The sequence below is a fragment of the Carcharhinus amblyrhynchos genome, chromosome 25 (genome assembly GCF_965287045.1).
Source record: "Carcharhinus amblyrhynchos chromosome 25, sCarAmb.v2.hapA, whole genome shotgun sequence".
NCBI classification, from domain to species: Eukaryota; Metazoa; Chordata; class Chondrichthyes; order Carcharhiniformes; family Carcharhinidae; genus Carcharhinus; species Carcharhinus amblyrhynchos.
The window spans coordinates 42,632,980-42,760,210 of NC_137348.1; the positions used below are offsets into that span (position 1 = coordinate 42,632,980).

Sequence of the window (127,231 nt, forward strand, 5' to 3'; positions counted from 1 at the left end):
GATGAAACCAGCTTCCAGCCCTTGCCATGACCAAAGTCCCTCCCATTGTGCTGGAAGAACATTATGTAGAGGTTTTTCCTCCCTCCAAACACTCTGCTTCCTCCCCTTTTAATCCTTGAACCTGCAATCGTTGATATCCCTGTCCTTCCACTGCCTCCCCCACTGAACCTCATGTGCCATTGCCACGAGGACCTTTGACCCAGCCATGAGACCATCAAGTGGTCCCCTTACATCTGCGTAAGGGGAACTGTACCATATACAGCCCAATCCCCAGGACCAACATGTGTGAGAGAATTACCATGCTTTTGCACTATGCTGGGTAAGACTAATACAGAACTGCCTTAATTCCTGGTACACCCTACCTGTTGGTTGGAGTGCTTTCACTTCACAGATTGCAATGGATCAACACCATTTCTCAAGGGAAAACAAAGATAGTCAATAGCCAGTGACACTCAAATCTCATGGAAGAAATTACTTCTTAACCCACTCTCAATGTCCGCTCACGAGCAGCTTTTGGGCAAAATGTTGTGCTACAGGTCTTGGAACATGAACTAATCTGTGATAAAAACTGACTTTGCTCTCACCGGAATAATTTAAACTCCCAATGTTCATCAGGAAAATCGGACGTGGCCGTTGATTCAACATGACCCCTTTGCGGCATTAACCAAAGTTCAAATGACCTCCACTGGCACTGAAAACAAAACAGCGATGACTTTGGAAGCTGCGGTCCCATCACCAAATACTTACCCGAGCACTCCAGCCCTACGGCCACAAGTGCCAGCCATAACCGTCGGCCCAATGCCGCCATTTCCAACCGCCCAACGCCACGCGCCACTCCGATCCCCGCCACCTGACTGGACCCGCCCCCCCCGCCCGCGCGTGCTTCGTGACCACGTGACGGGACGCTGCGCGAGCGAGGGGCGCCCAGCCCAGCCGCCGTTTCAGGGGCGCGGAGATGAAGTGTTTTGTTTTATGGCGGAGAAATAAGCCTTTCCTCTCACTCCCACCCCGCCCTGTTCTAATGGGAAAGGTATGCTCAAATAATTTTTTAAATTAATGTAAATAATGACACCAACTGACCCATTAGCAACTAACATGCTATCTTATTTCCCAAATACGACATTCAAATGATGAGCTCCACAAGCTTGTGATCTACGGGGAACCCGAACAAAAAATTGAATTAAAACCTCTCTTTCGTGTAAAGTACGTTTATTGTGAACTTTACCTGACGTGATAAGTATAGTAAATGGGGAAGATGGTATCATTGTCGTTGGCGAGGAGTAGGGAAGACGGCGTGGGGGGGAAGACGTGGGGGGAGGGGGGCGGCGGAGGTAGGGAAGACGGGGGAGGGGGCGGGGGTAGGGTGGGACAGGATGGGGGTATGAGGGGGTGGGGGATAGGGGGTCAGTTGGTAGGAGGTGGGGTGGTGGGGCAGGGATGTTGGGGGTAGGGGCTGGGGTGGGGGGATGAGGGGGTGTGGTGGGGGTGTAGGGGATGGGGGGGTAGGGTGGGGGGAGGTTGGGGATGAGGAGATAGGGATGGGGGGTAGGGTGGTGGGTAGAGGGGGTGCGGGGAGGGGTAGGGGGGAGGTTAGGGATGGGGAGATAGGGGTTGGGTGGGGTGGGGGGATGAGGGGGTGGGGTGGTGGGTAGAGGGGGTGCGGGGAGGGGTAGGGGGAGGTTGGGAATGGGGAGATGGGGTGGGGAGGTAGGGGGAGTAGGGAGGTGTTGGGGGTGGGGAGATAGGGGGTGGGAGTAGGGAGGTGTTGGGGGTGGGGAGATAGGGGGTGGGGGTAGGAGAGGTAGGGGGTGGTGGCGAGGGGTAGTCGGGGGAGGGGTGGGATGGAAGGTGTAGGGGGGTTGGACAGAAGGAGGAGGGGTAGGGGGTTTGGGGTAGGGACGTTGGGGGGGGTCATCTGCATATTTTGCTTACTCAGGAGCTGATGAGCAAATTTCAGAAAAATAATATGGCTTGGCAAAATAAACACCCATAGCCCTTTCCATACCCAATCCATACACAACCAGACTTTCTCCAAACATTGATATAAATGTGGAAAATAGGACAACCAGCCAGTTTGCACACAACGTACTCCCACAGACAGCAATGTTGTATGTTTTACATCCATTTGAGGGATATATATGTGGTCTCAGATTAACATCTCACCTGAACACTGATAACACAGAATCTTTCAGGACTGTGCTGGGCTGTAAGCCCACCTGCAAAATTCTGGAGTGGGACTTGAACCCACAACTTACTGAACTCCAGAGAGCTGAATGCACCGACCTAGTAGACACCCATGCCATCCAGGGTGTATCTGATGTACCTGCTATTGCAGCTCTGGACTGCCTGACTGGAGGTGGTGCAGCTACAGCTACTGACAGTGGTGATGGCAGCAAACGAAGTATGGTTTTTTCCCTTTTGTTGTTGAATCCTTTTTAAACCAACTTTTTAATTATGCGGGAATTTAGTCATATTTTACTTCTGGGTCAGTTGAGACATCTCCAGATACAGACTTGTAGTATTTGTCTGTTCGGTGATAATGAAAGCCTAGGTCATGTGAATCTAATGTTCAGAGAACCCCTGTCCTCAACTCAACCCCACCATTACCCCTATTTCATTACAATGGCAACATGTCAAATAGCCATGGATTTTCAGCATAAATGTTAATGTTCCTTGTGGTTTGGACAGTAAGAAGCCTCACAACACACTAAGCACTTCTTACCTTGCCCTCCTCAGCCCAACACCAGCAACTCCACATTATGGTTTGCACAGACTGATTTGTTTAGAATTTTGGCGCAGTTTTAGGTGAACCAGTTTCAAAACCTAGTGCAACCAAAAGCTTGTAAAATTGAGGAATGGGATAGCAGCAAAATCACAGATAAAATGGAAGTACTTGTTCAACAGGGCCTTTTATCTTGCTGTTGGGTGACAAATTGATAAAAACATAATACCTGCCTGCTGTTTTTGCCTGTGATGAGTGCAAAATTGCATAGGCAATGAAAAATCTCAGTCAATAAGTATTTGAATGCCTTAGTGGGCCTTTTAATTGTCTGTAGGCACAACTCCCACTTGCATCAATATTGCACGTGTGTGCAACGATGTCAGGTTGTGTACCCAATATCATTTTGCATAATTCTTTATTTATTCCAGTCAGGTGTGCCCAACCACAGAATATAAAATTCAGACCAACAATTCAAGAAAAAGGAGTGGGAGTAGACTGAATAGTCCTCTTAAGTTTTAACCATTGTAATACACATTGTGATTGTTCCTCTCAATAAAAAACTATGGGCAGAATTTTTTCTGAAATCAACCAGCAGGACTCTCCAACCCTGAGTGATGCAGTCACCTGAGCTCCCCCTGGGAGAGGCCTGATAATGAGATGCTTCGTGGGTGACTTGGCTTTATTACTGCACAATCACATACAGATACAGGATAAAACCTATCACTTGAAGCAAATAGCAGCCAAAGTTGGCCTTAACATCAATATAGAGAAAACAACGATAATGCAAATAAACCTCAAGAATAACAACTCCATTAAGATAAGAAACACTGAGCTGGATGAAATAATGGCTTTTACCTATTTGAGTATGCTGCAATTCTACAGGTGGGACAAAGTAGACTGTAAAGATCGCAATTTGGAAGGCTAGCATTCATCATGAAGCATTCATCGCTCTCTCCAACATCTGGAAATCTGGAGTAATCACGGCCACAAAGCTAAAGATCTTCAACTCCAGTGTAAAGTCTCTTCACCCTTAAACCTCTGGAACATGCAGTACCACCAAAACAATGTTGATAAAATCCAATCTTTCACCAACAGATGCCTCAGAAGAATCCTTAGGATACAGTGGGCAAACATCAATAATGTTAGGCTATGAGAGAAGACAAAACCTAATAGTCCTCCAAAACAAAGGTGCAAGTGGAATTGGATAGACCATACTTTGAGGAAGCTGTAGAACAACATGCTTAGCTCTCACACTGAACCCGCATGGAAAGAGAAAGCAAGGCAGACCAAGAAACACATGGAGGTGGAATACAGAAAAGATGAGAGCTGAGGGCTACACATAGCAACAACTGGAGAGTTTGGCCCAAAACACGAGCAGTTCAAGAGAATTTTTCCATGACCTATGCTCCGTCAAAGATTGGAAAGGCTAATAAGATTAATGCATTTGTATGATGTTCCTGTCATTGATACACACCCCATCAGTGATGAGGGGAGGGGACAATTGTGTCACAACTTGTGAGTTCTTGTGAAATTTTCTGCTCCTGTCGGCAAAAATACCCTAAACATATGTAGTTCACATACAAAGCAGTATGACTTTTAAACTGTTTGTAAATGAGGTATTTTAGTTTTAGTCTTGTAGTTTGAGGTATCAAAACAAATTGACATGTTATTTAAAGCTTAAAGACACAGCCACATAGTCTTTGTAATGGACAAGGCAATGTTTAAAAAGATATTCAGCTCAGGTTTAGAGAAAATTAACAGAAGCAAGTACACAATTTGTCCGTAAATAACGCAAAACTTCTTTCTCATTATACGGCTTGATCATCATTTGATCTTCAGTCTGTGTCGCATGTTTATGCTCTATCAAATCACAAAAACAGGCAATTACATTGTCATATCTTACAATTAAAATGGGAGTAAATCAGAGCAGTGACGTCATAATATTATATGAGGTCATAATTGCTGAATGTTTTCATAATAGTATATGTTATAATAACAATTTTGCGTCACGGCGGGGTATGTGTGTGGGGGGTGGGGGGTTGAATTCAAAAGTACAGCAAAAACTGCTATCACCATGGAAGCCTTCATGTTTTATTTCATCTTGTCTTCCATTCTCATGTCTTTGCCTTCAGGTAGGATTGATCTTATACTTATTTGTGCAATTAGCTGTCAGCTATTGATTTGCAGGTTTTTAACATTTTTCTCTATAGTTAAGAATGTTTTGTAACCTTAAAGGTGCAATATAAATACAAGTTGTTTTTATTCTGGATCTTGCATTCAGTTGTTTAACAGTGACTATGTTTGTGGAATGTCAGTGAGAGAGAGACCTGTGGAAAACACTTAATATGTATTTTACATCACATTCTATGTGATAGATGGACTGAAAGTGGCAAGTTTGAACTGATTGAAAGAGTTGTATGAATAATGGCCCTTTCTTCTCTGGGACACTTGCACTAATTCAGCCCTTAATACATTTTATCAATTATCCATCCTGAGATGGATAAAGCTCTCTAATTGTAATGGACATCGGAGAATGCTTATTGAATGTCAAAAAAATTATTTTCCATTTTAATTTGACCCATAGCTAGTCATTCCAGTTCTTGGTTCTGAGGCACACACAATGTTCAGAACATGTCCCGTATAGAAGAAAAGAAGACCTGACAGTTTTGTTAATATGTAATAAAAGTGGTAATCTCAATGCATAAGAAAATAATAAAAACTTTTCTCTGCCTGGAATAGAAATTGGTATAATTTAATAATTATAATTCATTATTTGATTCCCGGCTTGGGTCACTGTCTGTGTGAATTTTGCACATTCTCCTCGTGTCTGCATGGGTTTCCTCCGGGTGCTCTGGTTTCCTCCCACAGTCCAAAGGTGTGCAGGTTAGATTGATTGGCCATGCTAAAAACTGCCCCTTAGAATCCTGAGATGCGTAGGTTAGCGGGATTAGTGGGTAAATATGTAGGGATACGGGTCTGGGGCCTGGGTGTGATTGTGGCCGGTGCAGACTCGATGGTTTTGGTAGGTTACGGGAACTGTGGTGCACGGATGTTGTAATGAACCTAGTCAAAAAGAAAAGGAAAGCGTATAAAAGGTTCAGAGAGCTAGGGATGTTAGGGATCTAGTGGAGTATACGGCTTGTAGGAAGGAACTTAAGAAGTAAATTAGGAGAGCCAGAAGGGGTCATGAGAAGGCCTTGGTAGGTAAGATTAAGGAGAACACTAAGGCCTCCTACAAATATGTGAAGAGCGAAAGGATGAGATGTGAAGGAATAAGACCTATAAAATGTGAAGGTGGGAAAGTTTGTACAGAACCGGTAGAAATAGCAGAGGTGCTTAATGAATACTTTACCTCGGTACTCACAGTGGAAAAAGATCTGGGTGGTTGTACTGCAGGCTTGCGGCGGACTGAAAAGATTGAGTATGTGGACATTCAGAAAGAGGATGTGTTGGAAATTTTGAATAGCATCAAGATAGATAAGTCTCCAGGACCGGATGGGATGTACCCCAGGTTACTGTGGGAGGCGAGGGAAGAGATTGCAGAGCCCCTGGCGATGATCTTTGCGTCGTTGATGGAGACAGGAGAGGTTCCGGAGGATTGCGGATGTAGTTCCTATATTCAAGAAAGGGAATAGGGATAGCCCAGGAAATTACCGACCAGTGAGTCTAACCTCAGTGCTTGGTAAACTGATGGAGAAGATCCTGAGGGACAAGATTTATGAACATTTAGAGAAGTTTAGTATGCTCGAAAGTAGTCAGCACGGCTTTGTCAAAGGCAGATCATGCCTTAGCCTGGTTGAGTTCTTTGAAAATGTGACTAAACACATTGACGAAGGAAGAGCAGTAGATGTGGTTTACATGGACTTCAGCAAGGCGTTCGATAAGGTCCCCCATGCAAGACTTCTTGAGAAAGTGAGAGGGCACTGGATCCAAGGGGCTGCTGCCTTGTGGATCCAGAACTGGCTTGCCCGCAGAAAGAAGTCTGACAACACCAGGTTTAAGTCCAACCGATTTATTTGATAGTAAACTCGCAAGCTTTCGGGGTTTGCCCCTTCGTCAGGCAAATGCTCTATTCACATTGATCTTAGCAATGTAGAGGATCAGAAGGACCTTGGGGTCTGGGTCCATAGGACTCTTAAATCGGCCTCACAGGTAGAGGATGTGGTTAAGAAGGAGTATGGTGTACTGGCCTCCATCAATCGAGGGATTGAGTTTAGGAGTTGGGAGATAATACTGCAGCTTTATAAGACCCTAGTCAGATGCCATTTGGAGTACTATGCCCAGTTCTGGTCGCCTCACTACAGGAGGGATGTGGAAGCTACTGAGATGGTGCAGAGGAGATTTACAAGGATGTTGCCTGGATTGGATAGCATGCCCTATGAGGATAGGTTGAGGGAGCTAGGTCTTTTCTCCTTGCAGAGATGAAGGATGAGAGATGACCTGATAGAGATGTTGAGAGGTATAGATCGGGTGGATTCTCAGAGGCTTTTTACCAGAGCTAAAATGGTCGCTACTAGAGGACACAGGTTTAAGGTGCTGGGGGGTAGGTACAGAGGAGATGTCAGGGGTAAGTTTTTCACTCAGAGGGTGGTGGGTGAGTGGAATCGGCTGCCATTGATAGTGGTGGAGGCAAATTCGATAGGGTCTTTTAAGAGACTTCTGGATGAGTACATGGGACTTAATAGGATTGAGGGTTATAGGTAAGCCTAGTAGGTAGGGATATGATCGGCACAACTTGTGGGCCGAAGGGCCTGTTTGTGTTGTAGTTTTTCTATGTTCTATGAATAATACAAATCTAACCTACAAAAGAAATCCAATTATGTTTGTAGACTCTTTGTCCAACTATCTAGCTGTCTTCCTGTAGCCCTGCAGTCTCCTCTCTTCAAATATATTATTTCATTTCAAAAAGTGCAGCCCTTTCTATTTCATAATCTTTTTTTGCTGCTCTGCACTGTGTCCTCGATATAAAACTAAAATGTTATTTGTCTTTTTAGTGTTTCACCTGTCTACTTGGAGTTTCAGAAATTAAAATGAAAAAAATGATGTTTGTTGCATAATTTGTTGAGCATAAAGCTAATGGAAAATGTGTACATTTTGAAATGTGCTGAAGGAAAACTTGGATGGGATGATATTTAGGTCCTCTGCACCCACTTATGTTGAATTAGAGGCCTTGAGCTTGTTTAAGGAACCTGATTGGAAATTAATTGGAAAACTATGCCGATTTTGAGCTGTAAAAGCTCTGACTATTCAGGTCTACAGTGGTTTAACCAACAGTTCTTACAGAGATCATTTTTTTACAAGGTACGTACTTTTTTTTGCACATAAGACAGTTCCTGTAACCTACCAAAACCTCCCTGTCTCATCAGAACTTTGTCGTGCAGAGCTCCAGACAAACATTCCTTGAAAGTCCGCCACCTTCCTTTGGTACTTTTCCCCAAGAACACCTCCTTCCAATTTACTCGTCTAGTTTCCTGCCTTATGCCTTCATATTTCCCCTTACCTCAGATAAACACTTTCCTAGCCTGCCTGAACCTATCTCTTTCCAATGCTGTTGTGAAGGAGAGAGAATTATGATCGCTATCCGCAAGATGCTCTCCCACCGAGAGATCAGACACCTGTCCAAGTTCATTAGCCATGGAGAACAGTTATAAATTAGTTTCTATTCTTGAATATCTGAGGTATGAGAAAAGAGTGGAGAAATATGGGTTCTTCAGCTTTGATTACTGTTATCAGAGAGGTCATCTTATATGTAAAATCATAGGGAGTTAAGAAAAAGTAAATCTGAAAAAATAGTTAAATGTATTTCAGTGGACAGAAATTATAGATTCCAATTAGTTTCACATTAATAGGAGGATGGCTAAGATCAAGCATAGGATCAAGATCAGGTTTAATGCATGTTCTTGTTAACTTCTAGTATCTACTGCGTGTCCTTTGTGGGGACCATGAATTGGATTCAATTTGAATGGTATTTGGAACCAGCAAGGAGATGGGTTACGGGCTTGCCCTGTCCATTCTATGCTTTGGTTTTGTAACTCTGAGAATGGATTCTTTTTAATCAGTAGGACCAGGCCTATTAAACCTCAAGCCTTTACTATTATCCAGTGATCTCTTGGTTGATATACTCACCTTTATCCTAAATTCCCTAATGCCTTTGGTTAATAGAAATCTAACAATATCAGTTTCAGTTTTAACAATTGAACTATCATCAAATGATTATGTAGAGGAGAGTTCCAAACTTCTATTCCCCTTTGAGTGTAAAAGCATTTCCGAATTTCACTCCTGAAAGATCTGGCTCTAATTTGTAGACTGTGACCCCCTTCACTGTTGATTGTCTACCTCAATACCATCTTTCCCCATTATTCTCATATAGAACATAGAACACTACAGCACAAACAGGCCCTTTGGCCCACAAGTTGTACCGATCATATCCATATCTACCAGGCCTATCTATAACTCTCAATCCCATTAAATCCCATGTACTCATCCAGAAGTCTCTTAAAAGACCCCAACGAGTTTGCCTGTACCACCACCGACAGCAGCTGATTCCACTCACTCACCACCCTCTGAGTGAGAAACTTACCCCTGACATCTCAGTACCTGCTCCCCAGCACCATAAACCTGTGTCCTCCCGTAGCGACCATTTCAGCCGTAGGAAATAGCCTCCGAGAATCCACCCTATCTATACCTCTCAACATCTTATAAACCTCTATCAGGTCGCCTCTCAACCTTCGTCTCTCCAGGGAGAAAAGACCTAGCTCCTTTAACCTATCCTCATAAGGCATGCCACCCAATCCAGGCAACATCCTTGTAAATCTCCTCTGCACCCTCTCAATAGCTTCCACATCTTTCTTGTAGTGAGGCGACCAGAACTGCGCACAGTACTCCAAGTGGGGTCTGACAAGTGTCTCACCACCTAAGATGTAACATCACGTAAAGTCTTTCATATCTGGAAATCTAGCAATTTTTGTTCTGAACATATTCAATAACTGAGCTTCCGTAGCCTTGCGGGGTAGAGAATTCCAAAGATTTGCCACCGTCTGAAGAAATTCCTCCATATTTCAGTCCTAAATGGCTGAGCTTTTATTTTCAGACTGCTCTGGTTCTAGACCCCCCAGATCAGGGGGGTCTATTCTTCCTGCATCCAACCCGTCAATCTGTGTAAGAATTTAATGGACTTCAATGAGATCACCTACATTCTATAAACATACAAACATATGAAGCAGGAGGAGTAGTAGCGCACTCAGCCTCTGGACTCTGCTTCGCTGTCCAATAAGATTATGACTGCTTAGAGTATATCTTCAGCCCCATATTCCTGCTTACGCCCAATTTGTTAATCAGGAATCTATCTCTGCCTTGAAAATATTCTAAGATTTGGAATCCACTGTCTTTGGAGGAAAAGCGTTCCAAAGAAATTCTATCTCAATGGGCAACCCCTTATTTTTAAATGATGCCTTCCGTTCTAGCTTCTCGTACAAGAGAAAATATCCTTTCAACATCCAACCATAGAGCCTCTATAGTTCAGAAAGAGGCCATTTAATCCATTGACTCTACACCAACTCTCCGAAAGATCATCACTGTCTGTGCGGAATTTGCACATTCTCTCCGTGTCTGCGTAGGTGTCATCCGGATGCTCCATTTTTCTGCCACAGTCCGAAAGATGTGCTGGTTAGGTGCATTGGCCATGCTAAATTCTCCCCTGTACGCCAGAATGTGACGATTGGGGATTTTCACAGTAAATTCCTTGCAGTATTAATGTAAATCCAGTTGTGACACAAATAAATAAACTTTAAGTTTCACTCGGGTCTCGAGCAAGAGACTCCTGTTTATTGACTACTGCTCAGTTTTCAACACTATGATTCCCACGAAACTCATCTCCAAACTCCGTGGCCTGGGCCTCGGTACCTCCCTCTGCGACTGGATCCTGAACTTCCTACTCACAGATCACAATCAGTAAGGATAGGAACAACTCCTCCTCCACAATCGTTCTCAACACCATGCCCCACAAGACTGTGTTCTCAGCCCCTACTATAGTTGGCAGTGTGGCCAATTCTCCTCCAATTCAATTTTCAAGTTTGCTGACAACACCAGTATAGTGGGCCGGATCTCAAACAATGATGAGACAGAGTATAGCAATGAGATAGAGAATCTGGAGAACTGGTGCGGCAACAATAATCTCTCCCTCAATGACAAACAAAATGAAAGAGATTGTCGTCGACTTCAAGAAGCATAAAGGAGAAATGCCCCTGCCTACATCAACAGGAACGAAGTAGGAAGGGTCGAGAGCTTCAAGTTTTTAGGTGTCCAGATGACCAACAACCTCTCCTGGCTCCCCCCCCTGCCAACACTATAGTTAAGAAAGCCCACCAAGGCCTCTACTGTCTCAGAAGACAAAGCAACTTTGACATGTCAGCTACAACTCTCACCAACTTTTGCAGATGCACCATAGAAAGTATTCTTTCTGATTGTACCACCGCTTGGTCTGGCTTCTGCTCTGCCCAAGACCACAAGGAACTATAAAATCCATCAGGCAAACCAGCCTCCCATCCCAACCATTGACTCTGTCTACACCTTCTGCTGCCTCGGCAAAACAGCTAGCATAATTAAGGACTCCCAAATACCTCGGACATTCTCTCTTCAAAATTCTTCTGTCGGAAAAAAGATACAAAAGTCTGAGTTGACGTACCAACTGACTCAAGAACAAGTCTGCTGCTGCCAGACTTTTGAATGGACTTACCATGCATTAAGTCGATCTTTCTCTACACCTTAGTTATAACACTACATTCTGCACTTTCTCATTTCCTTCTCTATGAACTGTATGCTCTGGCTGTATAGCATTCAAAAACAATACTCTTCACTGTAAATACACGTGACAATAATAAATCAACTCAAATCAAGTGGTGCTTAACTTACTGGCCTCTTTCTGGAACAGCCCCCATCTCGCTCCAATCCTACCATGTACCTTACAAATTTACCTACTCTCTGGCTTCTCAAAGTAGCTCGACCTTTAAACTTGCCTATTTTACAGCAACTAGCGATGTAAAAAAAGGAGCACAGCTTTCTTACCTTCAACTCAGCTGTCCTCAATTCAAGGCCTCAGGAAAGTGGTGCACAAAACCTTTTCTACATAGTCTGAGTCAGAAGGTCAGATGAGAAAGGAGCAGCTTAATTTCCAGCTAAGTAAGCAGGAGCAGAGACATATAGCCCCATTTTACCATTTTGATTCTCAGTGCTGGGTGGACTCAACTGAGTGTTTTAGGTCTGACTTTTAGACGTGTTCCCAGTTATCCCCATATGCATTCTGCCTGCAAAAATATCAGCAAAGAACAAAGAACAGCACAGGAAACAGGCCCTTCGGCCCCACAAGCCTGCGCTGCCCATTTTAACACTCAAGTGAGTGCCTTATTCAAGTCCTTCGATCGCCAATGTTCTTGTCTACCTCTAGTGGACTCCACAATAAAGGGGTGCAATTTAAGGAATTATATGTGCGCCAGATTAAGGAAGATCCAATTCAGGGACAATTTATTGACACCAATCAGTCTAAAAAGCACATTTTTGTGAAAACCCACGCAAGCACAGGGAGAATGTGCAAACTCCCACAGACATTTATCCAAGCCGGAGATCCGACCCGGGTCCCTGTATTTGCACAGCAGACAGTGATAGTCACTGAGCTGTCCTGTTGCCCGTCAATTGGTCCAGTTTAAGCGTACACTAATGGATGTGAAGCACTAGGCAACTCTTGAAGCAACATCCAAGAGCAATCCTCGCACGACCCACCGTGTGTATGCCCCTTGTTGGCCAACAAGACGGTCCAAATCGCCTGTGGTTGTAAAAAGGAGACATCAATAGACATACAACAGGCAATTCCAAATCGCGCTGCACAATCCTGTGGGTGTTGCTTAACGCACCCACAACCCTGGAGCTCTGATCGGCGCTGCCAACTGCACAGGTGCAGAAAAGAAACTGATAGAATGTGGCTCTCCTGCCACATCGCTCCCTGGCCAGATAATGCCTATCCCTGGCCCCCACATACATTGCCCACCCCCCCCCAACATTACAGACACCCTTATCACCCCATCCCTTCTGCCAGACTGATCACGGGCCCTCCTCCACTTATCCCCACTGATCTCAGGCAGAGTGGCAGTGGACGCCCCTTTCCCCCTCACTGATCTCAGCCAGAGTAGTGTGAAACCTCCCCCCTCTTTCCCCTCACTGATCTCAGGCAGAGTGGCAGCAAACCCCCCTTCCCCCTCACTGATCTCAGCCAGAGTAGTGTGAAACCTCCCCCCTCTTTCCCCTCACTGATGTCAGGCAGAGTGGCAGCAAACCCCCCTTCCCCCTCACTGATCTCAGTCGGAGTGGTGTGAAACCTCCCCCCCCTCCCCTTTCACCTCACTGATCTCAGGCAGAGTGGTCACAGACCCTCTTCCCCCTCACTGATCTCAGGCACAGTGGCAGCACACCCGCTTTTCCCTCCCCTTCCACCGATCTCAAGCAGAGAGTCATCGGAAGCTAGCCACCTACTTCTTCACTAACTGGAGTGCCAACATCAGACTTTTGTGGTGATAGTGATGAATATTGTCAGAGAATACAGCAGAATACAGATAGGCTGGAAAATTGGGCAGAGAAATGGCAGATGGAATTTAATCCAGATTAGTGCAAAATGATGCATTTTGATAGATCTAATGCAGGGCGGAGCTATACAATAAATGGCAGAACTTTCAGGAGTATAGACACACAGAGGGATCTGGGTGTGCAAGTCTGCAGATCCTTAAAGGTGGCAACACAGGTGGAAAAGGTGGTGAAGAAGGCATATGGCATGCTTGCTTTTATTGGATGGGGCATAGAGTATAAAAGTTGGCATGTGATGTTGCAGTTATATAGAATGTTGGTTAGGCCACTTCTGGAATTTGTTAGTGTGGCAACCAGTTATGGTCACCACACTACCAAAAGGATGTGGCGGCTTTGAGAAGTGCAGAAAACGTTTACCAGGATGTTGCCTGGTATGGAGAGTCTTAGCTATGAGGTGAGATTGAGTAAACCAGGGATGTTCTCCCTGGAAAGATGGAGGTTGAGGGACGACCTGATAGAAGTTTATAAAATTATGAAGGGCATAGATAGGGTGAACAGTTGGAAGCTTTTTCCCAGGTCAGAATTGACAGACACAAGGGGTCACAAGTTCAAGGTAAGGTGGGGCAGGGGGGTAAGGTTCAATACAGATATGCGGGGGATATATTTTACACAGCGGGGGCCTGGAATGCACCACCAAGCAAAGTGGTTGAGGCAGTCACGCTAGGATCATTTAAGACGTATCTAGATAGCCACATGAACAGACTGGGAATAGACAAATATAAAGGGATGGTCTAGTTGGGAACACACGGTCGGTGCAGGCTTGGAGGGCCAAAGGGCCTTCCTCTGCTGTATTGTTCCTTATTCTTGTGGAGCACATCTGTTTTGCGCTGATTCTGGATGGGCGAACATGGAAGTAAAGGGGGCAGTGCCAGTGAGGTTGGGCGTGCAATCCATTTAAGCCAATTTAAATGCACGCATGCTATTAAAGAACAAAAACAGCCCGGGAAACAGGCCCTTCGGAGCCCGCGCCGCCATTTTAACATTACCAGTCCCCCCTCCACCCATGACCCTTATCTATGCTTATGGCATTCCACATTGAGGGAAAACTAATTTAGGGATAATTTATTACCTCCAGTCAGCCTAATAGCACATCTTTGGGGTGTGGGAGGAAACCGGAGCACCTGGAGAAAACCCACGCAAGCACGGGGAGAATGTGCAAACTCCCACAGACACCGACCCAAATCCATGTGTCTGCACAGCAAACAGTGATAGTCACTGAGCTGTTGTGTTGCCCAGCATCTGGTCCAATTTAAGCGTATACTAACGACATGAAGTACTAGGCTATTTATCTCAAACATCCAAGAGCAGCCCTTGTACGACCCATCGCGTGTATGCCCCTCGTTGGACAACAAGGCGGACCGACTTAAAACCCGTGAATTAAAAGAGAAAAACATTAGTATCATTCCACATCCTTATACATAACCAGGGACGTCCCAAGGCTACTGAACCTTATTTAAAACAATCTCCTATATCTCTCCATCTCCAACCCACTCATGTGCCTGTCTAAGTAACTCTTAAACAACTCCAGCGTACCTGCCTGCACCACCTTGCTTGGCAGAGCATTCCATACCCCCACTACCCTCTGTGTGAAAAACCTCCCTCTAACATCCGTGTTATACCTCGTCCCCCTCACCCTAAGCCTGTGGCCCCTCGTACTGTGCGTTTCTAACATAGGAAATAGCTTACCACTGTTTATCTAAACCCTTCGTAATCTTATATACCTCTATTAGATCTCCCCTCAGTTGCCGTCTGTCAAGGGAAAACAGCCCCAATTTGCCCAATCTTTCCTCATAACCCAGTCCTTCCATACCAGGCAGCATCCTGGTAAACCTCCTCTGCACTCTCTCCAGGGTCTCCACATCTTTCCGGTAGTAAGGCGACCAGAACTGGACACAGTACTCCAAATGCAGCCTAACCAGAGTACTATACAACTGCAACATTAGACTCCAGCTCTTATACTCTATACCCCTTCCTATAAAGGCTAACATACTATAAGCTTTCTTCAAAGCCTTCTCCACTTGTACTGCCACCTTCAAAGACTTGTGCACTTGCATCCCCAGGTCCCGCTGCGTTTGTATACTCTTTATAGGTCTACCCTTTATCATATAACTCCCCCCTACATTATTTCGGCCAAAATGCATCACCTCACATTTAACAGGATTAAACTCCATTTGCCATATATCTGCCCAGTATACCAGCCTATCTATATCCCGTTGTATTGCCAGACACTGCTCCTCACAGCCTGCCAATCCAGCCATCTTAGTGTCATCTGCAACTTTGCTGATCACACCACTTACTCCCTCTTCCAAGTCATTTATATATACTACAAAAAGAAGAGGTTCCAGTACTGAGCCCTGTGGCACACCACTAGTGACAGACCTCCAGCTAAAAAAGGACCCCTCCACTACTACTCTCTGTCTCCTCTTACCAAGTAAAAAGTCTGACAACACCAGGTTTTAGTCCAACCAATTTATTTGATAATAGACTCACAAGCTTTCGGGTTAGTCCCTTCGTCAGGTGAATGGAGAGTGGCCTCTTACCAAGCCAGTTCTCAACCCATCTAGATACCTGGCCTTGTATTCCATGAGCCTTAATCTTTTCAACCTGTTTCAGGCATGGTCCTGATTGTGGCCATTTTTGGGCCTTGGTAAAGGGGGAAGCGGCGCAGAGACAGGCACAGAATGTGCTAATTGCTTCATGTCTGACTTTACCAAGTTTTCACGATTGAAAAAGGGCGCAACACAGTGATAAAATCAGGCCCATAAAGTCAGGTTATCACTCTGCCGATGTTATGGGACAATCTCTCCCACTGCTACTCCCCTCACCTGAATTACGGGGAGGAAATTACTTTTGATCAAGCTCCTGGGAATCTCAAATGTTGCATATTTGAATTTGAATCTACACCAACAACAATCCCTATCTCTATCTCCTAACCCCACATATTTCTGCTAATCCCAATTATACAAAGGGACAATTTAGCATAGCCAATCAACCTCACCTGCGCATCTTCGGACTGTGGGAGGAAACCAGAGTACCCGGAGGAAACCTATGCTGACACGAGGAGAATGCAAACTCCACATAGACATCACCCAAGGCCAGAATTGAACCCTGGTAGCACTATGAGACAGCAGTGCTAACCACTGTACCACTGCTACTCCCCTCACCTGAATTACAGGGAGGAAATTGCTGTGTGCGCTGTATGTAATAAGATTGTTACTAATTGTTTATAATGTTAAAATGTGTAATATTTTATGAAATTCCCTTTATTTCACTTGAGCTTTTCTGCTTCAGAGAGGCAACATATGGTGACCCTTGTGTTTTTGGGGAAGACATATTTTACATTGGGGTGGTGGTCCCTCTCAGAACTCTGCTTCTCTGGAAGATGATTTCTAGGGGGTACGAGTTAAATGAGTGCAGAAAGATATTTGAGTTAAGTTTTTTTAGAGTGAAAGTAACTGTTCATTCTACCATTAATACCTTTAATGTTACTGACTATTTAAGAAACAGTGCAGTTAATAATATACACATTCTTTGATTTCTGTATAGTAAAACACTTTTTTATACACTGAATTGTGTGACTTCATTCTTTTCATAAAGAATTTGGTTTTTGGATTTAAAAAAAATTACTGGTCTCTATCAACTGCTAATCTGGAATCAATTTTATCTCCAGGATTTGTACCTGTACATCAAACTATTTGCCAGCCTATCCAAAAGCAAAAGCTGAATGCTCAGCTAATTTTAACAGCTAGGCTTCATTAGCACATTAATTGCCAAAATGGCTGGAAGGAACATAGAACATTACAGCGCAGTACAGGCCCTTCGGCCCTCGATGTTGCACCGACCAGTGGAACCAATCTAATGACCCTCTAACCTAAACTATTCCAATGTTATCCATATGCCTATCCACTGACCATTTGAACGCCCTTAAAGTTGGCGAGTCCACAAATGCTGCAGGCAGGGCGTTCCACGCCCTTACTACCCTCTGAGTAAAGAAGGTGGGAAATAGCTGCCCACCCATTAAAATCGAGGGCAAGAAGCTAATGCCAAGGATCTATGGGGATGGTACTTGGCACAGGTTAAGTACCCCAGAAGAAACCTGGTCAGGTAAGGGGGAAATGTCCAGGGCAGGACTGTCAGGGTTTCCTATGGAGTTCAGAGAAGGACCTCTACTATTTCTAGACCACAATTAAACCATAAATGTATTTTAAGAAGTCAGCTGCTGAGCCTTTTCAGGCTCTGGTTGCTATATTTACAGCAGGTCTGGCCTGGTGGCAAAGTCACCACTTTTGCCCTGCTCACACCTTAGGATAAAATGGTAGATCAGATCTTGGTAATGTATTGGAGCATCATCAGTTTGAGGAGGGTCTTGCCAGCTTGCTAGATTGAATTATAATAGAATAGGTAAGACCTCTGCTCCATTTTCCTTTTCTCAGTACTTGATTTCCACCAGACAGTTAAAATCAATCTCTTTGTCTTTTTATGTTTTATACATATCTCAATTTTAGTTACCTGTGATATATGAAACGAGACACACAGCCATATCTCTGCTCTTTGTGCACAATTGCTCATTTACAGTGGTATTTAGACAGATAAAGATTTATTTGATTTTTCATCTTTAGAGGAACATTGCTACTTTGATTCTTCATGGAGTTTGAAAGCAATCTTCACATTCTTTTGTATATTTTAAAAATTTGAAATGCATCGTGTATTGTTATGATTTTCCCTTTAACCTGTCTTCCTAATATTTAGAATATTGTTGGTGATCCTATTTTTACCCAATTTTATTCTAGCTCGGTCAGAAACTGAGAATGTTACAGCTTTCCTATCACCCGCATCAGGGGCATTAGAAATAATCATCAATGAAGCTCCTACTCCATCTTTGCCTTCTAATTTGACTTCTTCAAGTTTGAGTTCAACATCGACAATAAGATCAAGTCTATCTCATTCCCCTGGGTCTTCACTAATTACTACTGCTAAATCTGTGCTCATAGTTGATAGGAAGGTGAGTAGTTGAGATCATAAAATGCCTTTCAAAGCGTAATTGAAATACTGAGGCACTTAACCACTTACTTTGTAAATAAAATTCACTGTCCAGATCATGGGTTCGAGTTTGGCTACCTTTGCTTGTTGTTAATGAGACGGTAGGTACCAACTTGAAAATTGTCAATAGCCTTCCGCTCTGTTGTGGTTGCCTCAGTTTTAATGCACTTCTTTTTGTTGTTTATTTTTAATTTAGCCTGCACTGGACATCTGAAGCACCCCCCTACTTCAGTCAAAAGGATTTTTTTTAACATGAAAGTCAAGATACTATGACTTAAGTAGAATTTAAGTTGTTGGGAACCTGTGATAGGGATATAGTGAATTTAGCAGTGTAAGCCTTGTGATTTAGTTGTGAGGATATAAAATTTGAACATGCATTTACCAATCCTGACCACTTGTATGAGATGGGCAGCAGGGTGGCACAGTGGTTAGCACTGCTGCCTCACAACACTTGGGACCCGGGTTTGATTCCCAGCTTGGGTCACTGTCTGCTTAGAGTTTGCACATTCTCCCCATGTCTGCGTGGGTTTCCTCCAGGTGCTCCAGTTTCCTCCCACGTCTAAAGATGTGCAGGTCAGGTTGATTGGCCATGCTAAATTGCCACTTAGTGTCGGGGGGGGGGCTAACAGGGTAAATACTTGGGGCTATGGGGATAGGGGCTAAGTGGAATTATGGTCGGTGCAGAATCAATGTGCTGAATAGCCTCCTTCCGGACTGTAGGGATTCTATAATCATTGAATTTCCCACAGCACTGCATCCATGTCCTTAGGGCTGGACTGCTGGGATTAACTATAATGGCTATAACTGTGTCTGTTTGGAGGGCCTCCTGCCTCCTTATTGATAGAACATATTCTCTCCAGTGTTGTGTCTCTAATACCCTTGGAATATGCTCTTTCCCTTGTGCTGTTAGTAACTTCTTGCCATGGTGTAATTGCAATGCATGTGCCCATTTTTGGGGCTATCCAATTCTATACTTAATTACTCTTCATGCAGCCTATGAGACAGGCCTAAATATGAAGATCTCTGACAGCAAATCAGTTCCCGGGACCATCCTTTAAGTACATCCAGTATTTAGAGTAGTGACTACAAATCTTGACCACCTTATGCCTCTTTTGCAGAAGAAATATGATCAGGCTATTATTACTCCTTGCTTAGACAGCTAATGTCACTTTCCTGTTGCATGCTTGCACAACAGATTGCCTTTTGCAGCAGACATTTCCTGGAGTAATATGAAAACCCTGTCTTCTTTTATAAGGAAATAAATCGTCCATACACCAGATTTTGTATATAGATCATTAAGTAATGAATTACACTATTTAATAACAGTCAGTTGAGTTGAACAGAGAGGCAAAAGTAAGATTTGCAAGTGAGGATGGTCTCAGTGGTCATTACATTTACTTTCTTATCTCAATTATGTAACATAGTTGGAACACCACAAATGTGCGTTCGTTCTTGCCTCTGTATTGTACCACATCAAACACTAACTAGAAGTAAAAACGAAAGCATTACAGAGCTTAATAATGTTGTAGGTAAAGATACCTCTGAGACTAATTGTGAGTCAAAGTACAGCAGTTTATTCAAAAGCTTTTGGGAGAAACACCTGGCATCCAACAGCGGTTCCTCAGGCATCTCGCCGAACACAAGTTAAGAGCGTATATTTATACCCCACCCCGGTCACGTACGCATCTTCTCATTCTCAGCAGGTTCCCAGGCTGTGGGTTGTCCTCCATCATGGGAACATGGCAGCCTCGGCATTTCTTCATGGTTATCTCAAGGCCGCACTTGACGTGTGTGATTAGCCCTTAGCTAACATACAGGCTGACAAGACAAGTTATAATTAACGGGCCGGTATAACAATCTATGCTCACAAGTTGTATAATATATGCATATGTATAGTATGTTGGTACATGACACATAAGCAGTATATAACGAGTGTATGTGTATATATATATATATAAATATATTTAGGACATGCAAGCTTCACTATGTTAGGCAAAAGTCCACGAAATTAAAGACACAACTTAACTACAAACTGAGTCAGCTACATTTCTGAGCGGGCTTGTCATAAACTTGTGTACAACAGCAAGAGCAGCTGCCGTCTCCCTGTCTGGGTCACCTGAAACTTGCGTACAACAGCAAGGGCAGCTGCAGTCTGGGCACATGAAAACAAAGTTACATTTATCTGTAATATATGAAAACAGGCTGCATATAGACTACTGGATATTTTTTTCCATTCTCCCAAGTAGTACAAAGTTCATTAACTCATTCCCTACTGCAATAAAGACATAATCTGAAACTTCTTCAGTGCACATAAGTTCTACATTGCAATAATGCATTTATGCCTCGTCTTTATCTGACTGCAATATTTTTGCTCTATTTATAGTATAATGTTGACAAGACAAATCAGAGAATGCGTAAACCGCGTGAGTACAAATGAGCTTCTTATTTGATTTGATTTATTTGTTGTCACATGTATTAACATACAGTGAAAAGTTTTGTTTCTTGCATGCTATACTGACAAAACATACCATGCATAGAGAAGGAAATGAGAGAGTGCAGAATGTAGTGTTAGTCATAGCCAGGATGTAGAGAAAGATCAACTTAATGCAAGGTAGGTCCATTCAAAAGTCTGACAGCAACAGGGAAGAAGCTGTTCTTGAGTCAATTGGTACGTGAGCTCAAACTTTTGTATTTTTTTCCTGAAGAAAGAAGGTTGAAAAGACAATGTCCGGGGTGCGTGAGATCCTTAATTATGCTGCCTGCTTTGCCAAGGCATCAGGAAGTGTAGACAGAGTCAATGCATGGGAGGCTGATTTGCGTGATGGATTGAACTATATCCACAGACTTTTGTAGTTTCTTGTGGTCTTGGGCAGAAGCAGGAATCATACCAAGCTGTGACACAACCAGAAAGAATGCTTTCTATGATGCATCTGTAAAAGTTGGTGAGAGCCGTAGCTGACATTCCAAATTTGCTTAGTTTTCTGAGAAAGTAGAGGCGTTGGTGGACTTTCTTAACTATAGTGTCGGCATGGGGAGGACCAGGACAGGTTGTTGGTGACGCGGACACCTAAAAACTTGTAGCTCTCGACCTCTTCTACTTCGTCCCTATTGATATAGACAAGGCCATGTTCTCCTTTACACTTGCTGAAGTCAATGACAATCTCCTTCATTTTATTGACATCGAGGGTGAGATTATTGTTGCACACCAGTTCACCAGATTCTTATCTCATTCCTGTACTCTGTCTTGTCATTGTTTGAGATCCGACCCACTGCGGTGTGTCATCAAATTTGAAAATCGAATTGAAGGGGAATTTGGCCACACAGTCATGATTGTCCAAGGAGATAGTGGGGGCTGAGAACGCATTCTTGTGGGGCACCAGTGTTGAGGGTTATTGTGGAGGAGGTGTTGCCTATCCTTACTGACTGTGGCCTGTGAGTTAGGAAGTTCAGGATCCAGTCGCAGAGGGAGGTGCTGAGGCCCAGGCTGCAGAGTTTGGAGATGAGTTTCGTGGAAATAATAGTATTGAAGGCTGAGCTGTGGTAAATAAGTAGGAGTCTGATGTAGGTGTCCTTGATATCTAGGTATTCCAGGGTTGAGTGCATGGCCAGGGAAATGGCATCTGCTGTGGACCTGTTGTGGCAATAGGCAAACTGTAGTGGATCCAGTTAGTCCAAGAGGCTGGAGTATCTTAATAAAATATCTTAATATCTTAAAAGGGGAGATGGCAAGAGATTTTACTGGTACCAGATATCTGGCACATTCAGTCTCGCACCCAGAAAGGGCACAAAACTGATTATATTATTTAAATATATGTAACTGCTCATTTAAATAGAATCAGAGTGCCTGGGAGAAAATTGTCTGGGCTCTCTTTTCTGTGTGGCCTCGTCGGGGTAGGTTCTCTCCGCTGAGAATCACAAGTTGTCTCCAATCAATGGGAACCAGGCGTGATGGCCTTGCCGGTAGGACTGGAGGACACTGTGGCTCCACCAGGAGGTTGGGGTCAAGGGGGGGTGCCCCTTGGACAGTGCCAGCCAGGTATCCTGGCAGTGCCCACCAGGCAATAGGCAGTACCAAGAGGAACCACAGCACGCTCTACACAGCAATCTGGAGGGAGGGAGACCAGGACCGCTGCACATCCTGCACAGCGGTCAGGGACTGGGGGGGAGGGAAGGAAGGAAGGAAGATGAGGAGGAGGAGGAGGAGGACAAGGTGGAGGAGGAGGCAGAGGACTCTTCCTCCTCCTCCTCATCCTCCGCCTCCTCCTCCATCTCCTCCTCCCCATCCTCCTCCTCATCCTCATCCTTCTCTCCTCTTCCATCTCCTCCTCATCCTCACCTTCCTTCCCTCCCCCCGGTCCCCGACTGCTGTGCAAGATGTGCGGCAGTCCCTGTCTCCCTCCCTCCACTGATTGCTGTGTAGAGTGTGCTGTGGTTCCTCTTGGTTCTGCCTATTGCCTGGTAGGCACTGCCAGGATACCTGGCTGGCACTGTCCAAGGGGCACCACCCCTTGACCCCGACCTCCTGGTGGAGCCACAGTGTCCTCCGATTCTATCGGCAAGGCCATCATGCCTGGTTCCCATTGATTGGAGACAACTCGTGATTCTCAGCGGAGAGAACCCACCCCGACGAGGCCACACCAAAAAGTGAGCCTGGACGATTTTGTCCCAGGCATCCTGATTCTATTTAAATGAACACTTACATATATTTAAACAATATAATCAGTTTTGTGCCCTTTCTGGGTGCGAGACTGAATGCGCCAGATATCCGGTGCCAATAAAATCTCTTGCCATCTCTCCTTTTTTGTGACTTATCCCTTGATATCTCAATCGTCCCTTGTTGTGACCCCATAGGAGTCTCATATCATTTCCTCCCTGGAACTCCTGCTGCTTAGTTGACCTCTGTGTCCCAATAGTTAGTGCCAGGCACGTTGCTGCAGTGCCTTTGTGGATCTGAGAGCCTGGAGAGCTGCCAGCCTGTCTGTTTGGGTGATAGCTCTCCATAGAATCATAGGATTGCCACAATGGGCAAGGAGGCTGTTCAACCCATTGAGTCTGCACTGACTTGCTGACAGAGTATCTTACCTAGGCTCTCTCTCCTGCCCTATCCCCACAATCCCACACATTTACCATGGCTAATCCACTTAACCTGCACTTCTTCGGACTGTGGGATGAAACTGGAGCACCCGGAGGAAACCCACACAGACATAGGGAGAATCTGCAAACTCCACACAGAGAGTAACCCAAGGCCGGAATTGAGCCTGGGTTCCTGGCGCAGTGGCAGCAATGCTAACCCCATTATGAGATCCCATGGTGGAACTTTGTCCAGATGTGGACAGAGGTTCTGCCTTCTGCGAATCGATGCTCGCTGAACCTTCGCTATCCTAAAAATTAAGACCAGTGTGATTTTGACTAGGATGCCCCCTTAATTGGGATAGAAACAGGCTCCAGGTTCAATTATTGGTGAAGCAGGAGGCACTGGAAGCTGAAGGGCCAATCAGAGACCTTCCAACTTCAGTGAAACCACAGTAATACTTAGGTAACTGAGAGGGTACTTCAAAATTAAAGCACTTTCACCAACGTTTTAAAAAATATAATTAAAAATCAAAAGAAGTAGCCAAGTAACCATTGTAGGTGTGGGGAGGGAATCCTTTCCTTTACAGGGTGGACTTTGGCTGTAACCACACCTAGACAAGAAGAAAGGGCTTGTAGGTCCACTTGGAGAGCTGCGCTGCCCCTTCCATGGCTGGATACCCACCTCCAGGCAATTAAATTGCCTCTGTTGCATTGGAAAACTGGAGGATGATTGGAAAATCCCGATCATCCTCCTTATACTGCCTTTAATATGGCTGTTAATTAGTTCAAATGATTAAAATGTAGTGTTAATAACTACAAAATCAGGGTTTCGATTCGTGTATTGGCTGATGACATTGATCTGTCTGTAAGATCGCTTCTTGGCCTTTTTGCTAAGATCAAGTGTCAGATCAAGCCCAAGATGGGGTGTAGTGTCTTATCTTGTCAGCTTGGATCTTGTTTGCCTCCCTTGTGGGGACCATGAATTGGATCCTGTTGGATTTTGAATTTGGTTTTTGGAGCATGCAAGAAATGGATTTGGGTTTGCCTGGTCCAGGGTGAGCATTGGCTTTGTAACATTAGGGGTGAAGTTTTTTTTAAAAATAAAACTAGTTGACAGCCTGCCTGATGGGACCAAGCAGCTCCACTGGCCCTAAACATGCCTTGGCAAAAATGGCTTGTGTCCAAACATGGCCTTGAACAGCTTTGAATAATGAGTCAGTCAGATGCTTAATATGTTCAGTTTATTACTGGTAAGCTTGCAACTTTAGTACAAATTGCAGTTTATATGAGCTGTCCTTCTCTGCTTGTTTTTCTCTCAATGGAATACTTACACTGGTTTCCAGAATATCAATATGCTAAATCTCCTGGAGGTATTGTGATCTTTCTGGTGTCTTTTGTCACAGTTACTAACCTGTTTCTTTGCTTAGAACCTTTATTCTTGTTAATGGTTCACTGAATATTTCTGCCTCAGGATTGCTCAGTGAAATTCTGAAACTTGTCTGAATTCGTATTCCTTTCTACCCTCTTTGCAGTTTGTTCTTTCATTGTTAGGGATCACACAGGTTGGCAGTACACACTTGTAGTCTGCTGATTCTGGGGGTGAAATAGCTGGAGCAATTTTGAGGTGCTAATCTAATTTAAAAGTAATAGTGAGTGCAGGTTGACAAATGAGTGCTCAGCTGCAGTTTGCTGGATTCAGGTTTACTCAGAATTGGGAGGCCATGAGAAGAAAATTCATGTGCTTAAAGGTAAACGTAATGCATGACTGCTTCACAATTCAGTCCATTTGCCTGTTTTTTTTCAAAGGAAATTGATGTAAACGGAAGAAAGGAATTTAGGTTATGGTACTTGTTATTTAATCATCATTCTATTTTTATTTGCCTAATAGCTGGTGACTGTGACTGCTCATATATGGCAACAGAAGGGAATGAAAGGGCTATTGTGGCAATGCTTGGTCTCCTGTCTCTGCTGTGCCTCATTACAATCATTGCAGGGGTTGTGCTTCTAGTATTCCCACGACTGCTCCATAAAAGCCTTCAAAAGTTGTAAGTACCTTCTTGAGATATGAAAATAGATTGACTGAGGTATAGAATTCTTATTCTTCGTTTTAACCTTTATATACCATAAAGTTATAAGTCTGATTTAGCAACTGAATTGCAGAAAACAACTGGGGGTAAATGTCATGAATTTGTGTTCCCAGTATTTAGTTTCACCATACTGGAAACATGTATTTGTGATTTGATTTGGAAATCTGCTGTGGTTTGTAGGATGCCAGGAATCTCCACTTAATATGGATAAATGAAAACTAATTTATTCTGTACCATCAGCTGAAAATTCTCTAATGCCCAAGCTCACATAAAAATGTACCTTGGAAGTTTTTGCACATGGTGCTTCTCTGAAAATGTCATTTGCAATATGTATCTTCTCAAACCTATTCAAATAGGTTTTCAAATGTTCAAATATCCCCACTGGGGGATACATTAAGGAGTAGTTGAATAGGTTTGAGAAGATACATGTCGAAGATGATATATCGCATTGAATAAAGCAATTAGAGTAATTTAAATCACTTGGAATTTCACTTTTCCTTATACTGGGTCATGTGACATGACATTGCAATGCTTCCATAATGTGCAAATGCAATTTTTTGCACAAAGGTTTGTGGGAGTTGGATGGACTTCATTGTAAAATCAAGGCCTGAAGTTTTAAACTTTTGGATGAGCATACTCAGTGAGTCTGGAAGCAGGTGCTAAATGCATTTCCGCCCTCAGTCTGTTATGGAACGTGATTTTGTGCTGTGCTGGGACACTTTGCTGGGTTTGTAGCAGGTTCTGGAGCATAAGCTCAGCACCACAGATGGAATGAAGTTGGGACTCACAGTCTTCGCTGTATCAGTATACTCGTTTCTTGATATCGCAGAGTGAATCAAATTAGCAGACGCTTGACATCTGTGATTCTGGAAACTGCAGAGGAGGTTCTTGCTGAAGGTGATTGCTGGGCTTCATCATCATTCAGGAGGGAGATGTTCATAGAGGGAGATGTTCCTGCTGTATAATTATCCACCATCATTTACAACTGCTGAATTTGGTTGTAGAATATTTTAGTTCAGTCGTAGCTTGCCTGTTTAGCTGCAAAGTGGTCCTTTTGTTAAGGTTAAATAAAGATTTAAGAATTGGATAAAATAAAAATTAAAGAAGCTTGGATGAAATAAGTTTAAGAATTGGATGAAGAGGAATTGATAAGACTGCAGCTGCCTGAAGAATTTTTTGATATGTGGATTAGCTTAGCAGCAGAGTAAACAGATATTTACTTAATTGGAGAACAGTAATGTGATGATACTGTGCCTTTTAAGAAATGTAATTTTTTATCATGTTTCTTGTAAGGGTTATGTTTAAAATTCAGCTCTGTTAATATGGTGCTGATTTGCCTGGGAAAGCAAGCAGATCAAATACTGAGAAGGCAGGCTAATGATTGATTTTTAGCAAGGGATTTGTTTGTTTGAATCTTATTTAATGCATTTTTCTTTGTCTTTTCCCTGGGATTTCAAAGTAGGATTTTGATCAGGTTGATTGACAGTCACCTGCTTAAGGGGAGGAACTAAACTTACACAGAAAAACAGTCAATTACTGCTGAAAGAAGCAAAGGGTCCCTCTTTCTGTCTCTCTATCTGGAGGCTGCTGTTTGAGACCTGCTAGGTCTCTCTGTGTGTTTTGGCGGCTCGAAGAGTGGCAGCCCAAGTACCAGCATGCATGCCTGTGAATTTCTAAATGATTTTGAAAAGAAGTTTAAGTCTATAAGAGGAATATTGCTTGAATTGGAACTAATAGAGATAGATTAGCAGTTAAGAACTGTATCTTGTGTATAAGTATTGTTAATTGGTATACATTGAGCTAGTTCATTTTTATAGTTAAATTGTATTTTTAAGTAAAGCTTGTTTTCATAAAAGCTATATAGTGTCAATAAAATCACAGTTGGAGTGAAACACCTTGATTTGATTTGATTTATTATTGTCAAATGTATTAGTATACAGTGAAAATATTGTTTCTTGCGTACTATACAAAGCATACCGTTCATACAGAAGGAAACGAGAGAGTGCAGAATATAGTGTTACAGTCATTTCTAGGATGTGGAGAAAGATCAACTTAATGCGAGGTAGGTCCATTCAAAAGTCTGATGGCAGCAGGGAAGAAGCTGTTCTTGAGTGAGTTGGCACGTGATCTCAGATTTTTGTATCTTTTTCCTGAAGGAAGAAGGTGGAAGAGAGAATGTCCAGGGTACATGGAGTTCTTAATTATGCTGGCTGCTTTGCCGAGGCAGCAGCAAGTGTAGACAGAATCAGTGGATGGGAGCTGGTTTGTGTGATGATTGGGATAAATTTATGACCATTTGTAGTTTCTTGCAGTTTTGGGCAAGGCAGGAGGCATACCAAGCTGTGATACAAGAAAGAATGCTTTCTATGGTGCATTTGTAAAAGTTGGTGAGTCATAGCTGACAAGCCAAATTTTCTTAGTCTTCTGAGAAAGTAGAGATGTTGGTGGGCTGTCTTAACTTGCGTGGCACAAATGTTACTTGCCACGTGTTAGCCCAGGTCTAGATATTGTCCAGGTCTCTGCACTTGCACATGGACAGCTTCAATATCTGACGAGTCTTGAATGGCGCTGAACATTATGCAGACATCAGTGAACATCTCCACTTCTGACCTTAAGATGGGAAGAATGTCATTGATGACACTGCTGCAGATGGTTGGCCTGAGCGCACTGCTCTGAGGATCTCCTGCAGCGATGTCCTGGAATTGAGTTGACTGAACTCCCAACAACTACAACCATCCTTACTTGTCCTAAGTACGACTTCAACGAGCAGAGAATTTTCCATCTGATTCCCACTAATTCCAGTTTTGCAAGGCTCCCTGATGCCATACTCAGTCAAATGCTGCCTTGATGTCAAGGGTAGTCATTGTCACATCACCTCTGGACTTCAGAACTTTTGTCCATGTTTGAATCACGGCTGTAATGACACGGGAACTTGAGTGATCATGGTGGAACCAAAACTGAGCATCAGTGAGCAGGTTGTTGTGAAGCAAGTGTTGTTTGATAGGACTGTTGATGGTTTCTTCCATCACGTTACTGATGATCGAGTGTAGACTGATGGAGTGGTGTTAAGAACTGTGCTGATGTTAAATGCAAGAGTATCCCAAATCCCAGAAGGGAAATTGGAATGTCATATCCATTTAGTTTGCAGTTTGATATAATGTGAGGAAAGAGATTAAAACTAGTGAGGAAATGACCAGAGTTGTTGAAAACATTCAAATAAAAAAACTGTAAAACACACAAGAAACGCAACAGTACAGAAGAAAAATTGTAATTAACTACATAATGGCTACATACGCTATACCTGAATTAACTTTGTTCCAAATCTCTTTCCTAAATTCTGAGAAGATACCTTCCCTAAAACAGATCCCATATCTTTTAACATTATGTGCCAAATCCAGTAGTAATTGCCACATGCAATCTGTATCTTTCTTTTGGGAAACAGTAGAATGTCTGGGGTTTCAAACAGCAGTCTTCAGCACAGAAGCTTGTTTTTGGAAGAGCTGTGCTTTCAATTAGGCATGACTGTGATCTTGGTTGCTCGTTATCAGTTCTGTTCCCGTACAGGACTAATCCTGCCACTATGGTTTATCCCTTTTGTCTTACCTGAACAACGAGCCTCTGAAGTCATGCTTTTAGCATGTAAGTGCGACATTAATTCTAATTTCTCCTTTTGAACTCCGACTCTTTATTTTTAACTCCTGTTGTTTTCCACTTTACGTAAACAAATATCTATTCACTCTACTACTAGGCTAATCCATTCAGTGCAGCTGAATCCTATTGTTTCATTTTATCCAATTCTTTATTCATTTTATCCCAACTTCCTAACAGTGGTAATTGGCTGGGTTGGATTTGTCTTAAGTTTTTGTGTATAGATTGTTGCAAATCCTTCAGCTTTTCTTTTGCACTGATGTGCTAGGCTCTACAATCATTGAAGATGATGATATTTGTGGAGCCTGCTCCTCCAGTGAAGTGTTGAATTATCCACCATCATTCATGACCCAGTCTGGTAGGACTGCAGAGCTTAGATCTGATCCATTGGTTGTGGGATCACTTAGCTCTATCTGTTGCATGCTGCTTATACTGTTTGCCATGCAAGTAGTCCTGAAGTGTAGCTTCACCAGTTGACATCTCACTTTTAGGTATTCCTGGTTCTGCTCCTACATGCCTGCAGCCTTCCTTGAAACCAGGATTGATCCCCTAGCTTGGTTTAATGGTACTGTGGAGGACATGCCTGGCCATAAGGTTACAGATTGTGATTGAGTACAATTCTTCTGCTGCCGATGGACCACAATGTCTCATGGATGCCCAGTCTTGAGTTGCTGGAACTGTTTGAAATCTATCCCATTTAGCATGACATGACGAAGGTTATCCTCAATGTGAACATGAAACTTCACCTCCACAAGGATTGTGTGATGGTCACTCCTGCCCATCCTGTCATGGACAGATACATCTGCAGCAGGAAGATAGATGAAGATGAGGTTAAGTATGTTTTTCCTTCTTGTTAGTTCCCTCACTGCCTACCACAACTTAGGACTTGGGCAATTCAGTCAGTAGTGGTGCTACTGAGTTATTCCTCGTGATGGACGTTGAAGAGCCCACCCAAAGTACACATTATACCAGTGCTTCCCCCAAGCGATGTCCAACGTGGAGGAATACTGATACGTCAGCTGAGATGTGCCAGATGCTATTGTCCTTCATAATTTTCTTTGCTTCATTTTATTAATACAATAAACAAATATTGCAAAAGAAACAAGCACACTGTTCAAATTTGTTACTGTAGATATCTGCCCTTCATTAAGGAATTCTCTTCATTGGGAACAAACTGTGTGGGGAACTCACAGCTCATTTGCTGATGAACTGGTCTTGCAATATTGCTCAAGTTTGCAATGTTGTGGTTTAGCTTAGCGGAAGACCAACAAGTGTTTCACTTACTGTAGTATAACCCTGCTGACTCTATGCTCGAACAAAGTCTCCCTCCTGATGCCATTGCCATCATTGTGAATATAAGGTTGACCAGATAAAGTTTTTACTTTTATACTGAACTTTAAAGTAATCTGATGTAATATCACCTAAGGCTCTAAACATTTTATATTAAAATATCAAATAATAAAGCTATGGATCCCATAACCTCAATATAAATACAATTTGAATGGGCAAGTCTGTGTTGGAAGATTAAGGAGTGATTTTTTTTTGAAATTATGTCTGCTGTTCTACTGCTCTGGTTATGCTCTGATTTATTGCCTGCCTCTGTTCAGTCATGTGGCATCTTTAGTTTGGTTTGTGGACTGTCCCTATCGGAACTCATTGACTGTATACAGATGTTTGGTCTTGTGTGGTATTTAAATTCCAAAACTTTCCAAAATATTTTGGACTCTGGACTGGTTCCTACAGATTGAAGGGTAGCCTTTGTAAGCCCGCTATTCAAAAAGGGAGGTGGGGAGAAAACAGGGAACTGTAAAGTGTGCCTTACATCAGTACTGGGGAAGTTGTTAGAGTCTGTTATCAAGAATTTCATAGCTTGGCATTTGGGAAGCAGCGTTATAATCAGATAAAGCCAGCATTGATTTACAAAGGGGAAATCATGCTTGACAAATCGATTGGAATTCTTTGAGGATGTAACTTGTAAAGTTGACCAAGGAGAAGCAGTGGATGTAGTTTATTTAAACTTTCAGAAGGTTTTCAACAAGGTCTCACATAGCAAACTACTATGGAAAGTTAAAGTGCATGGAATTGAGGCTAGTGCCTTGAGATGGATAAAAAACTGGTTAGCAGATAGGAAGCAAAGAGTTGGCATAAATGGGTCTTTTTTCAATTGGCAGTCAGTGATTAGTGGGGTACCACAGGAAGCTGCGCCAGAACTAGTTAGTGACAGCATGGTTCTGTACCAACTTGATTGAGATTTTTGAAGAGGTGACAAAGATATTTGATGAGGGAAGGGCTGTAGATGTAGTTTATATGGACTTTAGTAAGCTAGTTGACAAGGTTTCATGTGGCAGACTGGTACAAAAACTAAAATCAAATGGAATTCGGGGTGGCTGGCTAAACGGATACTGAATTGGCATGGTAATAGAAAACAGAGTAGCAGTGGAAGAATGTTTTTCAGAATGGAGATCTGTAGCTAGTGGTGCTCTGCAGGAATCAGTGCTGGGACCTCTGTTGTTTTTAGTGTATATAAATGATCTGGAGGAAAATGTAGATGGTCTGATTAGTAAGTTTGCAGATGACACAAAGATTGCTGCAGATACTGTTCATGCCGGGGATTGTCAGAGCGTACAACATGATATAACTAGACTAGAGACTTGGGCACAGATGTGGCAAATGGAGTTTGATCTGACGAATACGAGGTGATGCATTTTGGAGGGTCAAATTTAGGCTTGAATTATACTGTAAATGGCAGAACCCTTGGGAACATTAGTATATAGAGAGATCTGGGGCATGCAGGTCTACAGTTTCCTAAAAGTAGCAACACAGCTGGCCAAGGTGATTAAGAAGGCATGTGGCATGCTTCATCAGCCAGGCATCGAATACAGGAGTTGGGAAATCATATTGCAACTTTATAAAACCTTAGTCAGGTCACATTTGGAGTATTGTATGCAGTTCTGGTCACCACACTACCAGAATGACGTGGACACTTTGAAGAGAGTACAAAGAAGGTTCACCAGAATGTCGCCTGGTCTCGAGGATGTTCTCTGTGAAGAGAGGTTGAATAAACTAAGATTGTTTTCGCTGGAAAAACAGCCTGAGGGGAGACCCAGTACAGGCCTGCAAAATTGAGGGGCAGAGACAGTTTGGATAATCAGAGGCTTTTTCCCAGGATAGAAATGTCAACTACAAGGGGGCACAGATTCAAGGTGAGAGGGGAAAGTTTAAGGGGGATATTTTTCATGGTGGGTGCCCAGGATGTGCTGCCAGAGAAGGTGGTGGAAGCAGGCACATTAGCAACATTTAAGGGGCATCTTGATGGGTATATGAATAAGGAGGGAACAGGTGGATACAGACCGAGTAAGGGCAGAAGGCCTTTTTTTTTGGTTTGGTTAGGGCATCATGATTGGCACAGGCATGGAGCGCCTGTTCCTTGCTGTACTTTTCTTTGTTTTTAGTTTTTTGACTTCCAACTATTCACATTATATATTAATGATTTGGATGAGGGAACTAAATATTATCTCTGAATTTGCAGTCGATACAAAGTTGGTGGGGGGTGAAATGTGAGGAGGATTCAAAAATGCTTCAGCATAATTTGGGCAGGCTGAGTGTGTGGGCATATGCATGGCAGATGCAGTATAATGCGGATAAATGTGAGGTTATCCACTTTGATAGCAATAGTAGGAAGGCAGATTATTATTTGAATGGTGTAAGTTAGTGAGATCTTGGTGTCCTCAGTCACTTAAGGTAAGCATGCAGGTACAGCAGGCAATAAAGAAGGCAAATGATATGTTGGCTTCATAGCAAGAAGATTCGTGCATAGGAATGTTTTACTGCAATTGTACAGGGTGTTGGTGAAAACTACACCTGGAGTATTGTGTGCAGTTTTATGTCATTATCTGAGGAAGGATATCCTTCTATAAGGAGGGAGTCAACAAAGGTTACCAGCCTGATTGCTGGGATGGCAGGTCTGTCATGTGAGGAGAGACTAAGTTGGTTCAGATTATGTTCATTGGTGTTTAGAAAAGCGAGAGGGGATCTCATTGAAACTTAAAAAATTCTAACGGGATTAGACAGGGTAGATTCAGAAAGAATGTTCTCAATGGTTGGGGTGTCCAGAACTCAGCATCATAGTTTGAGTATAAGAGGTAAACGTTTTAGGACTGAGGTGAGGAGAAATTTCTTCACCCAGAAGGTAGTGAATGTATGGAATTCACTACCATAGAATTTAATTTGGGCCAAAACATGTGATTTCAAGAAGAAATTAGCTATCACTCTTGGAGCTAAAGGGATCAAGGGATATGAGGGGAAGGGGGAATCAGGATATCGAATTTGATGATCAGCCATGATCATAATGAATGGTGGAGCAGGACCAAACGGCCTATTTCTACTTCTATCTTCTATGTTTCTATGGATTGTGGCCCTTCAATTTCATGAACTGCTCTCCTTCAATGTCATGGGCTTTGCCTCTGCAATGTTAAGGATTGTCTCTGGTTAGTCTCAATAAAATTTCTGGTTTTGTACCATTCCTGTTGTCAAAAACAGGCTGTTGACATTTCACCCGTTCTTTCCCAAAAGTTTGAAATAAGTTGACACTGAGCCCTGGTGTTTACAGCAGCTTCTCACAGACTTTCCAGACCTTGCAGCTAACTTACCTTCTAGATCTAGATAGTCTGCTTCTAGGAACTTTTCAAATGCAATCAGCCAACTCTATGTCACTGAGCAGTTAGATTTACCGTTTCTTTTGTAAAAATCCAAAATTATTCAATCACCCTTCTACTGAGTGCAAGATCAAGGAATTAATTTTTAATTATTCTTTGAATCACCATAGATAAGGTTAAATTAATCTTCTTTCACATTGCCATTGAAATTTACTGGTGACCATCATATTATGTTATATGATAATAACAAAAAACACGGAGCAAAGAACAAAGAAAATTTCAGCACAGGAACAGGCCCTTCAGCCCTGCACCAACCATACTGCCTGACTTAACTAAAACCCCCTACCATTCCAGGGACTATATCCCTTTATTCCTATCCTATTCATGTTCTTGTCAAGACGCCCTTTCAAAGTCACTACCGTATCCGCTTCCACTACCTCCCCTGGCAATGAGTTCCAGGCACCCAGCACTCTCTGTGTAAAAAAATCTGCCTTGTACATCTCTTTTAAACCTTGCCCCTCGCACCTTAAACCTATGCCCCTAATTGACTCTTCCACCCCAGGAAAAAGCTTCTGACTATCCACTCTGTCCATGCCTTTCAAAATCTTGTAGACTTCTATCAAGTCTCCCCTCAACCTCCATCGCTCCATAGTCATGTTCCTTACTGAAGGATGTTATTCTACATTGTTATAAAGGGGGAGGTCTATCTCCTCTCTGAGAACTAACACTCAATCACTCAAAGGGAAGTACCTCGCTTCATAATCTATTAAAGAGTCTGTGAGAAGGGATAATATCTGCGTTTCAGAAATTTTTAGTGGTTAAATTAAAATAACTACCTGAGAATCTCTGTAAAAGCAACAAATAACACTTTATTTATCTAACAGTGAACAAGTTAAACTACTAACAAATCAAATAAAACACGATTCTAATAGAATGCTGTTTTGATAAATACAATTCCCACTTACTAACAAAAAAATAGATTTTTTAGTCGCTCTCAAAACACAACCAGGTTTTATCTTCCGGAATCTTCTGTCTTCTTTGTTGATTTCTTCTGCCTTCAGTATCAAGATGAGGCTTTCTTTCAGTACCTTTTCAATTCAGATGAGGCTTTGAGCTAAAAGCTATTAGCTATGGCAGAGACAGCTTCTGCTGTGTCTCTCGTTCAAGCTGTGGTAGTTGCTGGCTGTTTCTCTGGAGCTGGGAGCTGGCTTTTATATTCCTGATGCCATAGCAACATCCCCACAATAGGATTGGTTTACAGGTTACCAAAACATCAAATTCAAATCTGATAGGCTGCTGAAATTCAGATGCTTAGTTTAAACTGGTTAAAACTCAAAAACAACCTGTTGTCTTGGTAACAGTACTGCCTAGCCTCTCGATACAGTGTTTTACCCTGTGTTCTCTGTGTACTTACATTTGCGCCTGCATCTCTCTTCTCAACTCTAAATACAGAAAGAAATACCATTTTTTAAACGGAACAATGAAATGCTTTCTCCTCTTTGGATTTTACAATTTTTTATAATTTTGCAATCACTTACTTCACAACAACAAAATGTACTGCCTCCCAAATTCATGATTCCCGAGGATAGATACCATCTTTTCAGCGTCAACATTTTGTTCAATATAACGGTTTTTAAATTACATCAAAGGGGGAGGGGTTCTGTGCTGGAGGGTTTGCATGTGGGTGGGAGGCATGGGTGGAGATTTCTATTATTTTTTAATATCTTTTGCAAACCTGAGTTGTTAATTTGGTGCCAGTGCCTCATACTGACCATATAGAAACATTTTCCTTGTTCTGCCTATTTCTTGGTATCTACATGGACCACGATCTTCTCTCTCCCTACTCCAGCCCGGAGCAAAACTTTTTCCATACTACAACTCCATTCCCCCCACTTTCTGTACCGTGGTGCCATGGTCAGAACATAGAACGTTACAGCGCAGTACAGGTCCTTCGGCCCTCAATGTTGCACCAACCAGTGAAACCAATCTAAAGCCCATCTAACCTACACTATTCCAATATCATCCATATGTTTATCCAGTAACCATTTAAATGCCCCTTACTCTTATCCAGACAAACTGAGAGAATCTCAAAACTATTGGATAGTTGCAGATGCTAACACTCCTGTCCTTTGGGTCCCCTTACCTGCCTCACTTTCAGTCACATATACCAGTCCCTGATCACTGTCCTGATTGGAAGACCCTATCAGAAGACCCTATCCTAAGTGGTGTGACTGCCTCCTGTTACAAATCATCCAAGTAACTTTCTCCCTTCCTCATATGCCTCCAGTTCAGTGAATCGGAGCTGAAGCTCCATAATCCACAAACATTTATTTCAGACATACTGGCCCTCGATCACAATGTTATTCAGGATCCCCCCAATTCTGCAGCCTTGTCATATCAATTGTCCTGCCATCTGTAATATGTTTAGTTAATTACTTAATTAAATTGAATTATTTACGTTTTATATATATTAAATTTACCACCAGTTTTGTGTAGTATTTTAAATCTTGGGACTGGAACAGATGTTATTTACTTACCAGATACTCACCAAACAGCTAGTTCCTTTCCTTGCAGTAGATTAAGAACCAATTCCTTACAGGGTGAGAAAAATCGAAACAACCATAGGAAACAAACACCTCCTTTTCCCATTCACCAAACTCTAAGATACATACTCAGTTCCTCAGCTGCACTCTTCGCCTCAGTTTCACTAATCACTCCAAATTTAAAGGAAACAACTGGGATGAGAGAAACCATATTTAACAAAAAATTAACTGCTTAGCCCTTTTAGCAGAATGTATTCACCTGTCCAGAGTTGGAAGAAAGATAGTCTACTTACACTGTATTTTCCAGTTTCAGCTAACTACAGGCTTGACTGGATTTTACAAGAACAAAATTAACACTTCAATGCTCCGCACGTACAAAACTGCCAGTGTACACTAGGTTCCTAAGCTGCCCTCTCTTGAAACCAAAGCAAGTGCTGCAATAAAACTGCAAAAATGCAACATTGTTAACTGAACGTGGTTAGTCAGTTTATTGTTTCACAGTTCTTTAGTGGGACTGCAAAATCTGTGCAAATGCACGATGAACTGATTCCTTGATAGTGGATAAAAGTGTTAAGAGAGAAATTTTCTAACACTATTTTGTTTTATCCTTTAGCAGGTCATTAAAAGACCCAAGGTAGGTACAAAAAGGAGATTCTGTCACCTTTTAAGTTACCATTTATAAAGACAAAAACACTTGTTTTAAGACCTCTCCTATGAGAACACTCTTAATAGCAGTGCTTTTTTCCTTATCTGCTTCTTCCATATACACTCAGATTGTTAAGGGAGAAAATTAAGGAATTAGTTGGCCCCAATATTATCTCAGTGCTGGGGATGGAGAAGGGTCTGTTTTGCAGTTTCCTTGCCACAACCAATCAGATTAAGAGAACGAAGAAACAAAGAACAAAGAAAATTACAGAACGGGAACAGGCCCTTCGGCCCTCCAAGCCTGCACCGACCATGCTGCCTGACTGAACTAAACCCCCTTACCCTTCCGGGGACTTTCTATTCCCATCCTATTCATGCATTTGTCAAGATGCCCTTTAAAAATTACTATTATATCTGCTTTCACTACCTCCCCCAGCGGCGAGTTCCAGGCACCCAACACCCTCTGTGTAAAAAATCTGCCTCGTACATCTCCTTTAAACCTTGCTCCTCACATCTTAAACCTATGCCCTCAAGTAATTGACTCTTCCACCCTGGGAAAAAGCTTCTGACTATTCACTCTGTCCATATCCCTCATAATCTTGTAGACTTCTATCAGGTTGTCTCTCAACCTCCGCCGTTTCAGTGAGAACAAAGCAAGTTTCCCCTTATAGCCAGGCAACATCCTGGTAAATCTTTTCTATACTCTCCAAAGCCTCCACATCCTTCTGGTAGTGTGGCAACCAGAATCGAACGCTATATTCCAAGTGCAGCCTAACTAAGGTTCTATAAAGCTGCAACATGACTTGCCGATTTTTAAACTCGGTGCCCCAGCCGATAAAGGCAATCGTGCCATATGCCTTCTTGACTACCTTCTCCACCTGTGTTGCCACTTTCAGTGACCTGTATGCCTGTATACCCAGATCCCTTTGCCTATCAATACTCTTAAGGGTTCTGCCATTTACTGTATGTTTCCTATCTGTATTAGACCTTCCAAAATGCATGACTTCACATTTGTCCACATTAAACTCCATTTGCCATTTTTCTGTCCAAGTCTCCAACTGATCTATATCCTGCTGTATCCTCTGATAGTCCTCTTCACTATCCATAAACCCACCAGGCTTTGTGTCATCCGACGGCAATTTTCGGGTTGGTAAGCCTATGACATTAAGGCAAATCTGGGAATTGGAAAGCTGGGTGGGGGAGATGGGAGATTTGAGGGAGGATATTGGAAGGGACCATAGGAAGGGCCCACAGTGGTGGGGTTGGGGGAACAGTAGGATAATGAATGAAACCAGTAGCAGACTTGCACTTTGGGGGGCCCTGCGCTCACCTTAATTTCACGCCCCCACCAATGACATCATGCCCACCCCCAATGATGTCACAGCCCTCCTGACCCCAGCCACTCACCCCACAGAACACAAAGTGCAAGCCACAAAAATACACAAATTGATCACTGCTTTTTAAAAAATTTTATTCAGATTTTAATTTACATCAACCATAATGATATTTAGCATTTCCACCAACTCATAGAGCCTGAGACTTAATTAGCTTTGCGAACTTATTTTGGGTGACACCTTCTGAGTAGCCTTAGCCGCACTGACAACTAGATTGTCTTGTACCAGTGCAAGCACAAAAAAGGACAGTCTGAAGATATTCAGAAAAAACACTCCCGTTATGCAGTAGTTCTAACTGGAGCCTCTCTTGCTGAGATTATGACTAAGAGGGATCAGAAGCCTGTAGTGAGCAAGGCTCAACGTGAATAAGTGATCCGGGCTGTCAAGGAGGCTAAGAAGGCCAAAGCTGCAACAAAGAAAGTCAGTGCAGCTACACTTTGAACAAAGAACAACACAGCACGGGATACAGGCCCTTCGGCCCAACAAGCCCGCGCCACCATCTTAACAATGTATTTTTCCTACACCTCCCTTGACCCGTGTCTATGCTTATGGTACCCCCACTGGAAACCAGATTCAGGGGAAAATAATTTAGGGACAATTTGTTACACCAGTCAGCCTAAGAGCACATCTTTGGGGTGTGGGAGGAAACCGGAGCACCTGGAGGAATCCCACGCAACCACAGGGAGAATGCGCAAACTCCCACAGGTCAGTGCTTAACTGCTTTAGTACTTTTTAATTTGTAAAAACCAGTGGTTAGCACTGCTGCCTCACAGTGCCAGGGACCCGGATTCAATTCCTGGCTTGGGTCACTGTCTGTGTGGAGTTTGTATGTTCTCTCCGTGTCTGTGTGGGCTTCCTCTGGGTGCTCCAGTTTCCTCTCTCAGTCTGGAAGACGCACTGGTTAGGTGCGTTGACCCAAACAGGCGCCGGAATGTGCTGACATGGGGAATTTCACAGTAGTTTCATTGCAGTGTTAATGTAAGTCTTACTTGTGACTAGTAAGTAAACTTTTAAAAACTTCATTTGTAATTGCTGAATTGAAATCCCAGCTTGCCTTTTGTCAGAATGACAGTATAGATGGTCAGTATTACAATCTGTGTGTCTAGAGGCGAGTAAACATGGAACTAGCCGATGAGCAACATGATGGAAAAATCAGACGATGACATGACTGTAGTTCAAAATGAGCCAACCCAATTCAGAGCAAATACTCCAATTAACCAAATGCATATGCTGCCAGAGTCACAGACTCAGTTAACTTCCTACTTCCTGTCACAAAATGAAAATTCACGTGAATAGTGTCCAGTGAGCCCCAGCTCAATATTAGTGGCAGGATTCTGTTCTTTGTCCCAGAAGAAACTTTCTGAAGACCAATCTTGAGAGTAATAGGGGATGGCAGTTAGAACTATCTGCATGTGACCAGCAGCCATTATGCCAGCCCAGCAAATAGTCGCTTTTGGGAAACAGAATTTAAACAAGAGAATACGCAAGAGGAACAAATATTAAAGATATTTTTGCTTCATCCCTTTTTGACATGGCAATCTAGATAGCTTTTCTTTTCAAAAACTTTTCTCCACAAAACCATCAATTACATCACCATGGATGAATTCTTGTAAAGACTCACATTCGATCGTCAATATTCCTAAACTTGTCAAATGTTCTTGAACTCCTCGTTCTTCACAAATAATTTTTCACTCTTATCAATACAGAGAAAGAACATTCACTAGAAGTATTTGTAGCAAGTTATTTTCAGAATGGTCTCCAATTTGGAAAGATTGCCTGTAAACCATCATGTCCAAATCTGTACAAATCAGCTGGTGATCTTGAAGCACAGAGCATGTCATTATCAATGAAATGAATGCATTGTTTCACTCCACCTTCAAGGAGATTTGTGTCTTTGTCCTCCCGGTCAAATTTATTAATTTTTTTTTCTGCAGTGACTTTTAGATTCTCAGCCAAACCTCTATCGAAAAGCATATAAAACAAATTAACAGTTTTCTTCAGAGATTCACTTCTTAGAGGAGGTCCCAAAGAAGACTATGGCAACAGTCTCAGCAACTTCCTCCAGTAAGAACATTCCTCTTCAAACTGAGCCGAAAACACAGAATCAATTTTTCCAGATGATTTACTTCTTTGAACGAACACATACATAATCTTAATATGAGCTTTGGAAGTTTCATGATCAGCAATATTTCTTCTAATGTTTCTTCAGTTAGAGTACCATTCAACGAATGCTTGTTTTCCTTTGCCAGGGTAATAATTTGCAAACATAACAGTAGCATGCCTTCGAGATTTCCCAAAAAAATTAACATATTTCTAATTTCTGTCATCCCATTTCCTTTCACGTTCAAAAAATGGGACTCTTCTGGCACTAGCACTCATGGTTGTCCAAAAGTGCCTGCACTATGCAGTTGATGCCCTTCACCAGGCAGCTCATGCCCTCAACCATTGAGAGTTTGTTCTGAGCTACCGAGGTCTCCATCATGCATTGTTGGCTTGGTTGGCTCGGACTGCCAGTATCATCTCCTTGAACAGAATGTGATGTGTTTCCTCCAGTCAGCTTTGCAGTTGGAGGAGGCATGTTGATATCCCTTCCTGATATCTGCTACTGCAGTTCCAGCTAGGGGATAACCAAACCAGGATTAACAGAATCCTGGACTCCAACATCCCTCAAGTGCTGGATCCCTGGGACACCTCTGCCTCCACCTGCTACGGATTGTCAGCTGTGAGTTGCTCACCAGTGAGTGATCTCCACCAATTTGCGAGTATCTGTGCTGGGGAAGGTGCGTGTAACAGCTGTGATGCTAACCTCCAAAATGTTTTCCTTGGAGTTGTTTGGATCAGTCATTTCCAAAGTGTGAGAGGTTGGGCTGGGCTGGTCAATTGATTGACCTGCAAGGGAAGTGAGATGGCATTACAGTATGACAGGGCTGTAAGGACAGCAGAAACTTGTAAGAGGCTGGCCCCATAGCTGCAATTTAATGAGTGTAGTCACTTTTGTTTCTTACCCCTCCTTGCCCTCAGGGTCTTGCATCTCTCCAACCAGCCCAAGGGCTGACATCTTGAAAAATGTGAGTGTTTTCATGTCAAGCATTACAACAGCTGGTGGTGCCCGCTCATGCCAGATGTGCTCGAGCTTGTTCTGCAATGAGACAAATGGAGAGAGTGTAGGCAGGGTACATGTCGGGTCAGATAGTAAAGATGACTGATATGTGCGGTAGGTGAGTGGGAGTGGGGATGTAAGGGGGAGAGGAACTGTGGGGTTAAGGGTGGGTGAGGAATGGCGAGTTTTGGGACCCTGTGAGGTGGCAGTGAGTGAGTTCCCTGTGTAAGTGTGATGGGTGTGTGAGTGGGTGCTTGGTGACTTAACCCTACACTGTATCCCTGTGTTCTTATGAAGTAAGCTAGTGCTCATTTGCATTGTCATTGCCTCCTTTGCGGAGTTGGTGACCTTGCTGACAGGTCTTCTGCCTGTGTGAAAGTACAAAATATTCTTCTGTTCCACCTCATTCAGTATCTTAGTAACGGTTCCCTTTGAAAGTCTTGGGGCTGCCTTTCTGCCTGCTATCCCCTCACTTGGAACGAACGCTGGGGAGGTATTTAAAAGGTGTGCCTGCCTGATTGTTGAGGTCAAGTAATGCTGGGGTGAGCGAATCAGAGGCAGGCCATCACAAGCACGGCATGAAACTGGTGATTTTTTTTCAAATTAGCTGAAGGCACAGTAACATTCTCTCTGGTGTTCTTGCTGAAACCAACAATGAAAAAAACATCAAAAGATTCCACCCATTGTGTTGTTAATATAATTTCAGCATTAATAATGTGTCAGATTTTGATGCATTTCAGTTAAATGGCACAGTCTAAACATTACCTAAAATATCTTTATAACTGATTATCAGTCAGTGAAAAATATGGTTAAAATCTTTAGAGATGATTTCCTGCTTTTTTTTAGGAAATCGATTTTTATCCTTTCACTGTGATTTACTCTTAGCAACAAAAAGGAACAGAAACTCACCTGTGTCTTGCACATTAGTTTAATATTAAATTTACTAGGGGATTGGTTCATGAAGGGAATTAGAACGTAAATCATCAAGGCTTGAGAACACAAGTTGACTCTATTCCATGGTGGTGGGATTCAGATGCTCCCTGTGCGTTAACCATGGCATCACTTCGTTAAATTGCTTTTACGAACATTGAGCTCAGTTACAAATGAAGATGAAAGGAAAGAATTACTCATAGTAATATTGGTGAATAATATCTTATGTTGTGCTTGAGTGAAATTAATAATATTCCAGTCTAAAATAAAAATTCACCACTTCTAGGTTCCATTCTAGTGTAACAGCAAAAATAAACGTTAGAGGACATTGAAAAGTTACAATCTAAAATGTTAACTGTCTTTCCAGTGATACTGCTATATCTGCTGTGTCATTCTAGCATTTTGTGTGTTTATTTTAGATTTCCATCATTGTAAAAAGTCTGACAACACCAGATTTAAGTCCAACCGATTTATTTGATAGTAAATTCACTAGCTTTCGAGGTTACCCAACGCCGGCATATCTACATCATTTCCATCATTCACAGTATTTGCTTTTAGATTAGAGCCTGATTCCAGACCTTTTGTTAGAGTAAATTTGAACGATCTCTTCACAATGCTAATTTGATGACTGAATTTATATCATGAGCACTGCAGCATATTAGTATGTGTGTAATGGGATCAAAAAGACCTCAGACGTACATCAGTGTGTCTGGGGACCAATACCAATGTCAAATTGCTTCATACACTTTGGGAAATGGATATCTATGTGAGCATAGTGAGGCATGTTGTTTCAAGACTGAGTTGTAAATGCTTTGTGTAATTCATAGTGAAGTTTTTTAAATATTTAATTGTTACTGTTATCAATGATTGGGAGTTCTACATAATACCGTAGGATCAGTGATTGGCATTGTTCTTTTGCAGAAGGTTGGATGGTGAGGGAGAGAACTGGTACTAGTCTTTATATACTTTTATATTTATTCACACTTACACAGTGCAAGCATACACCTCCTATTCCCCCAAGCAGAGTTTTACACAGTGTCTATTTATTCTTCTTTTGATCCAATTAGAAGATTAATGTAAAGAGGAAGTAAATGTTCCTTTGGAAAGGGCATCATTAATATACTGCAACAAAAAATACCCAAAGGCTTCAAAGGAAACTTTGCTCTGTAGGGATTGGCCCACTGCCCTTCTGGCGACATGTATAGCATTAATGACGCCACAATCCAGTGGATTATATCTGAGTGAAAGCATGAGAAATAAAAGTGAAATGACTATGTACAAAAGAATGCAATATACAATGCATTTCAAACCTATTTTCCCTGTTGTCTTTGAGCAAGATAAGTTAAGCCACAACCTCCTTCACACTGACCTTACTCCCATGCAATATCTCAAGATCTCCACCACCAGGATCTGCGTAGTTTTGACTAGACCAGCAGTGGTTATCACACGTTTCCTGTGCTTCGGCACTATGTCCTCCTAGTCACCCATACTCTATCCCCCATTACTATCAACTTCCCTAGCCCCAGCATGACCATTATACTTAAATGTTTTCCTTTCTCTTTGGACAATGTAGAAGTCAACATCCACATACCCTTCCTTCCAGAATATGCCACCCCATTGCCATTGTCCTAGCCATTCTCTTGCCCAGCCCATGAGATACTTCTTACAAATTTCACACTTTTTACTATCTATGTATCTGCACAGCCAACCAATGACCTTTGGCGTACTTTCATACAATCTCTTCTCTTTCATCCTCTCCTCAGATCTCCTTTAATTGCCCAGGATTTCATAAAGTAAATCTGACTTTTGCGTGCCACTTTGGTCCAGACGTGTTCTGAACTGGCATATTTGTTTGCTGGTGTCGTGGATGATCGAGCATGGTTGGGTGATATCAGATTGGATTTCATCTGCATCTATTAATGGAATGCAAATTGGTTTCACACTCACTGTGGCAGGAAGTAGCAGATGCTCCCACCATTTTCATGCCATCATGAAACCAATTTTTGGATCTTCTGCTGAATTCTCTATGCCCCCCCCCCCATCCCCCGTGCCTGCCATTGAACTCGCCAATAGGTCATAGGTGAATTATTCCCTTTGTCTTTGTCCCATACATATCTTTGTATCCATGACAATGTTTATTAAAATCACATACCAATGGGATGCTACAGTAGGTCATGGTAGCATCCTCTGATACTTCTTACAAATTTCACACTTCTTATTAATCTCTTTTATGAGCTTTGTATATTCTTTGTCAACCACACCTTCATCTCTTCACAGGCTGTTTAACCTTTAACAATCTTTGAGAAAATTTGCTTTTCGATCTTTGATTCTTACCATATGATGTCATTAATGCTTATCTAAAACTAACAAACATTGATGTTACTTATCAAAAGGATGTAATAAAGTGCTGACTGGGTAAATGGCAGATCCACTAACTTTCTAAAAACTAATTGCCTTATCCTGCTCCATATGAAGTTTCATTTGTGCCTTTTTCATGGATAGTTTTCTCAACAGGATAGGAATCTCATTTGAGACTACATCAGTACTTATAAAATGTCTCACTCCAGCTATTTCACATGGAATTACAACACTCTAGTAGCTTAAATTTTTTGACATCATCAAATCTAAAGTACATATTATTGTTAACCCTGCACTTATCCATAACACTTAGTGAATTGAAGCATATGTAAGGCTTAGGCAACTAAAAACAGACAAAGCCCTTGGAATTTACAAAAAGTAGGAAGGAACTCATACCAGGAATGAGGAGGGTTAATAGGGGCCATGAAACGTCTTTCACCAGCAGAGTTAAGGAGAACCCTAAGGCAATTTTTACATGTATTAGGAGCAAGAGGGTAGCTAGGGAAAGAATAGGTCCACTCAACGATACAGGAGGGAGGTTACGCATGGAGCCAGATCCTCAATGAGTATTTTGCATTGGTATTCACCAAAGAGAGGGTCATGAGGGATGTTCAGGTTATGGAAGGGTGTGTGAATACTCTCAGGTAGGTCAATATAATGAAGGAGGAAATGTTAAAATGCATTATGGTAGACAAGTCCCCAGAGTCCCCAGAGCATCTGGAATAAGGTAAGTGAATTTGGAGAGTGGATTGGTACTTGGGATTACGATGCTGTGACCATTACAGAGACATGGTTAGAACAGGGACAGGAATGGTTGTTGGAAGTTCCGGGGTATAGATATTTCAGTAAGAGTAGGGAAGGTGGTAAAAGTGGCGGAGGAGTAGCATTGTTAATTAGGATAGTTTAACGGCTGCTGAAAGGCAGTTTGAAGGGGATCTGCCTACTGAGGTAATATGGGCTGAAGTTAGAAATAGGAAAGGAGTGGTCACGTTGTTAGGAGTTTTCTATAGGCCCCCAAATAGTAATAGAGATGTGGAGGAGGAAATTGCAAAGTAGATTGTGGATAGGTGTGGAAGTCACAGGGTAGTTATCGTGGGTGACTTTAACTTTCCAAATATTGATTGGAACCTATAATTCGGATGGGGCAGTTTTTGTACAGAGTGTGCAGGAGGGTTTCCTGACACAATATGTGGATAAGCCGACAAGAGGTGGGGCCACTTTGGACTTGGTACTGGGTAATGAACCAGGCCAAGTGTTAGATTTGTTTGTGGGAGAGCACCTTGGAGGTAGTGACCACAATTCGGTGTCTTTCATTATTGCAGTGGAAAGGGATAGGGCCATACGTCAGGGCAAGGTTTATAATTAGTGGAGGGGTAATCATGATGCGATTAGGCAAGAATTAGGGAGCTTAAGATGGGAACAAAAACTGTCAGGAAAAGGCACAAATGAAAAGTGGAGCTTACTCAAGGCACAAATACTGCGTGTCCTTGATAGGTATGTCCCTGTCAGACAGAGAGGAAATGGCCGAGTGAGGGAACCATAGTTCACAAAAGAGGTTGAATGTCTTGTCAAGAGGAAAAAGGAAGCGTATGTAAGGATGAGGAAACAAGGTTCAGTTGGGTCGCTTGAGGGTTACAAGGTAGCAAGAAATGAGTTTAAAAAAGGGCTTAGGAGAGCTAGGAGGGGCCTTGAGAAGTCCTTGATGGGTCGGATCAAGGAAAACCCCAAGGCTTTTTACCCTTATGTGAGAAATTAAAGAATGACCAGGGTGAGGTTAGGGCTGGTCAAGGATAGTAGTGGGAACTTGTGCATGGAGTCAGAAGAGATAGGTGAGGCGTTGAATGAATACTTTTTTTCAGTGTTTACTAAGGAGAGGGGCCATTTTTCTGAGGATGAGAGTGTGATACAGGCTGATAGGATGGAGGAGGTAGCTGTTCTGAGGAAAGATGTATTAGCAATTTCAAAAAACCTGAGGGTCGACAAGTCCCCTGGGCCAGATAAGATATATCCTAGGATTCTTTGGGGGGCAAGGGATGAGATTGCAGCTTTTGGCTTAGATCTTTGGGTCCTCACTGTCCACAGGATAGTGCCAGAGGACTGGAGAATGATAAATGGTGTTCCTCTGTTCAAGAAAAGAAATAGAAATGACCCTGGTAGTTATAGGCCAGTTAGTCTTACTTTGGTGGTCGGTAAATTAATGGAAAAGGTGCTGAAGGATAGGATTTATGACCATTTGGAAAGATGCAGCTTAATCCGGGATAGTCAGCACGGATTCGTGAAGGGTAAGTCTTGCCTCACAAATTTGATTGAATTATTTGAGGAGATAACTAAATGTGTAGATGAAGGTAGAGCAGTTGATGTTGTATATATGGATTTTAGTAAGGCATTTGATAAGGTTCCCTGTAGTAGGCTCATGAAGAAAGTAAGGAGGTGCGGGATAGAGGGAAATTTAGCCGATTGGATAAGTAACTGACAATCTTATAAAAGACAGAGGTGGGTGGAAAATTTTCAGACTGGAGGCCAGTTACCAGCGGTGTACCACAGGGATTGGTACTGGGTCCTCTGCTATTTGTGACTTTTATCCATGACTTGGAGGAGGGGGCTGAAGAATGGGTCAGTAAATTTGCTGATGATACCAAGATTGGTGGAGTAGTGGATGAGGCGGAGGGCTCTTGCAGGCTGTAAAGAGACATTGTTAGGATGCAAAGCTGGGCTTAAAAGTGGTAGATGGAGTTTAACACATACCAACACCACCACCCCCCCCCCCTTAAGTGTGAGGTGATTCATTTTGGTAGGACAAATTTGAATGCGGATTACAGGGTCAACAGCAGGGTTCTGAGGAATGTGGAGGAACAGAAAGATCTTAGGTTTCATATCCACAGATCTCTGAAGGTTGCCACTCAAGTGGATAGAGCCGTGAAGAAGGCCTATAGTGTCTTAGCGTTTATTAACAGGGGGTTTGAGTTTAAGAGCCATGGGATTATGCTGCAACCGTACGGGACCTTGGTGAGACTACATTTGGAATATTGTGTGCAGTTCTGGTCACCTCACTATAAGAAGAACGTGGAAGCATTGGAGAGAGCGCAGAGGAGATTTACCAGGATGCTGCCTGGTTTGGAGGATACGTCTTTATGAGGAAAGGTTGAGGGAACTAGGGCTTTTCTCTTTAGAGCGGAGGAGGATGAGAGGCGACTTAATAGAGGTTTATAAGATGATGAGGGGGATAGATAGAGTGGATATTCAGAGACTATTTCCTTGGATGGATGTAGCTGTTACTAGGGGGCATAAATATAAGGTTCATGGTGGGAGATGTAGGAGGGATGTCCGAGGTAGGTTTTTGACTCAGGGAGTGGTTGGGGTGTGGAATAGACTGCCTGCTGTGATTGTGGAGTCGGACACTTTAGGAACTTTCAAGCAGTTATTGGACAGGCACACGGAGCACACTAGAATGATAGGGAGTGGGATAGCTTGATCTTGGTTTCGGACAAAGCTCGGCACAACATCGAGGGTCGAAGGGTCTGTACTGTGCTGTATTGTTCTGTGTGGCCACATGGGATCTATCTCAGGATACTGTGGGAGGCAAGGGAGGAAATAGCTGGGGCCTTAACAGATATCTTTGCATTCTCTTTGGCTGCAGACGAGGTTCCAGAGGACTAGAAAGTAAGTGGCCAGTGTTCCTTGTTTAAGAAGGGAAACAGTGATAATCCAGATAATTACAGGCTGACGAGCCTGATGTCAGTGATGGGGAAACTGTCGGAGAAGGTACTGAGAGACATGATTTATTCACAAAGTCTCAAGTGAATGGACTTTTTAATGATAGGCAGCATGGTTTTGTGCAGGGAAGATCATGTCTCACCAACGTGATTGAGCCTTTTGAGGAGGTGACAAGAATAATTGATGAGGGAAAGGTAGTGGATGTTGTCTACATAAACTTTTAGTATGCCATTTGACAAGGTCCCTCACGGCAGGCTGGTACAAAAAGTAAAGTCTCATGGGATCCAAGGTGTACTGGATACAGAACTAGCTTGGTCATAGAAGACAGAGTAGCTATGAAAGGGTGCTCTTCAGAATGCAGATCAGTAACTAGTGGTGTTCCACAGAGATTAGTGCTGGGACCTTTATTGTTTATAAAGAAAGGAAAGAAGGATTATGAGAGTAAACTAGCTCAGAATATAAAAACAGATAGCAAATGTTTCTACAAATATATAAAACGAAAAAGAGTGGCAAAAGTAAACATTTGTCCTTTAGAGGACGAGAAGGGAGATGTAGTAACTGGAAATGAGAAAATGGCTGAGGCATTGAACAAGTATTTTGTGTCAGTCTTCACAGTGGAAGACATAAATAACGTCAAAAATTGATGACAGGAAGGCTATGGCAGGTGAGAACCTAGAAACTGTCATTATCATGAAAGAGGTAGTGTTGGGAAAGTTAATGGGGCTAAAGGTAGACAAGTCTCCTGGTCCTGATGGAACGCATCCCCGGGTACTAAAAGAGCTGGCGGAAGAAATAGCAAATGCACTAGTGGTAATTTACCAAAATTCGCTGGACTCTGGGGTGATTCCCGCATATTGGAAAACAGCAAATGTGACGTCACTGTTTAAAAAAGGAGGTCGACAAAAGGCGGGTAACTGTAGGCCTGTTAGCTTAATTTCTGTAATAGGGAAAATGCTTGAATCTATCATCAAGGGAAAAATAGCGAGACATCTGGATATAAATTGTCCCATTGGTAAGACGAGCATGGGTTCATGAAAGGCAGGTCATGTTTGACTAATTTGGTGGAATTCTTTGAGAATATTACATGTGCAGTGGACAGTGGGTAACCTGTGGATGTGGTGTATCTGGATTTCCAGAAGGCATTTGACAAGGTGCCACATCAATGACTGCTACATAAGATAAAGGTGCATGGTATAACTTGCCTGGATGAATGCAGCTCCAACAACACTCAGGAAGCTCCACACCATCCAAGATATAGCAGCCTACTTGATTGACACCCTATCCCCAAACATTCACATCCTCTACCACCAATCCACAGTGTCAGTAGTGTGTACCATACACAAGACGTATTGCAGGTAGTCATTTTGTAAGATGGCACCTTCCAAACGCATAAACTCTACATAGAAAATAGGGGCTGGAGGAGGCCATTCCGACCTTCAAACCTGCTCCATCATTCATTATGATCATGGCTGACCATCTAACTCAGTAACCTGTTCCCAATTTGCCCCATATCCTTTTATCCCTTTAGCCCAAAGAGCTATCTCCTTTTTGAAAACAGACCATGTTTTCACCTCAACTGTTTTATGTGGTGGAGAATTTCATAGGCTTCCCGCTGTCTGGGTGAAGAAATTTCTTCTCATCTTAGTCCTAAATGGTTTATCCTGTATCCTTAGATTGTGACCCCTGGGATTGGACTCCCCGACCATCCTATCTAGTCCTTCGCATTTTATAGGTTCCCGTGAGATCCCCCCAATTCTTCTAAACTTCTAACGACTTAATCTCTCTTCATACGTCAGTCCACTTAATCTCTCTTCATACGTCAGTTCACCATCTTGGGAATTAGTCTGGTAAACCTTCGCTTCACTTGCTCCATAGCAAGAAAATTGTACATCAGATGAGACCAGAACTGCACACAATATTCCAGGTGTGACCTCACGAAGGTCCAGTGTAAATGCAAGAACTCCCTGCTCCTGTACTCAAATCCTTTCGCTATGAAGGCCAATATACCGTTTGCCTTCTTTACTGCTTGTTTACTTCCAGTGACTTGTGTACAAGGGTACCCAGGTCTCATTGCACATTCTACTCTCTCAATCTACAGTCATTCAGATAATAATGTGCCTTTCTGTTTTTGCTACCAAAGTGAAAAACCTCTCATTATCCACATTATACTGCATCTGTCATGCATTTGCCCACTCAACTTGTCTAAATCACACTGAAACATCTTTGCATCCGCCTTGCAGCTCATCCTCCCACACAGTTTTCTGTTATCTGTAAATGTGGACATATTACATTTAGTTCCCTCATCTAAATCATTAATATACCATCTAGGAGGACAAAGGCACTGCCTGCAAGTTCCCCTCCAAGCCACACGCCATCACAACTTGGAAATATATTACCATTACTTCACTGTCACTGGTTCAAAATCCAGGAAGTCCCTCCCTAACTGCACTCTGAGTGTACCTCAATCACATGGTTCAAGGAGGCAGCTTATCACCTCCAGTCAGAGGTGGAGAAAATCTTGAAAGCTGAAAAGGTTGCTTTTCAGTTAAGGTGGAGAATGTGTGATCAGAACCTGGCCCTAACCACCTTAATTGTAAATGACTTTGAAAATAACCTCAAAACAGATATTGTCTTCCTCAATCTCACTGCTGCCTATGACAGGGATTAGCATACTTGTCGTCTTGTCAGAATCTCACGAGTCCTTTCTCTGTGGGCAATTGATGCCATTGAACTATTACTCCAGAGATGTGGTTCAAGATGGATATTGAGCCAATTGCCTGGAGGAAACAGTCCAGCAGGCTTTCAATCTCCATATGAACAACGTGTCTCCAATCCCATCTAGAAAGTTCAGCTAGTTGTGCCTCTCAGGCTCAGACATTTTCTAAATTAGAGGTAATGCTGAACAATGATGTTGCCGAGCTGGCTAACTACTGTAGGCCTTCAGCCCAGTGCAACAAAACAGACTGAAGTATATTTCACCATCACCATGCCAGTGACAAGAGTGAATTTAACATCTCCTTGAATGGCACGAGACTGAATCACAAACGATATCCCATTTATCTTTGTGTTACCTTTGACCAAAAACTGACAGAAAAAAAATCTGAGCAAGACATCGGCAAAGATCAAAATGCAAAATAAGCTCCTTAGCAAACTTGCTGGCTCTTTTTGGGATGCAGGTGCGCAAACTTTAAGGATCCCAACTCTTTCTGTCATCTGCTTGTTTGCAGAGTACTGTGCACAGCTCATTCCACACCAGTATTGTAAAACTAATCTCAACTCACCAATGTGTATCAACTTGGGTACCCTCCAACCAACTCAACTCCTCTGGCTCCCACTTCTGAGCAACATCCTGCCCCTTATGTAAGGAGGAAGATTACAACTAGAAGATTCCTGGAGAAGGTTTATGTCAATGTAAGCCTGCCGCTACACAAGGACCGTATAAGTCCTGCTGCTCACCTCCTATCAAGCCAGCCTGTGTGGCAAAAATCACCATACCAAGGAATCACAGCAGAGGCCCGATGGCAGCAGGCATGGCAGCAACAAGACAACACTAAAACGCCACTTCCTCATCACAGATCCCATGGTAACATTGGACAGTCCTCAATCATTTCCACATTGGGCACAACCTTTGTACCCAAATTGGCACAAATGGGGTTTTGCAGGGAATGTGCACTGCAGCTGTGGTGGCCCCTAATCATTGACTCACATCTTAGAAGACTGTCAGCTGGCAAAATTCAGTGGAGGGCTCAGAGAGCTCTGTTCAGTCACAAGCAAACAATTGCCTGACTTGGTGATTACTGAACAAGCTAATAATAATAATAAGACCACCTTCTCAAGAGCACTTAAGGATGGACAATAAATGCTGATGTAGCCAGTGATGCCCACATCCCATAAATGAATAAAAAATAATTACATAGATTGATAAAACAGAGACTGTTCATGAAGAAAGGTAAAAAGGAGATTTGATTAATATTCAAAATCAGGAAGGGTCTGGGCAGAGGTCAAGCTGTTTCCATTGTGGAAAGGATCATGAATTAAGCAGCTCAGATTTAAGGTGATTGTCAAATAAAACAATGATGATATGAGGAAATATATTTTATGTAGCAGGTGTTAAAGATCTGGAATGAAATGCCTAAGGGTGGTGAAAGGACATTCAATCATAGCATTCAAAAGGATATTGGATCTTTACCTGTAAAGAAACATTTTCAGGGCCACTGGGAAAAGGTTGGGGTGTATGACAAAGTGCCTTGTTCTTGCCAGCGCACAAGTGACTGGTGAAATGGACTCCTTCCATGCTGTAGCTATTCTATGATTCTCTGATGGTGTACATGCTGCACATGGATATGGACTGCTTCAGAATCAGAGGAGTTGTGAATGTGCTGAATGTTGTGCCGTCATCAACGAACATCCCCATATCTGGCCTCATGATGGAGGGAAAGTCATTGATGAAGCTGTTAAAGATGATTCGGTCTAAGATACTGCCCTGAGGATCTCATGAAATGATGTGCCTGAAGAAAGCACCTGTATATGGCTAATAAGCTCAAGGGAAAGGATCAAAGTGACCAACCAGTTCCAGAATAGTAGCGGTCAGTTGGTTTATGACTAGCACGTGATCCCTGTAGGACAGTACTTGGAGCAGTCCAGTATAGCACCCTAAATGTTTGACCTTGGCCTCCAGCTCTCTCTAGTTCACTGGCCAGGCATTCTCAACAGTCGTGATATTCTCACAACACCAAGTTAAAGTCCAACAGGTTTATTTGGAATCTCGCGCTTTCAAAGCACTGCTTAGCACCCAAAATCTCGTGATTCCAAATAAATCTGTTGAACTTTAACCTGGTGTTGTGAGACTTCTTACTGTGCCCATCCCAGTCCAATGCCAGCATTTCCACATCAGTAATGATATTGGAGAATTTTAAATTGTTCACTGGTGAGAGGGGTAATGTGGGTATAGAATCAGGGACAAGGACTGTAATGTAATTGAAGAAATTATCATAGATAAAAAGGAGGTTCTGAGTAATCTGGCAGGTTTAAAAGTAAATAAATTTCCAGGGCCAGATGTAATCTATCCTAGGCTGTTGAGTGAGGCAAGGGAAGAAATTTTCAATTCCTCTGTAGCCACTGGAATGGTGCCAAAGGACTGGAGGACATTGTGATACCATTATTCAAGCAGGAAGGAAGAGATAAACCAGGAAATTACAGGCCAATCAGTCTAACCTCTGGTGGGGAAACTATTGGAAGCAGTTATGGGAGACAGAATTAATTTGGAGAGGCAGGGACTAATCAAGAACAATCAGCATTGTTTTGTTAAAGGGAGGTTATGTCTGACCAACTTGTCAGAAGTTTCAGAAGAGGTGGCCAGGTTTAAAGATGAGGAGCAATGCATTTGATAAGATCCAACATGGGAGACTGATAGCAAAGTTAAGAATCCATGGGATCCAAGGAAATTTGGCAAATTGGATCCAGAAGTGGCCGAGTGACAGGAAGCAGAGGGTGATGGTTAAGGTGTGTTTTTTTGACTGTAAATCTGAGCCTAGTGAGATCCTGCAGTGTTGGGTCCCTTGCTGTTTGTGGTTTATATAAATGGTTCAGACTTGAATGTAGGAGAGATGATCAGAAAGTTCATGGATAATACGAAAATGAGTGGAGTGGTAAATAGTGAGGAGGATGGTCTTAGATTACAGGAGGTCATAGATGATTTGGTCATATGGACTGATTAGTGGCAAATGGAATTCAATCTGGATAAGTGTGAGATGATGCACTTGAACAGAACAAACAAGGCAAGGTAATATGTGGTGAATGGCAAGACTCTGGGAATCATCAGAGATCAGAGGGAACTTGGTGTACATGCGCACCAGCCCCTTATAGTAGCAGTACAGGTGGATAAAGTGGTTAAGAAGGCATATGGTGTACGCACCTTTATTAGCCAAGGCATAGTGTTTAAGAGCAGAAGGTTATGTTGAAGCTGTATAAAACATTGGTTAGGCCAGTATTGTGTGCAGTACTAGAATCCATATTATAATAGGATGTGATAGCACTGGAAAGGGTGCAGAGGAGATTTGCCAAGATATTGTTGCCTGGGCTGGAGAGTTTTAATTATGAAGAGCGATTGGATACACTGGAGTTTTTTTCCTTAAAGCAGAGAAAACTGAAGGGAGACATGATTGAGATATATAAAATTACGTGGAGCATAGATAAACAGGAAAATACTTTTCCACTTGGGGGCGTAGATTTTAAGGTAAGGGGCAGGAGGTTTGGAGGGGAGTGAAGAGAAACTTTTCACTCAGAGGGTGGGGGGAATCTGAAAAGATGGTGGAGGCAATGACCCTCCTAACATTTAAGAAGTGTTTTTTTATTTGTGGGACATGGACATCCCTGGCTGGCCAGCATTTATAACGCACCCTAGTTGCCTTTGGGAGAGTCACCCATATTGCTGTGGCTCTGGAGTGACATGTAGGCCAGACCAGGGAAGGATGGCAGATTTCCTTCCCTAAAGGATATTAGTGAACCAGATGGGTTTTCCCGACAATCGACAATAGCGTCACGGTCATCATTAGTGGATGCTTAAATTAAATTAAAGTGTTTTTAAATTAAATTCAAATTGTACCATCTGCCATGGTTTTGAACGCAGGTCCCCAGAGCATTCTCTGAGTTTCTGGATTAAAGTCTATTGCCTCCCCATTGGGATATACATTTGCGATGCCAAGCCATACAAGTCCTGGAAAATTGGGATAGTTGGATGCTTTGTTTTTGACCAGCGCAGACATAATGCGCCTAAGAGCCTTTTCTGTGTTGTTGACCTCTATGACTCTGTGGCAGGGCTTGGATAGATTCCCATATAGAGGAGGTTGATGGTACTCCATGTAAAAATTCTGGGATCTTCCGGCAGGGAGTCCTCTCACCAGTTACACACCAAGAGTTTCTCTCAGCAGAGAATGCCACAAAGTAAATCTGCTGATACTTGCACATCCACCATAGGTCAGAGAAAGACACCGTCAACATAAGTGGAAAGGTTAAACTCCACACTCAGAACACACTATGCCAGTCCCACCATCCACCGATGCAAGGAGGCATAGGATTGGCACCGTGTAGGTGGCGATAAACTGTTTGTTCAGTGGGACTCCTGACACTTCTTGTGAGATGAAGGGGCATCATTAAGGATCCATTAATGCTAATTAGACACCCCACAGTGATGTACCAAAGTTGGATCCAGGCATCAGAAAACACCTTGAAGTTGAATGCCTGCCCAGTTTTGAACTACTTTATAATATATAATATACATCTTCTGATTCAGGGAAAGGCAGGTGACCAATAACTGACCCCCAGATCAAATGAATATTATCATTGATTGCCTGGACTGATATCATGTGGGACTGATCAATGTGGATTATGTGGGCCAGCATGTTGCTAGGATAAGCATATATAGCTCTGGCAAAGATCTTGTTGTCCATGCTGAGGATTAAGCAAGTGGAGATTGCGCCTCTTGGGCTGTGGGACAATCATGGTTTTGATCAAAAAGAAGGGCATCCTTTCAGTCACCAGACTTTCCTCAGAACCCACACATTTCCTAAGGTACCCTATAGAATTCCACAGCCCATATATCCTTGGAATCTTGCTCTGTAGAGGAGGTCAAGGGCTGAGGTGAGCACTGCCAGGCTCAGCAGAGCACTGAGTCACTCAGTGCTCTCTAGACTAACATCAGCAGGCCCTCCCAAAACCTTGTAAGCATCCTTGCCAAATGGATTCCAGGGCACTGCTGCTTCACAGTGCCAGGGACACGGGTTCAGTTCCGTGCTTGGGTGACTGTGCGGAGTTTGCACGTTCTCCCCATATCTGCACGGGTTTCCTCCGGGTACTCCGGTTTCCTCCCACCGTCTGAAAGATGTGTTGGTTAGGTGCATTGGCCATGTTAAATTCTTCCTCAGTGTACCGAACAAGTGCCGAAGTGTGGCAACTAGGGGATTTTCACAGTAACTTCATTGTAGTGTAAATGTAAGCCTACTTGTGACAGTAATAAATAAACTAAAAAAAAGGCTCATGAATCCCCCTGTTTAACTCTGCTGGAGCCATGTAAGAGTTATTACCTGGAATAATTTTTTTAACTGGAAGCACGTTGCGTACTTCTCTTTAAGGAAGAAGAAGAAATCTACAGTGTGTCCCTCTGCTGTCAATGATGTTGAGGCTGGCTATGCTTATCTCCATTGTTACCAACACTGACGTCATATTATGGAGAGAGAGGGGCATCACTATGGGAAAACTGAGCCCAAGCATAGCATTGGTTCAGGGCACCGTGCTCTGTCTCTGTAGTCTAAGACAGAAGCAACGTCTTATGGATGTTGGAAAACAGATAAAAACTGAAAGTGCTAGATACATTCAGCAGATTTGGCAGCATTCACAGAGAGAGAAACCAAGTTAGCCACAATGAGCCTCCAACCTTGCCTGTTGCTGGGATTCTCCAGTGCTGCTGCAGTGAATGGAGTTTCAGCTAGAATGCCAAATTCTCCATTCACACTTGCAGAGATCGGAGAATGTCGCCCAGCACTTCAGATTGATCAGAGCTAGCATTTAAGTATGTCTTTAGGAGTTTCTGTACTTATTTACAACCTAATTAGCATGTAAAATATTTGTAGAAAATAATCTAGAGATTTGTAATCAAACTAACCTAATTTTGTTTGTCCTTTGTTCCCCTTTCCTGCCTTTGCTGCGAATAAATTACCTAATAGTGCTTTTGATGATAAAGAAGGTGATTATTGAAATGGCAAGAGGCAAAGTTCACCGTAAGTAGAAAATATTCAGCCAGATGTCACAAATTAATCTGAGGCTGCTTTTCAATACAGTAAGTCTTTAGAAAAAAATTACCTTGGTCATAGTCAGTACAGGAAGCATCAAAGAAGTAGTGAAGTTTGTTAAGTAGTGCATCAATGCAAATATTTCACCAAGATATATACATCTGTTTCATTACAATTCATGCTTTTAAGTATGTTGTTTGTTTATTTCTGGTATAAAATGTGCTTTATCACAGTCTTAGATGTGAACATTCTTGTGTTGATTTCAGGATGTAATAATTGGGTTTTTAGTTACCGCCAGTGTTCATTTACTTGTGATGTCCAGGGTAATATTTAAATAATGGAGACATGTTGAGCAAGCAGGAATTCACTACTGGGTGCAATATAGAGTTAGATGTATTTCGTAAGATTTGATCAAAAAACTCAAATCATCTGCTCCCCAACTGTTAGTAACCCAATAGGTTCATCTTTGATGCCCCTTCCTTCTCATAGCAATTGGGAAGAGCTAAAACTCTTCATTACCTGATTGACTGGCAGTAAAGAAATATGTAAACAGCCTTTCCCCATCACCCATAATATTTTTATCATGCAGGGAAGATGTAAAAAAGCAGACAAAGTATTTATCATCCCGAAGATTTTCTCAGGATTTTTTGCAGGAGTGCCTGGAGATTAACCTTCATTAATACTCATTAATGTGTATTAAAATTCATTAATGCTCCAGACCAATCCTGGTGCAGCAAGAAAGGGAGAAGGCATTCTGGTCCTAAAAGGAAGATATTAAATTTAGAGATCAAGAACACTATGAAAGCAATAAAGAATAGAATGTTATGGCCACTTTTTCCAAGTGGAACTTCCAGTCTCATGAAGTCAATGAACTGTTGAATGAAATGGCGGAGGTGATAGTGGATGCCTTGGTGGTTATTTTCCAGACGTCGCTGGATTCTGGGGAAGTGCCGGAAGATTGGAAAACGGCTAATGTTACGCCGTTGTTTAAGAAGGGTGCCAGGCAAAAGGCGGGGAATTATAGGCCGGTTAGTTTAACGTCTGTGGTAGGTAAAATGTTAGAATCTGTCATTAAGCAGGAAATTGCGAGGCATCTTGAAGGGAATTGCTTGATAGGGCGGACGCAACACGGTTTCATTAAAGGGAAGTCGTGTCTGACAAATTTACTGGAGTTCTATGAGGATGTGTCTAGGGCAGTGGATAGAGGAGAGCCGGTGGATGTGGTCTTTCTGGATTTTCAGAAGGCGTTTGACAAGGTACCTCACAAGAGGTTATTGCAGAAGGTCAGGGGACATGGAGTTGGGGGTAGGGTGTTAGCGTGGATAGAGGATTGGTTGTCAAATAGGAGGCAGAGAGTGGGGGTCAATGGGTGCTATTCGGATTGGCGGATGGTGACTAGTGGGGTGCCCCAGGGGTCAGTGCTGGGGCCTCAGCTATTTACCATTTATATAGATGATCTGGAGGAGGGAACCGAGTGCAGGGTGTCGAAATTTGCTGATGACACCAAGATTGGGGGAACGGCAAATTGTGCGGAGGGTGTGGAGAGTCTGCAGAAGGATCTAGATAGGCTGGGCGAATGGGCCAGGAAATGGCAAATGGAATTTAATGTTGGCAAGTGTGAGGTGGTCCACTTTGGTAGGAAGAATGGTAGGAAGGACTATTACTTACGGGGCGAAAAACTGCAGCAGGCGACGGTGCAGAGGGACCTCGGGGTCCTTGTGCATGAGTCGCAAAAACCCAGCTTGCAGGTGCAGCAGGTGGTCAGGAAGGCGAATGGGATGCTGGCCTTCATAGCGAGGGGGATTGAATATAAAAGTAGGGAGGTCTTGCTGCAGCTGTATAGGGCATTGGTGAGGCCGCAGCTGGAGTACTGTGTGCAGTTTTGGGCGCCGCACCTGCGCAAGGATATTTTGGCCCTGGAGGGAGTGCAGAGGAGGTTTACTAGGCTGATACCGGAGTTGAGGGGATTGAGCTATGAGGAGAGGCTGAATAAACTAGGCTTGTACTCGTTAGAGTTTAGAAGAATGAGGGGAGATCTCATTGAGACGTATAAGATGATGAATGGGATGGATAGGATAGAGGTGGAGAGACTCTTCCCGCTCAAAAAAGACAGTAGGACTAGGGGGCACAGCCTCAAGATAAAGGGGAGGCGGTTTAGAACGGAGTTGAGGAGGAACTTCTTCACTCAAAGGGTGGTGAATCTCTGGAATTCTCTGCCCGTTGAAGTGGTGGAGGCTGCCTCGCTAAATATTTTTAAGAAGCGGGTTGATGGGTTTTTGATAAGAGAAGGGATTGAGGGTTATGGGGAGAGGGCGGGAAAGTGGAACTGAGCCACGACAGATCAGCCATGATCTTATTGAATGGCGGGGCAGGCTCGAAGGGCTAGATGGCCTACTCCTGCTCCTATTTCTTATGTTCTTATGTTCTTATGACCCCGTCCTCATCACAACAGAACCATAAAATTATACCCATAGTCTTTTATGGATTTTGGGATACATAAACAATATTTCAAAACAATTTTGAAATCCATTTTAGCAACCCAAAAACTGCAGCTGGTCATTTTGTGCCAGACCTGGTGTGACAGCAGTACCTCTGTAACAAATCACCCCTGCAATTTATCTGGGAGGGAGTTGATAAAAAGACAGCACTATGTTGATGAGCAGAAGGTGGAAAAGCAGAAAAATAATGTGGATATGAAAGATGATACCTTGGCAATTGGAGGAAGGAGCTAGTTTGACTGTAAGGTTTCTCTTTTTATAAGCTGTATAGTCCAGGAAAGGGTGGAGTTTTGCTTTGTAGCAGACAACAGAAGTTACTGGCTTAGAAGCGGGCGGATATTAGTTCATAATGTCAGTATGTCCGGAGACTTCCAAACCCTAGCCTGGGTAAGATGCTGAGTCGAATGTCCTCCTTCTGGAGGGATTCTGTGATTCAATTCTGTGTAGTGAGCCCTGTTTGGGTCAAAATGAACAAGCAATGCATATGATTGTAATGCCTGTTTTACTGAGGCAAAAGCCTCTTTCTGCATGCCTCCCCACTTCCAATGCTGATGTATTTTTAAAAGGTGGTGTAGGGGGACAGAATTGTTGATACATTAGGGCTTCAGCATCCACTTTGAAACCAAGGTACATATGTAACCTCATCAGTTTGAAAGGTACATTTCTTATGCTTTAAACATATGCTGGCTTCTTGAAACTTATTAAGGACCTCCAGGTTTTGCACCATGTTCTTTGGGAGACACACCTCTAGCTAAAACATTGTCCAAGTATGCCACTATTTGGGGATTCCTTGTACCAAACTCTCCATGGTGCACTGAAAAATGGCGCAGGCTGATGAAATACCAAATGGCAATCGGGTGAACTGATAATATCCCTTTATGAATATTTATTGCAATTAGCTTCCTGGAATCTTCTTCCAATTCCAACTGTTAATAAGCATGACTTCAGTTTAGCTTGGTGTATTTGAGGCTCCCTGCTAATTTAGCATAGCTGTATTCTATCCTTGGAATGGGGTAACGATCCAGCAGAGCTCCCTTGTTTACTAAAAGTTTGTAGTCCCCGCAGATCCTCACAGTACGATCCAGCATCAGAACGGGCCCATTTGGAGAACTGCACAAGCTTGATGATGCCCAGGTCTTCCAACCTCTTCAGTTCACCCTCTACTTAATACATGTAATCATAGGGCACTGGGTGAGCTTCAGAACAAAACCTAGGTGTGGCCTCAGGATTTTAGCTTTAACCCTTTTTAAGGATTCAAGTTCTCTCTGGAATACCTCCTGCTGTTTGCATAGGAGCTCTAAATACTTCCAGCCAGCTCAATTTTATTTGTTTCAACCAGTCCCATCCCATGAGACCGAATCTTTGTCTATTAATCACCATGATTAGCTGAGCTGACTGATTTCTGAGGACGTTCTCCCCACTATTTTTAGTGTATGTCATCATATGTCCCCAGAGTAGCCTTCGAATGAACATAAGAACTAGAAGCAGGAGTAGGCTATCTGGCCCCTCGAGCCTGCTCTGCCATTCAATAAGATCATGGCTGACCTTTCCGTAGACTCAGCTCCATGTACCTGCCTGCTCATCATGAACCTTAATTCCCTCACTGTTCAAAAATGTATCTATCCTTGCCTTAAAAACATTCAACGAGGTAGTCTCAACTGCTTCACTGGGAATGGCTAGGACGTAAGGGTTGCAGTCCTTCTGCAGATGTCTGTATGCGTTTTCTCTGATGAAAGTGGCCGCAGCATGAGTGATGACCTCCAGTTTCAGTATGGCGGCCATTGACCATTAAAACAACCTCAGTGAGAGGTGTCTTGTTTAGCTGGATAAGTTATTGAGTGTGTAAATCTCAGATCCCTCTTTTAGTTCCTCCACCAGGTTATTCACAGGGATTGTTTACATAATTTTCCTGCACCAGCACATCTCTTGGGAGTAGTCTCCCCACACTGAAAATATGCCTCAGGCCCTGCTGCTGAACAATCTTCTCTCTCTCTCTTCTCAGGCCCTGCTGAACCCTCACTTGGGCTGTTCCTCTCAGTAGCTGTTTCCCACCATAACTGGTTCATCCCACTCTGCATGCCTTGCAGCATGCGCATACCTTGCAGTATGCAAATGCTTTGCTCAGGGCTTGGGCCATCTGTACTGCTTTCTAGTGAAATCTTGGTTTCAGCAAGCTATTCTTTTACCTTTTCTCCTTCAGAGTTAGAGTGAACTCTCTCCTTTCTCTCTAACTGCGCTTCAGCTTTCAATGACTGATCTGGTTTGAGCTCGTCGCCAGCGTGATAACTAGAGGCAGATAAAAACAAGAAGATTTATTTAACAAGAAGAAACAATTTCCAACTAAAGGATTTGTAACACAACAACACAGATCTGCTGCCAACAGATTCCCAGTCGCTCCACCACCTTCTAGGGATTTGTGCCCTTGCTCCCAATTAGCCAAGGTTCACACACTCATGCTTCATTAGTTTAGGCCTAATGATGTAGCTGATGAAGGATTGCCTCTTAAAGGATCCATTCTACCACACACTGGAAGGGTTGTTGGTGGCATGGTACTGAATTGATCCATCATTAGGGGAGACAATGGCCTAGTGGTATTATCACTAGAACATCGATCCAGAAATTCATGTTCTGGAGACCCGGGTTCCAATCCCACCAAGGCAGATAGTGGAATTTAAATTCAGTTTTAAAAAAATCTGGAATTAAGAATCTACTGATGACCATGGAACTATTGCTGATTGTTGGAAAAACTCATCTGATTTTCTAATGTCCTTTAGGAAAGGAAATGTGCCATCATTATCTGGTCTGGTCCACATGTGACTCCAGAGCCTCAGCAATGTGGTTGACTCTCAACTGCCCTCAGGCAACCAGGGACGGGCAATAAATGCTGGCAAACCCAGGTCCCACGAATGTTTAAAAAAAACTGATCACCAATAGTGACAGCTGTCCCTTGTTTCGACCAGAACATCTACTCAGTGACATCTGGTTTGCGTTTCGCCAGGATCATTCAACTCCTGACTTCATTTCAGCCTTGGTTCAAACATGGATGTAAGTGCTGAATTCCAGAGGTGTTGGGAGAGTGATCTGGACAATATCCAGGCTTGGGCTGACAAGTGGTAACATTCGTGCCACACAATTGCCAGGCAATATCCATAACCAATAAGGGACACTCTAACCACTGCCCCTTGACATTCAATGGTGTTGCCATCACTGAATCCACGTCAACATCCTTGGGGTTACCACTGACTAGAAACTCAACTGACCATGCCACATAAACACATTGGCTACGAGAGCAGGTCAGAGGCTAGGAATTCTACAGCAAGTAACACACCTCTTGACTCTGCAAAACCATCTGCACGGCACTTGCTTGGATGAGTACAGCTCCATCAACACTCAAGAATCTTCAAACTATCCAGGACAAAGCAGCCTGCTTGATTGGCACCACATATGTAAATATCCACTCCCAAAGCTCAGTAGCAGCAGTGTGTATTATCTACAAAATACACTACAGCAATTCACCAAAGATGCTGAGACAGCCCCTTCCAAACCCATGACCACTTGAATCTAGAATGACAAGGGCAGCAATACATAGGAACACCACCACCTGCAGGTTCCCCTCCAAGCCACTCACGGTCCTGTCTTGAAAATGTCATGATGTGGAGATGCCGGCGTTGGACTGAGGTAAACACAGTAAGAAGTCTCACAACACCAGGTTGAAGTTCAACAGGTTTATTTGGTAGCAAAAGCCACTAGTTTTTGGAGCGCTGCTCCTTCATCAGGTGAGTGGGAGTTCTGTCCACAATCAGGGCATGTAAAGGTACAAACTAATTTACAAAATAATGGTTGGAATGTGAGTCTTAACAGGTAATCAAGTCTTAAAAGTACAGACAGACAATGTGAGTGGAGAGACAGTGAAGCACAGGCTAAAGAGATGTGTATTGTCTCCAGACAGGACAGTTAGTGAGATATTGCAAGCCCAGGCAAGTCGTGGGAGTTACAGATGGTGTAACATGAACCCAAGATCCTGGTTGAGGCCATCCTCACGTGTGCGGAACTTGGCTATCAGTCTCTGCTCAGTGACTCTGAGTTGTTGTGTGTCGTGAAGGCCACCTTGAAGAATGCTTATCTGAAGATCAGAGGCCAAATGCCCGTGATCGTTAAAGTGTTCCCCAACAGGAAGAGAACACTATTGCCTGGCGATTGTCAAGCAGTCTTCATTTATCTGTTGTTGTAGCATCTGCATAGTCTCCCCAGTGTACCATGCCTCAGGACACCCTTTCCTGCAGTGTTTCAGGTAGACAACATTGCCCAAGTTGCAAGAGTATGTACTGTGTACCTGGTGGATGGTGTTCTCACATGAGATGATGGCATCCGTGTTGATAATCTGGCACGTCTTGCAGAGGTTGCTGTGGCAAGGTTGTGTGGTGTTGTGGTCACTGTTCTCCTGAAGGTTGGGAAGTTTGCTGCTGACAGTGGTCTGTTTGAGGTTGTGCGGTTGTTTGAAGCAAGAACTGGAGATGTGGGGATGGCCTTGGCGAGATGTTTGCCTTCATCAATGACATGTTGAAGGATCCGGACAAGATGCCGTAACTTCTCTGCTCCAGGGAAGTACTGGACGACAAAGGGTACTGTGTCCGCCGTGTCTCGTGTTTGTTTTCTGAGGAGGTCAGTGCGGTTTTTCGCTGTAGAACTGTCGATCGATGAGTCGAACGCCATACCCTGTTCTTATGGGGGCATCTTTCAGCGTCTGGAAATGTCTGTTGCAGATCCTGTGTACATAGAGGGCTTGTCCTTAGGGATGGCTTCTTTAACATGTTTAGGGTGGAAGCTGGAGAAGTGGAGCATCGTGAGGTTACCTGTGGGCTTGCGGTACAGTGAGGTGCTGAGGTGACCATCCTTGATGCGTGTGTCCAAGAATGCAACAGATTCCGGAGAGTAGTCCATGGTGGGATGGAACTTGTTGATGTCATCATATGATTCAGTGATTGTTCACCATGAGTCCAAAGGAAGAAAATGTATCATCGATGTATCTAGTGTATAGCATCGACTGAAGGCCCTGTGTGGCGAAGAGGTCTTGTTCGAACCTGTGCATGAAGATGTTGGCATACTGAAATGCGAATTTGGTCCCCATGGCTGTTAAAGACAATACACATCTGTTTAAATTGTGCTTAACGCTCTCTCCACTCACATTGTCTGTACCTTTAAGACTTGATTACTGTAAAGACTCGCATTCCAACCATTATTTTGTAAATTGAGTTTGTGTCTTTCTATGCCCTGTTTTGTGAACAGAACTCCCACTCACCTGACGAAGGAGCAGCGCTGCGAAAGCTAGTGGCTTTTGCTACCAAATAAACCTGTTGGACTTTAACCTGGTGTTGTGAGGCTTCTTACTTGAAAAATGTCTCTGTTCCTTCACAGTCGCTGAGTCAAAATCCTGGAGTTCCCCCCCTAACGGCATTGTGGGTCAACCCACAGCACATGGACTGCAGTGATTCAAGGAGGCTGCTCACCACCAACTTCCCAAGGACAACTAGGCATGGGCAATGAATGTTGGCCAGCCAGCAACATCCACGTCCCACAAATGAATAAAAAAAAAATCACTATGTAGAAAATAAATTTCTACATTGAGACTTCATGTGACTGAACAGGCCAGTTCTTGGCACACATGTCTTTGGGCATGATGTCCCACGAGATAGTGGATTCTGGATGCAGGATTTACTTCATTTTCTTGCCTTTTTTGCTGCCCTTCATCATTAAAACATCATGGCTCAAAACGTGATGCAGCTTGATGAGCAAGTTGTCACTATTCTGAACAATTGTTGGTAATTCCTCCCAGTCATTCCTCATTAATGTCACTGCTGCTGTTCTTACGGGAGAGCAATGGAGTGCCTTTGAAGCCTTTTCTTGTGTGTGTCTGTGTCTGTGTGATATTTGACTGACCAGATGTGGGTTAATAGATGAGTTTTGTTTTGGCAATATTCAAGGACAGAAAGTTTCCGATATGCATAATTGAAGAGATCAAGCGTGGTTTGTAAATCTGTGCAGAGTGGGCAACAATATTGTAACTAGACCACGTACATCTAGAGTGGTCAGTTTAGTTTTGACGCAGAAGCTAACTGAAGCTAAAGAGATTTCTACCCAGATGGTATTTAATACTGACATCAGAGGGCAGCAGAGCTTTGGTGTGTTGAATAGGTACTGTCAAAGCTGCAAAACGTAGGGGCCTATTTTAGCATTTTGACTCGAAATCCTGGGCAGACTTGAATCTGGGAGTGTTTCAGATCCGACTTTTAGACCCAATCAGCAATTCTGAATCTTGCTGCAGAACTCTGTAGGCAGGGCTTATCACGCCTGGGACCCTGCAGCTCCGATCAGAACCTTCAACTGCACATGCACAGTAAAAAAAAGAGAAAAATCCTCCCCTGCCACATACCCCGGCCCCAAAAGATACTGCCCCAACCTCCACAACATTACTTGACCTCCTTATCCCCCCTCCCTGCTACCCAGACAAATTGTGCCCCCCCCACCAATCGCATGCAGAATGGCAGCGGACCACACTTTCCCCCACAGATCGCACACTTAGCAGCAATGGAGTCCTCCCCCCCTCACCAATCACACACACAGTAGCAGCGGATCCCCCCCACCCCCCACCGATTGCACGCTTAAGACACCTCTTCCCCCTCCCCCACCAAACCTCCGATTGCACGCAGAGTGGCAGTGGAACCCCCCCACCGATCGCATGCTTAGCAGCAGCGGACCCCTCTTCCCTCCACCAAACCTCCAATCGCACACAGAGTGGCAGTAGAGCTGTCCTCCTCCCCTCCCCGATCGCACGCAGAGTAGCAGTGGACCCCCCCCCCAACCAGAAAGCCAATTGACCCACCTCCCCCACCCCCTCCCCACCACCAGAGAGCTATCTGACCTGCCTCCTCCTCCTCCACACACACCCCCCTCCTCCCCCCAGAAAGCTAGGTGACCCGTCTCCCTTCTGTCATCACTGCCACCGCACGCACCGCCGCGCCCCCCCCCCCCCCCCCACCCCAATCAGGGTCAAAGAGCTGCCGGAAGCTCTGAACTTATCTCCTTAGAAGCTGGAGTGCCCGAATTGGACATTTGCGGACCATGTCTGTTTCGCACCAAATCCGGGTGGGCAAGCGCAGTGGTAAAGGGGGAAGTGCTGGTAAGTTTGGGCATGTAGCCCATTAAGTCAATTTAAATGTATGCAAGTACATTTAAATTGGTGTTGTGCCCATTTCAGGCATGGTCCAGATGGCAGACATTTTCGGCGGCTGGTAAAGTGGGGGGGGATGGAGGCAGGCACAGATTGCGCTACACACCTCACACTCGATGTTACCAAGTTTTCGTGCCTGAAAACAGGCGCAACTTGATGATAAAAATCAGGCCCACATTGTTTTCTTTCTTTTACCATAAATATGGTAACTTATAAGGTACCATAATGGAAAATCAGAGAAGCTATTTTTGGGGCATTTTTCTACATTACTGCTCCCCCCTGCCCCCCAGCTTGGAGTAAGTAGAAGATACCCTGAAGAGGATTGATTCGTCACAAAAGCTGCTGCCCAAAGACAACTGTGCTCCAGTGGAGATATCAAAAAACTTTCCTATCACCTTTCTGCAGAATCACTGACCAGGGGCTCCTAGGTTCATAACATTGTTCCCATTGTTAGTTCTCCATCTTGATACAACGTGGCACCAACATGGGGCACCATCTTAGTCCACACAATTTTGCTGGGTTGGAGATCATTGGGACCAACTTGTCACTTTAGTCTTCTTCCATCTTTGCACCTGTTGAGAACCACAATCTTCCTTTGCATGTATGTTGAGGACTTTTTGGCCCGCACCTTGTGTGGTACCTCTCTATGATCTTCCCTCCGTGATTGGCCGTACTAAGAAAAGGAACTCTCAACATCATTGTTCAATCAGCTTGTCACCACCCAAAACAAAGCAGCTCCTTAATTGGCACCACATCCACTCCCTCCACCACCAAGGCTCAGTACCAGCAATCGTACCATCTGCAGGGTGCGTTGCAGAAATTCGCCAAACCCATGTCTACTTACATCTAGAAGGTCAAGGGAGCAGATACATGCAAACATCATTACCTGCACGTTCTCCTCTAAGTCACTCACCGTCCTGACTTGAAAATATATCACTGTTCCTTTGCAGTCGCAATTATAATCTGGAAGCCCCTCCCTAATGGCATTGTGCCTCAACCCACAGCACATGAACTTCAGTGTTTCAAGAAGGCAGCTCACCCCTACCTTATCAAGGACAACTAGGGATGGATAATAAATGCTGGTCAGCCAGCAAAGCCCATGTCCCATGATTGAATAAAAAAAATCCTGTGCTGCAACAACCCACAGCAGTAAGCAGGTTTTCATGGAAAAATTTTGTCCCAATCTTAAGCCAGCGATATGCAGAGCTTCCTGGTGTCTGGTAGCTGGAATTTGCATTGCTGTATGCTGTTAAGATATGCAATTTGCATTGATTTGATTTATTATTGTCATATATGAATAAACAATGAAAAGTATTGTTTCTTGTGTGCTATGCAGACAAAGCATACAGTACATAGAGAAGGAAAGGAGAGTGTCCAGAATGTAGTGTTATAGTCATAGCTAGGCTGTAGAGAAAGATCAACTTAATATGAGGTAGGCCTATTCAAAAGTCTAATGACAGCAGGGAAGAAACTGCTCTTCAGTCAGGTGGTACGTGACCTCAGACTTTATCTTTTTCCTGATGGAAGAAGGTGGGAGAGAGAATGTTTGGGGGGCTTAGGTTCCTTGCCATATGCTGTCAAAATAATGTCAGGCGCAGGCACTAGAAAGTCGTAGTTTTAATATTGAATTTGCCCAGTTAAGTATGAGGAAAACAGATTTAGCGTTCATTCTCTTTTGTGTAGTACCTGATCTTGAATTCTGTTTGGGTATAAGGCTGAGGAAAGTTTTGTCTTTCAGTCGTTATACAATATTCTTTCTTTGTAAACATTCAGAAAGAAATTTTAGATCTGTTTTCAGGCTTAAAGTTATGATCCAGTAAAGCACTTGAAACTGAGCATCCTATTTCATTTTAATAAGAGAGGCAAGTTGTCACATCTGCAGAGACAGCCCACCCTACTACCTTACCAAAAATGGTCCTGAAGTAAATCTGTCAGGGAGTGGAGTCAGTGACAATGTGAAGGAAAATATATTGTGGGAGTGAGGATTGAGCATGGGCAGATAGTGGTCTGCAGTTAACCTAGTAAAATGTCCCAAGACAATTTACATAGGCGTTATCTAACAAGGTTTGATGTTGAATGACATAAGGAAATGTTAATGTAACTGATGAAAGGTTTGACCAGAGTTTTTAAGAAGCATCTTCAAAGCTAAGAGACAGCAAGGTTGAACGGGTTAGGAAAAAAAACTCCAGAGCCTAGAGCTTAGGGAGCTAAAGGCATGGCCTCAAAAGGTAGAGTGATTAAACATGGGAATGCTCAGGAGACCAGAATTAGAGGAGTACAGATAATTTAGAGAGGTGTAGGACTGTAGGAAATTACAAAGAAGGTAAGGGGAGGCTGTGGCCAGTGGTATCATCACTAGACAATAAATCCAGAAACTCAGCTACTACTCTGGAGATCCAGGCTCAAAACATGCTATGGTGAAACTTGAATTCAATAAAAAATATCTGGGATTAAGAACCTACTGATGACCATGAAATCAACAACTTCATTACAATGTTAATTTCATTGTCGATTGTCAGAAAAACCCATTTCGTTCACTAATATCTTTTAGAGAAGGAAATCTGCTGTCCTTACCAGGTTTGGCCTACATGTGATTCCAGGGGCACAGAAATGTGGTTGACCTAGTCATCATATCAGATGCCTGTCACTCAATTGCCCTTGAGCAACTAGGGATGGACAATAAATGCTGGCCAGCCATCGACATTCCAATTTACACCAACTATACCAAACTCACCTAGTATACTCCATGGGGAGACCTCAGGACCTATGCTAAGATGTGATAAAATAATGTTATGTGCCTATTGAAGAACTCTATTTTTTAAAAAAAGCATCCTTATTGATAAAAGCGAGCATTGAATTTCACAGCCCTACTTCAAACCACTTGGAACTGTCATTAAAACTGTGAACTGAGAGGCACGCTATCATGATAATGGGAGGTTTTGAAATCAGTCATGCAACACTAATCCAGTACTGATAACTCCCTCGGGTGTATTTCAAAACATAGGGCGGAATTGTACCTGCTACCACACCCATTGATGAGTGGAGTTAACTGGTAAAATCGTGCGAGAGCCGAGAAATCAGGATCATGCCTGATTTCTTGACTCTCGCGATTTTACAAGAGCCAGATTTCCAGCAAGGTCAGCCTCTCGCCAGAAATGGGCACAAGGCTGAATAATTTACATGTGTTTAGTGAGCCTGGCACTCAATCATACTGCCCCCCATGAAGACTTCTTGAGTCCTCCATGCAAGAGTTCTTGAGAAGGTGAGAGGGCATGGGATCCAAGGGGCTTTGGCCTTGTGGATCCAGAACTGGCTTGCCTGCAGAAGGCAGAGAGTGGTTGTGGATGGGTCTTTTTCTGCATGGAGGTCGGTCACCAGTGGAGTGCCCCAGGGATCTGTTCTAGGACCCTTGCTGTTTGTCATTTTCATAAATGACCTGGATGAGGAAGTGGAGGGATGGGTTAGTAAGTTCGCCAACGATACGAAGGCCGGTGGCGTTGTGGATAGTCTGGAGGGATGTCAGAAATTGCAGCGTGACATAGATAGGATGCAAGACTGGGCGGAGAAGTGGCAGATGGACTTCAACGCGGATAAATGTGCAGTGGTCCATTTCGGCGGGACCAATGGGATGAAGGAGTACAATAGAACATAGAACACTACAGCGCAGAACAGGCCCTTCGGCCCACAATGTTGCGCCGACCAGTTTTTTTAAAAAAAAACACTGACCCACTAATCTAAACCAATCCCTTTTCGTCCATAAACCTATCCACAGATCTCTTAAACGCCCCCAAACTAGGCGCATTTACAACCGCAGCAGGCAGGGCATTCCAATCCCTCACCACCCTCTGGGTAAAGAACCTACCCCTGACATCCGTCCTATAACTACCCCCCCTTAATTTAAATGTCAAGGGTAGGAGTCTTAGCTGTGTTGAAGAGCAGAAGGATCTTGGGGTCCAGGTCCATAGGACCCTTAAATCGGCCTCGCAGGTGGAGGATGTGGTCAAGAAGGCGTATGGTGTACTGGCCTTCATTGATCGAGGGATTGAGTTTAGGAGTCGGGAGGTAATGCTGCAACTTTAAGACCCTTGTCAGACCCCACTTGGAATACTGTGCGCAGTTCTGGTCGCCTCATTACAGGAAGGATGTGGAAGCTATTGAGAGGGTGCAGAGGAGATTTACAAGGATGTTGCCTGGATTGGGAGGCATGCCTTGTGAAGATAGGTTGAGGGAGCTAGGTCTCTTCTCCCTGGAGAGACGAAGGAGAGAGGTGACCTGATAGAGGTTTATAAAATGTTGAGGGGAATAGATAGGGTGGATTCTCGGAGGCTATTTCCCAGGGCTGAAATGGTTGCTACGAAAGGACACAGGTTTAAGGTGCAGGGGAGCAAGTACAGAGGAGATGTTAGGGGTAAGTTTTTCACTCAGAGGGTGGTGAGTGAGTGGAATCGGCTGCCGTCAGTGGTGGTAGAGGTGAACTCGCTGGGGTCCTTTAAAAGACTTCTGGATGAGTATATGGGATCTAATGGGATTGGGAGTTACAGATAGTTCTATGGCTTGGTAGGTATCGATGTGATTGGCGCAACTTGTGGGCCAAAGGGCCTGTTTGTGCTGTAGCATTCTATGTTCTATGAACAGGGGACATTCAGGTTGGCCTCGCCAGTGGAACTGGAGGCTGTTGAGCCCCCCAGAGAGGCAAAGGGCAAGAGGGCTACCCCTTTGGTAGTGCCAGGCTAGCTGTGCCAGCCTGGCACCAGGGCAATGCCCAATGGGCATCTTGGCACTACCCATTGCATAGTGCGGGGGGTACGCCTAAAGGGAGTAAGGCAAGAAGAGGGCAGCCCAATGGGATGAGGTAAGGAGACCCACACTCTACAATGGAATTAGATTAGGGGAGGGGGGCACAATTGGTCCAGGGAGCAGGCAGGCAAGTGGGGGTTTGTGATTGACCGGGGGCCCCCATGATTGCAGTGGTGAGGGAGGTTTGGTTCAGGCTTCCTGCAGTAGCCAGGGGGCTGATAGCTCTCTGTCTGTCAGACCCCTGCAGCTGAAATTGTACATGTGCAGAATCAGAGGTCTGCACATGCATAATGGCTCCCTCTGTAGGCTAGCTGGTGAATTAAGGCCAGCCCACTGCTTGCAGTAACTAGAAAGTCTAGCCCATATTTTCAGTGACTAAGTGCATAAGATTGGGTGTGAAAACTCACCCAAAAAACGGATCAGGAACCCTCTCACTTTCATGCTGGCTGGACACTTAGAATCAATCTCAAAATACCTGCCATAGAATGAAATAGCAAGAACTGATTGTTTGTAAAATAAATATTCCAAACAATTTCTTTCCCAAATATTGAAAAATCAGGAGTTTTAAATGCTGTAACAGCTTGAATGTTCTTTTTGATAGTTCTTGATAATTCCAGTGAGCTTGACAGTTCAAATGGGCTCAACAGTTCCAGTAGTTTATGCACTTTATATAAATACCAATGTCAACTCACAAAAGTCACCTTATCTATCTAAACAGCAGCTTAGTTTTCCAAAGGACACCTCATATCCCCAAAGATGTCTGAGCATCATATCCAAAAGGGTACCTTACCACTTCAAAATCGTATTGTATCCATCCAAGCAACTCTGTAAAGTTTAGATCTGCTCCTGTCAGGTGTAAACTGCACATCATGTGTCCCACTCCTAGATATCAAAAATGTGAGGTGACTGACTGCTGTTACATATGAACAGCTGCTTCCATGATTGATGGATGTACAATTTGGAACCACCCTAAAGAAAACAACCAAACACACACACACACACACACACATTTACACAGTCAGACACACACACACTATACAGAAGAGGCTTTCTATGGAAATTCAGGCTCAAGAATGCACAGCCCCTAGGTTTTGAGCTGCATGGTGCAGGTTGACAATTCAAATCAATAAAACCTGATTTCAGACTCCAAAATACCTAAAAGTGGAGAAGACTAAAACCCAGCAGCACAGGTTTGTCCATGAAGATCAGCTTGGCATGGAGATGGAGGGCAGGAACTAGTCTGCCCTACAGAGTGCTCTGCAGTGCATTAGGAACAGTACGGCACTGTGACACTCACCCCAGAGTCCCTTGTGAACTGAGGGTTGCCTTGTGCATGTCACTCATTGACAATCGGGTTTTAGACTGATCTAATTACATGCTGGTATGACACGCGATTGGCCGACTGGATGGAATGCAGGGGGCAGCTGTTTTAATGAACATTCACGATATGCTTGTGAATGCAAATCACATTCATTTACCAACCAGCAGGAAGACCGACTGCCATTAACCCACCATTTGGAAAATTCCAATTTGATTTTACGCTAACAGGTATCTGACTTTTTAGCTCCTGCTACATTCTCCATTACTCGCTGTCATCAAACCTGCCACAGACGAGATAGGCGAATTCTGCCCCCAGGTTGGCAAAATATGGGAAGCGTTTTTCTGAAGACATTGGTACTGGGACCACTGTTCAAGATTTAGATTAATGGTTTGGACTCAGAATCAGAAGTTCAGTAAATTCAGTAATAAGGTTACATAATTAGCTAGTTACCATAGAAAACCACAGGCATCTGTCTCTATCAGAGAGACAATTGGTTATAAAGCTTGAGGTGCAACAGCACACATCACGGATATAGAGGTATTACAGAAAGTGCAGCAATTTTCACGTTTCAAAATGGGATCATAAACATTGAGGATTTTTTTTAATACTCTTACATTTATTTAATCGCTTGAGTATTGCTGAAACTTTCGTCTTGTATCCATCTGGACAGAATTGTAAGAATACTAACTCTCAAAAGAAACAGCAACATACATTACATCAAAGTCCAGTTGCCAACCAATCGGATCCTATGTAGCACAAATTGTTGTTCCCTTTAAGATTTAGTCTTCTTGCGATTCTGTCACGATGAATGCAGGGTGAAAAGCTTCGACAGCATGTCTTTTTTCAGCAAGTTTATTTGTTTATTAGTTAAGATAATTCGAAGGAACTATTTGGAAAATGTGCTATGAATCAAAAATTTTTGAAATAAATTATACTATCCTTATATACTCTTTATTAATTTCTCATTTGCAATACTATCCACCCAGAAATTGTATTAGAGTCTAGAGCAGCATTGTCCAGTGTTTTTACTGGGGAGGTGGGGGAGGAACAGATTTCAAAATTTTTGCACTCAAAGGGCAGATGAACAAATTTCAGATAGATAAAGTTCAACACAACATCAAACGTGAGTTTTTTTTAAAAAGAGATAGGAAAAGTAGTAACTAGCTGAGCAAACAAAAAATCATGAGTGACAAATAAAGATAAGTAAAGATTAGGCTGAGTCTGTGTATCTGGTCCACTCACAGTCTCAGGGTTCTCACTCATCCTCAACCACTGTGAGAGAAGATGAGACTGCATGATGATGTGTATGCGTATGTGGGGGGGTGGAGAATGAAAACTCTCTCTCCTTATACTCCCCCTCCTCACACTATCTCTCCCCTCACACTCATTCTCTTCCCTTTTCCGCTGCTCACACCCTCTCCCACCCCATTACACGGTCTGCCTCCTCCCCACACATTCTGTTTAAAGTTTATTTATTAGTGTCACAAGTAGACTGACATTGATACTGCAGTGAAGCTACTCTGAAAACCTCCTAATCGCCACATGACCAGTGCACCTAACCAGCATGTCTTTCCAATGTCTCATCTCTGTCTCCTCATCTCCCCACCACACAATCTGCCTCCCCTCCATACAGTGTACTTCCCCCATGTACTCCCCCACAATCACCCACTCATATTCTCATACAGTCTCTAGTCACACACCTACTCAGACAGCAGTTGGCCCAACTCCTGTGTTGCTTTGTACTCCACTTTGTATGCCTGGGCTCTGCTTTCTGACATCCCTGCTACAGGGCTCCCCAACCCTCAGCTCCCCGTTTCTGGGCTCCCATGCCCTCAGCTTCATGCTGTAGGGACAGCATAGACGGACTTCGCAGGTTGCATTTGGCCTTAGGCCGCACGTGGAACGAACCTGGTTTAGAGAAAAAACAAGATTGATTCTGAGAATTGGAGCTTTAAGGAGAGCAGAACTTAATTAACAAAAAGAAGATTCTGGCTGGAACTCTACCACTTCACCTGCCATGGAATTGGAGTAGGCAAGAGTCCGACAGCTGAAATCTCCGTTGACCTTGGTTAGGAATTTCTGGTCTCACCCTAATGAGGCTGTAAAACCCCACCCATAATCGACATTCAGCGTGTGCTGAGAGATGTAGATATAGTCAAATATGTGAACAACTTTATTTTGCTTGACTACAGATTTGGATGAAATTCATCTGAAGTTAACAAGCCTGCAAGAAGACTTTCAACAATATCATGTAGTGCAAATAATCTCTAAAAATATTTGAGGTAGAGTTAGTTAACTGCTACAGAAAGGAGCTGAATAAAATACCTGGCAGGGATTGACATTAAAGATTTATAGAAGTAGTAACCAAGTAGAAATTACACTACTGAGACCAGAAAGTCTATGAACAGCAGCAATGAAGGATTCATAGAACATATCTTATGATGAATGTTCTTCGTTGCTATTTAAGGTCAAGGAATATATGTACTCCACTTCCCCACAGGCAATGAAATTGAGGTATATTTCATGGCAAACTAGGTTGCACTGGAGAAGGAGAGGTTTTAGTGCGCCTAATACTTTCTAATTGGTTTTCTTCTGCTGTTTTTCTGCACTAAGGAAACAAAGACATCCCTTTACTCCCTCCCCTCTGATTCCTTTGGTCTCTGCGATTTCCCACTAAAATGGTTCTGAGCTGTCCCTTTTAACCATCATTACTAATCCTTCCATTTGTTCCATCTCATATGATTCCTGCCTTTTGACATCTGTTATATGAGGTCATCCTGATGTGACATTTCAGTCCATGCTATTCAAATGCTCAACTTTATGCATCAGATCCTCTCTTCACTTACTGGTCCCTTAAATTTGTCCTCTACATCTGTAGTTTTACATCTTTCATACACTGATGTCTTTTCTCCCAAATGCTAATATTCTTAAAACTTTACAGTGTTCAATCTCAGAAAACCTCCCATCTATTGTGAATTAATTTCACTTGTACATGATTTCTCATTTGTAATACAACTTCTTGAAATTACTTCATAATTATTTAAACAAAATGTGCTATTTAATCCTGTTTTAGCTAGCAGAAATAGAGAATTGTAGTATAATTAAAAGCCAAGGCTGCTCAAACTTATCATAGAAATAGTTAAAAATTGTCATTGGGAGACATACATTAGACTACAAAGCCATATGTTATTCAACTAGAATTTTCTACACATTAAAGGACCATCCACAGTTAATTCCTATATGCTTAAGACAAGCCCTGGAATGAACCTGGTATTCTTGATAATTTTTAAGATGTATTATCACTATTGCTGAATTTGCAGAGTACTGGAATGTGGAAATTTGTTGTTCCGCATTTTTTCTACCACTTCCCAGTGGCATAAAGGATCTTTGTAAAAACTTAAATTGCATTTCTTTCATTTTAATACAGGGAAACAACTTGTCAATAGATGGCCGCATCGATTCCTAATCATCCTCATTACAATCTTCATTCCCAGATCTCTTTCCTAGGAGATCCTCATCAAATCTGTACATTCATGATGAAGATCAATAAATGTTTTATATTTCTTAGTGAGAATGTTGTTTGCCTTGTATTTTATGAACCAGCTTTTCATTAAGAATTGAAAGTCTGGTTGTTAATTGTCCATTTCTAAGAAAATGGCTACCTCATAAATAACAACAAATAACTGTAGTCATGCCAGGTTCTAATGAGGGCAGCTTGGAGAATTTAAATGTTTTTGTTCAATTAGATTCTCTTTGTTTCTGCAAAACAACACTCAGGATGTGGTCCAATATGCTTCCTTATTTTAAAATTCCACTTTAATATGGATCAGTTCACATTATTAGTTAAAATCTGATTACTATTTGGACTTGTCTGTTTGCTGTTTTATTTCTGGGCGAATGCTTTCTGCCAGATAGAATGGTATCAAAGTGGCAATAGATACTAAATAATCTGGAGATTTTTCCATAGTTCGATAGTAATTGCAGCATAAAGCCAGGAAATAACATGTGCAATTTTGTATTGTCATCTGATATGAAATGCAAGGTCAGTATGTTAAAGTAAATATCCATCCTGCTGACAAATTGGCTAATACAATTCTTTCAACTGTTAACTTACGAATTAGTTCCCAACAATTTCAAATGTGCTTTGAAGTAAACCTACTGCTTATGCAGTCGTTCTCAACTACCTTCCTACTATGAAATTCCAATAACCACAATTAATTAATTTTGCCAGCCCTAATTTACTTATCAAAAATTTTGTGAAGATTTTATTGTGGTTTAATGTGATATTGATCTACATGGAAGGCACCTGAATAGTTTTTCATTGTTTAGTATTAAACAAAGATCTTTCCTGACCTCATAACCACTTTCAGTTTTTGAGTATCGATATCATGCCTTTTATTTTCCTTTTATCATCAATTCATTTCAAAGGGCCTAATTTACTTGACGAAAGAGGTTTTTCTCTTCATGCCCCACCATAAGAGCTTGGTGGAAGCACTTACCACAAGTCTGGGGACAAATTTCTCCAAATCTTCTGCCCACATTATTTGATCACTAACAATCTAAAGTAGTTGTCCTTTTTATGCAATTTCTAAAGCAATTTTAATTGTGTGTTCTATTATGACACTGCATTCTGGCTACTTTAATGATTTTACCTTCATATTCTCACACATATATTGTCCTTTTAGGGCTTCACCTATAAGCTTGAATTTTAAAATATATAAGAAATAGTAGGAGTACAAATCAAACATGTAGTTTTAACAACTTTTACATGAAGTGATGCTGATAAATTAATTAAATCTAATATTTATTTTGGAATTATGCAGTTTCTGTACATCACATCCTTAATTTATCGTCAAGGGAATTAAGGAATCCAATCAAAAATTAGATGCCATGATTCAAATGTATGTGAGAGAACTTTGCATTTAACGTATGTACTGATCACACCATCAAATGCTGCTGCTAGCAACTGCACAAAGCAGAGGCCAGGGCCAGAATTTTATAGCCCCTGCTACCTGGTGAAATATTATGGTCCTGCTGAAGTAAATGGCAGTTTAAATCGCCTACTGCAGACGCTGGGAGGATACACACCATGGCAGGGTCTTAAAATTCCTGGCCCACGTGTAAAAAAATAACAGAGAGGCTTCCATGCCGGAATTATTTATTCTTGTAAAACATCCTGGAGGGCATAATGTTTTTTTAAAACACCTTGACAACATTATCGACAACTCAGGATGTATGTATTCACTGTGATAATTTAAGAAATGTGATCTGTGTGCCTAGGAAAAGCTTGGATTTTATTTTTGTGCTATGTCCCCTTTAAGACGAGAGTGAACCGGGGTGTATTCTGAAAGAAGATTAACTGGCTCCCTGAATGACGTTATTAGATTCTTAAAAATTAATAGAGACTGATAACTTATGAAACAAAGGAATCCCCACAATGCCAATGAAAGAGAACAGATGGATACAATTTCATTTTTTTAAAATTTTACTGTAACAAACTAAAACCAAAATAATTCAAACATTAGTTAAACGCGAAGGATATTTCAAATGAAAGATAAAGTTTTGTTTTAAACAGTCAATACATCCCAACAAAGACACAACTCTAGTTACAAGCACTCATTATCTCCTGTATAAATGCTATCTCACAGCCTTTCCAACTCTGCCCCTGTTACGTAGGATCTGACTTCCACTTATCGCTTTGGCTCTTGAGTCACATTAATGGCAGTGGCATTCTATCCGTAGTCCCTGGTCATGGTTAACATCGCCTATCAACCCTCTCTTACTTGGGTCATGATAGTTTTAATGGCACAGAATCTACAGACACCCTCCACTGATCCCTCTGAATGGTCTAATTGGCTTTGGAAATACCAAAACTGCAGCAGTGTTGTTTATCTAATCCACAATCCTCTGCTCTTTGCTGTCTTCCACTTTCTGTCCTTTCCAATTGTAAAGCACGCACAGTAATACAATCTCTGCTATATTCTCAGAGCCCTGCTTTAACGCCAAGAGCTGCTCTAAACTGCCAGATAGAAAACTGATCCATTTGTGGAGAGGTTTACTTACTTTCACTCATACCAAACCTTTGTGTCCTGGACTGTCTGTATAAAAACAGGCTGAAAACCGACACCACTGCGATTAGCTTTCTTTTTTTGTGCTTCTTAGCTTTTCATCTCCATGACAAACTCAAGTTGACTTGCTAAGCACCATTCTGAAGATAGACTAGTGCAAACTAGTCTACCTCCTACCTGAGCTCCGCATGCACCCTGGCACCTAGGCAATAAAGGTGTTTAAATAAAAACTTGTGAACAGAAAAGGTTAAGGAGCTTAAAAATCTTTCTAACTAATGCAGCCTTTCACTCATGCCATCTTCGTGCAACTATAACTTCCTGACCTTACGTGCCCTACTGCTTTGTCACAGTGACTCCCCAGAGTGTATATCTGAGGTGGAGACTTGCCTAACACGCCCCATTGCCTGTGATGCATATGGTGGGTGTCCTCTGGACCTGGGAGGCCATGAATGGTTTCCAGGTGTCTGAGATGCCCCAGTATCAGGAAGGGGGAGTCAGAAAGTATAGCTACAGTCACAGGCTCCTAGCTAGAAGGCCCTGGCACAGGCTCGAGCCCTTCCTCTTCCACTGGGCCCTGAGGTCACTGGGATGATGGTCCTTCTGCAGTGAGTTCCAGAAGCTCTGGTGTCACCCGGTCCGCCAGTCTTGGAGGACCACCTGCATCCTACTCATGGTGGTTGAGCCCTCTGCGATGGCCACCTGAGTTGGAGGACGCAGCAAATGCCCTCTAAGACAGGGCCATGCTCTGCCATGACTCTTTGCGACTGGGCCGCCTTCTCAAGGGTTGCTGCCATAGCCTGCTGTGTCTCAGCGCTCTCCCGCTGGGTCTCCTGCAAGGTCTCAAACATCTCAGCCTTGAGAAGCGTCTCTCAGATCTGGCCTGCTGTGACTTGACCGCGGTTCTCTGGGACTCCACAGTGGCCTGCTGAGACTCAGCCATCATTTGGAGCCTGCCACTCATGGTGAGGATTCCCTGCCCCTGGCTTTCCACGCAGGCAATGTTGGCCTGGGAACTAAGCAAGACAGACAATAGCTGGTCCATCTGAAAGCTTTGGGACTACCCCCAACAGCCTCGCAGTTGGTCCAGTGTGGCCGCCGGCCCCTCTTGCATTCCCTTGCTCTGTTGCTGCATTTCCAGTGATCTCAGAGGCCCAGCATGTAGCCTGGAGCCAGCTGAGTCCTCGCTTCTGGCAATCCCCCGCATGCCAGAAGCCTCGGACATTCCCTCCCCTACCCATTGTACATTATCAGATGTGTTGTGCTCACCAGGGAGTGACCCAGAAGCCTCAGCACTAACTGGACCCATCGATATGTCAGTATCTGAGATGGTGAACTGCGAGGTGGAAGCTGGCGCCAAAACAGTGCCAACCTCAGAGGTCCCTTCACTCATATCCTCCGAGGACTCGTCTGAGTGTCTGGACCAGGATGGACAGGAGCTACAGTGGGGGCCTCAAGTCCAGGAGACCCCGGGGTGTCTGGATCTGTCCTTGCAATACAAGGTTAAGTGCAAGGGAGGGAGCAGAATCCAGGATGCAAAACGTGTGATTCACACTTCTCCACTGAACACAGAACAAAGCACAGAGAAGGTTACATCACAGAACAGGCCCTTCAGGTGTCGAGGCCTGCAGCAACCAGGCTACACATCTGATTTGTAACCCCCTATCCTTGCAGGGACCATACACCTCTATTCCCATCCCATTCATGTAACTGTAAAGATGCCTCTTAAAGGTCACTCCCAGCAGCAAGTTCCAGGCATCCACTATCCTCTCTGTGCAAATAAACATGCCTCATACCTTTAAACTTTGCCCCTTGCACCCAAAACTCATGCCCCTGGGAAGTTGCTTCAAATCGAGTGGAGGATTGACAGGGGCTCACACGTGGACAGCATGACAGCCCACATCTCCCCTTCGCTGGATAGCTCCAGTGCCTGCTCCTCAAAGAGGTGAGGACCTGGAGGTCTGGCTCGTCATTCCTTGTCTGCCTTCTCACAGGTGTAAAGGTAGGTCTTTTCTTGTGGAGACAGAAGGCCAGTAACAAGTCTCATAACACTCTCATAGGACTGTTGGACTTCAACCTGGTGTTGTGAGCCTTCTTACTGTGCTTACCCCAATCCAATGCCGGCATCTCCACATTGAGGCAGAAGGAGCCATGAAAGAAATGCTGACGTGACTCCTGCAGAGTATCAGGTGGTGGCCCTTAGAGGCAGGCACAGTGGAGCTCTTGGGGGGGATAAGAAGGAGGTGCCTGGGGGTCAGGAGCTGGAAGCATGCAGGCTGCTGGGGATGTGAGGATCTTGGGGAGATTTGGGGGAAGATGAAAGATGGGGTTCAGTACTCACCTTTCCTGCCCAGATGAGGTCATTGGCTTTCTTGTAGCACTGCTTTCCGATTCAGGTGGCCAGTGCTCTGGCAGTGGCTGAGGCAGCAACTGCTTTCCAGGCCACATTGCCATCAACATTGCCCCAGGGTCTGCATCATCCTGGGAGGAAGAGGGTGTCCCGCCTCGGCAGCCTCCCCAAGTCACCCTCAGAAAATTGGAGGTGGGTCGTGCACACATTTTGTGCAGGAATGCCTGCCTGCCTGTCTATCCTCGGGGTTTTTATGGAGCTGCCACTGGTTAGGGCAGATCAGCTGCAGGCAGTTTGGGAGGGCATTCCAGCAAGTTCCATGCAGTTTGCTTGTTAGTATTGAGGGGAAGGCAAGTGAGCACTTGCAGGTGTACTGAATCATGGAGGTGGAGGTGGGGGGTGGGGGGGAGGGGGGTAGTGGTGTAGATCAGTGCCTCAGTGACTGGGGACAGAGGAGAGAGAAAGGTGTCACACAGCCATCGGAGTCAGGAGGAGATGAGGACCTAGTGCAGGGAGTCCAGGGTGGTGGGAGGGGATCACTCCCATTTTGCCTGAGATCAGTGAGAGGAAGCGGGGTCCACTGTGCCTGAGATCAGTGGAGGGGGTCTGCTGAAACACTGCCTGAATCAGTGGGAGTAAGGGAGGCCCACTGACACACTGCTTAAGATTGCCTTGTTGCGGGGGGGGGTGCGTGTGGCAGTGGTGGTAGGGGGAGTCCGCTGCCACTCTGAGATTGGTGGGGAAAAGTTGGGGGGGGGCCCACAATTGATCTGGGTGGCGGGAGGGTGTGGGGTGATAGGACAGTCAGTAATGTTGTGGGGGTGGGGCAATGACTGTGGGGACCAGAGGGAGGCATTATCCGGCCCGGAAGGCATGTAGCAGGGGAGCAACATTCTATCTTTTTCTCCTGTACGTGCGGGGTTGGACACTCCGATCGGAGGTGCAGGGTTTCGATCGCATTAAGCCCCGCCCATACTGCACGATTTGGACTCGCTGATATTTTTGCAGGCAGAGAGCGTAGGGGGGTGCCTGCGAACGTGCCTAAAAGATGGATCAAGTTCCAAATCCACCCTACACTGATAATCAAAATGGTAAAATAGGGCCCATTGCGTCTGTCTTCACAAAGACAGAAAATCTACAAATACTGAGGAAACAAGGGGCTTGTGAAAATGAGAAACTGAAGAAAATTAAAGTTAATGAAGAGGTGATACTCAAAAAATAAATTGGATTGAAAGTGGATCATTCCCTTGGACCTGATGAACTACATTCCAGGGTGTTAAAGGAGGTGTCTGCAGAGATAGTGGATGCATTAGTGGTTATCTTGCAAAATTGTAAAGATTCTGGAAAAGTTCCTGCTGCCTGGAAAATAGGATATGCAACCCCATTATTTAAAATAGGAGAGAGAAAACAGAACTACAGATCTATTAATTTGACAATAGTTGGTAGGGAAAATATTACAATCCATCATAAAAGCTATGGTAACTATCTAGACACATGATTGGGCAGAGTCAGTCTGAATTTATGAAAGGGAAACCATGTTTGACAAACCTGTTGGGAGATTTTACAGGATTTTACCTGTAGCATTGAGAAAGGACAGCCAGTAGATAAAGGAGTGTGGTGTATTTGGATTTTCAGAAGACTTTTGATAAGATCCCACACAGGAGGTTAGTAAACAAAATTAGGATATGTGTCATTGGAGGTGATATACTGCTATGTATTGGTTAACAGAGAGAAAATAGAGAGGAGTACATGGGTTATTTTCAGGATGGCTGACTGTTACTAGTGGGGTACAGCAAGGTTCAGTACTTGGTCTACAGCTGTTCACAATCTATATGAATGATTTCGTTGTGAGGACCAAAAATAAGTGGGAATGTAAGTTGTGAGAAGATGCAAGGAGGCTTCAAGGGGACTTGAACAAGCAAAATTGCTGAGCAAGAATATGATAGATGGAATACAGTGTGAATAAGTGGGAGAAAAAACAAGTGTATTCCTGAAGTGGTGAGATGTTCGGAATTGTTGGGACTTGGGGTCTTTTTTCATGAGTCACTAAAAGCAAACCTGCAGATACAGCAAGCAATTAGGAAGGCAAATGGTGTGTTGGCCTTCATTGTAAGAGGATGTGAGTAAAGATGTCATGCTAAGTCCAAAGATGTGTGGGTTAGGTGGATTGACCATGCTAAATTGCCTCTTAGTTTCAGAGGGACTAACTAGGGTAAATGCGTAGGGTTATGAGGATAGGGCCCGGGTGGGATTGTGGTCGGTGGAAACTCAATGGACTAAATGCCCTCATGCACTATAGGATTCTATGATTCTAATTGTAAAGAACCTTGGCGAATCTGGATCTAGTACAATTTTGATCTCCTTATCCAAGGATGGATATACTTGCCATGGAGACAATGCAACAGTGGATCACCAGACTAATCCCTGAGATGGCAGAATTGTGTAATGAGGAGTGATCGAGGAAACTGGGTCTGTACTCTTTACGGCTTCGAAGAATGAGGAGTGATCTCATTGAAACTTAAAATTCTCATAATGCGTGACAGGATAGATATAGATAGGACGTTTCCCATGGCTCTCAGGTCTTGTTGACTATCCCTACTTGTTCTTCTCGCAGTTTTTTTCTGTCTTTTAAATCTGAATTAGATTTTTGAGCCACAAGCTGTCAGACGTTTTGGGTGACAAGCAAATGGAGTTCAGGGCACAAATCAGATCATCTATGATCTTACTGAATAGCAGAGCAGACTCAAGGGGTGAAATGGCCTACATCCTCTTTTATTTCTTATGTGCTTTGGACAGGAAGTCTTTCTGTACATCAACATTAGCGGTTGGCTAAAAGAAGTGATAGCACAGATAGTGGGAAGATGAAGAGTTGGCAATGTATGAATCTAAGATGTGAGATCAAGGAGAAGTGAATCTGTCTCACACTGAGGAGGCTTGTTAATCACAAAACACAAGATTTTCTCTCTTTTCTATCTTTTGCTGCATTATACCTCAGTCTTTCATTCTGATGTGACATGTTGAAGTGGAAAATGCTCAGAGAGACAATTTACTGAGGAAGATGGATGGTTCTCCACCCGTGTAAGTGGCAGGCATGACTGTACTCTTAGTCTGTTTATAATGCTGTGATATCATTTAATCAAATTGCATTTAATTGATCTGGTTGAATTGTATTGACACTTTGCAAAGAGTAAGATGAGTTACCAAAGTGTTAGTTCTTATGCCTGATCACATCACAAATGTGTACATTTATGGGCTAACGTGTTTTATCAGAGACTATTACAGTAAAAAGTATGCATTTTATCGAACAGTGTACTTAATTAGAGTATAAGTTATTGAATTAATAAACTATGGATCCAATATTAATTGGAAGGCAGCTCCCGGGGCAGGTGTGTGGGGGTGTGGAATTGCACGGATGACACCCAGAAGTCAACTGAGCTGGCTGGAAGCTGAAATCTCAACTCAACCAAACTAATTCGGTCTGACTTCCAAGTTACACATCTGCAAGCCACGTAGTGGAAATGATGCACATAAACATTAAGCAATCCCACCTGTATTTAAAGGGACAGACAGTAGCAGGAGAGAGATTATTTTACACAGCAATAGAAGAATCCTGCAACTCACACCACATCACATCTCATACCTATTCAACTTTCAGCAGTACCCATCTTTCACTTTAAGTACCCGTCATCACCTCCATGTTTATCCATGTAGTTTGCATCTGTTTCTTTGCCACCCCACCAAATGCACTGACTTGCAGATCGATTTTTTCATCTCTTGTCAGTGAAGAAAATGCAAAACACAAGGGAGAGGGACAGAACCAAAGGTGGGCCACCACAAATAATTTAGCTAGAGGAGAACCAGGCCTGGATACTTCTGTGTTCCTCTCAGTCAAAGGTGGAATGGGAAGGTCACAGGTAATTAGTGATAGCTTCAGCACATAGAAACATAGAAAAACTACAACATAATACAGGCCCGTTGGCCCACAAAGTTGTGCCAAATGTGACCCTACCTTAGAGATTACTAGGCTTACTCTTTCTTACTAAGTTCCATGTACTTATCTAAAAATCTCTTAAAAGACCCTATCGAATCCACCTCCGCCACCGTTGCCAGCAGCCCATTCCACGCACCCACACCCTCTGAGTGAAAAAATTACCCTGACATCTACTCCCCAGCACCTTAAACCTGCGTCCTCTTGTGGCAACCATTTCAGCCCTGGGAAAAAGCCTCTGACTATCCACTCAATCTATACCTCTCAACATCTTATACACCTCTATCAGGTCAACCCCTCATCCTTCGAATCTCCAAGAAGAAAAGGCCAAGCTCCATCAATCTATCCTCATAAGGCGCCCTCCCCAATCCAGGCAACATCCTTGTAAATCTCTAAAGCCCTTTCTATGGCTTCCACATCCTTCCTGTAATGAGGTGACCAGAACTGAGCACAATACTCCAAATGGGGTCTGACCAGGGTCCTATACAGCTGCAACATTACCTCTTGACTCCTAAACTCAATTCCTTGATTGATGAAGGCCAGTACACCATACGCCTTCTTAACCACAGCTTCAACCTGCGCAGCTGCTTTGAGCGTCCTATGAACTCGGACCTCAAGATTCCTCTGATCTTCCACACGGCTAAGAGTCCTACCATTAATATTATATTCTGCCATCCTATTTAACCGGCCAAAATGAACCACTTCACACTTACCTGAGTTTAACTCCATCTGCCACTTCTCTGCCCAGCCTTGCCTCCTACCAATGTCTAGCTGCAACTTCTGACATCTCTCTATGCTATCCACAACACTTCCAACCTTTGTGTCATCAGCAAACTTACCAACCCACCCCTCCACTTCCTCATCCAGGTCATTTATAAAAATCACAAAGAGTAAGGGTCCCAGAACAGATCCCTGGGGTACTCCACTGGTGACCGACGTCCATGCAAAATATGGCTCATCTATAACCACTCTTTGCCTTCTGTGGGAAAGCCAGTTCTGGATCCGCAAAGCAATATCCCCTTGGATCCCATGCCCCCTCACTTTCTCAATAAGTCTTGCATGGGGTACCTTATCAAATGTCTTGCTGAAGTCCATAAATACATGTTTGCAGACTTTATTTCTACAGTAACTGAAATAGTTGAAACTTGCTCACTGACACAGCTTGGGTTGTACCAGAGCCACTCAATTCCTGACTTCATTATAACCTAGGTTCAAACATGAACAAAAGATCTAAATTCCAGAGGTGTGGTGGAAGTGACATTCCTTGACACCAAAGTTGCATTTGACTGAGTGTGACATCAAGGATTTCTAGCAAAACTGGAGTCAATGGGAACTGGGGGAAACTCTCTGCTGGTTGGAATCATTTCTAGAGCAAAGGAAGTTGGTTGTAGTTATTGGAGGCTAATCAGTTCCAGGACATCACTACACAAGTTCCTCAGGGTAATGTCCTAGGCACAGCCATCTTCAGCTGCTTTATCAGTGACCTTCCTTTCATCATAAGGCCAGACGTAGGGATGTTCACTGATGTTTGCACAATGTTCAGTACAGTTCACAACTCCTCAGACACTGAGAAACTGTCCAAATGCAGCAAGACCTGGACAATATCCAGGCGAGGGCTGACAAGGACGAATAACATTCATACCAAAAGAGTGCCAGACACTGACATCTCCAACAAGAGATAATCGAACCATGGCCCGTCAGCCCTACCATCACTGAATCCCTGACTATCAACGTCTTGGGGGTTACTATTGACCAGGAACTAAACTGGACTAGCCGTATAAACAGTGACGCTACAATGCTAGGAATCCTACAGTGAGTAACTCGCCTTCTGGTTTCTTCAAAATACAATTTGCAAGTGTGATAGAATACTCTTAACTTGTCTGGATGAGTGCAATTCCAATAAGAAACTCCACACCATCCAGGACGAAGTAGCCCCCTTGATTGGCACTTCCCACAGACATTCACTCTCTCCACCACCAATGCACAGTAGCAGCAGTGTGTACCACCTGCAAGATGCACTGCAGAAACTCACCAAAGCTCCTTAGATAGCACCTTCTAAACCCACAACCGTACCATCTAGAAGAACAAAATGCATGGAAACACCACGACCTAGAAGTTCTCCTCCAAGCTACCACCACAACGTCTTGGAAATATATGAGCAATGTCTTTTAATTGCTCATTTATAAATTGTGAGCAGTGTCCCCAGTTGGCTTATCGTCTTTCCTTGATCTAGGGAACCCAACCTGACACTATCTCTGAAGATGTTATAGTGTTTGGAATCTATCTTCTTCAATGCAAACTGGCAAAAAGGTGAGACTGACAAAACTGCATGTCTGACATTGTAGGGTGATTGAGGAAGCAGTTTTGAGAAAACTGTTGGAAAATCAGTGCAATGTTGCAGAATTTGCAAGGTGCCCCTGAAAATCTATTCAAGATTCTGTGAACAGCAGTGTTACTTGCACCCAGGTACAATACTCGACATTTCAAAGTGATCTCTCAGTTATTAGACATCTGGAAGTGAATTCACTGACCTGAAGTGGATTCAGTCAGCACTCAAATCACATCAGTTGCAAATATTTATTTGCCTGCAAGTGTTCAAGTGACATCATTGGCGTTTAACTGATGTGGAATGTTGCCAAATCAGCTCTAAGCCAGTTTTAAGTTTTTTTTTAAGTTTATTTATTAGGGTCACAAGTAGGCTTACATTAATACTGCAATGAAGTTACTGTGAAAATCCCCGAGTCGCCACACTCCGGCGCTTGTTCGGGTGCATTGAGGGAGAATTTAGCGCGGCCAATGCATCTAACCAGCACGTCTTTCGGACTGTGGGAGGAAACTGGAGCACCCAGTGGAAAACCACTGAGACACAGGGACAACGTGCATTCTCTGCACAGACAGTGACCCAAGTCAAGAATCGAACCCGGACCCCTAGAGCTGTGAGACAGCAGTGCTAACCACTGTGTTCACAGCAAATAACTAAGGGCTGTTTAAGCAAATATGGTTAGAAGTGTTTAAGTCCCTGCAGTTGTTGGAAATTTAATTAGGCCCCTACAGTGTGGTTTGAGTTCAGGTACTAGCAATTATTAAGGGCTGGCCTTCACATGCCCACCTCTCAATTTCCGGTGTCACAGAAATATACTTACCAAACCCTTAACATATCCCCACTCTCACCAACTATCCCACTGACCACCCAACGCCCATGATACATTATCCACGTCCCCTCTTACTACCATTCCCAACCCCCCCATCTCTGACCCCAACTTGCACTCCTACCCAGCTCCACCCACCAACCCTTAACCACTACCCCTACTCCCCCTGCACTCCACGTCCCCTCCTACTCCCACCACCCCGCCATACCCCATCTTCCCTACCCCTCCACATCCAACCCTCCCACCTTACCCACTAAACCCTAAGCAAAAGTGGAGAGAGAGACAGGGGAATAAAGACACAGAGAAAGGGACAAAGGGGGAGAGAGAGAGAGAGAAAGAAACAGAGAAATGGTGTGTGTGAGAAAGAGAGAGAATGAGAGACAAGCAGAGAGAGCTAGCGTGAGGAAGGCAGGTAAACAGAGAGAGGGAGAGACACGGAGAGAGAGAGACAGACAGGCAGAGAAAGGGACAGAGATGGACAGACAGAGAGATGGTAAGAGAAACAGGCAGACTGAAAAGGAGGGGGAGAAAGAGAGTCAGGCGGGGAGAGAGAGAGAGACATGGAAAAAGATTGATAAAGAGGAGAGAGACACACATACACATATAGAAAGAAGGACAGAGAAATGAGAGAGCAACAGAGAGAAACAAGAGAGAGACAGACAGATAGCAAGGGTGGGGCAGACACAAAGAGAGCTAGCGAGGGAGAGAAAAGACAGAAAGAGAGAGACAGAGAGTGGGAATGACAGACAGAGTGAGAAAGACAAACAGTGAGAGAGACAAAAAGACGGAGGGAAAGAGAAACATGTAGCCCTGAGGTTTAAGTGAGTGTTGGCCCCAAGACTGTAGTGTAGGCTGACACACAGTTGATACACTTCCAGCAGGCCTTAGGGGGAGGGAAAGAGTCCGGGCCAATTGAAAGCATGGTACTGCTGACTTGCAGTGTGGGAAATGGGATAAGGGAAGATCTGAAGGGAGGGGAGAGAAAAGGTTTTTAATCCATGCATTGTGTGGTACATTTTTGGTTTTAAAATGTTTTCATTCTCTATGTGTTTTGACTTTCTTCTGATTTTTCCCCTTCAGGTGTAAACCTTACTGAGTTTTACAGTTTTCTTGGGCAGTAGCTGGATACTGAGCAGGGTCTTGCTCTGGATTCCCAATAGCTTGTTGATTTCCTCATCGTTGCTGATGGTGTGCTGAAGATGATGAAGGATGTTACGGGTCTTCACGTTGTCCAGGGGGCCACAATTCCCACCAGCCTTGGGTCTTGGTAATCAGGTACTCAAGAACAGCATCCAAGGGGGCTATTAGGAAGGGAGTTCAAGGAATTTGACCGAGCAACAGTGAAGGAAGAACAATATAGTTGCAATTCAGGATGGTTTGTGACTAGAGGGGAACTTGCAAGTGGTGCTGTTTCCATGCATTTGCTGCCCTTGTCCTTCTAGATGATAGTGGTCATGGATTTGGAAGGTGCCGTTGAGGAATTTTGGTGAGTTGCTAGCTTTCTTATTATACACTTTTAAATTCAATTCCACCACACTGTTAGTTCTCAATGATGTCACATTTGCTTAAATTGTTGTTATTTCTTTATTCCCCCCACCCACCCACAGACACACACACACACAAACACACACACCCACCTTGTGAAGCATCCTTTGTTTTCCCCAGAGTTGGAGACCTTGGTGTAATCTGCACAGCAGAGGCACTGGAGAATGATCAGAAGGAGGGGGGACCATTCCAGCTGAAGTGGAATTGTTGAGAGAGGTCATTATGGAAAATTTTCAAAAGTAAATGGTAAGATTTGTTTACTTTTTCCATGTTTTGTGGGTAAAATAATACCTCTGAGACCTGTTGTGAGTCAAATTAGAGCAGGTTTATTCAAAAGCTTTTGGGAAACGCTCCTGGCACCTAACAGCGGTTCCCCAAGCTTCTCTCTGTACACAAATTAAGAACACATATTTATACCACCACCCCCCCCAAGCATGTATGCACTTTCCCATACTCAGCAGGTTCCCAGGCTGTCCTCCATCGTGTGAACATGGCTGCCTCGGTAGTTTCTTCATGGTTATCTCAAGGCCGCAATTGTCCCACATCTCAACACCTGTGGTGTGATTAGCTATTAGCTAACGTACGGGCCGTCACAAACAAGTTAACTGGCGTACAAGGTAATGGGGCTGGTATAACAATTTTATGTTTGTTGGTACCTGTATAGCATATAACATATTGCTACATAATACATAAACAGTATATGAAGGCAAGCATGTAAGCTCCACTAGGGTAGACAGAAGTCCATAATATTAAAGACACAAAAATAGATACTAGCCACATTCGTGAACACAATTAGCTGGGAATATCGTAAACTTGTGTACAACAGCAGGGACAGCTACTTTCTCATCTGTCTGGGATACACGAAAACAAGTCTGACATCTGATATATGTGTGCAACATTCGGAGCCAACTATAGCGCATGTTCCTCCTGTGGGAGGCTAGCACATAATCGAGGGCCAATCAGTTTGGTAAGGCAACGATCTGGAGAGCTCCAACCTCCACTGATAGCTCAGAGATGGCTGTGCTTAACTCTTCCAACACATTTCTAGTCTCGTTTGCAACTCTCTCTAGGGTCGAGGCCATAAGTATAAGTTCCTGCGCTGCCTTTGCTGTCCTGCAGAATGGGTATGCTAGCATGAGGAAATGCTCTGTTCCACTAATGGCTCGCTTGGTCTTGAGCAGGTGTATCTTAGGGTGGTTCCATAAGTCAGCGTAATGGTGAGCATAGGGTATCACATATGCTAGATAACATTACCCCGACCAGTCCCATGGAAGCCAAGGCATTGTTTCAGCAGATAAAATAGGTGCCATTATAGGCATGCTGCTCACGTAAGCGGAGAGACTAACCGAGACGTTGGCTGTGGGGCAGTGGATTGTGACCTGTTGTACCAGAGTCCAGGCCAGTGGTAACATTAATCTGCTGAATACAGTAGCTGCGGCCAACAGGTGTGGTTCCATTTCTTACCAGTCTTGATTTTTCACTATGAAGTGGGGTGGAAAGCCTGATCTATTATTGCTAGGCTGGTAATGGTTCTTAAGGGCTGATAGAGTGCACCCTCCACCTCCCAACCCCAAAACAGCATCGTTGTCGCTGACATTGAAAGAACTTTTCCCCCCCTTGCCTCCGTGTGTGAGAACGTGTGAACAGACCCAGCACTTGCTCAAATTTGACTGTACTGTATATAGGTAGGACATATGAAGGGGTCCAATTTCAGAGGATTGTTGATCCCACCTATACTTTCCCTCTGTGGCTGACAGGGCCAGGGTCGTGAAAAACACAGAAGAATCATCTTATTATGTAATTATAACCGCGTAACCGTTATACAATGGTTCAAAGGCTATATCGCCCACATGCAACTTCCCGCTAACCCGATCGCCCGCACACAACTTCCTGCGAACCCAATCAGCTTGCTGAGGTGAATTGAGCACATTACATAATTGTTGCCAATATAAGTGTCGCCACTGACTGTGACCTCATAGGAGCCATTCCATTTGGGGGTGAACCCAGGGTAATGTTTTATCCAATTTGCGCTTCCCTTTGAGTTGGGTGCTTCATTCCAAAACATATCTCCTGATTTTATCTTTTAGTGGACCTACACCGGTCCCACCTGTTACAATGCTTTCTGGTAATTGCATCGCCCGTCCTGTCATTAGCCCATAAGGGGTTAATCCGGTTGTCCGGTTTGCGGTAGCTCTTAGTCTCATTAGTATAGTGGGCAGTACTCCTGTCCACACTGTTCCCAGTGTTTGTATGGCTTTAGCTAGTGCATTCTACATTTAATTACATATTCCCCCTTCCATAGAAAGCTTAGTGTGAATCAAATAACTGCACCGGCTTTTCGGCTGCAGCTGGACATCGATTCATTTGTATATAATCCTATCAAAAGACATCGCTTTCCCCATTAATATCACATGCCATACAGCTCATTATATCTAATTTGATCATTTGTTTGTGTGCAAATGCCGCATTGCAGTACTTCACAAAATACCTACAAAGAGTGCATTCAAGTGCCTAGCACCAACGTGTAGCAGCATTGTTATTCAGGATTTGATTTTATTCTCGGGTCTATATGGCAGTGCGATACTGTATAAAAAATAATCAAATGGCAGTTGTATCATATCGCTTTACACATTATAACTGAGATATCCAAACCCTTTTAATTTAAACTGTTTCTATTTTTAAACTGAGTTAAGCTTTGCAGTTCAGGGCAAACCTTGAACAATAGATGGCACATGAAATTCCAACGGCAGTACATAATTTTAACCAGTTACAGAATATTAAATTGTCCGACATTCGTAAATTGCGATATTCTGCAGACCTTGATACTGTACTTCACTGGCTTGATATACTTTAAACTGACTCATAGACAGTATATTTATTCTTTTATTATTATTATTATTACAAAATCATTCTTTTGTTCCTATTTCTCCAGCTTTCCACAAAAATACGTATTCTCTTCTTTTAACTTCTCATTTAATTCATTAAAGCCAACAACAACATAAACATCCACACTGCCACTTTATTAAACACACACAGACACAGCTTCCAACGTGCATTCCAAAATAGATTAAGACAGTCGTCTTCATTTTTATTTCTCCCAAACTGTAATTAAACTCAGAAACAGAAGTAAATTCAAGAAATTTTATACTTAAATTTTAACAGTTTAACACTTCCTCAGCCCCTTTGAAGTTAAACCAAAATGTAAAGCATTGCATTTATTGCTGGCAATAAATACTCCACAAAAACAAACAACTCACGCTCTCAATCTAATGCAACAACAATCACCTACATTTGACAAGTAACCAGACCACACAAACACACTGAAATACAAAAACTAAGATTAGAACAGGGTGTACTTTGTGATCAGCACTGCTCCAGGTTTGTGGTTGATTCACTACTTTGCATGTAACATGTTTTAAACGTGCGCTCCCATTCTACTTTATGTAACTCCCTTTTCTGTTAGATTTTTGACTTTATATCTTAAAGTTACTGCAAGTCTTAAAACACTTGCAAGTCTTATAACACAAAGATCCATCCTGTCTGGGACAGAATGGATTAATTCTCTGCTTGTTTCAGCAGAGGGGCAGGGGAGTAAGTTCACATCATCACTCAAACACTCAGGAATAATTCTTTCCATTGTCAGTTCTGTCAAGAATACATTTTCAAATTTAACAAAAGCCGATCTGGGTAATCCAAAATAAGATTTATTTTTCTCACATTTAAATAACCCGACTAAATCAAGACTCTTGCATGGTCTTACAATTCAGGCACAGTAAAAAAAACTTCACAAGAGCACACAACTGGATCTTGTCACATGGAGCACAGATTCATGAAGAAATACTGAAAGCATTCTAGTGTGCAGCATTCTACATGATTAATTATTTCTATCACTCTGCCTTTGTAACCAACACAGGCAAATACAAAATCAAATCTACTGTGTGCCTAAATGGTTAACTCTCCTTACAACTTGTCAGATGTAATGTAATGCCACCTTTCCCACATGGCAGATCTCCAATCTCTGTCCAATCCCTAGTCTTGAATTCGTAAAATCCCAGCTGTGAGTAAGTACTTTATTAAACTCACACACAGAGAAGCAAGTCATTTTGATCGGCTATACCCTGTTACACCACATGAGGCTCTCAATTGCACAATTACACTCTCTGTCTCTCTCGCTCTCTCTGCACAGAGAGTCATACACAGAGAATCAGTGTGCCTGCTTTCTTTTAGTGCGGACACGTAAATACTACCTTCCTCATTGCCCAGACTTGCAGAGGCTGCCCCCTTCCTCGGTGATGGAAGCAGCCTGACTTCTGCTCTTAGATTGCAAAATTGGCAGGTAGGGGCCATCCTTCTTGGAGCCTTACAGTCTCTGACAAGGTGGCCCGGTGTTCCACAATTATAGCATGTATTCTTTGGTTTAGTTCCTCCACACACAGGGTGGCACAGTAGCACAGTGGGTCACACTGCAGCTTCACAGCTCCAGGGACCTGGGTTCGATTCCCGGCTCGGGTCACTGTCTGTGTGGAGTTTGCACATTCTCCTCGTGTCTGCGTGGGTTTCCCTCCGGGTGTTCCAGTTTCCTCCCACAGTCCAAAGATGTGCGGGTTAGGTTAATTGGCCATGCTTAAATTGCTCCTTAGTGTCCTGAGATGTGTAGGTTTGAGGGATTAGTGGGTAAAATATGTAGGGATATGGGGGTAAGGTCTGGGTGGGATTGTGGTCGGTGCAGACTCAACGGGGCGAAGGGCCTCTTTCTGTACTGTAGGGTTTCTGTGACTTCTATGTTGCAGTAACATGTTCCTGTTTTATTTGTGGGTATGGTTTCTCATCTGGTCTGTCTTTAATCCCAGATGCCCAGGGTTTAACTCGGGCAGTGGGATTATTTACTGTTCCTCCTCTCGTTACCAGAGCAAGGTCGCAGACCTCCTCCTCAGTATCAGAGTTGCCCCCAGGCGCTGTGAGTTTTACAGTCATACTGCCGGGGTAGGGAGGTAAGGTCCCCCAGCAGTGGTCTTCTAACACTTGGTTTCGCTTTTCTAACTCTAATCCGTGATTCCGATGTTTTAATTCTCTCCTTGTCGTCAGCCCATGTTTTACCCGAGACTGAGACCTGTTCAATTAATCCGGCCAATTGATGAACTAAGAGAACTCCAATTTTCTTAGTTCTGTCCTTTTCTCCCCTTTCCAACCATTTCCGATGTTGGTCTAGCGGGTGAGGTGGATCCCACCCCCCCATTTGTCCTCTCTCAGTCATATACTTGTTTGTCAGGGATCCTGGGGGTCCCCACTGTCCTTGTCCCACCATAACACTGATAAGTTTATACTCACCACCTGGAGTCCTCTATTCTCCCTTCTCGCTCACCTACTCCTAGGTCGCTCTTATCAGAGTCTGGTGATACCTATCAGGGGTGATCAGATCCCTCCGTACCACCGTGTGCACTAGTAAGCTTACACCTTTAAGGGTTTTCCTTCTACTCCAGTGATCACTCAGACAGTCTCTTTCTTACTCACATCTGAACATCACATCCCAGGCATTTTCTCTCCAGCCTCCACACCCATTTCAATATCTTGACCTTCGTGGGTGGGGGGGCTACCCCTCTTAACAACCTAAGGCTGGGTGTTTAAAGACAAATGCCTCCTTGTCCGTATATGTTCAGTTCAGACCTCTTTCACGGTCTTACACTCTTTCATCACAGATGAACACCTACTGTAATTTGACCCACTCTTTTAAATTCGGTGATCTATTCCGGAGCTCCGATCGTGGCCATTCAACCAGACCCATAAACAGATCCCGGGTTTCAGCATCAATTGTAGGTGAAATAATACCTCTGAGACCTGTTGTGAGTCAAAGTATAGCAGGCTTATTCAAAAGCTTTTGGGAGATGCACTTGGCACCTAACAGCGGTTCCCCCAGGCTTCTCTCTGTACACAACTTAAGAACACATATTTATATCACCCCCCCCAAGCACGTACGCACTTTCCCATACTCAGCAGGTTCCCAGGCTGTTCTCCATTGTGTGAACATGGCTGCCTTGGTAGTTTCTTCATGGTTATCTCAAGGCCGCAATTGTCCCACATCTCAACACCTGTGGTGTGATTAGCTATTAGCTAACGTACGGGCCGTCACAAACAAGTTAACTGGCGTACAAGGTAATGGTATAACAATTTCATGTTTGTTGGTACCTGTATAGCATATACTATATCGGTACATAGTATATAAACAGTACATAACAAATATATATGAAGGCATGCATGTAAGCTCCACTAGGTTAGACATAATATTAAAGACATAAAATAAATACTAGCCACATTTGTGAACACAATTAGCTGGGAATATCATAAACTTGTGTACAACAGCAGGGACAGCCACTTTCTCATCTGTCTGGGATACACGAAAACAAGTCTTACAATACTTTTTTACAAATCTCCAAGTATTACAAAGTTCATTTACCCATTCCCTACTTCAGCCACAACCAAGACGCGAAGGAAAATATATATATGTGTCAGTTGGACTACTTTATAAAGTCATTTTTCTCAAAGCTGGAGAAAAAGCAGTCTCCTGAGCTGACAGGGTGGCTCCAGCTGCTCACATACTGACTTCCAGAAATTCCAAAGTTACAAAGGCCAACACTGCAAAAATCAGGAATATAACACTCCTTGGCATAGTATAAACACTTAGCCAACACAATGATCCTTCAGACGCTTGGTCTCTGCTACAGCTAATTTCAAACAAAGCCAACCCTTAACAGATCCTAATCTCCATTAATGGTACTACTGGCCTAAGCATAAACTTTCAACAAAAAGAGCTTGTTTAAAAACTCAAAACCAGTATCACCTGACTAAGACTTGAGCTGACTGACGTCCTTTAATTATGCAGTTACTGGACAGTTGCTGTTTGAGCTCCAACAAGAAGAGAACTCAAGGAAATGGCCTGTGCATCTCACCATCAAGCTGGTAGCAGGAGAAGAAGCACCCTGGCCCTCAACAAATAAACTGCAACCTTCAGGAACTGTGGAACTTGCACCTCCAAGAAAAACTCACTCTATGTGCCTTAAGACCTTCTGTTTACAGAGGGGTAGTGAGAGGAGAAATCAGCACAGGTTAAATTGAGCCCATTTTTATCCATAACACCATCATAACCTGTAGGAAGCTACACTGATACCCTCCTGTATCATTTTGATGCCTAATAAATGTATGTAATGTCTGGAATGCTGAATGATCACTTCCAGAAATTTAACAAGTTGTGCTTTTGTCAAATGCTTCAATCAGTTATTTATTCCAAATGATGGAATAAATGATGTCAGATGGGCTACTGATCACTATTAGCTGCATTGAATGCTGAATTGATGTTAGATATTTCCGGTAGGGAAGCTGGGGTTGCAAAAACTCCAGGATTGGTGGGAGTCTCCAGGAACTGAAGGACAATCTCCAAGACATTGCTGTGTGCAATGGAGAAAACTCATTGGGACATTAAAAAGGACTTCATTGTCATTTTCTTTGAATATTTCTCTACCAGACATAACGATATTGAGATTGTGCAAAGAAGTGTGTGGCTTGGCTTTGGATGTCTAGCATCATCCAAATGGGTAATGAGTCTTTTTGCTTTTCAACTGGTGTTGGAAGGCAGTGTGTCGAACAGGATGAATATGTTAGCTGATTAATGGCTAGAGCACTGGGGCTGTGTCATGTTATGAAACTTCCAAGAATACATTTAATCACAGTTGTCAGCACTAATGCAGGCATAGAAACTGGCTTTATTGGGAGAACCTTGGAAGTCATGGTGCAGGGTGTTGCAGATAACATAGAACACTACAGCATAAACAGGCCCTTTGGCCCACAAGTTGCACCGATTATATCCATACCTACCAGGCCTATCTATAACTCTCAATCCCATTAAATCCCATGTACTCATCCAGAAGTCTCTTAAAAGACCCCAGCGAGGTAAGGTGGAGTCATCTTGTAAGTGAAGTCTTCTATACAATAGATACTGCGATCTTGCAATCATGTCACATGCATTTTCCAACTTGCAATTGTGATGGATCTCCTTACCTCGAATCAGGAGTTGGAGGCTGGAAATTCCAGTTCCCAGCGGGCCTCAGGGTTTCTGCACCAGCCAGAGAATGGCTGCATGTGCACTGTATGTACACGGTTTGAAGTTTTATTTGGTTGTTGTGATTTCTGTGCATGCGTAAATGGGGAATGGCCACATATGCATAAATAAGAACATAAAAAATAGGAGCAGGAGTAGGCCATCTAGCCCTTCAAGCCTGCCCCGCCATTCAATAAGATCATGGCTGATCTGAAGTGGATCAGTTCCACTTTCCCGCTTTCTCCCCATAACCCTTAATTCCCTTGTCTACCAAAAATCTATCTACCTGTGTCTTAAATATATTCGGTGAGGTAGCCTCCACTACATCAACAGGCAGAGAATTCCAGAGATTCACCACCCTTTGAGTGAAGAAGTTCCTCCTCAACTCTGTTCTAAACTGCACCCCCCCCTTATCTTGAGGCTGTGCCCTCTAGTCCTGCTATCCTTTCTGAGTGGGAAGAATCTCTCTACAAATGAAAAGTGGTTTTCTCATCTTTAGGTCAGGAACTGGCCCTATACACATGTGGGACAGAAACAGGTCTCAGAAGACAAGCTCAAGTCAAGGGACAAGGACAAGAATCTGATAATGGTCCTATTAAGTAAAGTTAAATGTAAGGAGCTGAGAAATAGGTTCTGATTTAAAGAGAGAGAGCTGTGGGGAGCAGTCTTGAAGCAAAGGAACCAGATGATCCAAGGAGACAGCTAAATATTGGTCACGCCTTGTTACAAAAACTGTGCATTGCAATGTTCCACGGGCGTGCGCGTGTGTGTGTGTGATCTGATTTGTCTAGTGTGCAAATTAACACCATGTGGGTAATTTTCAGGTGCTGGTCCCCTGTTTCTCCTTTGAAATCTGGGCAGCAAGCAGTGAGAAATTGAGGTGCGGACACCTCAGCTGTCTGAGATGCCAAACTCCTATCTGATGCAGATTTTAGACAGGCTTATAAATAGGCTTATGGCAAGCTCACCCAAGTAGCTTACGTATACCAATTGAGTTCCTATACCTTGTTTGCAATTTTCAATACTACTGGGCAGGACATTCATTTACACCAAACAGTGAATATCTTAGCCAGCAATGCTGAACTGCAAGTCCCCCCAAAAATGGTCCAATACATTTTGAGTGGAATTTGTGTATTTGAGTATTCCTGTTCATCCTACCTCTGCAAAAGTATTATGGACTGCTCTGGCCATTAGGTTCACTCCTGTGCTTTAATTACTCCCAAAGGATATGGAGGCAAGGTAGGAACAGGCTATTGAGTTGAATGATTAGCCATGATCACAATGAATAGTGAAGCAGGCTCGAAGGACCTAATGGCCTACTCCTGCTCCAGTTCTCTGTGTTTCTGTGTTTCCAGTTTGGGTTGCACATGCAATTGCTAGATTAACCACTCCTCATTGGTTTGGTTAATGACTCTCTGGCTCTCAGTCTGTACTCAGCAGTTCATTTCAATCGTGCTGATCAAAGTGACACTGAAAATATTTAGGTTCCCTGACTCTGGCTTTGATCCAGTGATGCATTTCAACCATTTTGAATGGAGCTAAATTTGCTCCAGATTTTCTAACAACTTGCTTTGTGCTGGAGAGCAAGCAAGGTGTTTATCCTTCTCATTATTTCGGGCAAAAAACCTATCGCAAGCTGCCTTTTTTCACAAAAAGTAGAAACTAAAGTTTGACCTCTGCTCTTCCGTCACAAAGATGTCAATTAGAAACCTGTCCCATAATGTTCGAACCATTGCAGCTGCACTTAGCTGTTGTAGAATGTTAGTGACATTTCGGTAGGTTTGAAGAAGTCTTTATAGTCAAATGTGTATTAACTATGAGTCTTTATTGACTATTATTTACAAATATACAATAAAGAATGCAAACTAAGAGCTCTCTCCATGGTTACTGGTACACACGGCTTTGTCAAACACTCAACTGACCTCTAAATGTGGATCATGTGGTCTCTTACATCAGTGTGCAGATGGTATTATACTCAGTCCCACATTAACCCTATTCCTGTGACAGACTCTTAAACTGTATTAACTATGCACCCGATTGCGTTTTTTTTATGAAACCAGTCTAACATTATAGTGAGATCCTTGCTTGAATGTGTTAACTTCAGCCAGTTTTCACAAGCTAAAATGTTATAGCAGAAACAGTCCATTGGATGTTCTTTAGATTGCAGTGTAATGCTGATGTGATCAGTGAAATTGTCCTTTCTCTTTATCATGCCAACTATTGAAAACAATTTCCAATCCTTCCACATGAGATTGCTGCTTACAGAATATTGTACTGTTTTCTTGAAAAGGGAATGAGAGGGATAGCTGAGATTTGAGACTCTCAGTCCCGCAATCAAAGGCAATTATTTTTACCCCTTCTCTGGAACAGTAACAAGCTCCTCTCCACTTCGTTATTGTTTTCATTAGTGCTCAGTAACTCACCAAGGAACTTGCCGTGAACCCTTGGGCAAGGCAGGTGTAGCATGTGGGGTTTGAAAAGTCTCCTTCTGAACTGCTTGTGTCCGTTGGGTCCAGGGGCCATGAGGATGGTCCGGGCTGCTGTGCTGCTTTAACTGCAAAAGGAAGGAGATGGTTTCGCACGTCACAGTGGATAAATGAGGAGACATTGATTTCTCACTGGAGAGTTGGAGAATGACTGCGTGTCTTGAGGATTCCCATGTTTTCTTGCTGCCCCCCATTTCACTAATAGTGCGGACTCCTCCCCCTCCCCGGCCAGCTCGAGTGCTCTCTCTTCAAATAGCGTGAGGGTTCTGAGCTCCAGCGTTATTAGGGGTGGGTGTGCTTGTTTGTACTTGTTGTGGTTGGTTTTGTCCTGCGATGACACAGACATGGAGAGTGTAGGCAGGTGAATCAAAGCGAGGTTGCCACAGGCTCAGTGTGATTCTCGTGGCCATGATTTGGTCTGAAATTATACTGGAGTCGTCTACGGGGTTCACTCCATTTTTCTCGATGGAATTGACACATTGCCAAATACTGTTAAAATTGACCCCAAAGATCGGGCCATTGAGCTCCACAAACCTGCTCCACCATTTGATAACATCTTGGCTGATCTGAATGTGGTCTCAACTCTACTTTCCTGTTGACTTCCAGTAATCTTTAACTCTCTTTGTCAATCAAAGCTCTACCTGACTCAGCCTTAAAAAATATTCAGTGACCTGGGGAAAAATGTTCCACTGGTTAATAATCCATTTCCTCATCTCCACCTTTAATTGTATTTTATGTTTTTTTTAAAAAATTTTGAACTGTGGCCCCCAATTTCTAATCTCTTCCATAAGGAGAAACATCCTCTCAGTATCTGCCTCACCAAGTCTCCTCAGGATTTTACATTTAAGTTTCATTAAGATCACCTCTCATTCTTCTAAACTCCAGTAAATATAAGCCACATCTACATCAACATTCCCTTTGCCTTCCTAATCACTTGCTGTACCTGTATAATTTTTGTGATTCATATGCTGGTACACTATCTCACTTCATTTAAACAATATACTTTTATTCTATTCTTCCTGCCAAAGTGGACAAGTCAAAGCTTTGTTTGTTTTTTAAAATATATCTTTATTAGAGTTCTTCCTTTTTTACAAATAAAACGTGTACCCTCAAAACTGATAAGAGGATAAAGCCGTGAAAACAGGGCAAAATGGTGCACACTCTTGTATACAGCATGTTAAAGGCAGTGCTACATAGCTTGTGGAAAACCTTATGAGTGAGACATTACGGAAGTTATATAGTTGAAATAAGGGCTCCTTACTGAATTCTCAAAGCATATTTTTTGCCCATTTTTTTCCTGCATTGAGTGCACATAAGATACTGAATTGGAACTCGCCCAAAAAATGGGTGAGAAACTCTCCCGTTTTCTCACCCATCCTAGACTTAGAATTTTTTTGTTAAGATTCCCCGCTTTGGGTGTGAAATGAGGAAAAACTCCTACATGCAAAAGGTAGTAGAAGTTTGGAACGCTGTTCCACAAATAGCATTCCTGTTAGTTCAGCTGTTCAATTTAAAATGAGATTAATAGATTCTTGTTAATTAAAGTAGTAAAGGGCTTGCCAGCTGGAACATTCCAGATGGTGGGAGCGGAGCAATTTAACAGGTCTAATTGGCTGCCACACATTGAGCAGACATTGCATACCTGAGTAGGCACATTCAAAATGGCCAGGGGATAAAAACATCTTGGCAAACTAGCATGCCAGCCTCTGATGGAAACTGTGGGCACATCCACCTCTGTTGCTGCTCTATCGGGCTTTGAAAATTCGGTATGGGGCCCATATTTCAATTATATAGCTTCCATAATGTGTCACTTACTCCTATAAGGTTTTCCACAAGCTATGTAGCACTGTCTTTAACATGCTGTATACAAGAGTGTGCACTATTTTGCCCTGTTTTCATGGCTTTATCCTCTTATCAGTTTTGAGGGTACACGTTTTACTTGTAAAATAATAAAGATATATTTTAAGAAACAAACCAAGCTCTAGGCTTTGTTTCAAGAGGGATAGAATTGGAGATTAGAAAAATTCTGCTAAACCTGTATCGAACCTTTGGTTAGACTGCAGATAGAGTGTTATGTGTAGCTGGATGTGAGGCCCCCTTCCTCCCCCAGCGATCACGCGCAGAGAGTATCCTGTGTTGGCAATACCCAAGGGGCACCTTCTTTTGCCTCCTAATTACTGGGAGGGCATAAATGCCCTCTGGTTCTACCGGTGATCGCAAGTGGATGGATAGGGTGATAATTGGCTGTGTCTTTGTGTACAGGACATACCTGGGCAATTTTCCACATTGCCAGGTAAATGCCAGTGTTGCAGCTGTAGTGAAACAGCTTGGCTAGGGACACAGCTAGTTTTGGAGCACGTCTTCAATCTTATTACTGGAATACTGTCAGGGCTCATCACCTTTTGCGGCATCCAGTGCCTTCAGTCATGGAGTGAATCTGATTGGCTGAAGGCTGGCATCTGTGATGCTGGAGACCTCCAGAGAAACTGAGATGGATCGTCCACTCTGCATTTCTGGCTGGAGTTTGTTGAAAATGCTTCAGCCATATCTTTTTCAATGATGTGCAGGGCACCTCCATTATTGAGGATAGGGATAGTTGTAGAGCCTTCCCTTCTGGTGTGTTGTTTAATTGTCCACCACCATTCACAACTGGCCTCATGGTTGCCCAATCTAGATTGGCTTGAAATCTCTCCCATTTAACATGGTACTAGTGCCACATAACACAGTGGAGCGTATCCTCAATGTGAAGACAGGACTTTGTCTCCTTAAATACTGTGTGATGGTCACTCCTATCGATACTATCATGGGAAGATGCATCTGCAACAGGCAGGTTAGTGAGGGTGAGATCAAGTGTGTTTTTCATTCATTACCTCTTGCCACAGACCCTGACTTGCAGCTGTGACATCTGGGGCTCAGCCAGCTTGATCTATAGTCATGCTACTGAGCCACTCTTGGTGATCGACGTTGAAGCCCTCTAACCCAGAGTACATTCTGTGCCCTTGCCATCCTCAGTGTTTCTGCCAAGTGTTGTTCAACATGAAGGTGTACTGATTCATCAGCTGATTGGGAACAGGATGTGGTAACCAGCAGGAGGTTCCCTTGCCCATATTTGACCTGGTGCCATAAGACTTAATGGAGTCCAGAGTTGATGTTGAGAATTCCTGGGACAACTCCCTCCTGACTATATACCACTGTGTTGGCACTCAGTGGGTCTATCCAGATAGTGAGACAGGACATACCTGGGGATTTTGATGGTGGTGTTTGGTATATTACCTGTAAGGTCCCTATGTCAGACTGTTGCTTGACTAGTCTGTAGACATCTCCAAGTTTTGGCACTTATCCCCCAGATGTTAGTAAGAAGGACTTTGCAAGATCAACATATTTTTGGCTCTGAGAGACATGGTAAGGTGGGGTCAGGTTTTGTAAGCCGTGACACAATGTGGGATGTTATAGATGGAGCATGGATAGAGTTGGGCAGGTTAGAAGGTTCTCAGGAGCAAAAGCTGAGCACTCAACACCATTCTGGTGCCACCTAAACCTCATCAACCTAAAGCTCCACACCCACCTCCCTGTACTTTCTCCATATCAATCCCCTCTCTCAAGGCCAATTTAGACAGTATCAGGCAGGAACTTTCAAAAGTTAATTGGGGGAGTCTGTGGGAAGGCAAAGGGTTCAGGGTAGACACATTCCTCTTAGAGTAAAGGGCTCTAAGTTACATGGGTATGATAGGTATAGAGGGAAATGGGCCAAATGTGGGCAGTTGGGACTAGCTTTGGGGTTTAAAAAAAAAGGGCAGCATAGACAAGTTGGGCCGAAGGGCCTGTTTCCATGCTGTAAACCTCTATGACTATGTCCTCTCTCATATTTCCCATGTCCCATTAGGTTTCCAGCTGATATTAACACTGGACAAGGCAGATCCCAGAGTGAAACATGGCTTGGTATTTATTTGAAGGAAAATTACTGAAGAAAATCACAGAAGATGAACTTCTAACACAAAAATAAAATATTTATTAAACAAGAAAAAATGAACTATATTGCACCAGGCTAAAAGATTGGAAAGAATCTCAGTACAAACATGTTTCAAATATTCACTAATCCTTTATCCCAGCAATATCTTTACAGTCACATTCCGATTGACAAAACAATTTACAACCTGTATGTTACTTGCCAATGTTCAGGGTAAGTATGAGATTCATATGAATTAACAGGTGAACTATGATCAGGCACACCACAGTCCAAACTATTTGACAGATGTGATCAAAACAGATTTCATGGATTTCTGAATGACCCATTTAGACATTTGTCACATAGGGAGCCAACCACTCTCATGGAAACTTTATGTTTCTCATGAGGATTCCAAACTCCATATTTGAATATCTTGCCCTGGAATACTCTGCAAATGTTGTTTCACTAGAACAGTGGCCCATTTCATAGGGTTTCAGTTTCACCTTCCAAGATTCCTTTCTCTTGATCCTTCAAGTGCATTCAAGATTCATCTTCCAAGCCCATTTTAATATCATTGGCTACACCCAGCAGAACACCACTGCTCCAAAGGAATACCTTTGCCCCTCCGCAGCACGGAGTCACCACATTTGGCTGCTCCCTCAGAACTTCTGGGCTTCTCTGCTTCAAGTCTGCAGCTCTTTCTTTTTAATTCAGAGCCTATTTTTCTGCTCCTTTTGTTTAACTTTACATCTGGGATCTCTTTCTGATCGCTTTCTGATCTTTGTCTTTGTCCTTGCCTGGAATGGTCTTCTGAGACCTTTCCCTGTCCCCCTCCTGTATGTCCTGCTGCCTGGGACACCTTTTTTGGAATGATGCCCTAGTTCAGATTACCCCATTTCACTTTGTTGCTTCTTCTGCGCAGGCGTGCAGGGCTGGTTTTCAGTCTGAAGATGGTACAATAACAAAACTGCATATGTACAGCCACTTCCCATCTGACGCAAGCATGAAAGGCCCAAGGCTTGCTGGGAACTGAAATTCTTAGCCTCCAACTTTTAATCAGGGTAAGTATTCACATTTCTTATTAACCCTCACACCCCCAATCCTATGTCATGCATAATCATTCTCCCATAGCTGCTCCATACCCCTATGTATTGTCCATAGCAACCCATCCAGTTTACACTGTGGCCAGACATCAGGATGTTTTGAAATGGATATATAAAAAATTAAATCCAATGGAGCCACCATTCAAAATACACTCCATAGCAGAAAAAACATTCATTCAAGCCCATCAAAAACTTCAATCCACTGAGGTTATCAAAATGTTGTAATAACAAACATTTATTCACTTACACATCAAGTGCAGATGATCTTTAATAATCGCTTAAAACTGTCAATCAAACAGCGAGTATGCCTCATTGCTGAGATGTGGTTCTGAAGTTTGAAGCTCAGCCAAGTGTTTTCATGGACTGAGCTCTCACAGCAAACCCGCGGGAAAGCAATCAATGGAGTCTATTGAAACTGAAAAGGCAATAACTTTTTTTAAAAGCTACACCAGATGGCCTGTCAATCAAAATAGTACAGAAGCAGGTGGCTGCTTTTTTTTTGTAAAGTAAAAACTTCTCATTTTTTTTATTTTTAAGGGTTTTGGGCATTTAAATCACTTTAGATCAGTATGTGAGAGATCTGAAGCTCCTTTTCCTGTAAACTTGAATGCATAAAGGGTACTTTCCCCAATGGGGAAAAAAAATACCGTACGGCATCTTAACACTTAAATAATGTAATGGTCAACATGGTGTTGAACACTGAGCTGTAGTCAATAAATAGGAGTCTGACATAGGTGTCCTTATTATCTAGATATTCCAGGGTTGAGAGCAGGGCCAGAGAGATGGCGTCTGCTGTGGACCTGTTGCGGCGGTAGGCGAACCGTAATGGATCCAGACAGTCTGGGAGGCCAGAACTGATTCGTGCCATGACTAACCTTTTGGAGTGCTTCATATTGATGGATGTCAGCATCACTGGACGATATCATTAAGACACGCTGCCTGACTTTTCTTTGGTACCATCTTCTTGAAGCAGATAGGGATCTCAGAGTGGTGTAAAGAGAGATTGAAGATGTCTGCAAATACCCCTGTGGGCTGGTCCACTCAGGATCTGAGTACCCATCCGGGTACCCAATCTGGGCCTGTCACTTTCCATGGTTGACTTTTGAGAAGGCTGCGCTAACATCTGCAATAGTGACCTGGGATACAAGTTCATCCGAGGCTTCTGAGGTGGAGGGCGTGCTCTTGTTAACCCCTTGCTCAAAACAGGCATAGACTGCATTGAGTTTATTGAGGAGGGGTGCATTAGTGCCGGTGATTTTACATGCCTTCATCTTATACCCTGTGATGTCTTGCAGACCTTGCCATAGTCGGTGAGAGTCGGTGTGGCTAGCCTGGGATTCTAGCTTGGTCCGGTGCTGTCTTGATAAAGGTTGGTTAGATAAAAGTTTGTTGGATAAAATGAAGCAGAAAGTAGAGATGAGTGGATCAGTGGGGTGGCACGGTAGCACAGTGGTTAGCACTGCTGCCTCACAGTGCCAGGGACCCGAGTTTGATTCCTAGCTTGGGTCACTGTCTGTGTGGAGTTAGCATGTTCTCCCCATGTTTGTGTGGGTTTGCTCCAGTTTTCCTCCCACACTCTGAAAGAGGTGCTGTTTAGGTGCATTGACCCGAACAGCACCAGACTGTGGTGACTAGGGGAATTCCATAGTAACTTCATTGTGGTATTAAAGTCTTACTTGTGACTAATAAATAAACTTTTAACTTTATCTCTTCGGGTTGGCAAGTAGTAACTGGTGAAGTGCCACAGGAATCTGTGTTGGGGCCTCCAGTATTTATCATCTGTATCAATGATTTAGAAGAAGGGAGTGAATATACGGTAGCTAAATTTGCCACTGATATTAACATATGTAGGAGTAAGTTGTCGTGAGGAGGAAGAGTCTACAAAGGGAGGATTAGATATGTTGGGATTGTTATCCTTTGTCCAAATGATGCTGAGGGGAGATTTGATTGAGATGCACAAAATTGTTAGGGGCCTGGATGGAGTGGGATTAGGCTAGGTGGCTTGCTTTTTGGTTAGCACAGTCATGTTGGACCAAGTGGCCCCTTTCTGTGCCATAACCCATCTATCTAAAAGAATAGAAGGTTTAAGTGAGTGGGCAAACATTGGGCAGATGCCGTATCATGGGAAAATATGAAATTGCCCACTTTGGCAGGAATCATAGAAAAGCAGCAAACTAATTGAAATGAGAGAAATTGCAGATTTCTGTAGTGCAGAGGGTTCTGAGTGCCCATCAAGCTTACCCCACCATTCACTGTGATCACAGCTGATCCTCTGTCTCAACACCATACTCCTGTTATCTCCCCATATCCTTGATGCCTTTAGTGTCTCGAAATTTAACATCTCCAGCCTTCTATGGTAGAAAATTCCTCAGGTTCACCACCCTTTGATTGAAGAAATTTCTCCTCACCTCAACCCTACATAGCCTACCTGTATCCTGAAACCATGACTCCTTGTTCTCAACTCCCCGCCAAGGGAATGATTATCCCTGCATTCAGTTTGTCCAGACCTGTCAGAATTCTATACGCATAAATCACAAAGATAGTACGCAGGTACAGAAGTGATTGAAGGCCTTGGGGAACGGTGGGAAGCATCCCTACCTCTGAGCCAGAAGCTGTAGGTTTGAGTCCTACCTCAGGACTTGATTGCCAAGGGAGGTGTGTCCATAACTCAGTTGAGTGTGTTAACCTTAAAATTCTTCCAAATACACCAGCGTCTGGCAAAAAGAGCAGGAGAAACTTCTGATCCGCTACAATAGATGGGGACTGGCAAACTTCAAGCAATAAGCTCCTGGTAACAGAGTAGAGATCTGTTCAGGAAATTACTAGCTATGCAAACAGATGAAAATCTGTCTTAGTGCACCACTGGCTGCGGGAATAGAATTGGAATGGAGTAGAAGTGATTAAGAAGGCATTCTGCACCCTAACAACTGCACCCCCCCCCCCGACCCCCCAATAATATAATTCCTTACATTTTTGTATTTTTATCCCTCTTCGGTTGTACAGAGGGGTCATGTGGACTTGAATAACTGTTTCTCTCCACAGATGCTGCCGGACCTGCTGAGTTTATTCAACATTTTCTGTTTTTATTTCAGGTTTTCAGTATAAGAGCGTGACACTCATTGGGTGATATCAAGACATTCAGGTTTCATTAGGAACAAAAAATATTTATTGATTGATAAAGAGAAATCAGATACAGGAGATGGCAGCCCATAGCTGCCTGGAGCGCAACTCCAGCCTTTGCATGTTGACTACATGGCTGCTCCATGTATTCTGCACAAGAGAGGATCTGGGGTGATTACTCATTGTAAATTCCCATTGATCCTTCAAGTCAGATGACCCTCTTCTATTGTGCCGTCTTAAAGAGACCGACCCACAATCACTACATCTCTCCCCCTTTAATTTTTTTACACAAATGTCAAAATCAATTTACTCAAGGCCACATTCTAAATACACATTATACACACTAGTTAGATATTTGTAAATCAATGTAGCGATTGTTCAGTGAAAACTCTTGAGGATTGCATAAAACTTTTACTAGAAAGCTTCAATGATGCACAGTTCCAAAAATGGTCTTCATGGGATTCTTCCATTCAAGTTTGCTGCTTTCCGAGTTCTGTTCGAATAGTGCACTGACGAAGGACTACATGCTTTACTCTGTGGACAATGTCGCTGTCCAATCCACTGTTGATTTTTTTCTGTCAAGCACCCTATTCTACAATGCACGCAGACACCATCATCACACAGTCTTAAGTTTTGCCATCTCCTTCACAATTTCAGTCTGTCACTTATGAATGAAATGGTCGTGGTGCGCTATTTCTGATATTTAGGTAGTGTGAAAAACTTCCTTCTCTTTCTAACATTTTTGTTCAGCATCTTTTCATCAACCATTTTATCATACTGGTTCTTAAGCTTTTTTATTAGTGTGACCATTTCAGCAATCCTGTGACCAATTCAGCACATAATCTCAGTTTCCTCTTCTGCTTGAATTGCTGCCAAGTCTAGCTCTTCTACAACTGGGCGGCTTCATTTTCCATTCTTTTCATTTCATCTTCTGCATCAACCAATTTTTTGCATTCTCCACCACCTGTAATATTGCACTCAGCCTCTGCCAGTTGCAGTTTGGTCTGAGCCGGTTCCAACTCCATTTCCCACAGTTGGTTTTCCCTAATTTGATATTCATGTGAGGTCCCTTTAGATGAACTGACAGTTTTAAGTGGCTCCTCTTTGTTAAAAGAGTTCTCAGCAATGATTAGTCTTCAACCTGTTTCCAACTTTGTTCCAACTCAGCTTTATTTTCCAACCTTTGCCTCCCCAATCTCTCACATGTGGCTCGGTTATATCCACTGATGAAGCTGTTCTGTTTGGTTTCAGATTCTCATTCTCAGTATGTGCTAGGTTTACTCTTAGCGCATTCTCTGCTTTTGCAATCCATTCAGTTTATCCATTTCTGTGTTTCTTCCAAGGTAAACCCAACAATCTCTTCTGACACCATGAGATCAAGATCTCTCCCTTCTTAGGCTCTGCATGTTTGCTGAGAATTGCCATATTCCCTTTGTTGTAGTTGCAACAAACTTTGCTTCTACATTCAATATTTCTTCCTTCTTACCTTTGTTAAACACTTCTCCTGAATTGCTAATTTGTTCAGCAGTTCTGTTCTCTCTTTGAGTTTGTCCATTGCTATGTTCTCCACAGCAACCTCAAACACCAGGCAGTTTCTGCCTCTCTGCAGAATGTCAATTTCCCAAGCTTATCTGTGTTTTCAACGTGACTAATAATGTGATCTTTCAATTGGATCGCTACATGATTCCCATTAATGGCTCTGTTGCATGGTAACTCTGCTCCAACAGTACGTGACTCCTGCAGTAGATGATACGAGATGTTCTACATGACATCCATGAATCAAATGTTTGATGTGTTTAATCCAGGGAGGACAGTTCTCTCACCTTTCAGAAAACCAAACAATATCCATTACATGGGACTTCCTTGGCTCGAGATCCATGTTACCACCCATGTTGGTGAATTCTGTCTGTGCTTTTTCTCTCAATCCACTTTTTACCCTTTTCACAACTTCATGCTCGAGCTCCAGATCATTCCCTGCTTGATGGTGAATGTTGTACTGTTTCTTACTGACCCTAACAGATTTCCTAGCCACTTCCACCTTTTTCATAGTGCTTGTTTTTATTCTAGCTTTGATAAAGCTGGGGCACTTCTCATTTAGATTAGGGCCATAAACTTCTACCTGATTTGCTGCAGTGCTCAGTCAAGTTTATCCAATTCTTTTCACTTCACTCTTTTTCCTTTGCTGTGGCTGGTCTTACTTTCTGAATAATACAGCTTTATCACCTGCTCATAATTTATTGCTAAAACTTCCAAGGAATTTCTCATTCCAATACAGCAAGATGGGATGCAACGTAATTTTGCTGCCTTCGGCTCTGAGGGTTTACCATTGCCCTTTGTCTGGGTTTTCTCTGGCGTTTCCAGTGCCCCTTTCCAGGTACTTCAGTACTCCTCCCACTGTGGGATTTCCATTGCGCCACCCTCGCTGGGATTTTCCAGCTTGCCCCCTTCTTCTCTTTTTCACTGCCTATTCTAAGTCTGGCTTTGCCTCTTGCTTGAGGGCTTAAGTTTCTCTGCTGAGGTCTTGCTTTGCTTATGGGCCATCTCTTTATAATTGCCCTCTATCTGGGGTCTTCCCTGATTTTTCAGTCCCTTGTCCTTTTCTCCTAAGCTCAAGTTTTACTTCTCTTGTTTCTGAAGGCTTCATTTTAATTTTCAATGCCTTCCCAAATCTCTCTACTCGCCGGCCACACCAAGTTCATTACTTCAATTGTCCCTCAGGTTCAGGCAGTACCTCAACCTATTCACCCAAAAATAGACACTTGGCTGAGTACCTCTCTCCAAACTTCTATTGAATTAGATATACACAGTTAGGCTTTGGCATCGGAATTTATCTCATCCCGGTTGCCAGTGTATGGTAGTGTGGCACCCCTTCAGGCTTCGCTAGAAACAAAAGGTATTTATTGATCAGAAAATCAGACACAGAACGGCAGCCCCCGTGGGTGCCTGGAGCAGAGTTCCAGCCTTTACGTGGAGACCACATGGCTGCTTGGTGCATTCTGTACGAGAGAGAGGACTCCACCCAGAGACTGTGCCTCTATTGCACCCCCCCCTCCCCCACCCACCCACCCCACAGGTGACCCTGTGTCTTAAAGGGACAGACACCATAATTGCTATGTTCAGCATCCACGGAATTTTGCGTTTATTTGATTAAGAAGGCAAGTGGAATGTTGGCATTTTATTGCCAAGGGAATGGAACATAAAAATAGGGAAGTTTTACTGCAGCTGTATAGGGCCTTGGTGAGATCATATCTGGAGCACAGTTTTGGCATCCTTATTTGAAAAAGGGCATTGCTGCATTATAGAACGTTCACAGAAGGTTAACTGAATTCATTACTGGGATAAAGGGCTTATCCTCTGAAGGAAGGTTGAACGATATCTACTGGATGAGAAGTGATCTTATTGGAACATTAAAGATTCTGAGGGCACTTGTTGGGTAGATACTGGGAGGATGTTTCTTTTTGTGGGAGATATGAAAGCTAGGGGACACAGTTTAAAAATGAGGTCTCCCTTTTTAAGACAGATGAGGAAATGTTTTCTCTGAGGGTCATTAATCTATGGAAATGTCTTCAGAATGCAGAGAAGGCTGGGACATCAAATATATGCAAGGCTGAGTTAGACTTCTGACACACAAGGAGGTCCAGAGTTACGGAAGGAGGGGCAGACAGGAAGGTGTCAGATCAACTCTGAGTTTATTGAATGTTGGAGCAGGCTCCGGGGGCAGATGGCTCACTCCTAGATACTTAGCTGGCTGGAAACTTCTTATCCAACATCTAACAATAAATGGGCAGACGTTTCCCCAAACTAAACATTGTAAAGATTGACCTCATTGTCACCACATTGGTTTGCAGCAGAGTAACACTTCAATTCTAAAGTTTCCATTCTCGTTTTCAAGTACCAACTATGGTTTCATCCCTCCCTGTCACATACCTCAATCCTACAACCCTTTAAATTCTTTATATTCCTCCAATTCAGGTCTTTTTATGCACCTTCAATTTTCTTTGCCTTCCATTGGCAACCATATCTTCAGCTGTGGGGGCCTAAGTTTTGTCATTTTCTCCCTAAAGCTGCCTCTCTTTCCCCTTTCAAACTGGCTTCTTTGACTCACTCACCTCTTGTCTTCTTATGTACCTCAGGATTAAATTTTGTTTGCAAAGACTTTCATGAAACTGTTACAGGTGCCTTACTATGTCAAAGTTGCGCTATGAATGCAGGTTGCTGTTGTTGAATATATATGTGGTTTGTCTGTGTGTGAGTGAGTTGACCCGTTATTTGAGTAGTGGGGGAGAGGGCCCCCCCTCCTTGCTGAGGGGTTGGTGGTTCTCTTCTGGTCAGCAGGGGGTTGGATGATGGGATCAGTCTGTGAATGTGGAGCTCAGGGCGCTCTACTCTCTGATTGGCAGGGCTGGCTGGAGAATCGGGGGATGACATCCATCAGGTGAGTAAATCCCACCTGTCAGACACTCCCAGCGGCAGCACAGTTCACTCTCACTTTCACGTCAGCAGGAGAACCTCACCTGAAAGAGAATGAATCATGGCCAACATACCAATTACCAGAGCACAAATAGACCCACAGATATCAACTGCATAACTGTAAAAGGTAACAGGAATTCAGACAAGTACACAAGACAACAAAGATAAAACACTTTTGACAGGTACACATGTAACAGGCATGCCGACAACAGGCAGGCTTAATAAATGCACGTGTGCAGGGATGGTAGCAGGTAAACTCACCGCACACATTCTTGAACTGTTGTAGGTGGTTGGGAAGCTACCAATTTTTACATCAATGTATTACTATTTATTATTTTTAAAAATGAAACAACAACAGGACTTTTTCTTCAAGATTTTGATTTGATTTATTATTGTCACGTGTATTAACATACAGTAAAAAGTAGTGTTTCTTGCGTGCTATACAGACAAAGCATACAATTCATAGAGAAGGAAACAAGAGTGCATGGCCCTAACTTTCTTGTGTATAGAGGATGGCTAAGGCAGAGATTTATAATGGCATTATGGACAGTGTAACCTAATGCCTGTGGTACAGGGTTAGCACCCAAATAGTAAGGAGGTCACCATGGTAAACCAAAACCTAATTCAATAAATCTGGCAGCTTAGGGATTTGCACTGGAAACACACAAGTGTCAGCTGTGACGCAACGATAGCACTCTGCTTGCATCAGAAGATTGTAAATAGAAGTCCCACGGAGATGAGATCAAGATTTGAGCACTTGCAGCACTGGGGGAGAGCTGCAGCGTTGGAGATGCCATTGCTCAGGAGATGTTAGATCAAAGTCCTGTCTGTCCTCTCAGATGGATGTAAAAGGTGAAGATCCCAAGGCAGGCCAGTATTCCTCACTGAAGAGTTGTTCTCCCTCGGCCAACGTTTATACCTCAGCCAATACCATTCAAGCTGGCCATTCTCTCTCTGCTGTTTGTGGGAGCTTGCTTTGTGAAAACTGACTCCAGGATTCTGACATGATCACAGAGATATACTTAATGGACTGTAAAGGATTTTGGGATAGCATCAGGTTGTGAAAAGCACTGTATAAATACAAGATTTTCTTTTGGAACAAAATAACCATGAAAGCTGTTGGATTTTCAATAAAAACAGTTGGCTCAGTAACGAAAGAAAGCTTCCAGCCTAACCCACTCTACATACAATGGATTGTTAATGTCTCACCAGCACTGTCTATGCCCCTGTTACAAATAAAAGCAAAGTGCCATTCCATCATCGAATTTAAACAGTTGTCTGGATATCTAACGAGATACCACAGGCTCTCGAATCAGGAATCCAGGATCTTCCTGTGCTGGGTGCTTGGTTAGATGTGGCGTGATATCATCCACGTAGTTATCACAGTAATGTTGTATGATAATGCAATAATAATTCCACAGTAACAGGATGAGGCCCAAAATGAGAAAAAGCATGATACAGAGGGGAATGACCAGTTTTCTGTGAAGGTACCGTTCCCAACATTTATCCTTGCAACATACTAGGAACCAATTGGTCTCTGGTTTGGTTTCTACACCAGGGCTGGGCCAATTATTCCTGCATTGATTGACAGCGTTCTGGGACATATTCAACTGGTCCAGGGCACACCTCTGTTCTTCAAGGTCAGAATTGTGATCGAAGAACTTCTGCTGTACTTCCATACCGAAGACAGATAATATTTCACAGGAGGGAGGGGTAAGCACAATGTTGACCGTCAGCTCTTGCTTCAGACGAGCAGCCTTTCCTCCTCTGACTGCTGACAAGCACGTGAACTTTGATCAAGTACAACAGCCTGTATCAAAACAGAGGCAAAAATGAGTGGAGGAAATACAAACAAAGAGCAGGGGTAGGCCATTCAGCCCCTCGAGCCTGCTCCACTATTTGATAGGATCACGGCTGCTCTGAAAATAACCTCAAATCTGCATCCTGTTTGCCCCATTAAGCCATCACCCCTTTGCTTACCAAGAATTTACCTACTTCTACTTAAAAATATTTTAAAACTCTGCTTCCACCTCCCTTTCAGGAAAACAGTTCCCATGACCCTCAATGAAAATATTTTACTTCCTCTCTATTGCAAATGGGCAAGCCCTTACTTTTGAAGGGTTACCCCGAGTTCTAAATTCTCCCACAAGAACAAAGAACAATACAGCACAGGAACAGGCCCTTCGGCCCTCCAAGCCTGATCTGTTCCTAACTAGACCACCCGTTTGTACCCCTCTATTCCCAGTTTGTTCATGTGGCTATCTAAGTAAGTTTTAAATGATCCTAGCGTGTCTGCCTCAATCACCTTACTTGATAGTGGATTCCAGGCCCCCACCACCCTCTGTGTAAAATACATTCCCCGCATATCTGTATTGAACGTTGCCCTGCCCCCCCCCCCCCCCCCCACCCGCCTTACCTTGATCTTGTGACCCCCTCATGTTTGTCATTTCTGACCTGGGAAAAAGCTTCCAACTGTTCACCCTATCTATACCCTTCATAATTTTATAAACTTCTATTAGGTCACCCCTCAACCTCCGTCTTTCCAGGGAGAACAACCCTGGTTTACTCAATCTCACCTCATAGCTAATACCCTCCATACCAGGCAACATCCTGGTAAACCTCCTCTGCACTCTCTCCAAAGCCTCCACATCCTTCCGATAGTGTGGTGACCAGAACTGGATGCAGTATTCCAAATGTGGCCTAACCAATGTTCTACATAACTGCAACATCACATGCCAACTTTTATACTCTATGCCCCATCCTATAAAGACAAGCATGCAATATGCCTTCTTCACCACTTTTCCCACCCGTGCTGCCACCTTTAAGGATCTGTGGACTTGCACACCCAGATCCCTCTGTTTATCTATACTCCTGATGTTCTGCCATTTATTGTTTAGCTCCCCCCCCCGTTTTAGATCTTCCAAAATGCATCACTTCGCATTTATCTGGATTAAATTCCATCTGTCATTTCTCTGCCCAATTTTCCAGTCTATCTATATCCCGCTGTAATCTCTGACAACGTTCATTACTATCTGCAACTCCAGCAATCTTTATGTCGTTTGCAAACTTATTAATCAGACCAGCTACAACTTGTTCCAAATCATTTATACATATCACAAACAGCAGAGGTTCCAGTATAGCGCCGTGCAGAACACCACTAGTTACAGACCTCCAACCGGAAAAAGACCCCTCCACTGTTACCCTCTGTCTTCTATAGCCAAGCCAGTTCTGTACCCATCTAACTAGCTCAGCTTTTATCCCATGAGATTTAACCTTTTACACCAGCCTGCCATGAAGAACTTTGTCAAACTCTTTACTAAAATCCATATAGACGACATCCACGGCCCTTCCCTCGTCAATTGTTTTTGTCACCTCCTCAAAAAACTCAACCAAATTTGTGATACATGACCTCCCTCATACAAAACCATGCTATCTATCATTAATGAGACTATTCAGTTCTAAATGTGTATATATCCTAAGAATCTTCTCATCAATTTCCCTACCACGGACATCAAGCTCACTGGCCTACAATTATCCGGGTTATCCTTGCTACCCTTCCTAAATAACACATTTGCTATCCTCCAATCCTCTGGGACCTCACCCGTGTTCAATGAAGAAACAAAGATTTCTGTTAGAGGCCCAGCAATTTCATCTCTTGTCTCTCTCAGTAATCTAGGACAGATACCATCTAGCCCTGGGGATTTGTCTACCTTAATGCTTCCTAAAACACATAACACTTCCTCCCTTGTAATTGTGATTTGTTCTAACGGGTCGACACATCCCTCTGAGACACTACCAATCAACATGCCCCTCTCCTTTGTGAACACTGATACGAAGTATTCATTTAGGATCTCACCTATTTCTTTGGTTCTAAGCATTATTCCCCTCCTTTGTTCTTGAGAGGTCCGACTCTTTCTCTGACAACACAGATGCACTCCAGACCTCCAGGCCCACTGAGTTCATCCTCCCCCAGATTGCTCTTCCTGTTAGGTAGCCTTGTCCTGGCCCCCCATGTTTGTCCCCAATTTCTACACTTGCTGACCTATTGTTCCGATCCCTATCCCGCTGCCACATTAGTTTAAGCCCACCCGAACCACACTAGCACACCAGCCAGGAAGGATCCTCTTCACACTCACTGTGAGTAACTCGCAGGATCATCTTATATCAATGAAGTCACATTTCACTCTTTAAAACTCCAGCTGATACAGGCCCGGTTTCTCCAACCTTTCCTCATGAGATAACCCAGCCTTCACAGGTATTAGTCAAGTAAACCTTCTCTGAAGTGCTTCCAACACAGTCACGTCCTTCCTTTAGTTAAATGACCAATATTGCACACAGTACTCCAATGTGGGCTCACTAATGTCTTGCATAACTGAAGCATAATCTCCCTATTTTTGTGTTCAATTTCCTCGCAATAAATGATAACATTCTATTAGCTTTCCTAATGACTTGCTGTACCTACATATCAACATTCTGTGACTCTCAGACACGCAGATCCCTCTGTACTGCAGAGCTCTGCAATCTCTCACCATTTAAACAATGTGCTTATTTTTTATTGTTCCTACCAAAATGCACAACCTCACATTTTCCCACATTATACTTCATTTGCCAGATCTTTTACCATTCACTTAATCTATCAACACCTGACGAAGGAGCGGTACTCCGAAAGCTTGTTATTTTAAAAAAAACCTGTTGGACTATAACCTGTGGTCGTGACTTCTCCCCTATAAAAGTTTTCAAGCAGTTTTTCTTTGCAAAGCCATAAAACACTATGTAACACTTTTCTAAGCTGTTCACCTGGGTCAAGAGTTTTCCAGCTACTTTAAAACTGCTTAATTACCTTTTCTTGTAAAATGCTGTCTTTTGCACCTTTTTACACCAACTTTTACAGGTGCACTTGCACAATGGCACAGTGGTTAGCACCTCGCCTCACTGCATCTGGTGACTGGCCTCGGGTGACTGTGTGAAGTCTGCACAGTCTCCCTGCGTCTGTGGGTTTCCTCTGGGTGCCCCGGTTTCCTCCCATAGTCCGAAGGTGTGTGGGTTAGGTTGATTGGCCAAGATAAATTGATCCGGGGATTAGGAGGGTAAATATATGGGTTATGGGAATAGGGTGTGGGTGGGATTGTGATTGGTGCAGACTCGATGGGCTGAATGGCCCCTTTCTGCACTGTAAAGATTATATGATTTAAGGGACAGTATTTCTTATAAAACTTATTTTTCCAAAATGCTCCTTACTCCTTGCAAGATTAACTATTTTCCATGGTTAAAGTGCTTATTATAATCTTGGTACCCAAACCCTGCAATTCGTACTCACAAGTACACTGCATAATTGGTGCTCCAGATTCCCTCATTGAAGCTACTTGTGTATTGTGTCTAACAAAGTCAGTTATTAGCAGCTGACAGTCTACCAATATTAGCATCCTGCGACAAGGCAGAAACTTGCATAGTTTTGGAAACCATGTACGATACCTGGCTTGATGGATTGCTTTGTGCCTCAATAGAAAGTTAGCAAGCAATGTAAAGCATTTGGTACACACCAAGATAAAACAAATACACTTTAAAATATCCAATATCCATAATAAGCTTTGGTTTCAGTGGTAGCATTTATGTCCCTCAGTTTGAATCACACTGTGACTCCCATTTACTCCCCTATATACTCTATGAACAGTATACTTTGTGTGTAAAGCATGCAAGAAACAACACTTTTCACTGTACACCAATACATGGGATAACAATATCAAATTAAATTTAAAAAACACACACTGGTTTTAAACACACTAACTCTAATTTACACTGTGGTCACACTAGGAATGAATAGTTCATTTACCTGTGCCTTGTGCTGTTTATCAGTGAAGTGTCTCAGTTCGTTTTTAAATCTATACCAGCTGACTTGTGTTCTAGATGTTTCTGCCGTCTCGTTTGGATCCCAAGTCAATAAGGAGCTTCTTGCAGCTGTTGATTCCTTTCTCGGGGCTCCGGGCCAAGTTCAGTCCGAGTTGTTTATCCACTCTTACTGTCACTGATTCTCCTCCTCCTTCTCAGCAATCCTGCCTTTTTTCCCCCGATTGGCTCAAATGTGACTCTCTGTCAGTGTTTTCCTGTTTGTTATTTACCCTGTTGGCTGAGGTTGGAATATGTCCTTCCTGCTCTTTTAGCTCAGATCCATATTAAACATGGTTAGTTTTTTTGATTACATTTAGTTTCTGTCAAAATAGCTAATTTTCTTTAATTCAGTGCACAAGTCTGTTCAAACGTATTAATTATTCTATGATCTATCTGCAGTAAATTGACATTAACATGTCTCCAGCACAGTGCTAGTTAATCTCGTCAGCCTGTTGTTACTGCTTCACTGTCTCACTATCACAGCAGCCAGAGCCTGGCCCATCTTTCAGGTAGAACTGGTTTTGAAGTTAAGGCGACTAAACAAGATGCAAACAGTGAGAGAAGACAAATGTATGGATGGAACAAGCCTACAAGGGAACAGACTGGACAGTGACTGGGAATGGGGTGAGGTGCAGAGATTGAGAGGAGGAGGGTGGTTAGGGTGAAGAGTCAGTGAAGAACAGGAGAAAATGAACAGGAGCTGGGAGGAGGAGGAGGAGGACGAGGACGAGGGGAGGGAAAAACCGGAGATGATGTGTGGTGGGGAAGTGGAGGATGGAGGGAGGATTAGTGTTAGGAGGGGGATAAGGAGGTAAGGGCAACAGTAAAGGGAACATGGGAGAATGCAGGAAGAGGGGAGGGTTAGTAAGGAACTAGAGTAAACAAGAATGGAACAGGAGGGAGATTGTCTCAAAAGGGGATATGTTTTTCATACTGTAGCCATTTGGGTGACAGCCAGAGAGGCGTTGATTCACAGTGCATGACAGACAATGAAAGGCTGATGCTCCTGCAGTCCTGCTCTCTGGATCTCCTTACCTACCTCACTCAGTCACACCCTGCTGTCCCTAATCACTAACCAGATCAGAAGACCCTATCCTGAGGAGTGTGACCACCTCCTGGTACAAAGAATCCAAGTAACTTTCCACCTCCGCAATGTCTGTAGCTTGGCCTCCAGTTCAAAGACAGACCTCAAGCTCCTCAAACCACAAACATTTACTGCTGACATATTTTCCCTGGATCACATTGGCACACAGGAGCTCCCACATTCTGCAGCCCATCCAGATTAAGTTTATTTATTAGTGTCACATGTAAGCTTACATTAACACTGCAATGAAGTTACTGTGAAAATCCCCGAGTTGCCACTCTTTGGCGTCTGTTTGGGAACACTGAGGGAGAATTTAGCATGGCCGATTCACCTAACCATCATGTCTTTCGGACTGTGGGAGGAAACCAGAGTACCTGGATTTGATTTGATTTGATTTATTATTGTCATATGCATTAACATACAATGAAAAGTATTGTTTCTTATGCACTACATAGACAAAGCATACCATTCATAGAGAAGGAAATGAGTGCAGAATGTAGTGTTACAGTCATAGCTAGGGGGAGAGAAAGATCAACTTAATGCAAGATAAGTCCATTCAAAAGTCTGACGGCAGCAAGGAAGAAGCTGTTCCAGAGTCGGTTGGTATGTGATCTCAGACTTTTGTATCTTTTTCACAATGGATGAAGGTGAAAGAGAGAACGTCTGGGGTGCGTGGGGTCCTTAATTATGCTGGCTGCTTTGCTGAGGCAGCAGGAAGTGTAGACAGAGTCAATGGACGAGAAGCTGGTTTGCTTGATGGATTGAGCTTCATTCACAACATTTTGTTGTTTCTTACGGTCTTGGGCAGAGCAGGAGCCCATACCAAGCTGTGATACAACCAGAAAGAATGCTTTCTATGATGCACCTGTAAAAGTTGGTGAGAATCGTAGCTGACATGCCAAATTTCCTTAGTCTTCTGAGAAAGTAGAAGTATTGGTGGGCTTTCTTAATTATTGTGTCGGCATGGGGGGTACCAGGACAGATTGTTGGTGATCTGGACACCTAAAAACCTAAAGGTTTCGACTCTTTCTACTTTGTCCCTGTTGACGTATACAGGGGTACTTTCTCCTTTACGCTTCCTGAAGTCGATGACAATATCCTACATTTTGTTGACACTGAGGAAGAGATTATTGTTGCTGCACGAGTTCACCAGATTCTCTATCGTTCGTGGAGGAAACCCATGCAGACACGGGGAGAATGTACAGACTCCACACAGAGAGCAACCCAAGCCGGGAACTGAACTCGCTGTGTTAACCACCGTGCCCACACTTATGCTGCCCTCCAGGGAAATAAGCAGGATTTTAAAATTAAATAGTAGGAAGATGTGGTAAATCAAAGACTAGAGGTATCACCTGACCAGTCATCCTTGGTGTGTTTTAACTGACTGTAATTTTTTTAGCTGACTAATTATTTTCCTTGTTTATATAGTTTAATAACATTACTAGTGCATTCCAGATTATAGCTGTTCACCTCTCCTCACATTTTTGCCAATTATTTTAAATCTACGGTATCCACTGGTTACTGGCATTTTAATCAGTGGAAACAGTAAAACTGTTTATTTTATTTACTCTATCAAAATCTCACAATTTTTAATATCACAATTAAATCACCCTCTAACCTTTCCTGCTCTAATTAGTGCAAGGTCTAGTCTAGAGGGGGCAATAGCTTTAAACTAATAAGGCACGGTGGAGGGAGTTACAAGAAATAAATCAAGCCTAAATATAAATGAAATAAGAGAAGAGAGCATGGGATCAACTGAACTGAGGGACATCATAAATAGTAAAGCAGGAGTGTAGAAAGATGGCTAAAAATAAAGCGAGAAGAACTGCTATTAAAAAGGAGTTCAATTTACTGCACAACACATGTTAGTAACAAAACAGGGAGATTGGAGATAAGTTGAGGGGAGATTCAGGATTACCGAGACTAGGCTACAGAAAGATCCAGTACAACATATTCAGAAACTGACCTGGAAATGCATCACCATCTTCGCTGTCGCTGGGTCAAAGATCACACAACTCCCTCCCACTGTGGGTGCACATGGACTGCAGCGGTTCAAGAAAGTAGCACACCAGCACCTTCTCAAGGATAATGAATGATGGGCAATGAATCGGGCCTTGCCGGCAACACCCGCGTTCCATATAAGATTAGGGAGGTTGGAGAAGGAAAAAGAGAAGATGGAGCAACTGCGATTATTAGAATTAAAAATTGATAATAGAAAAATATGGCAACCATCAGCAACACAGACATTGATGTAGATACAGATTAAAAGAATAAAGAATCAGTCATACTAATGGGGATAAGTCTGCAGACCAATCAATTGTGGAAGACTGATGCAACAAGAAATACGCTAATTATAGGAATGGACAACAAGTAGATCAATTGTCATGGGGGAATTTCAAGAAACAGAAAATTATTTGGTCAGAAGAGGTAAAGGGGATAAAGAAATTGAGTTTCTACAATATGTATAGGACTCATTTCTAACCCAGAATGTAAGAAGCCTAACAATGAAAGAAATACGCTAATTATAGGAATGGACAACAAGTAGATCAATTGTCATGGGGGAATTTCAAGAAACAGAAAATTATTTGGTCAGAAGAGGTAAAGGGGATAAAGAAATTGAGTTTCTACAATATGTATAGGACTCATTTCTAACCCAGAATGTAAGAAGCCTAACAATGAAAGATTTCCTAGTGGATCTAGTAATGCGGAATGAATCAAAGGAGTTAAGTAAAAGTAGGGGAACATCTAAACAATAGTGACCGTAATATAATACAGTTTAAGATAATAATTAAGGACCAGTAAAACGACAAAGGTCTTATGATGGAAGTTGGGATTAAAATGAGCAGCTAGTTTATTTTCTTTATTAGTTGGCACAGACATGATGGGCTGAATGGCCTCTTTCTGCACTGTAATTTTTTCCATGGTTCTACGTCAGCAGATATTTTAACTGCTAGGATGAATTTTTCTTCAACTCTCACGGATATAGGTAGGTTTTGTTTATTTCCAAGGGCTGAGGATTTAAATAACTTCACAGCTTGACAGCTTTACAGACCCTGTCTACCCTTTGTGAGCATTTATATCTCCTCCATCAATTTGTAACACTATACGTTGGAGCTCTTGCTGCAGCACAAATAGGATCTGTTTAAATCAGCAGTGAGTTTAAATGGCCCTGCTGAGTTTGCCTTGTGTGAGTCACACTCCATTCTCTATCGGCAAAAATGGAATATGTTGGAAACTAAAGCAGGATTTTTAAAGATCCTGGACCCACCCTGACTGCATGAAAATCTGACAGACAATGCCAAATTTCTATCAAATGTTGGTTAAAATGATATTTACAATTCTGGGCACAGCTCCAATCACAATATTATAAAATAAATAGGCCTTAGAGAGAGTGCAAAAGTTCTACCAAACTGATACCAGAACTGAAGGTTATACCCTTCAGAAAAAAAGGAATGGGCTGGTTCTTTTCAAAATAGAAGGTGACGCAATAACTGTTTAAAATTATGTAAGGTTTTGATAGAAAGAGAAAATGTTTCAAGAGGCTGTCAATAAAAGATAGTTTCCAAGAAATCCAATACGGAATTCAGAAGAAACCTCTTTTCCCAAAGAGTGGGGAGAATGTGGGACTTGCTACCAGAGAGTGATTGGAATTGATAATATTGTCATATTCAAGGGAAAGCTAGATAAACATGTGGAGGAGAAGGCATGGTGGCACAATGGTTAGCGCTGCTGTCTCACAGCGCCAGGGACCCGGGTTCAATTCCTGGCTTGGGTCACTGTCTGTGCAGAGTCTGCACATTCTCCTTGTGTCTGTGTGGGTTTCCTCTGGGTGCTCTGGTTTCCTCCCACACTCCAAAGACGTGTGAGTTCGATACATTGGTTATGCTAAATTCTCCGTCAGTGTGCCCAAACAGGCCCCAGAGTGTGGTGAGTAGGAGATTTTCACAGTAGCTTCATTGCAGTGTTAATGTAAGCCTACTTGTGACACTAATAAACTAAAAAAAAACTTTTAGTTAAGACCTTTTCCTACACAATCAGGTGAAAAAGGATAGGAGACCTGAATGAAACATGAATGCTGGCATGAATTTGGTAGGCCAAATGGCCTTTTTCTATGCTATACATTCTACTAATTCCAATGCAAGTCTCTCTGCATAAATGAAGTCCCACGTTCCTGATAACATTCCAGTCAATTTAAATGTTACCTTTTTGATCCAAAACCCGAGTTTAAAAGCTCCAAGATAAAGCTTACATACTTTCCTCAACAAAAGATAAAATGAAGGGCCTCTTTTCTGAGTGCTTAGGATACGGAACATGCTATCCTGGGAACAGGAGATGGCTTCATGTTTTGCAGATTGAACAGATGCTGATACTACACCGACTGGGCTGTTATGAGAATATATTGCTGACTAGAACATGCCTCAAACAATCAGACTATTATCTGAAAAATTCAAAGTTTGACAGAGTGTAGAGCGAGTGAACCATGCAATTCTGAGTGAGCTGTAAAAAATAACAATTTTAAATAACATTATCCCTTGATTGGGCTTGAAACTGATCAACGTTCAAGGCTGTGCGAATCAACTGACTCCATTACACAGGCACCAACTGGGTAAATTGGAAAGGGAGAGAACTGACAAAACATATATGCTGGAAACTGGAGATAGAAACATAATATCCTCAGTGGTCTGCAGCTGAGAGGGTTTTTTAAAAACATTTACAGTTTGTGCAAGACCAGCGGTTGTAGCCCATCCCCAATTGCCTTAGAGATATAACTGAGTATCTTGCTAGGCCATTTCAGAGGGTGATTAATAGTGAACACCATTACTATGGGTCCAGAGAAATATAAAGGTCAGATTGATAATGACAGTCAATTTACTTTCATACAGGTGAAACAGATGGGTTTCCATGACAACCCTTTCATGTTGTGACCGCATGAATATCAGCAGTTCTTATTCCAGATTTAACTGAATTTAAATTCCCATGGTGAACTCATGTTCCAAACTATTGCTCAATCACTACTTAAAAAACATGACCACAATGCTACCAAACCATGATGAGTGGTAGCTCCCCTCAGTCATTGTGAAAAATTTCTCTGTTTCTGAAACAAGTCTTGTGCTTCAGCTGGTGGTATCTGAGTGGGTGCAGTTAAATAGACCCTTTCCTACACTCAGAACATCCCAAACTGCTTTACAGTCAAGTGTCTTTGAAGTCAAGCCACTCTTGTAATTGCGACAGCGAACTTGTACACAGCAAAGTCCCAAATTGATAAATGACTGGGCAATCTAATTTTAGTGGTTTGTAGAGGGATAAATGTTGACCCAGAACACCACAGAATTCAATTACACCCACTTGTAATATAACTGGTGAAGTGGTGCCTCGCTATACAGCATTTCAATTTGAGATAGCCCTCAATTTCCAGCACTCCCAACACTGTTCAGCTCCAGACTCTGCAGCTTCTACATGTGAGGCTGGCCAAACCTGTATAATTCTGCCATTGTCGTGACCATTGGAGGCAGCTGTAGTTATCTTTGATCATTCTGGCTGTGCCTTGCTAATGAGCATTGGTTCACTAACCTGAAATCCATGTTAGTCAAAGTTGGAGAGGATAGCCAACCTGACCTTGGAAATTCAGGTCTTAAAGCAACAGTCAACGCAAACTTACAGAAGTAGGGGGAAAGGAGGCTGGCCCCATGACCATTGTAGTAGTAAAATCAAGATGTAACAATGAGGGTTTCAGTGGCAGATGAGGCAAATTGAATCAAAGACGAGTAACATTTAGTGATGAGAGTAGGCAAAGTTTGTGATCATCCAAAATTTTGTCAGGCCCAATTGTTCACTTTCCTGGCCTCCTTCCCCACTTGAACCCCCCATAAATTAAAACTTTTCTAAATCCGATTCCTGTATTGTAACTCTCAATAAATCCTGTTCAGCCATCATCCCCTTTTGTTTGCTGAGGTACACTGCTCCTGGTAAATTTTGATTTTAAAGTGCTTATGCTTGCTTTCAAATGCATCCATGGCCTCAGGCTCTGCAACTACTTCGAGCCTACATTCCTCTTGAGATTTTCATGTCCCTCCAAAACTGGGTTCTTCCTCAGGTTTCATTGCTCCACTGTTGATAGCTATGCCTTCAGTTGTCTGGATCTTGAGCTCTAGAATTCCCCTTCCCCCAATCCTCTCCACCTATCTCTCCTTTAGAAGCCTTCTTCGAATCGTGGCTCTTTGACTAAGCTTTGGGTTACCCGTTTAATATGTCTTAGTACCAAATCTGTTTGATGATACTCCCATGAAGCACTTTAGTACATGTTGTTAAATAAAAGGCACCATACAAATATAAATTGTCATTGTTGTGAGCATATGGCAAAAAATAAATAGGGTACTCAGATTCCAGATAGTCTAGTTTTGGGGTAAGGGGTTGAAATGGTGAGAGGATGCATTCTGATCTTTCAAAGAGACACCAAGTTTTAGCGCACAGGCCATTGAGTTTGATGGCATGATATTTTACAGCTACAGTAGATGGGATGGTTTCTTTGGTCTGAATGTTAGGCTGGTGATAAGTGTACAGATAATTTTGATGTGCTATTTGAAAGCCCAAGGGAAAGGCAATTGGAAATATCACAAATGTCATGCTGAACCAATGGAAGTCTACAGCAGGTTCCATCACCTTGCCTGACCTGATAGGGTCAGAAATTGGAAAGTGTATTTCTTGCTACGTTTTCTCCAGGAAAGCAGGATGGTGCTCAGTGATGCTGGAAACCACATCCCATCATTTTTGATGGTGGATTT

At 43.1% G+C, this 127,231-nt stretch overlaps 1 long non-coding RNA gene across 1 annotated transcript; it reads left to right on the top strand.

Annotated features, from left to right (window-relative positions):
* Positions 1-970: 970 nt before the first annotated feature.
* Positions 971-76,661, top strand: LOC145358371 (uncharacterized). The gene is made up of 6 exons (XR_013889466.1): positions 971-1,030; positions 18,142-18,353; positions 20,775-20,814; positions 25,353-25,509; positions 57,259-57,312; positions 76,596-76,661. It is a non-coding gene; the product is annotated as an uncharacterized LOC145358371 (long non-coding RNA).
* Positions 76,662-127,231: the final 50,570 nt, after the last annotated feature.